At 40.7% G+C, this 144,179-nt stretch overlaps 1 protein-coding gene across 1 annotated transcript; it reads right to left on the bottom strand.

Annotated features, from left to right (window-relative positions):
* Positions 1-1,111: 1,111 nt before the first annotated feature.
* TNFRSF21 (TNF receptor superfamily member 21) lies at positions 1,112-81,674 on the bottom strand. The gene is made up of 6 exons (XM_003833192.5): positions 79,076-81,674; positions 55,633-56,284; positions 53,628-54,122; positions 22,945-23,210; positions 4,579-4,807; positions 1,112-2,558 (listed from the first exon to the last, which is right to left on the bottom strand). Exons 1-6 carry the CDS (start codon positions 79,169-79,171, stop codon positions 2,329-2,331), a joined length of 1,968 nt encoding a protein of 655 aa, XP_003833240.1. The 5' UTR covers positions 79,172-81,674; the 3' UTR covers positions 1,112-2,328.
* Positions 81,675-144,179: the final 62,505 nt, after the last annotated feature.

The following is a 144,179-nucleotide window of genomic DNA, read 5'->3' on the forward strand; positions in this document are numbered from 1 at the left end:
AAAATGGACACAATAATAGTACCTACCTTATAGTTGTGAGGATTCAATAAGGTAATATAAAAATCACTTTGCAAAGTATAAACCTGTGTAAATGTGAGTTATTAATGAAAGCATCCCAAGACACAAGGTACAAATAACCCACAAACTTAATCATAATAACCATTCATTCTTTGTGTTTTCTACCCCCACATGAAATTAGTGGCAGTTCTGAGATCCTCTGAAATGCAAACTCTGTCTCCCCCACTACCATCTGTGACCCATTCTAGTTTGCTTTCCTTCCTGATAGAGTTCCTGTCTTTTATTGACAAAAGGCGGGGAAACCTGGTGTAAGAACCAGTATAATTAAATACCAGGATAGTTCTCTAGAAACCAACCATGTGGAAGTGGATGAAACCAGAAAAACCCTTTAATGTCGCTGACGTGGGTGTCCAAATGTTCAGGCAGGGCATCCACTTCCAGTTTCCCACTGAAAGAGGAACTTAAAATTGCCAAGGTTCTGGTTGTTGGAATTCTGTAGAGCCACGGTTCCCAAGCAAAGGGAAACATGCAATGAATATGATATGATATATGATATGCTACAATATATTCTATCAATCAACATGAGATCTCACCCTGCCTCAAGACCATCAGAGCCCTCTGAACTTATTCAGGAACAATGAGGTATCTACCCATTTCCTATAATAAGGACGATCTCAAAAACTGAATTCTCAGATTTAATCCAAAAGACTAGGAAGTGCTTGGTAGTTTTCACTAAAGTCCTTCCCTATGAACCTCCAGGTACCTTTCCAAACACAAATCTATAGAATTGTAGAATACATTATAGCATATCATATATCATATCATATTCATTGCATGTCTCCCTTTGCTTGGGAACTGTGGCTCTACAGAATTCCAACAACCAGACCTTAGCAATTTTAAGTTCCTCTTTCAGTGAGAAAATGGAAGTGGATGCCCTGCCTGAAATCTTTGCTAATTTCCACGATTTACAGATTAGAATAGCTGAGGTTTTTAGAGCACACATACTTTTGCAAAAGACTAATCAAAGAGTCACAACTAGAGGACATGTACAAAGCAAGAAATTCAACGATTAAATATACTCGGACTACTTAAGTAACAAACACCTAATGTTTATTAATAAATTAGTACACTTGAAGGCATTTTTCTGATATCGGTCCTTCACCACTACCCACAAACCCCACCCACACAAAGGGAGTCCATGCCACCTTTGCATTGGAACCTGGCAACTGAGCATTAGAAGGTACATTTGTAAATGGGAGCATAGTTGCAAATATATCAGACAAGGGTTCTTACAGTTGCAGCCATTTTTAATTAAAGTAATTGGTGAAGGAATCCCACCAGGACCAAGGCCTTGAGAGCAGATTGGACCTATTGATCATGTGTATATAAAAAACAAGACATCTTTTAAAGCAAAGCTGGGCAAATTCTCTATGGAAAGGGCGCCACTGGCACTTGATTTTGACTTTCCAAAGTGCAGCAATGTGTTCCAGAACAGCTCAAATCCTAAAAGGTGAAGTTCAAGTTCTTTGGTGGCCCAGTTGTCAAGCCACTTAAATAGCAAATCCTGATGGCTTGAGGATTTCATTTCTCCAGCCCAGAGCATATTAGCATAAGAAGAGTACAAGTAATCAAGCATTCTACACGGTGTCCAGGTGAAAACCATACAATCAGCAATAGTGTGGTCAAGTTTCAGCCATGAATATGAACTATACAAGACATATTTAAAAGATAACTCAAAGTTGAATTGCATTACAGTAACTCAATGGGGTCTTAAATTTTCTTAATCTTTAAGAAAATTTATAAAGGACAAACAATAATAAAAATAGTAATAATATTTGTTTTTAAAAAGTAGGTGTGAATGTTAAGAGACATAAAGACTGCTTATAGGATTCACAAGATGCCATTATACTTTTAAGAAGTTAAGAGCCTCACAATCCAGTGTGTGGGAAAAGTCACACTGCATTTATGGTAAGTTAAGTAAATTTAAAGTGCACAGAATAATCTTGAAAATACATAAGAAGGCAAAATGGAGAAAATATGGAACTTAAAAAACTTTAGTGGTGGGTATTTCACAACAGTTACACCTTGCAAAGGCTTATAAACCAACTTCCCAGAAGAGTTATTTAAAACAAAAAGAGAGAGAGAGAAAGAACTCAAGCACTGGCCATATACTCTGTTAAACACACACACACACACACACACACACACACACACACACACCCCAAACAACAAAAATCAGAAACAGAAGAAAATTAAAAAACCACCCTGCCACTAAATTGAGTAATTTCCAGAATGCAGTATCCCTATGTTCTACAGCAGGTCAGGAAGATGGCTATAAACAGAGTCCAGGAGGGTCTGGCTGGCTTCCTGGCTCTTGACTCCAATAATTTCGAATAGCCGGTCTAGTTTGTCCTCAGCCTGGGGAATCTCTTCAATCACCCGCAGCTCCTCAGGATTTAGAAAGTGGAGCATGTCATCAAAGATAGGCTGCAAGTCACAGGGGTCCAGGCGTACCTGCCGCAACACTGTGTCCTTCTTTTCTGCAGAGAAGAGAGGGAAGCAAAGAGAGCTGTAAGGTGACTGTACTGGCAAGGCCTGGAGGAAGGAGAGCAGGGTCCTAGAGAGAGAGACATCTATGTCCCCCCCAGCCTATTATTCTCCATCCTCCATTACAGTGAGAGAGTGAGTGATCCTCTGGCACATTCGAAACAACACAAGAGTTTTTACTTGTGTTGCAAGTGTAAGATAGCAAACAAGATTTGCCTGGTAGAGATCAGACAAGGTCTTGCTTGAATGGCTTGCTGAGGTATCATTAATGTGACATTTGCCTAGACTTAAGTAACTTCTAAATTATTTTAGAATTCAGAAGGTGAATGGTGAGATACTTAAAGAAACCAAAGAAACAAAAACAAAAAACTAAAAAACCTTTACTGCTTTCCCTATCTGAAATGTGTTTACTAAACTAAGATATACCTTTATCCTCATGATGCTATCAAATGTGTGTTTCGGGGAAGGCCTGATAAAATGTAGTCTGGCAAGATTTTTGAAAATTATTTACCAAGCTTGCCGTATCCAAAGATTTAAAGTTGAACTTATCTTGAGAGTCAGAAGTACAGGTTTTAGGCCATGCGCAGCAGCTCACGCCTGTAATCCGAGCACTTTGGAAGGCCGAGGTGGGCGGATCACTTGAAGCCAGGAGTTAGAGATGAGCCTGGCCAACATGGTGAAACCCCATCTCTACTAAAAAAAAGAAAAATTAGCCCGCTGTAGTTCCAGCTACTCAGAGGCTGAGGCAAAAGAATCACTTGATCCAAATGATCAAGTGATCCAAATGATCCAAATGATCAAAAATTCCAAGACAATCTAGTCTACTTATGTGACTTTCTGATTACATTGTAATATTTTAGAACTAAACTGCTGAGAGAGTAAAAGCACATAAATAAGAAAATATGATTTCTTCTCAGGTCATACCTTACATTGGGATGAGGAACTATAACTTTTATTACTATTATAAAGCACTTTTTATAAAATATATTATATAACATAAAATATAAACTAAAATATAAATATTTTATGTAAATGTAAAATAGATTAATATAAATATATAAAGTATACAAATTATAAATATGTAAATATAACATTTTATAAATACATAAAATAATCAAATATAACCCTTTCACTAAAATATAACTGGAATTACCCCAAACTAGAAAATTTCTTTAAAAACTGTCATAAATAGTGTATGCTAATTCCCTACCCTGATATTAAAAATTAAAAGTTGCAAATTCTTTGCCAAAACTACCAATCCATAATGTTTAAAATATTGGTATTTGCAATGTAGTTTAACAAAGTGAACTTTAGGGTATTTTTAAGTCACTAAAACCTGTAGTTTTCTTTTTTTTGAGACAAAGTTTTGCTCTTGTCACCCAGTCTGGAGTACAGTGGCACAATCTCAGCTCACTGCAACCTCCGCGTCTCAGGTTCAAGTGATTCTTTTGCCTCAGCCTCTGAGTAGCTGGAACTACAGCGGGCTAATTTTTCTTTTTTTTTAGTAGAGATGGGGTTTCACCATGTTGGCCAGGCTCATCTCTAACTCCTGGCTTCAAGTGATCCGCCCACCTCGGCCTTCCAAAGTGCTCGGATTACAGGCGTGAGCTGCTGCGCACGGCCTAAAACCTGTACTTCTGACTCTCAAGATAAGTTCAACTTTAAATCTTTGGATACGGCAAGCTTGGTAAATAATTTTCAAAAATCTTGCCAGACTACATTTTATCAGGCCTTCCCCGAAACACACATTTGATAGCATCATGAGGATAAAGGGTGGCCGATAGCTCTCCACCGGGCAGTGTGAGCTGCAAAGATTTTGGAGGCGTGTCTTCGCCAGCCAATGGCGAGGTTACTCTCGGGCCAGCGTATCTTGAAGTTTTGGACTGGTCTTCCTGGGCAGGTAATTCAGATGACTCAACTCTCAGCTACGACTGGGACGAATCGTAGGGACGAATCCCAGGGGCTCTTTGGGGGGTTTAAGTGCGTGTGTGAGGTCTGCTGCGATGCCCGTACCTTTGGTAATAAAGGAACCGTTCCTGCTCAGCGCGGAGGAGCCGCTGGATGTAGAGTCACAGCGGAGAAGGGGCTCCGACTCATCCACGAAGAAGCCCTTGTTCTTGTCCTGTGGGGAAGGCTCCACCGTCAGGAGAGCGGAATTCTCAAGTTTCGCGTTGGGGCTGGGGATGGGGCTCGGGCTAAGTGGGCTGGGGCTCATCGGGAGAGCTAGTTTGTCAGTTTCCAGCTGTAGGAGGGAAAATTTTTTTTAATTATATATAGAAAAAAAAAAGTAAAATTAAAATCCCTCCTCAGAGGCTATTTTTTTTGTTCCATTTAATATTTTATATATACATCCTCTCACTTCAGTTGACCTTAACTTATTTATATGATTGCTAGACACATACACAGACTTTTAAACCCTTCAAAAATACAGTGAGGACATGCATGAGTACTAAAAACGGGGAGGCATATGAACCAAGCTATTATCTCAGGGGAGTAGAAGGGAACATGGGTGTAAGGAGAAAGATCCCCGATTTAAAATATAATTTTGTAGAGCTGAAAGGAGTCTTAGATATAATTTAGTATTATGAGCTGAACGAATTATGCCACCTCCGTGTTGAAGCCCTGACCCCCAGTACTTCAGAATGAGACTACTGTGAGAGAGGGCCTTTAAAGAGGTAATTACAGTAACATGAGGTCTTTAGGGTTGGCTACACTCCGATATAACTGGTGTCTTTAATAAAAAGAAGAGATGAGGACACAGACGCACACAGAGGGAAGACACAGTGAAGACATGGTGAGAAGGCAGCCATCTGCAAGCCAAGAGAGAGACCTCAGAAGACACCTTGGTCTTGGCCTTCTGAGGCTCCAGAATTGTGAGAAGACCAATTTCTGTTGTTTAAGCCATGCAGTCTGCGGTCCTTTGTTACTGCAGCGCTTGCTGACTCTTACACTCAGCTTCACAGGGAAGGAAACTGGGGCCTGGAGAAGTGAAGTGACTTTCTTAACTAAGGGCCAACAGGGAAGTCACAGAACTAAAACTAGACCCCAGGTTTTCTGACTCCCATTTCAAACTAGCTCAGGAAAAAAACTGCTAAAATTAAGAATGAGAACAGGAGAAAAGGAGAGGTGTCAGTGGCTGGGAGGAGAGTAATGACCAAAGGATAGAACAGAGACTGTGAAGATTGCATTCTGGAGTGGGGAGGTCAGAGAGACAATAACAAACACACAAGATGGTTTCAGATAAAGATGGTGAGCTTCACCACCACTCTGGCTGGTGGGTGGAGAATGGATTTTAGGGAGGCAAGAATCAAAGCAGGGAGAGCAGTTAGGATGCTCCTACAGTGGCTACATACAGTATGACTGTGGCTTGTACTGGGGGTGTGCAGTGGAGAGAGGGGGAAGTGATAGGTGATGTGACCTCATTTTACCAGTAAAATGACTGCGGCCCAAAGAGGGCACACAGCTACTGGGAGAAAGCCAGTGCTCAACTCAGGCCTGCTTGACATCTCTATTTGGCCCTTTCATTTGAGAAAATACATCAGAACTCTGGCAGGCACTTGTGGCCTCTCCTAGTAATTGACTTTATCTTTTTATTGGCTCTTCCGGCATGGATAAAAAAACCTGGGAGCCAGCTGGCCAGATCACACAGAGCAGGGTTCAGGGAATGATGGGCACTCTCCCCAAGCTGTTAATCACCACTCCTTAGAATCCTCATCCCTTCACTCACACACTTCAAGTAAAATGTTTTCAAGCTTTTCAACGAAGATATTGATATTTCAAAGTATTACATGGGATAGTTATATAAGGCACAAAGCAAACACAACTGCTTCTTTTACAAATTTTAAGGCCTGAGAAATTCTTGCAACTGATTGCAGATTGTGAAGATAACTGATTACTGCACATGTCTAATGTTCCAACAGCGTTTTTCCTCTGAACCACCACCCACACCCTGCTGCTGCTTCCAGGGCAAGTTTCAGACTTGGGAAACATGCATACCTAGCAGTCCCTTTCTGACCTACAGACAAATGTTACGTACATGCTTGTAAAATGTTAATTCCATAGGCCCTGGCGCGTGCCCCTCCTCCTTGAAAATGCACATGGCCATTCACGCCAACACACTTTTTTAATTCACTCAGTTAGACTAAGAACACTTGTCTACATCCTGGTTCTCAGGGACAATACATTGGAAGACATGGTCAGTCAATATAGTACACTGTTCTTGCTTAAAAGGAAATTTCCACCCACAAATCACATGCCAATGAGCAAAAAGTCCACCCACCTGTTTCCTAAATTCATTTGAAAACTTGAAATGTTTAATTTTCCCCCCGATTTCACCAAAAGGTCCTATTAGTAAAACTTAAGCACATGATTTCCAACATAATTGGAAAGACAGAATGCTGAACTGATGCTCTCCTGTAATTAACAATGAGTCAGGTGAATATGAAAATGCCCCTACAAATGGGATTAGCATCACAGCAGAGCTAACAAGCATCACTAAAGCCAGAGACCATTTAAAAATCATCTTTCTGGAAAATCTACTCAGTTACTAACTATAAGTATCTCTTACTTTGTGCAACCGTAGCTGGTTGCATTTTGACTTCACCTAAAGTTGTTTTCACTTTTTCCCAAAAGAAAGTTCATGGTTCAGCATTCTGAGTTTATAGCCAATGAAGAACACCTACAATAAGATTTAGATACTAAAGAGAAAACAAATACTCTAAACAAGAAAGCCATATTTCCAGAGAAGAGGATCCTCTTATTAAAACTTTGAGCATAAACTTACCAAGATACTCATAAAATAAAATAATTTATTTCCTAAGGTTCTTTGAGCTTTCCAAATTCTCTGTAAAGATATATTAGGCTGGGCACGGTGACTCACACCTATTTTTTTTTGTTCCATTTAATATTTTATACATACATCCTCCCATTTCAGTTGACCATAACCAGTTGACCTATAATACTAGCACTTTGGGAGGCCGAGGTGGGTGGGTCACTTGAGGTCAGGAGTTCAAGACAAGCCTGGGCAACATGGTGAAACCCTGTCTCCACTAAAAATACAAAAATGAGCCAGGCGTGGTGGCAGGCGCCTGTAATCCCAACTACTTGGGAGTCTGAGGCAGGAGAATCGCTTGAACCAGGGAGGTGGAGGTTGCAGTGAGCCAAGATCGTGCCACTGCCCTCCAGCCTGGACGACAGAGTGAGACTCTGTCTCAAAAAATAGAAAGAAAAAAAGATATATTAACTTTTACAGCTAGAAAATCAATAAATGTTGTTTTTAAAAGCCGTCACTACCGATAAGTATATTTTCCTTCTGCTACCTTGAAAATGTTGTGGCTGCAGCAGCTCTTATTTATATGGGTAGCCAAGAAACAGGGTAACAGGAAGATTATCAACGTGGCTGAGCTCCTCTCTATACTTTTGTGAAATGTTTGTGGACACGGCATTCATACATGTCCCAACTTATTTCAATAAGGCAGATATTAAGAAAATGCGGCCTGTAAAGGCAATGTATCTGTCACTTATTTGAAGCTCCTTTGGAGAAACTTGAAAACTACAGTTCTTTTTGCCTACTGCCATGACATAATCCTAACTTGGAAGACTCATGTGAGAAATGAGGTGGGGACAGTAAATAGACCAAAATGGTAGGGGGCTCCCAAAGCAGCCCAAAAGAGATCAATTCTATTTTGTGAACTTCAACAGCATGGCATTTCTTTCAGCCAAACAAGTTCCAAATGTCCTTCTGATTAGTTTCCATGCAAACACACTTAGTCCTTCCAGGTACTTATTAGTCCAAACTGATAAGGGAAGAAAGATAAATGGTTCAACTCACTCAAGGCTGAGTCACACCTAAAGCTCTGCTGCTGACCTAACAATTTTCCTTTCCGAGCACCTCTACCACTGAGTACAAGGAACCATCCAAATGGATTAGGTAAACAGACTACTGCTTTGGGAATCTGAACATCTCTGGGCTACTGAGTTTGGTAGCAGTGTTTATGAGAATAATGATTTAACTTGTATCTGGATTGTACCACAATGAACCACGACACGACTGTCATCATTGTCTTTCCCCATTTCCAGCTGTGTCCTTGCCAACCCTACATTCCTGCACCAACCAGACTTCTAAAAAACTGAAGTACCCACTCTGGGTGCTTAACCAAATCAAAATGGGAAACTGAGGCTGGGCACAGTGGCTTACACCTGTAATCCCAACACTTTGGGAGGCCAAATGGGCAGATCACTGTAGGTCAGGAGTTCAAGACCAGCCTGGTCAACATAGCGAAACCCTGTCTCTACTAAAACTACAAAAATTAGCCGGCCATGGTGGCACATGCCTGTAATCCCAGCTGCTCAGGAGGCTGAGGCAGGAGGATCGCTTGAACTGGGGAGGCGGAGGTTGCAGTGAGGCGAGATCACGCCCCTGCACTCCAGCCTGGGCAACAGAGCAAGACTCCATCTCAAAAAAAAAAAAAAAAAAAAAAGGAAACTGAAGCTCAAAAATAATTCTCCACTTCTAATATCAAACTGAAAAATCACTTCCCTGTTGACTGACCTTTCCTGAGATGACACACTGGTGGAGGTTGCAGTATTCCCCTAGCCCCGGGGATGGCAGAGCCATGGATGGTAAAGGAAAATCCTTCCAAGTTTTATTCATGACAAGGGTGGTAGATAAATAAGATTTCGAGGCAGCAAGATCTGGCAGCATTCCTGAGTAGACTCTGAGAGCAGGAATAGGTGAGAACTCCAGCCTCAACTGCCATCTGTGTGGCATGTACTTCATGTTCCCCATAGTCAGCTCCTAAAAATCAAAGTCATGAAAATCCTGGAAAAAGCATTGCAAGAAAAGAGAGAAGACATAACACTGACTAGCTGTGTGGCACTAGGAAAACCACTTCCCTCATCAGACCTGTGGTCTCACTTCTAACCTAAATAGGTTAGACCAGGTCACTTCTGTGTTCCTTTCATTCAAATTATGTCTTATTTATTGCTTGTCTTACTGTTGCTATTTCATTCTCCTCATGCCCTAATCCCCCACTCCAATTCTCTTTCCCCTTCCAAGTTACCCCCAAATGAACTACCTGCTCAACGAAAGTTTACCACAAAGTTATTTTCAATTACTACCCAATTACAATCTCCCTGTGGTTGCACAATCTGTTTTCATAAAACTAATTAATGACTTTGATGCATCAGCGACCCCCTGAAATGAAGCATTAATTGCCCAGCCTGGATGCTCTTTGCCAGCCTGCTAAAATGGTTCCATTTAACCCCTTGGCTCCTGACACTACCCAGTTCAATACCACCAGGCCCCTTTTCCCTAATATAACTAGATATGCCTGATAGTCCCCAGCAGAAAGCTCCTTACAGTAAAGTCGCTGTTTTGATTTAATTTTCCCTCCAGACCTCATTCAACACTTAGAAAGAAGGAAGAGTTCTATGTTACATTTGTGAAAATCTCTCACTTTAATAATGGTTTTTAAAAGCCCATTTGCTAAATCTAACTGAAACTTACTGCTTTTCCATATGAGGTAACAAAAAGAGACCTGAAGAAATAAGCCATTGCCAATACTGTGCTAGGTGATTCAGCAGAAAATATCTGTGATTCGTTTGCTGCTAAGGAAGTTGTATCAGCCCCATTTTACAGATGAGGAAACTGAGGCTCTAAGAGATAATAACTTGCCCCAAGCCATAGAACCAGGATTCAAGACCAGGTCTGTCTAGTTTCAAAGTTACCCTCTTTGCCGCCATGTCACTTCCCTGTCTGGACCCCACAGCATTTAGAGAAAATTGACAAATCCTGTAAACTGATTACAAGTGATCACATGACCACAGGGCATTGCCCAAGCCCCTCCGCTAGAGTGAAGTGGGTAGAGGTTGAGATCTGCAAGTACCTGGGACTCAATGGCAGACTTACACTCCAGCTGGATGACTGCGCTAAGATAAATATGAGAGATTCTGTAAATACCAGATACCTCAACTGTAGCCAATAACTTTGTTTTCTATTGAAAATATTTCAGATCCCAACAGACAAGTGGCTGGTTAAGAAAACAAACAAACAAATTCAATTTCTACTAAAGGTTTATCTCAAAGGAATTCTAGTCGTGAATAAATATAAAATTACAACTATTTAAGAATTATGATATTATCTCAAGCCTGTTTCCCCTGCTCTCCTAGCTGCCCACATAATCAAAATCAAATTAGATTTCAAGACCTTCTATAGGCCTATACAGGCATATAAGATTGGGCTCTGGGAGGAAAAAAAGGCATATTTTCTTTGCCAGAAAAGTATTTCTTGATATCTGAATCTATGTGGTCTTTAGAGAAGAGGAATTCAGATAATAAGAAATGCTTTCTTATTCAAATCTATGTGGTTCCAGGATTTCAGATATAAATGAGGGTTCATATAATGAGGTTACCAGCCTGATCACAAAACAATTTATCTGAATCTATTCAATTCCTAAGTTCGGACACTGTAAAATACTTGTATATAATGATTTCTCCCTTAAAAAATAAAAACAAATACATCACCCTAAAAAAAAGTTTCAGATGATGAGAGACAATGATTTTAAAATTATTCTTCTGAGTGTGAATTCTTGCTCAATTCAATCCAGAGTAAGGGGTCTTGGCAAGTAGAACCCAAATGTACCCAAATTTTTTTTGCAAACAAAAATCTTAAGAGGCAAATGGAAAAATGCTGATTTCTAAATGCTTGAAAGAAGGATTATCAGTTATAAGAAATTTAGAGAAAGTCTTCGAAATGGGAATATGGACTGGAAACGTATACATACCTAGATAAAGCAAATATGCCAAAATCTGAATAACGATTGAATCTAGATGGTAGATTTATTATTTGTTGTAATGTGCTTCCAAATTTTCTTTGCTTCGTAAGTCTTCTCTTAAAACGTTATTTTAAAAAATTAAAGAGAAGGGCCAAGAGTCAAGTAACTTTAAGAGAAAAATTCCCCAAACTTTTCCTGGGCTTCTAATTGTTGAGTTAAAACCTCTTGTTTTCTTTCCTTCTTTCTTCTTCTCCTGCACAGCCCAGACTTTAGTACGTGAAGCAAGGAGGTGCTTCCATTGCATAAGTAGGGAACAGCACCAACCCTTATATCTAAATTGTCAATTGCCAAGTGGACGGCGAGGGCCATCTGCTGTCTAGAGCTCCCTGGGATCACTGGATGTCATGGGATGGAAGAAGGAACAGGAGCACAACACCAAGATGTTCTGCTCAGCTTCCTTGGGAACCCCCAAGCCAGACCACAGAGATGGCATAGGTGAGTGAACCTTAAGCTGGGAGCCAATGCAGAGCCTGCAGAACAAACTCACCCACCATCAGGGGAATCTCAGGATTAACCTGGCCAAAAAAATGCCAAAACCACTGGGGAATTATTTTAAAAAACACTCCCACTCACCCCAGATCTGTTCAAGCACAGAATAATGAAAAGGTTTTGTTTCAACTGCAACCTTACTTAAGGCCTATGAAGTTAGACTAGGTTAGCTGGTCACGGTGGGTTTCTCGCTTAAATACCCCAAACTCAAATCAAGGTAGTTGACTATAATTTTCTGTATATACCTCGTCTTAGAATTCTCATCATTTCTAAGAGTTAATTTCAAAATTGAGCCCCAAAGTCTATAAATCCACCGCCATTTAAGTCAAAGTGTCAATAGCCAATCCTTGCCCTAAGCAAGAGAGCTGTGCCTTTGCTGTATGTACAGGAGAAAAGCCACAACAAATAGTGCTGCACAAAGCTGCCAAAGCTGGTAAGAACCAGCTGGCTCCGGAGGGAGGGAAAAGGGGGGGGCAGCCCCGCCCTGCTGCCGGCACGGGTGTCTGCAGGCTGTCCAGGCTGCTGACATCAACGGTAGTGGTGTTGCAGCCCTGAGCTGACTCACTGATTAGCTTTCTCAAAAAGAGGAAGTGAGGACAGTGAATAAGTGGATTCTCTTGGTTCAGAGCTGGAGCCCACTCACGTTTGAATATATTGCCAAGACTTTTAAGAGCTCAGCACCATCGGGACATGAGGAGATCATGCTCCGTTGGAAATTCCTTAGGTTTCCCTAAACTTCTATTGGAAAATCTTTCCCACAAAAAAGCCTTTCGATAATTCTATCCATGAGAAAAAGTTTCGCAAACCTTTTTAAAGCTTGCCATAAGACACTGTGGAGGATGGAAAGTAATTTCATAGGAAACTCAAGACCTTGAAGAAGGCTTAAGTTCATCTTTATGACTCGGGCTTTTTGAACTCATCAAATCTGATTAAATTAGCATTGCATAATAAGTCCATTAATTAGATTCATGCCATTAGAATTACAATGCATATGGTCTACAAGTCTAAGTTAACCTTTGATTTTAACCTCTGACTTCCAAGTCTCGGCAACTCAGTTTCCCTCCGTGGTGGTAACTACTGTTACCAAGTCACAATATACTCTTCCAGAGATAGAGACAGTCTACACTTATACCAATAAATAAGTATATATGTTCTCCACCCCCCTTATTTTTTAAAACAATTTTTAACATCTATGTATATACTGTGTGTGTGTATATATATATGTATATATATTTGCAATATGGTGGCACAATGTACATACTGTTGTTTTTTTTGTTTTGTTTCTTTCGTGTCTCCCAGGCTGGAGTGCAGTGGTGCAATCTCGGCTCACTGCAGCCTCCATATCCCGTATTCAATTGATTTTCGTGCCTCAGCCTCCTGACTAGCTGGGATTACAGGCATGCACCACCAGGCCCAGATGATTTTTGTATTTTTAGTAGAGATGGGGTTTCACCATGTTGGCCAGGCTGTTCTCAAACTCCTGACTTCAAGTGATCTGCCCACCTTGGCCTCCCAAAGTGCTGGGATTATAGGCGTGAGCCACTGTGCCCCATCCTACGTACTATTCTTCACCTGGCCTTTTTTCGTTTAACCCTTCTTGAGGTTAGCACATGAAGAGCTGACTCACTTCTTCTGACAAGTGCATGCTGTTCCATTGTACGGATGTTCAATAACTTACATAACCAGTCCTCTAGTGAAGGGCATTTGTAGATCTCCTCACTCTTTTGCTATTACACATGACACTACAATGAATATATGTGTACTTGCATCATTCTGAATGCATGTGAACATGTGTAAGATATCTTCCTAGATGTGGAATTATAGGTCTCCATGCCAGCCTGAGAGGTTAAAAATCTGCATATTTAAAAAGTCTTCAGGCTGGGCGCGGTGGCTCACACCTGTAATCCCAGCACTTTGGGAGGCCAAGGCGGGCGGATCACAAGGTCAGGAGATAGAGACCATCCTGGCTAACACGGTGAAACCCCATCTCTACTAAAAAATACAAAAAAAATTAGCCAGGCGTGGTGGCGGGCACCTGTATTCCCAGCTACTCGGGAGGCAGAGGCAGGAGAATGGCGTGAACCCGGGAGGCGGAGCTTGCAGTGACCTGAGATGGCGCCACTGCATGCCAGCCTGGGAGACACAGCAAGACTCCGTCTCAAAAAAAAAAAAAAAAGGCTTCAGTATTTCCTTCTCTGTGAACTGTCTTGTTCACAAGACTGCACATTTTTTTCTTAATTTGTAAAAACTCCTTATTTTTCAAGAAACTGAACCCTATGTTTCAAACAATTTCAACCTGTGATTATTTTGTCTTTTGATTTGTATACGGTGTTTTCTGGCTTGTGTATTTATTGTTAAGTAGTTGCATTGTTCTTGTACGGCTTCTGTGCTTTATGTTATTCTCTACTGTTGTGATTATAAAAACAAAACATTTCCCCCAAGTTTTTTTTCTAGTACTTTTTTGGTGATAAGTCATTTTAGTTGTTGGGCATTTAATTTCAGCCTGTCCTGTGAAAGTCCAACTGTAGATCAATCAAAGTTTCCTCTGTGGCAATTGTTTATTAAAAAACCAGGAATGACATTAGTCTCTCCCAAGGAAATGGCGAAAAATAAGTGATGAAAACCTCGAAATTAACTGATATAAAATAAAACCTACTGCTGACCATGATGCAATTCCTCATCAGCAAGTGTACCTGTTATTGACACTTGGGTTATAACAGAATAAGGGACACTTTCAGAAACACAGAGTGGAGAAGCTAGGCCAAAGCTGGAAGCTATTCAACTTTATCCAAATCGGTGTTTTGGCTTTAAAAAGAAAAACTGAAAATGTGCTCTCCTGCACTGGTAATTGATGGAGAAAATAAGCTTCTTTTCACAGTATTGATTCTGATTTCCTCCCAATGCACTTTTTGAGAAAGCCAGTAAGGGTGTAGATTAAAGGGGTGGGAAATGTCATCCACTAACAGACCCAGCCTTTTCTGAATGGTGAGACACTCTGTCTCAGAAAAAAATTAAAGCCCACTTCCATCCCTCTGTATAGCAGCTTCACAGAATATATTCTCAAGTCTGGCTCACATATCTATCCCTCCTATAAAACTGTCAGCATCCTAAGGGATGATTCTGCTTTGTGTTTTGTTTTGTTTCATTTAGTATCTCAGTGCCTGGTACAGGGCTCAATACATAATGGGTGCTCTGATAATCTATTAAATAAATTGTCTGTGTTGAATTATCTCAACCTTAAAGGCAATACTAAGAAGAAGTGTGTGTGTGTGTGTGTGTGTGTGTGTGTGTTGGGGAGGGAGTGTACATTAATATAAAGACCCCAAGAATCTGTTTCCTAGACTTTTCTCCTTACGATCTGCATACAGCAAGCTCAACTACTATATTTATTAAAATTCTATGATGCATATTTTTTTCACATTTTAACATCTCTGAAATAGGGGTGTCTCTTACAATTATAATTAACAGTATTTTATTTCTTTCTCAGTAATACATAATGACAATGGTATATCTTACAATTGACATGGGATTCAATGAAATATAGTAATATATCTGTATTAGTCAGTTTTCATACTGCTATAAAGAAATACCTGAAGTTGGATAATTTATAAAGAAATGAGGTTTCATATGCTCACGGTTCTGCAAGCTGTATAGGAAGCATGACTGGGGAGGCCTCAGGAAACTTATAATCATGGCAGAAGGCAAAGGGGAAGCAGGCATGTCTTACATGGTCAGAGCAGTGGTGACAGGGGGAGGTGCCACATGCTTTCACACAATCAGATCTCGTGAGAACTCTATTGCAAGAACAGCGCCAAAGCAGGAAATCTGCCCACATGATCTAGTCACCTCCCACCAGGCCCCACCTCCAACATTGGGAATTACAATTCAACATGAGGTTTGGGCAGGGACACAGACCCAAACCATATCACTATCTTAATTAGAATATACCCACCTATACTTCTCAGGACCATGAAGCTTGCTAAATAAACCAGCTATAGAGCACCCAGACAGTGTTTGGGACACAACAGATATTTAGCAAATGCTGATTTCAACTTAATGTGCATTTACTGAAAACATAATGCATTTGCTGTCAAGTCAAAAAAAGGACAATGTAGAATTCAAATTCCAACACAGAAAATAGTTGCTAAGATTTACTGAGCCCCCTGCTCTATGTCAAGTGCAGGACTGGGCATTTACACTCACCTCTATTTCTCAGCAAGATCTTTACAAAGCACTTACAAAGCTTGGAGACTGTACAGGACTTGCCCAAGGTCACATAGTGAGTGGCAAAAGCAAAATTCAAACCCAGTTCAGAGAGACAAAGTCAAATTCTTGAATTTGTCAGTTCCTTCTAGTAGTTCCTGGAGATTCAAAGTTCAATATCTAGCACGTGACATGAAATGGGATATTAAAACCTTATTTCTATACCTTAAATATTACAGAACAGTTAAGGGTTTCTAAAAAGCTTGCTACTGAGCAAAACAAGGATGTAAGTAAAACAGACGTTCTTTGCAGAGTCAAAGATTTGAGAAGCCCTTAATATGAAAAAGCAGGTGGGGCTTCCTAGGCAGAAACCAAATGTGAAAGTTTCAGGAAAGAAGACCAAAACATAGTCTTGAAAAAAAACTAGTCTGATTTTTTTAAGTGACTTTCAAATGGACAAATATATATCTGCTCTAGCTTTCTATGTATTTTTTTGGCAGGTTGAGTACTTCTTCACCCTGATGCTTATAATTCCTCATGCACACTTCTATTATAACATTTGCTTATCCCACTGAATTATAATTATTTGCACATGTGTCTCCATCACCACAAGTGAGTTATTGAAAGGCATTGACCACTTTTCTTCTTTACCCAGTACCAGGCTCACAGCTGGTGTTTGACAAAAGGTTGTCAACTAACTGAATGAAACTTTGGACCATGATAATAAATAGAACAGCCTGAAATGTCATTAAAAATCTAAAGCCTATTTATAAACATTGCTCCTTTGTGCACAATGACAACTTTAAACACAAGCATCACTAAATGTTCCTGGTTCTATGTGTGTCAGCAATCCCTTTATAATGTCTTCTTCTCCTCACCACCCCAGAAGTTCCCCAGAGCCCGCAGTCACACCCCATGAATTAAGTAACTTGACCTTAAATAACCCTCCATGCTGCAGTAACACGGCAGAGGGCAGCTGCTAGATACATGCAAGTTTAGCTGTTACCTTAGGTCCTCAGGTCTTAGGACAAGAATCCCTAATTTCTAAGAGATGACAAATTGGAAAATTAATGACAAAGACTAATTTGAATAGCCAAAAAGCCAACAGTTAATGTACAGCTGGTATTTGCTTCAACTCGTCCTCACTGTATTAAATTTCTGAAAATAGCTGGTCTCAGTCAGACCCGTAGATAAGGACAGCTGCATCCTGCAGCTGGTAAGCAAAAAATCAGTAACTGTAGTTCCCTCTGCAGCAGAGGCAGGAGTGCTGCTCTCACCAAAATAGAAGGCCCAGTACTTCTCTAGCTGTTGGGATTCTCCGAGTTGATTATACAGAGCAAAGCCATCCAGGATCCAACACAGAGTCTACTATAGTAGAGAGAGAGAGAGTGCCTAAGTGCACAAATGCTCTGTTCCTGAGACATAGGTCCCCTATGTGGTTCTGGAAAGGACTAAAATATCCTAACAAAGAATCATTCTATTATATAGAAATCAACAACCACCACCACAAAACATTGGCGGTGGGTCTACTGGTTGTGAAATTATAGTGTAGTTTTAATCTGCTTAATCTTATGGAAGGAGAGATAAGAAGTAGAGCGTTGATTCTCCACTCCGCTTCCTAGTTAACATCAGTCCTTTACATTTGTGAATCTCTGATCAAAGCAGACAGCTAAAGTAACAATTTATATTATTTTAAATTGTTGTGGTTGTTTTTAATACCATCATTTTTTAAGTATCTATAAAATTTCTTTTTCCACCCCTTTCTCTCATGAAGCAATGAAGGGATGCTGAAACTCTAACCACAGATATAATACTTCTGAACCTAGCTGCAAAGCATCACTTTAATATCTCACTCTAGTATGGCCCACAGTAATTTGATTATCAAAATTAATTTTGATAACCACTCACAGTGTGAAGGGCAGGTTCTGTAATTCCCATTTTAAATGGAAAAATCTCAGAGTTAGAGAAATTGTTTGCCCAGGGTTTCCTATGGAGAAGAAACAGACTCCTTTCCTCCCACCCTAGCCAAGGCGCAGGGGAAAAGTGCACTGGTTAAGTCTCTCTGCACATACAAAGGCGCTAAAATAAAAGGGGGGAGCGAAAAAAAAACATGGAAAACAAAATCATAAGGAAAACCAGAAATTCACTTGCTCAATTTTGTTTCTCTGACAGCTATTAAGGAAGCAGACCATTATCTCCCTTGCTAGAGAAAACATTCCAGCCAGCCTAGGAACATGTGCTCAGGCAGTAAGCAACACATAGCTACAGTTAGCTGGGATTTCCAGCTCTGGGGCACTGAACCCAGATAGCACTTCCTGCTCGGCCACCTGCTTTCAGCAGTCCTGGAATTGGGTGGACATCCCCACCCAACACTAAGTGACCCTCAGTATTCAGCATCTAAAAGACCCATTATGTGTATGAGTTTTAGCTAGTTAGGAACATTCTTCCATCTCTCTTGCCTCCAGAGCCTGGAAATAATTGCAACTATTAATAGTCAACATCTGACAAATGCTTACAGTGGGTCACACTCACCTCATTCTCAGAGTAACCCATAGGACAGGCACTCATGTTGTTCCTATTGTCTCATGAAGAAACTGAGGCAGAGAGGCCAAGTAATTTACTCAGGGTCCCTAAAATGACTATGTTGCCAGGACAGGGATTTAACCCGGCACACGTCTCCATACTGATGTTCTAATCGGAGCCTTACTGGCTGGTTAGATGGCGATCCAGCACATTCCTCCTCCCAACCTCTTGGATTTACTCCTTCAGATTATATAAGTATGTGTAAACTTCTTCCTTCCATCCAACTGTAAGCTTCCTTGATGGCATTGACTTTGTCTTACTCATCTTTGCATTGCCCAAAGTGCCTGTTATAATACTGTGCACAAAATGTGTTATGTAATATAGATTTAAAAATAAAATCACATCCTCTCGTTTGCTGGTTAGCAGGGGAAACTTAAACCCAGGCATTAAAGGACTAAAGGAAAATAACTGGCAAGCTAGAATTTTATTTCCAGCTATCCTTCAAAAACTAAGGTGAAATAATGCAATTTATTTATTTATAAATAGGCACTTTTCAGACCAAGAAAAACAGAGTTTACTGCTGGAAACCTACAGAGAGAAGTATTCTTTAGGCAAAAGAAAAATTATCTCAGGTAGAAGTTGAAGCTCCAGGAGGAAGGTATTAAGAATGTTAAGAATGGAAAAGATCAATATGCAGATAAATCTGTGTGACTCCTGACTGTGTAAAACTGTAATAACTCTGCCTTTTAGCAGTATTAAAAGTGTAACATTAAAATTCATGAAAACAAAAGCAAAGTATAAGAGGAGGATAAATAGGATTAAAGTCTTCTAAGGTTGTAGTATCTGTAAAATGGTAAGAAGTACACATTTATTGCTTATATCTCATAATTAAGCATGTGTGTTGTAATCCCTTGGGTATCCCTTAAAAGTGAAGTAAAAAATGTGAAATTAACAAGCTAACAGAGGAAAAATGGAATAAGAAAAAATACTTGATTATTCCAAGAGAAAGCAAGAAAAGATGGAGAGAGAAAAAAATAAAAAAAGAGGACAGGACAAATTGAAAACAAAGATATGGTAGATTTAAACCCAAATCTTTGAGTAATTACATTTTAAAAATTACATTTAAAAAGCAATTATATAATTACATAAAAATGTAAACAAACTGAAATTCTCTAATTATCAAAAGCTATCAGACTAGATTTAAGAAAAAAATCTGAAATATATGCTTCTTATAAGAGACATTCTTTAAATAAAGACAGAGAAAAAAATCAAAGTAAAAGGATGGGAAAAGAGATAACATACAAACTGGAATGCTGTATTAGGGCAGTGTTTTGTTTTTTAATAGCTTTGGCAAAATTGCAATAACTTACAACTATTATCCCACTGTTTTGCTGCTTATTCCAAATGCTCATGTCCCAGAAGGGAAGAATAGCTATGATTCTGGAAGGCTGGGTTCAGTTTAGATATTGAACTTGAAAGAAGAGGGTGCTGAAAAATACAGCTCATACCTCAGATAGAGTCAGACTCTGAATGGGTTTAATTTAAAAATGGCTAATAGGCCACCATGGTTAATAATGAACCGGCTGTTCTTGACAGAGGCAACAAAGAGCCACACCAGGGCTAATCCTTTTAGTGGAACATAACATAGGCACTTTCAGGCTTATGAAGAGAAAAAACATTGACCATTGAAAAAAAATAGTCATTTTTACCCATTAAGAGTCCAATAACTCCTGGGGCAAAGCCCCAAATCCCCAGCAGTACCACCATACACAGGGAGTACAAGCCCATCACAGGATGAGAATAAGGAGTCTCAATTAAGCCCCCTGCCTTCTGATTCACTTGTTAGATGGGACAAATTTCAGAAATAAACTATGGACAGAGAGTAATATACTGTGCAATTACCACTTGAGCATCCCTAATCCAAAAATTCAAAATCCAAAACTTTTTGAGCACCAACATAATGCCACAAGTGGAAAATTCCACACATGAGTACTTAACACAAACTTTGCTTCATGCATACACTTTTTCTAATTTTGTATAAAATTACCTTCAGGCTATGTATATAAGGTATATGTGAAACATAAATGAATTTCATGTTTAGACTTGGGCCCCATCCCCAAACTACCTTATTATGTATATGCAAATATTCCAAAGTCTGAAAAAATCCAAAATCTAAAACACTTCCAGTCCCAAGCATATCAGATAAAGGATACTCAACCTGTAATAAGAACCGGCAGCCAAAAATCCATGTTCATTGGCTATTAAAATTAGAGTTAGAGCTGAATCCAAAACGCTGCTAGACATTGATGTATATTGTTGAAATGTGAAATCAAAAATTTAATATTGCCTTCTCAGCCTCCATCATAACTCAAAGGCTATAGCAGAACCAAAGAGAAAGTTGTAGAGTGCTTTGACATTACTGTTCTCAAAAAATAAACAACAAAAAATAGCTACTATTAGAATCTTTTGGTATTATAGAAGAGATAAGGGGAAGGAAATAATTAAAGTGTACAAGAGTTTGGCACTTAGGAAGAAGGTGCTTTGTTCTCTCATTCGTTGACCTAATGATTTTATTATGAATCACTCTTTTTGACATGCACTCTCACCTTCTTATTTTTCCATGGGCCCACCACAGGTTTGGGTTAACCAAACCCTAACCTTGCATCAGTCATATGTTATCTTTCTTTTAGGCATCATCAAGGACATTAGGCGACTTATTCTCACGTATCTAAATCCTTCTTTGAGCCTTAGGCTTGTCTTCCAGCTCTCTCCTTAAAGCCAGTCTCTAAGAATGCATGGCAATGCTTTGCCTCTAAACTCCCTGTATTCAAACCGCCGCCATTTTACTTAATTGGAGGGTTAACATCTCCCTCGCTTTCCCCCAAATCCAGCTACTTAAAGCCTAGTTTTACTTGTGAATAATATTTCACACCTAAATTATTTCTTAGAAAGTCATAAGACACTGGTGTATGCCTCTGAATGTTTATCACTTGGGTCTATTAATAAGTATTTTTTTCTGAAATTCCACACTTCAAAGAAGTTAAAAATATGCCAGAGCTTTAAAAGACCACCTTCAAAGTCAATTAGCACCTATAAATTGTTATTATCCAGTTACTTGGATAAAAGATTCACCTGATAAATGATTACATCAATTGTCAAGAATTACTGCACTATCAGTATAAAAAGATAAAAGCATTTGGACTTCTTAAGTACATAAAGTATACTTAAACATAAGTATAAAGTATGCAAAATGGAATCCTTTGATACACAAAATGTGATATAGAATGATAGTAAACTGAATTGATGTCATAAAAAATCTCTACCTAGCTCTTTTAGGTAACAAATTTGGACCACTGGAATAATAACACAGACCGGCCCTTTAAATCTTAAGTGGGTTTTATCTAGTCTTAGTGGCAGCATTTTCTTTACTTTGGGAATATGTTCTGAAACCTGAATTGAAGTCTCTGGAAAATATGATTCAATATCCAAATCTGAACTTTATTCATGGCCTTTCAGGGAAGTACATACAATTAAAGAAAGGCTAAGTAAAATGAGTTACATCATGGTCGTAACTACCACTTGTAGAACACTTTCAATGAGTCAGGCATTTTATATGCTTTATTTCTCATCTTAATCTTATATAGCAGGCTTGAAAATGTGAATAACAGAGGCAAGGAAAGTTGAAGTAACTTACCCTTCATCACCTAAACTAATATGTACCAGAGCCAGGATTCAAATCCAGCGCTGTCTGGCTCCAAAGCCAGGGCTTATTAGCTATAAAGAAATCACACTCCTGGGTCCCCTCAGTTCCCATCTGATGTGCTCCACGGAACAACCCAAGGAGGAGAATCAGTTCTGTCATCAACTGCCGCTAGCACCACCTGTATCCTCAGGAGGCAAGAATGCTGCCTTCATAAGCCACATCACAAAAACACCCTCTGGAGGAGAGGCGGTGTAGTAAAAAGTATTTTTTCTTGGTTTTGTTCAAAGTGTGTCATGCAAAATGAGATTGTAAATGGAGTAACAAAGAGAGCTTTTACAAATACTGATTCACGCTCTGCCCCCTGGAGATTCTGATGTGACTGGTCTGCAGGTAGGGTCTGAGCATCAGTATTTTTTTTTTAAAGTTTTCTAGATGATTCTAATGGACGGCCACTGAGAACCCCCATCCTAGAAGGTAGGGTGTGTGTGTGTGTGCAGGCGTATGCGTGTGTGTGTGTGTGCCTATCCACCGAATATGTTATTTTTCTTTGTTCCCATACAACTGATAAAATTTGAAGCATAGGGGCAATAGGTCGGTGGTAACAACACACAACCAGGGCTCCATTACCTGGGTGGTGTCTTCCATCAGCCCACGAATCTTCTCCACAACATCGTTTCTCCGGTGCTGGCGCAGGGCGCTAATTAGCTGGGCGAGGCTGGCCTCGGGGCCCCGGATGGTCCAGTGCTGTAGAGCTGCGTAGGCCCGCTCGTGGTCGGCTGTGTACCCATTGGAGAAAGCAGCAACCTCCCTCTCACTGGCATTGCAAAGAAACTGATAGATATCTTTCCACTGGCTTCCCACTTGGGCTGCTACAAGCTTCAGGATGTCGATACCTACACCAGAGAAAAAATAAAAAACAAATGAGGGCTTGTAAGGGAAGCTTCTTACATAAGGCAGCTCTGCTTTAATGAATGAACTAGAAGAGGCACGCTTTCCTATCGCAGTATGTCAAAGGAATGCATTGCCTCCCTTAAGCACTTGGCACAAGCAGCTCATCTTGTGGACTAGCTGGTACCCTCATACAAATTTCACTTCCTGAGTGTGGAACCAGAAGAAGGAATGATCATGGAATTATAATAAATCAGACCCAAAAAGATGTTTTGAAAGCCAAACCCAAATAAGGTATTCATGGTGATTCCTCTGTTACTATAGTAATACACGCTTGTTGAAGGAGAGGGGTGGATAAGTTCCAAGATCCCCAGTGGATGCCTTGAAGCCATGGATGGTACAGAGCCCTATACATACTACGCATGAATTTCTTTTTCCTTCTTCACAATGTATGGATAGAAGATTCCTTCTTCTTGTAGAGCTTAGCAACCTCAGCATACAATTGACTTTTCTTATTAAGTGGGGAACTTTCATGTTTTCACTAAAAGTAAGCACTTTATGGCCGCTGGCATATCCAAACTATCAGCATCACTCCTCTCAAGCTTTAGGCCAATATTAAGTAAAATAAGGGTGACTTGAACACAGGCACTGTGGTACCAGTACTGAGACAGTCAATCTGATAACCTAGACGGCTACTAAGTGACTCACAGGCAGGTGAGGTCTCCAGCATGGATATGGTGGACAAAGGGATGATTCCCTTCCCCAGCAGGACAGAGCAGCATGGTACGGGAATGTGAGGTTTGATCACATTACTCAGAATAGTGCATAATCTAAAACTTATGAATTGTTTATTTCTGGAATTTCCCATTTAGTATTTTCGGACCACAGTGGACCACAGGCAACTGAAACCTTGGAAAGCTAAACTGTGGATAAGGGAGGACTACTGTACTAAATACAATAGTAACAAAGTAAGTTAGAGGCTCCCATCTAAAAACATGGTGACTTTATGACATTTAGAAAAAGGGAAGCTGCAAATTAAAACTGCAATGGACTTTACCCAGAACTGTCTAGGTAAAATGTTTTCAAATTCTGGGAATGGTGTCCTTTATATCAACTAACAGTGTGCCCAGCTGTTCCAGGCCAATAGAAGCATTCCTGAAGAACACCTAAGTTGTGCTCAAATTCATGTTCAACAAGCAATTTTCTAATTCATTATTCAGTCTTCCAACTTGACTTGCATAGTTATAATGAAGACAGCAGCCAAAATGACTGTATAATAACAATAGCTATTATCTTCCAGGTATTATGTTAAGGCATTAGCTCACTGAACATCTTTATAAGGCATTAATATTCCAATTACACAGGTAAGAAAAAAAATACACTTAGAAAAGTTAGGCTATGGCCCAGTATCACAAAGGTAGGTGAGTTGGTTATTGAACCCAACTCACCAGTTTTGTAATTCAAATCCTGTATGTGTAACCACTATGAAATGTGACAGTATCGATGGTACCTTCCAAGACGAAGGAAATGCCTTGGCTTATAATGACCATGGCTGGTTAGTCTGACAGACAGCTGCCCCAATGATTCAATATATTATCATCCTGGCTCAGCAGTCACTTGAAAACCCAGTGAGTGTGCATCTGTGGTCCCCAGATCTGATGAACAGATGAAATGGTGATGATGAAATTGGTGAAATGCAAAAATCAAATCTCAAGATCCAAAAACTCAGGATAAGCACCTGGCACCAACCGTTCGTGAGGGGAGGCTCTCCCTGAGTAGCTCACTTTGGTGTCTCTCTCTTTATGGCGTCTTCTCTCTGCAATTACACGTTGGCTTTGCCAGGATTTACATGTGGGATGCATATATCACCCTTATAGTAAGGGCCCTGGTATTTTACTACAACGGGTGAGTGAGTCCTCTGAATCAATGTCATGTCTTTGGTTTTTTTTTTTTTTTTTTTTGAGATGAAGTTTTGCTCTTGTCAGCTAGGCTGGAGTGCAATGGTGCCATCTCGGCTCACTGCAACCTTAACCTCCTGAGTTCAAGGGATTCTCCTGCCTCACCCTCCCAAGTAGCTGGGATTACAGACACCCACCACCACACCCACCTAATTTTTGTATTTTTAGTAGAGATGAGGTTTCATCAATGTTGGCCAGGCTGGTCTCAAACTCCTGACCTCAGGTGATCTGCCTGCCTCGGCCTCCCAAAGTGCTGGGATTACAGGCGTGAGCCACCATGCCTGGCCAATATCATGTCTTTGAATGAGGTCACACTCACCTGCCCTGACAACATAGCTGTTATAGTTAACAATATCTTAAAAAATATTTACTACTCAATAAAAAAAATAGGGTCACATTCCCAAGTGAGGCTTAGGAGAGAAAGGAAAAGAGAAGAATAAAGAGGGGTTTACTGTTCTGATTTCTCAATCAAAGGTTTCCTAGAAAAAAAATTAAAATATTTTTTGCACCCATCAGTTGTTCAGGAAAATATTTATAAAATGAGCTATCAATTATTGCTAATAAAAACAATAATAATTATAAAAGTTTCTGTAAAAACGAAGGACGCTGTGGCTCCTCAACACGCATTCTTACTCTGCCAGGCAATCCTATTGAGGCAGATGATGTGGAAGACTGTATACACATTCTGCACCAATCCACTGAAAATGGTTTTCAAAAATCAGTTCCTAGTAGAAGGCTGTTTTCCTGTCAACTATAAAAGTAGAATGGCTGGGCAGGGTGGCTCACACCTGTAATGCAGCACTTTGGGAGGTTGAGGCAGGTGGATCGCTTGAGTCCAGGAGTTTGAGACCAGCCTGGGCAACATGGTGAAAACCCATTTCTACAAAAAATACAAAAATTAGCTGGGTATGGTGGCATAGGCCTATATTCCCAGCTACTTGGGAGACTGAGGTGGGAGGATTGCTTGAGCCCCAGAGGGGAGGTTGCAGTGAGCCAAGATTACACAACTGCACTCCAGCCTGGGTGAGAGAGGGAGACTCTATCTCAAAAAAAGTAGAATGCCACAAAAAATTAAAAAAGGATGCCACAAATTGAGTCATTACTGTACTTCTCACACAGTTTTCCCTGGCAGTGTGAAGTTACTTGAACCAAGTCCTTTTCAGTTTTCCGAGCAATGTTTAGTCAGATACAGAGCTTTTGATTTCAAGCAAATAGACTCCTCAGAAAACCCATAACTGATTTAAAACCCTGCAGGTAACTTTAGGGAATAAGCCAGCTTTTTGTGATCGATGTGGTAGACTCTTCCAAACACCAAAAGTCTTGTTAGTCCCTGAATCTTAATTTAGATCAATTTGACTAAGGTCCACAGTGTCTTACATGAAAACATGACCATGTTTTCTGGTAAGTAGGACCATTGCTTAAATCTTCATAATGCCGATGACAGTGGCTTTGGGCAAACCTCTAACTGTCATGTCCATTTCCTCATGTGTACAATGGAGAAACTCACTAGGGTCACTGCGGATAAGCTGATTAACATTTTCTATAGAGTTACTTTATTTTTGGAAGTGTTCCCATCATTATGAAAGCTCCATACACAGAGCACTAAACTTAAGGCTCAATGCATTTCAGATGCAAATACACGGCCTTTACGAAGTAATTACAGAGTTTAAAAGGTTTAAGTTTAACAACCACTCCTTCTTCCAAAACCCAGTACTGTATTTATCCTTTTTTAAGCCACAAAATAAAGAAAAAAAGAAAAAAAAACCCACAAAGAATAGATACAATGAAATTTCCCATAAACTAAAATGGACTGGAAGCTAAATTTAAGGCCTACAAATCAGGTTTCATCTTGTTCTCTCTCTCAACTAGATTCTCTACTATGAAAACATGGAGTCAACTCCATGAACTGGCTGGGGTCGCCAATGTTCTTCACTGCTGTCCTCTCCCACCGTGGAGTTGATAAATCAAAGATAAATCAATGACTCCCTCAGGGGATACCAACCTTTTAGTCTAGCACATTATCACAAAACCCCAGTGAGGAGACCAGACTGGGGTTTGAATGCCTTCCTTGTGTAGGAAAAAGTGTTAGTCAAAAGAAAACAATCAACTACAGAGAAAAGCAGGAGGATGATTTGCCAAATTGAGATAGTTACCTCTTTGGGGAGGGGGAAGGAGCACAGAAGGGATTTCAAAGGTATTCATAAAGTTCTGTTTCCTAGGCTGGACAGTGGAGAAATGGGTTTTCTTTTCATGTTATTACTTTTATTTGAGATTTATTTTACTATTCCTTTTTAAACTATCTATATAACATACACATATATAAGATGTGTTTATATATACTTCATAAATACACATGGTTAAGTGTTCAATTTTGTTGGCAAGGAAATCGCATGTTGGGGTTGGTGACTAGTGCAAGGTCACCCACCCAGTTAGTGGTGCCTCAATTGTGGTTAATAGGGAATGTGATGCAGTGGAGGAACATTATTATTTGCTGGAATTATTCTCCTCTGGCATGGCCATCCAGCCTAGGATGAACGCACTCAAGGCTGGCCACAGTGTGTGTGCTGCCTCCTGGTCTGTTATTACTGACCAAGCATATGTTGGTGCAAAAGTAATTGTGGGCTGGACGGGTGGCTTATGCCTGTAATTCTTTGGGAGGCTGAGGTGAGTGGATCCCTTGACCCAGGAGTTCATGACCAGCCTGGCCAACATAGCGAAACCCTGTCTCTACTAAAAATACAAAAAATTAGCGAGGCGTGGTGGTGCACACCTGTAATCCCAGCTACTCAGGAGGCTGAGGCAGGAGAATCGCTTGAACCTGAGAGACAGAGGTTGCAGTGAGCCAGGATTGTACCACTGCACCCCAGCCTAAGCAACAGAGTAAAATTGTCTCAAAAAAAAGAAAAAAAAAAAAAGTAATTGTGTTTTTTTTTTGTTTTTTTTTTGGTCACCAAAATGGCAAAGACCACAGTAACTTTTGCACCACCTAATAGACACTGGAACAGTTTCCCCAGGGACTTTATTTCTTTTCTTGTGATCTCAGCTCACTGCAGCCTCTGCCTCCTAGGTTCAAGAGATTCTCCCAACTCAGCCTCCCTAGTACCTGGGACTACAGGTGTTCACCATGCCCGGCTAACTTTTGTATTTTTAGTAGAGACGGGGTTTTGCCATGTTGGCCAGCCTGATCTCAAACTCCTGACCTCAAGTGATCTGCCCACCTCAGCTTCCCAAAGTGCTGGGACTACAGGAGTGAGCCACTGCACCCTTTATTTCCTTTCTTTAAATCTATGATACCCTAAAAGAAAGAGAAAAAGAGAGAGAACGAGAGAAGTCAGCAAACTTTTCCTGTAAGGACAGCAGTAAATATTTGAGGCTTTGAAAACTATACAGTCTCTGTCATGACTCCTCAGCTCTGTTGGAGCATGAAAGCAGCCACCAACACCACAAATGAATGTGGCTGTGTTCTAATAAAACTCGACTTACAAAAAAAGTAGGCTGGATATGGCCTACAGGCTGTAGTTCCCCAGCCCCTGCAATTACAGCAATTTAAAGAGACCTTGGGTAGGACTGTCAAATAGCATAAAGATTTAGAAAAGCATTTCATTAAAAGAAAAGAAAGCACACTCAGACGACAATGAAAGTTCCCACCCCAATTATTAACCTCAATGTGAAATGACAGTAAGTGACATGGAGACCACCTCTCTGCTTGGCAGGATGCCCAGTCATCTGTCCCATCAGAGTTCCCAGGGTTTTTGTCAAGACTGGTGACAGGAGCTATGTGTTGAATTGATCTAAATTGTTTAACTGGATGTGATGCCAAGTGTCTTTTTCCTTACATTGAAAAGTAACACAACCCTCAACCCACTGAAGGGCTGATAGACAGGGGCATAGAATATCACATTGCTTTTTTTTTTGAGACGGAGTCTCACTCAGTCACCCAGGCTGGACTGGAGTGCAGTGGTGCAATCTTGGCTCACTGCAACCTCCACCTCCTGGGTTCAAGAGATTCTCTGGCCTCAGGATCCCGCGTAGCTAGAACTACATGTGTGCACCACCAGGCCCAGCTAATTTTTGTATTTTTAGTAAAGAAGGGGTTTCATCATGTTGGCCAGACTGGTCTTGAACTCCTGGCCTCAAGTGATCCACCTTCCTAGGCTTCCCAAAATGCTGGGATTATGTGTGAGCCACTGTGCCCTGCCAACATTGCCTTTTCCCGTGGTGCCAGATCCTGGAGCTCTGGAGAATGGATGAAGTTTCTGAGGAGGTCATCAAAGGAGTCAAGCCCTATACATCCGAGGCTGTACTAGTTAGGAACTATCTGAGAAGGTGGCCCTGGCCGCTGGAGAAAAGCATGAGGATGGGAAGGATCAGGTAGTGGGAAGATCATTGGTAGTAGTCACAAGATATGGTTTCAAACTCCAGATTTGTGACTTGTTAGTTGCATGACCCTGAGCAAGTGGCAACCTCTCAGATTTCACTTTTCACTTAAGTAAAATAGAAACACCCCCTCTTATCTGGTAGAGTGGTTAAGGAGATTTATGCGATCAAGTATTAAAGACTCCTAGGGTGGCATATCAGTACAATTCGGCTCTGCTTCCCCTGCCCCTCCATTTCTGCCTGGACAAGTGTCATTGGGCCAATGAACCTAAAAGATGGGAAGAGTTCTGTACAAACACAGGTTTTAGCACTGGGATTATTGGTGCTGAACAATGAAGCCAAGCACCAGACTCCCGGCTTCCTGTGTTTCTTGGAACCTCACACGTACATGTTAGGAGATGGCTGAAGTCATCCACAGGAGGGTTTATGTGGAAGGAAAAATGCTGCTGCTACCACCTCTGCCACATGCAGGGCATCACAGCAGTACTCAATGGGTTCTTCCAAGTGAGCTGGTACTGACTTGATCCCCAGCAGGAGAGCTCAAGAACTGAGGTATGAGCTGATAAACTGGGTTATTATGGAAGAAATGGCAATTTCCAGTGCATCATAAAACCTTGAATTACATATTATCTGGGGGACAATCCTAATTTGAAGCTCATTTTTTAAAAGCTGAATATCAGCTTCAGGATGCAAAAATGGGTTCCTTCTCTTTTAATAAAAACCCAAATTGACCTTTATAATTAGAGAAAATGTGAAGGCTGTTTTCCTTTTGGAGATAAATATCTGGAATGAATGTCATCACTGAGAACCCATATCAAAGCCCTCCTTGGATGAGGTATAAAGGACAGTGAAGACAAAGCCGGAGGAAGCAAAGGCTGCCTGGAACTATACAACATAGCACTCAGTTTCATGCTGCACAACCAGGCTTCGTGCAGAATGGGTGCATCTAAGAGACAGGTTTATAAACTTTTTGATGGTATCAAACTCATCATATAAAAAGATTCAATCACCCCCAACACATCTTGTTACATGTAATGTCAGTTCTCATTATTCTTCTAGAAAGAGAGGTGTAAAGGGACAAATAATGAGAAAATTCCCAGGGAGGCAATTAATACACAACCTCCTCCCAGGACAGACAACTCCACAGTTATCCCTGTGCCAGTTTCTCAACACACAGCAGTCTCCTGAGATGTACACATGGAAGACGGGAGACATGAACTCAAGACAGCCTCCCTTCTAACACCCCCCCAAACCTCCCTAAAAGACATGCTCCTAACAGGCACGCACTGTGTCCATAACCTTACAAGCTGCAGATACAGGGACAAAGATGGCCACAGCACATACAGCAACTATACAAAGCAACATATGTCAAAGTCAGAAATTGGAATAAAAGCCTGGCTTTAGCATTACTGGAATTGATGTTCCACATACAATGGTCTTGTCCTCCAAGATGCCTTTGAGGCCAAGCCCAAGACCACACTGCTTTGACTAGCAGCATCCCCAGCACCTGTCAGAGGAATACCACAAATATCTTTGGATGAATGAATGAGAGTCTTTTTTTGTCATCCCTGCCCTCTTGACTGACCCTCCTCACCATTTGTCATCTCATTAGCTTCTGTAACCTAAGCCACTGAGAACCTGAGTGGCCCCAGGCCCACACACACCCTAGCCTTGTGGCCCTGCCAGATCTCTAGCCTCTATAATAATGAGAAGAAAGGACAACAGTTCTATGGTGTCCTATGCTCACCACTGGGTGAAACCTGGGCTCCCAGGGACCCTGTTCTTGTACAACGGCCTCTCCCTCTGCCAGTGCCCTCTTCCCATTGAGAGTGATCCACTACGTCCACTTTAGTGGCCAGAGCTCATAAGCGGGAAAGTTCTCCCAGATTCTCCCGCTGCAGCAAAATCCTTCTGCTAGGATCAGCTGTCCAAGCTGTGGTCTCTCCAGCCTAATAACAGAGTAAGTGCTCCTAAAAGCAACATACCCACATGTACCTGTGTTTCATAGTAACCAGTATACGACAGCATGGTTAAAAATTTGTATACCAACAGCAGTAACTTCCAGTGCATCCACTACACAGGAAACTGCTTTATTAGTGCTAGGAACTTTGTATGCCCCAGGTTAAAAATAGTCCTTCCCTAATTGAGGTGTAAAAGTTAGAAGATCTGTTTAGATTTTACTTTAGCTGCAAAAAATTATTTCTGAAGCAGAATTTATCACTATCTAGTTGAAGGTTTAATAGACAATAACCGTAAGCTCAGATGAACCTTGGGGACTACTAAGAAAGAAAAAGAGAAAAAACAAAAAACACTGTGCAAAGATCTCTTGAAGTAAATGGACAACATGTTTTCCAACGATAAACTATCAAAACAGTAGACAATTTTCCAAATGGAAGAAATATCACTGATACTGTGAGGAAAATGAATAATCTTTTATTTCATTCCACTGGGCAAAAAACAAAACAAAAACATCCCTCCTTCCTGCTTATCTTAGTCTGTTTTTGAAGCTATCCCAAATATCTGAAGCTGTTAACTTATTCATTCAACAAAAATTTATTGAGCGCCTACTTTGTGCCAGACACTTTTCTAGGTACAGGAGATATGGCAGTGAACAAATGCCAAGTGAAACAAAATCCCTTTCTCTGTGAAGGTTACATTCCATTGGGGGGAAGTAATAAAACATAAACTGTGTTAGACAGGAAGGAGAGCTGAGGAGAAAAATAAAGCAGGGAAAGAGGATAGGGTAGGAGGTGATGGGCCTGCCACATCTAAGAGAAGCCTCACAGAGGTAGCATCAAGCCCCTAATGGAGAAAGCTGTGCAGATTATCTGCGGAAAGAGGGTTCTGGGCAAAGGGAGCAGCAGGTGCAATGGCAAGAAGGGTATTGGCATGGACAAGGAGAAGCAGGAAGGCTGGCATGGCTGGAGCAAGTGGGCCAGGGAGAGGGACAAAGCGGAGTCGCAGAGAGAGAAAAAATTGGAGTCAGGAGAGTGCAGATCACATCCAGCCTTTAAGCTGCTACTATGCATTCAATAAAAAGTCACAGGAGACCTTGGGGAGAGAAATGACACAATCTGACTTTACATCTTTTTACAGTATCATTCCAGCTGTTCTGCCAAGAATAAACTGAAGGGAGCACAGATAAAAATGGAGCAACCAGTTAGAGGCCACAGCAGTAATCCAGCAAGGAGGTGATAGGGGTCTGGGCCAAAGTGGTGGCCATGGAGGTGATGGGAGGTGGTGGACTTCTCCATGTATTTTGAAGGTAGAGCTGACAGACAGGATTTACTAATGAGCCAAATATGGGGTGAGAATGTAATAAAGGAATCAAGGATGCTAAGGTTTCATCCTGAGCAAGTGGAAGACAGGGGACCACTTTCTGTGATGGGCAACTGATGTGGAGGTATGGTTTGTAATTTGGTGTTAGACATCTTAAGCATGAGGTGCCTGTTAAACATCTGGGTCTGCCAAGCAGGCAGGAGCATATTTCTATCGTGAGTGCAGGTAAAAGGTCCAGGCTGGAATATGCACTTGGGAATTACCAGCAGATAGACGGTATTTAAAGTCGTGGGTCACCAAGGGAGAGAGAGTGTGTACATTGAAAAGAGGTGCAAGCACTGAATCCTGGAGCTCTCCACTGTTTAGAGGTCAGGAAAATGAGGAGGAACCCGCCATGGAGACAGAGAAGAAACAGCCCAAGATGGAGGAGGAAAACCAGGACAATGTGGTATTTTGGAGGCAAAGGGAAGAAAGTGTTTCAAGGAAAAGGGAGGCAAGAGTGTCGATTGCTGCCAATAGGCCAAGCAGAGGAAAACTGAGAACTGAACAGTGGCATTAGAATCATGTTGTCACACTCTATGGAAAAAAGGTGAGACTGTGGCTGAAAGATCACCATATTTACTAATTCTAAGACACCTGAATGTATATTTTAATCAATGTCTTTTCATAGTTTGGTTGCATTATTTCCTTTTTCTACTTAGTGGTGTATAAAAGAGTGGTATGTCTCACAATTAATTGTGTGTCAGATTTGGTGAAATAGAGTTAAGAGGTTTTTTATACTTATAAATTTGAATTTACCTATTTGTTAAAATTTGACACAACATCAATAAGCCTAATATGTCCAATTCTATACATACATTGCCATGTTAGCCACCAATTACTCATGAAGAACATCAGCAGAATTCCAGAAATTCCTCTTCTTCTGCAAAATCTGCTTACATAATACCTGACCAGGTTGACTCAAGGACATACATTTTTAGATTTTTTTTTCCTACTTGTATTTGAGTCCTATGTGGGAGAAATGCTGATTTGCTTTTCAATATCCCAAACAGCTTAAATTTAAAAGCTGTTAGTTAAAACATGGAGTGAAATATACATTTTAAAAATAAATACCTTAGGCCGGGTGCGGTGGCTCACACCTGTAATCCCAGCACTTTGGGAGGCCAAGGCAGGCGGATCATTTGAGGTCAGGAGTTTGAGATCAGCTTGGCTGACATGGCGAAACCCTGTCTCTACTGAAAATACAAAAATTAGCCGGGCATGGTGGTCCCAGCTACTCAAGAGGCTGAGGCAAGAGAATCGCTTGAACCTGGGAGGCAGAGGTTGCAGTGAGCTGAGATCGCACCACTGCACTCCAGCCTGGCCGACAGAGCAAGACTCCATCTCAAAAAATAATAAATTAATTAATTAATAGCTTCACCCTAAAGGCTAGAGAACAGTCACTAGAGGGTGGGTCTGAGGAGAATCACAGTCTCTGACTCCCAAGGTCGAAGGCCATGCCTCTGGCCACCTTGTGCATGAGATAATGCTTTTTAGGCTACAAGCATAAGAGGCTTTTCTCCTGCCAACAGTTTTGGGTGCTTTATAATCCTCAAACACCCTAAGAGGTTAAAGAGAAAGGTGCTGTCTAGTGGAAATGGTATTCCTGGACTCAGAGGTGGAAAAGGCAGTGGGATGGGGGCAGGGGTGAGAACAGTCCAACCCCACCGCTGGAAAATGACTGCGGCTGTCAGCCCAGAGCTGGAACGCTAGGACACAGCAGCCTCTTAAAGGGAATAACCTGCTCCCTTCAGCCTGGCTTCCTGGTGTTTACACTTCAAGTCTACTTCCCATAGGAAATCTGGGCTGACAGACAGGATGACTGTCTGGAATTTTAAGTCAAAAAGTCTATCTGGCAAAGGAGGGAAAGCTTTGGTTGCAGAAGCTGCTGCTGCTGTTGCCACTGCTGTCTGGTGATGAGAAAAACACCAAGTTAAACAGAAGGGAGTTCAGATTAGAAGGACTCCATCACCTCTGACTTACTTGAAACAGCCTCTATTTCTTAAAACAGCCTTGTAGAGCCTTCAGCCATTGGGTGTCTGGCTTTAGAATTTTTCTATTTCAAGCAATTTATGAACAAGTAGGAAATCTGAGTGATTTCTACAGAGGAAAATTTACTGTTGATGACAATTTTGTAGGCGTTTTATTTCAGAACAAGCTAGGCTTTGCTAAGGTAATAATTTTTTTCTTGACTGAGCACAGTTTTTTGTTTTGTTTTGTTTTTTTAAATCAACCACAAAAGGTTAGACCTTTCTAGCACCGAGTAATTTATAGGAAAATCCAGATTCTGATCATTAAGGGACAGTGTCTAGCATCAGATCAGTGCCTGACTTTAAAACCTGGCACTGCTACTTCCTAGCTATGTGAACTTGGGGAAGTTACTGTTCAAACCTCAGTTTCCTCATCTCTAAAATAGGGATAATAGTGGCCTTCTCTATAGGGTTATGAAAATGAAGTTGATACTTATAAAAACTTAGAACAGGACATGGCACTCAGGAAGCATATCAATCTTTGTTAAAGAAAAGTAGAATGTGAAAACAATGTAGCAGAAGAAGCCTTTCCTATAAAGGTTAAAAATGTATATTGTAGTAATCACATTTTATGTCATCTTTGCATCCCAAATCACCTCCTGATCTTGCCTATGCCGGTAGTAGCAAACACCCCATAAATTCATTTTAAGCAAAACCAAAGTGGCAAAGTGCTAATGTAACATATCATTCCTAACACACTTGATTTGTTCATTTCCAAACACTGCATATGGTGGTTTTAATAATTCAGATGTAAGTTTTCTTAAGGTATTCCTGATACCTGATTGAAGAGTTTATTAATATTGTTCAAATATATCCACAGCATAGCTTCCAGCTGATCAACTTCTGTCACCTGACCACTGAAACCTCTAGGAAATCTTTGTATAAGAAACATGCAATTCCACTCCTACGATTGCACTGCATTGCAAATCTACTCCCACTATTGGACTGGCCCTTACTGTTTACCCTAGAAAGAGGGAGAAGTCTGCAGGGTTGAGAGTCTGGGAGATGGGTTTTGTTCACGACCCCCAATAAAGACAAATTCTCCCACATTTGACCAATCCTAAAAGAGGAATCACACTTGGGGAAGGAAGGAAACATTTTTTTCTAAGCCTGTTGTTGGGATTCATAAGAACTTAGAACTCTGAACTGGGCTGTAATTGAGTAAAATCATTTTTGCTGGCTTGCTAGGGAAAGAAGGATGATGTTATGATTTGCTTTGCTTGAGTAGTACATTGTGGATAAGGGATAGAATGGAAGAAATAAAAAATGTTATCACCAGAAACTCAAGTCCTAAAATATAACTTAGTTCAATATATAAATAAATATGCTAAGCAAATTATGTCTTGTTTGTTAAGCAGCGTTATTTCCCCAAAGAACAGTCTTTACATTCAAACTGGGACATCAAAGTTATGCTAATAAGAGGTTCGACCACCAAGCCAGCTGGTCTGTACTTTAACTTAGTATTTGAATTTCAATCCTAAAATACAGAAGGGGTTGGTTGTAGGTTGTTTTCAACTGCAAGTTTCAGTTTTTGCATCTCCGAAGGAAAAGATTTTAAGATGAAAAGAGACATTATAAATATTTGAATCCAAGACCTTTATCATTAAGGGGAGTAAAATCAGGCCCACAGGGTCCTTCCCTCTGCACAGCTTCCCTCCCGAGCCAAAGTTGCCTCACTCCACACATCTCCCAATAAGCAGGTTTGCTTTTTTACTTATACACAGAATATTCCCTTCTTTCACCTCCCAAGGCTTCACCCTATCAACTTAGCAGGTGCTCCCCACCCTACAAGAGCAGACCTGTGTGAGTAAATTTCCTTCCTTCCAGCCTCTAATATTGTTAGAGTCAGACTACCCATGCCACAGTCTGATTTTCTTTTTTCTTTTTTTTTTGTTTTTGTTTTTGAGACAGAGTCTCACTCTGTCACCCAGGCTGGAGTGCAGTGGTGAGATCTCGGCTCACTGTAACCTCCGCCTCCCAGGTTCCAGTGATTCTCCTGCCTCAGCCTCCTGAGTAGCTGGGACTACAGGCACGCACCACTACGCCCAGCTAATTTTTGTATTTTTTAGTAGAGACGGGGTTTCACCATGTTGGCCAGGCTGGTCTCGAACTCCTGACCTCAAGTGATCAGCCCACCTCAGCCCCCCAAAGTGCTGAGATTATAGGCATGAGTCACCGCACCTGGCCTCACACTCTGATTTTCTTTTCTACTCTTCTTATACTGGTCAATCTTTAAGGTATTTTATAGTCAAAGTTCCTAGTGCAGTTGTTGCCTCTGCAACCACTTCTTCTGGCCTATGTGACTCATACATTTTGACCCTAGACGGATTTCTACTTGAGTTGAAAATCAGATATAATGTCCCTCCGCCTCACTCCAGCTCTCCATGAATGCTTCAGTATGGCTCATCTCCCTGACCTTGTGGGGAAGAAAAAGGGGCAACCAAGCTGGTAATTTTATCAATGTTACATATTATATCATTCAATCTGCATAGACATCCCATGAGATAGGAGTCATATCCACATTACAGGTGAGACACAGGCTTGGCACCATGGCATAGATAGGACTGATATTCAAAACCCAGGTATATCTGACGCATGAGCCCTCACCTTTCACTGCACTATGCTGCCTCCCAGGGTGAAGTAAAAATTATCAACCCCATCTTTCTGAATCTTGATTGCTTCTTTGAATATAAATATCTTGAATATGTCTCTCCATCAACCCCCACTCCTCATCATGGGGTCCTAGAAAGGGAAACAAGTAGAAATTGAGGAGAAATATGTTGCAACAGTATATTTGTGATGGTCTAGGTTTCAAGCATCTGTCCACACCTCCACTCCTCCTTCTGCAAAGGATGGAAGGGTAAGAGTGAGATGCAGTGTATGCACTAGTTCCCAGCTCAGGATCCAAGGCCACATGCCTGAGAGCCAGTCCAGGCTCCCCACTGACTCGTGGTGTGGCCTTAGTCAAATTACTTTATCTTTCTGTGCCACTGCTCCTAATGTGTAAAATTGGCACGATCCTGACATCATAAGGTTATTCTGAGAATTCAACAAGAAAATATACATAAATTCCATAGAACAGTGCCTGGAACATCATAAGCATTCAGTAAACAGGAAGTATTATTTCTCTCCCTTCCCTCACCAATAATAAGGCTCTCCTAGAGGAGCTTTCTTATAGATTTATCCTGGACAAGAACATTTTCAAGTAAAACTGAGTTAAAGTCAGAGAATGTCAAAAGCACCTAGAAAGGTGCTCAAGTCTCTAAGAGGGTTCAAGGAAAGGAGACATAAAGAAGAACACCTTTGTCTCTTCAAGGCAAAGGTGGGAAGGTTTCATTTGTGTTGAAAGAGTTTAAGAATTTCTTTAAGTTGCTTTCACCTGGAGCCAAGATCTAATTTATCTCACAGCCACCAGTTCTTTCACCTCCCCCAGCCTGAAATCATCCAAGTAAAAGATACTCATAAAAAGGTAGACACATACCGCTTCCCCTTCTGTCTTGATTATCATCTAGGAACCATTACCGGTGTCATCCAGGCTATCCAGGGAGAGACAGCAGGTCAGGCTCTGAGACATGCCTTCCATCCCCACCTCGTCATCTACCCTATGCCCCTGATAAGGGCCAAAGGGCTATGTTCCTTCATTCCTTTGCTTCCCCAAACCTCAGTCTCCAATATCCTTATTTATCTTCTAGGTTTTTGCAATCGCCTGTGTGTGTTCTCATTCAAGAAACTTGAGTAATTGTTTACAAACCAGAATGTCCTCTGTACTGAGCAGAAGAACCCTGCAGTCCTTTGACCAGGAAAGCAACATGTCAAATATAAAGAGCACTGTCTCGAGAATTAGAGAGCCAGGCCTTGGCTTCCCTCTAACCCTACTGGCCATGTGACTTCGGGCAAGTCACCCTTCCTTCCTGTGCCTCAGCTTCATCTTCTGTATAATGAGAGGACTGGACTAAGTGAATCTCCTCTAACCGTGACTTACACACAAACACACACACACAGACATGCACAGACACAAACACACTGACACAGACATGCACAGACACAAACACACTGACACAAACACACACACACGCATACACACATTGCCCATGATCTTTATTGCTCTCCAATTTGTAAATTTTCCAAAAAATAAAATGAAAACAAACACTATATTACTAAAGCCTAGTAAGCCTTAGTCCTGGAACAGTGCCTTGAACATGGTGTTCAAATATATATAATTAAATAAAAACATCACAAGTTAAGCAGCTGAATAACAAGTCTTTGTAAAGATTATTTTCTATTTTTTCCTTTGCCTTGAGATTCCTTAAGGGTGAACCTGGTTACAAACTTATCCCAAACTTCCCTCATTTCAGAATAGGATAGCATGTTTACTTCATATAATGTATTTCCCTGCTTTAGCCAAATTCCAACTAATTCAGAATTGGGCAGACTGACCATTTAGCTTCTCTTTAGGCAAATAATGCAACATATGGATAACAATAACTCTCAACCAAGAGATAATGTACCAAACAGCAGAACAAAGAGGGAGAAATATCATCTAAGACAGAGAATAATTCCTCTCTAATTTAATATCTCTCATAAGCATTTTTAAAGGAAGAAATTTGTGGTTGTCATGACTAAAGATATATGCTGTGGACAAGAGCTCTGCCTGGGCCCCTGGAAAGCCACCTTCTTCCCAGCAGAGCACTTAGCCTGTAACCTGCATGTGAAACCAGACTTGGACATTGCCTTTCTAGAAGTGAAATAAATTATTTCTATAACCCCAGCCTCTACCCATATATGAGTGACAGTTTTCTCCATTCTCAAGTATCACTTTTAGATTATCTTGTAAAACTTAAGCACATAGTCCCAACAAATTAAAAGATGCACTGATCTGTGGTAAACACGTAATTTAAGAAAGTTTTTACTGGGGAGAGTTACGTCCCTGTCTGACAGCTCTAAAGAGAGCAGCGGTTCTCCCAGCACGGCGTTTGAGCTCTGAGAAGGGACAGACTGCCTCCTCAAGTGGGTCCCTGACCCCCGTATAGCCTAACTGGGACTCACCTCCCAACAGGGGCCAACAGACACCTCATAAAGGCAGCTGCCCCTCCCGGATGAAGCTTCCAGAGGAAGGATCAAGCAGCAATATTTGCCGTTCTGCAACATCCACTGGTGATACCCAGGCAAACGAGGTCTGGAGTGGACCTCCAGCAAAATCCAACAGACCTGCAGCTGAGGGACCTGACTGTTAGAAGGAAAACTAACAAACAGAAATGAATAGCATGAACATCAACAAAAAGGTCGTCTACACCAAAACCCCATCTGTAGGTCACCAACATCAAAGACCAAAGGTAGATAAAACCACAAAGATGGGGAGAAACCAGAGCAGAAAAGCTGAAAATTCTAAAAATCAGAGTGCATCTTCTCCTTCAAAGGATCACAGCTCTTCGCCAGCAATGGAACAAAGCTGAAAGGAGAATGACTTTGAGGAGTTGACAGAAGTAGGCTTCAGAAAATCAGTAATAACAAACTTCTCCGAGCTAAAGGAGCATGTTTGAACCTATCGCAAGGAAGCTAAAAACCTTGAAAAAAAAGTTAGACTAATGGCTAACTAGAATAAACAGTGTAGAGAAGACCTTAAATGACCTGATGGAGCTGAAAACCATGGCACGAGAACTTCGTGACGCATGCACAAGCTTCAATAGCTGATGTGATCAAGTGGAAAAAAGGGTATCAGTGATTGAAGATCAAATTAATGAAATAAAGCGAGATGACAAGGTTAGAGAAAAAAGAGTAAAAAGAAACAAACAGAGCCTCCAAGAAATATGGGACTATGTGAAAAGACCAAATCTACATTTGATTGGTGTACCTGAAAGTGATGGGGAACCAAGTTGGAAAACACTCTTCAGAATATTATCCAGGAGAACTTCCCCAACCTAGCAAGGCAGGTCAACATTCAAATTCAGGAAATACAGAGACCACAAAGATACTCCTCGAGAAGAGCAACCTCAAGACACATAATTGTCAGATTCACCAAGGTTGAAATAAAGGAAAAAGTGTTAAGGGGAGCCAGAGAGAAAGGTCAGGTTACCCACAAAGGGAAGCCCATCAGACTAACAGCGGATCTTTTGGCAGAAACCCTGTAAGCCAGAAGAGAGTGAGGGACAATATTTAACATTATTAAAGAAAATAATTTTCAATCCAGAATTTCATATCCAGCCAAACTAAGCTTCATAAGTGAAGGAGAAATAAAATCCTTTACAGACAAGCAAATGCTGAGAGATTTTGTCACCACCAGGCCTGCCTTACAAGAGCTCCTGAAGGAAGCACAAAACATGCAGAGAAACAACCAGTATCAGCCACTGCAAAAACATGCCAAATTGTGAAGACTGTCGATGCTATGAAGAAACTGCATCAATTAACGGGCAAAATAACCAGCAAACATCATAATGACAAGATCAAACTCACACATAACAATATTAACCTTAAATGTAATTGGGCTAAATGCCCCAATTAAAAGACACAGACTGGCAAATTGGATAGAGTCAAGACCCATCGTTGTGCTGTATTCAGGAGACCCATCTCACATGCACACACACACATAGTCTCAAAATAAGGGGATGGAGGAAGATCTATCAAGCAAATGGAAAGCAAAAAAAAAGCAGGGGTTGCAATCCTAGTCTCTGATAAAACAGACTTTAAACCAACAAAGATCAAAAGAGACAAAGAAGGCCATTACATAATGGTAAAGGGATCAATTTGACAAGAAAAGCTAACTATCCTTAATATATATGCACCAAATACAGGAGCACCCAGATTCATAAAGCAAGTCCTTAGAGACATACAAAGAGACTTAGATTCCCACACAATAATAATGGGAGACTTTAACATCCCATTGTCAGTATTAGACAGATCAACGAAACAGAAGGGTAACAAGGATATCCAGACTTGAACTCAGCTCTACAACAAGCAGACCTAATAGACATCTACAGAACTCTCCACCCCAAATCAACAGAACATACATTCTTCTCAGCACCACATCACACTTATTCTAAAATTGACCATATAATTGGAAGTAAAGCACTCCTCAGCAAATATAAAAGAACAGAAATCACAACAAACTGTCTCTCAGACCACAGTGCAATTAAATTAGAACTCAGGATTAAGAAACTCACTCAAAACCGCACAACTACATGGAAACTGAATAACCTGCCCCTGAATGACTACTGGGTAAATAACAAAATGAAGGCAGAAATAAAGATGTTCTTTGAAACCAATGAGAACAAAGACACAACGTACCAGAATCTCTGGGACACATTTAAAGCAGTGTGTAGAGGGAAATTTATAGCACTAAACACCCACATGAGAAAGCAGGAAAGATCTAAAATCAACACCCTAACATCACAATTAAAAGAACTAGAGAAGCAAGAGCAAACACATTCAAAAGCTAGCAGAAGGCAAGAAAAAAGCAAAATCAGAGCAGAACTGAAAGAGATAAAGACACAAAGAACCCTTCAAAAAATCAATGAATCCAGGAGCTAGTTTTTTGAAGAGATCAATAAAATTGGTAGACCATTAGCAAGACTAATAAAGAAGAAAAGAGAGAAGAATCAAATTGATGCAATAAAAAATGATAAAAGGGATATCACCACCGATCCCACAGAAATACAAACTACCATCAGAGAATACTATAAACACCTCTATGCAAATAAATTAGAAAATCTAGAAGAAATGGATAAATTCCTGGACACATACACCCTCCTAAGATTAAACGAGGAGGAAGTTGAATCTCTGAATAGACCAATAACAGGCTCTGAAATTGAGGCAATAATTAATAGCCTACCCACCAAAAAATGTCCAGGACCAGATGGATTCACAGCCAAATTCTACCAGAAGTACAAGGAGGAGCTGGTACCATTCCTTCTGAAACTATTCCAATCAACAGAAAAAAAGGGAATCCTCCCTAACTCATTTTATGAGGCCAGCATCATCTTGATACCAAAGCCTGGCAGAGACACAACAAAAAAAGAGAATTTTAGACCAATATCCCTGATGAACATCAATGGGAAAATCCTCAATAAAATACTTGCAAACCAAATCCAGCAGCACATCAAAAAGCTTATTCACCATGATCAAGTCAGCTTCATCCCTGGGATGCAAGGCTGGTTCAACATATGCAAATCAATAAACGGAATCCATCACATAAACAGAACCAACGACAAAAACAACATTATCTCAATAGATGCAGAAAAGACCTTCGACAAAATTCAACAGCGCTTCATGCTAAAAACTCTCAATAAACTAGGTATTGATGGAACGTATCTCAAAATAATAAGTGCTATTGATGACAAACCCACAGCCAAGATCATACTGAATGGGCAAAAACTGGAAACTTTCCCTTTGGAAACTGGCACAAGACAAGGATGCCCTCTCTCACCACTCCTATTCAACATAATGTTGGAAGTTCTGGCCAGGGCAATCAGGCAAGAGAAAGAAATAAAGGGTATTCAATTATGAAATGAGGAAGTCAAATTGTCCCTGTTTGCAGATGACATGACTATATATTTAGAAAATCCCATCATCTCAGCCCCAATTCTCCTTAAGCTGAGGATATAAAATCAATGTGCAAAAATCACAAGCATTCCTATACACCATTAACAGACAAATGAGAGCCAAATCATGAGTGAACTTCCATTCACAATTGCTATAAAGAAAATAAAATACCTAGGAATCCAACTTACAAGAGATGTGAGGGACCTCTTCAAGGAGAACTACAAACACTGCTCAACGAAATAAAAGAGGACACAAATAAATGGAAGAATATTCCATGCTCATGGATAGGAAGAATGAATATTGTGAAAATGGCCATACTGCCCAAAGTAATTTATAGATTCAATGCCATCCCCATCAAGCTACCAATGATTTTCTTCACAGAATTGGAAAAAACTACTTTAAAGTTCATATGGAACCAAAAAAGAGCCTGCATTGCCAAGACAATCCTAAGCAAAAAGAACAAAGCTTGAGGCATCATGCTACCTGACTTCAAACTATACTACAAGGCTATGGTAACCAAAACAGCATGGTACTGGTACCAAAACAGATATATAGACCAATGGAACAGAACACAGGCCTCAGAAATAACACCACACATCTATAAGCACCTGATCTTTGACAAACCTGACAAAAACAAGAAATGGGGAAAGGATTCCCTATTTAATAAATGGTGTTGGGAAAACTGGCTAGCCATACGTAGAAAGCTGAAACTGGATCCCTTCCTTACACCTTATACAAAAATTAATTCAACATGGATTAAAGATTTAATGTTAGACCTAAAACCATAAAAACTCTAGAAGAAAACCTAGGCAATACCATTCAGGACATAGGCATGGGCAAGGACTTCATGACTAAAACACCAAAAGCAATGGCAACAAAAGCCAAAATTGACAAATGGGATCTAATTAAGCTAAAGAGCTTCTGCACAGCAAAAGAAACTATCATCAGAGTGAACAGGCAGCCTACGGAATGGGAGAAAATTTTTGCAGTCTACCCATCAGACAAAGGGCTATAACCAGAATCTACAAAGAACTGAAACAAATTTACAAGAAAAAATCAAACAACCCCATCAAAAAGTGGGCAAAGGATATGAACAGACACTTCTCAAAAGAAGACATCTATGCAGCCAACAGACACATGAAAAAATGCTCATCACCACTGGTCATCAGAGAAATGCAAATCAAAACCACAATGAGATACCATCTTACTCCAGTTAGAATGGCAATCATTAAAAAGTCAGGAAACAACAGGTACTGGAGGAAATGTGGAAAAATAGGAACGCTTTTACGTTTCTATATTCCCACTCCTAACGTGGGAGTGTAAATTAGTTCAACCATTGTGGAAGACAGTGTGGCGATTCCTCAAGGATCTAGAACTAGAATTATCATTTGACCCAGTAATCCCATTACTGGTTATATACCCAAAGGATTATAAATCATGGTACTATAAAGATACATGCACACATATGTTTATTGCAGCACTATTCACAATAGCAAAGACCTGGAACCAACCCAAATGTCCATCAATGATAGACTGGATTTAAAAAATGTGGCACATATACACTTTGGAATACTATGCAGCCATAAAAAAGATGAGTTCATGTCCTTTACAGGGACATGGATGAAGTTGGAAACCATCATTCTCAGCAAACTATCACAAGGACAGAAAACCAAACACCGCATGTTCTCACTCATAGGTGGGAACTGAACAACGAGATTACTTGGACACAGGGCGGGGAACATCACGCACTGGGGCCTGTTGAGGGGTGGGGGGCTCGGGGAAGGATAGCATTAGGAGAAATACCTAATGTAAATGATGAGTTGATAGGTGCAGCAAACCAACATGGCACATGTATACCTATGTATCAAATCTGCACGTTGTGCACATGTACCCTAGTACTTAAAGTGTAATTTTAAAAAAAGAAAAAAAAAGGTCTCACATTCTCCCTAAAAGCACACAGAGTTATTACACATTCTCTTGGTTTTCCCCCAACCCTGTGACCTAATTTAAATAGAAATTTTCACTAACCTGCCCTCACACTTTCAAAAGCCTGGGGGAAAGCTCTTTCATGTTGCAGTGAGCACACAATCCTTCAGTGGCATCAGGTTGGCATTGAGCCTGGCCTCTTCCCTCTGACTGGCAGCGCAGTGTTCTCCACCCTACAGCACATTGCAGGACCCCTCAGGCCAGTGTTTTTCCTGATAGACACCAGGAAGACAGTAGGCACACTCAGGTAAGGCACAGATAAATTGTCACACTGATCAAAATCTGGTGGCCCTTCTGTGATGGGTTCAAGTCTCCTGATTTTACAAAGAAAGACGAGATCCAAAGAGAGAAAGTGCCTTGCCTGAGATCATCCAGCCTTTTAGTAGCCGAATAGATTTGAACCTGAGCTCTCCCAGACCCCCTCCTCTCTTCTCTATGGCTCCAGTTTGGCAAAGAGATGAGTTGTAGCAGGTACATGGCAGGTACACCTGTGAGGTGGACCCATACATAAGATGGAGTCTCCTGGTGAAAGCCGACATCTGTTAGGAGATGGAGGAAGCACAGAACAATTTTTAAGAGAAAATACAAGGACAGCTGCCACCTTTTTTGCTCCCACTCATAGCTGATGGTTCTCCTTTGTTACTTACCCCTTCAGCAGACTTAGAAACAGTTACTGCTAGAGGAAAAACTGAGCTTGAACTGTTGAAATTCGAGAAAGCCTCCAAGAATCAAACTGTTTATCCAAGCTGTGCAAGCCAGCAGAAGGTGAAAGAGAAGAAGCTGCTAAGAGATGACAAGTCTATGGCATAGACCAGATGCTGGTAGGCGACAACCTGCAGGACAAACCACCTGTTCTTGCAAATAAAGCTTTGTTGGAACACAGCCACACCCATAATTTACATGGTGTCTCTGGCCACTTTCACACTACTACACTTTCAAACAGAGTGGAGTAGTTGCAACCTATAATCCTAAAATATCTTCTAGATTCTCTTAAAATATCTCCTAACTTGCTGACCCATGGTATAGATAGCTTAGGGAAAATATTGTTTTGGACAGCATAGATTTATATCCAAGTCTAAAGCCACTGAAGAGTCTTGCTTGATGATCTCAGAGGCTCTGTCCATTTGAGAGAGCACTGCCTACAGGTGTAAATTAATTAAGCTAATAATCATATCTGGTATGGAGGGAAACCCATCTTCCTAATAAGCTCTTTTAAGGTGGCAGTGTTGCTCCTACCTAAGTACAGTTTTTTGGGGGTTTTTTTGTTTTGTTTTGTTTTGTTTTTTTGAGATGGAGTTTTTCTCTTGTTGCCCAGGCTGAAGTACAGTGGCACGATCTTGGCTCACTGCAACCTCTGCCTCCCGAGTTCCAGTGATTCCCCTGCCTCAGCCTCCTGAGTACCTGGGATTACAGGCGCCCGCCACCACGCCTGGCTAATTTTGTATTTTTAGTAGAGACAGACTTTCGCCAAGTTGGCCAGGCTGGTCTTGAACTACTGACCTCAAATGATCGGCCTGCCTCGGCCTCCAAAGTGCTGGGATTACAGGCGTGAGCCACTGCGCCCAACCCCTAAGTATAGTATTTTAAAGGAGAATGTTTCTTTCTTGCTAGTGGTCATTTCTGTGACTTAATCGGGAAACAAACTGAGACTGCCAGAGAGGAAGGAGGTGATGATGTCAGTGGTGAGGATGATGATGATCCATCCTCTGCATCATCTCCAGCATCTGCACCCTCGTCCTCATCACTGCTATCACTTGTGAACTGTGGACCATGTGGCCAGCAATGTCCCAAGCACTGGGCACACACTCATGTATGTAATCCTCACTACAGCCTGTGTACTATTAGTATCCCTGTATTACACATGAAGAAACTAAAGCACAGAGTGGTTAAGTAACTTGCCCTGGCTCACACAGCTGGTAAGCAAAGGGAAACCAGACTCCAGAGTCTTTGTTCCTAACTACATATTCTAATGCATTTTTTAAAATTTTCTAAGATTATAAACAGAGGCCCAGAGAAGTAAAAGGTCTTAACTGAGAGTACATGACTAGGAAATGGCAAATCCAGAATTTTAGAACCCAGGTTTATGGATGGAATTTCTAGTCTATGATGCTTCTTTCTTACCCAAAAGCTTCATCTCCTTTGCCTCCCTCACTCCCACTTCAGCCCAACCATATTACTCCTACAAGCATCTCATGCTTGTCTGCTAACGCCACGCACAAGGTTAATCCATTTCCACACTAGTTAAACACGAGCACCTAAGCATTTACGAAGCTGCCTTGGCCTTTGAATTAGCAGGGTTCCCTCTCTTGGCACCACCCTGCTCTCCAGTGTCCATGGGCTGATGTGTTTCACTTTGAAATAAGCAAATCAGATGAGGGATGTTAGCAATCTTTTCCTAGTCAGTTTTTGCATATTTTAAAGCAGTGCTATTATGGAAGCTTCCTTTAGCTCTGAAAAATAATTCTTACCATCTATGGCAATTTACTATAAAGAACCCACCTGAAGGTCTCTATGTTTAAATCCCTAACACCAACATCAGTATAAGTCAACAAGAAAAAAACCAATCCAATGTCTTTAAAACAATCTGGCCTTAAAAAGCATATGTAGATTACTTAGTTTATGGATGCTTTACACCAGTGCTATCCAAGAGAACTTTGTATGATGATGGCAATGTCCTTTATCTGTCCTATCCAATATGGTAACCACAAGCTATGTGCGGCTACTGAGTACTTAAGATGTGGCTGGTGCAACTGAGGAACTGAATTTTTAACTTCAGTTAATTTTAGTTTTAAATTAAATAGCTCATGAGGCTAGTGGTTACCATATATGCCAGCTCAGCTCTGGACCACCCCTCCTCAAGCCCTATTCCAGGCACAGGGGACATACAGTAAGACCCAATGTCTTCTCTCTAAGAACTTAGAAGCTATGTGGGGAGACAAACCACATAGCCACAAAGAGTTAAACAGTGACAGATGGCGAGAGCTAAAGGAATGAAGAAATTGTATCTTAGAATCCAGTTCTACAGAATAAGACCTTTGCCCTTTTGCTGTAGAGGATACAAAACAATCTGCTTGAGAAATAATGCCTGCCCCAACTGATTTCATAATCCCTGTTGCAGTTGATTTAAAGGAGATGCTGCCTATCTATGGCATGTGCCTCAAGTAACTACGTGAAGTGGGATCACTGTCTCTATCAAGTGCTTACTACAGTGTCTCCTCAAGGCAGAGCACAGAAACTGAGCAGGTTTAAACGAGGTATATCCAATTCCTTCGTCTCTCACCTTTTTTCCCTCACTTTTCTTCACAGTCTGAAGGAAAAAGGAAATATGATCCAAGCCAGAAACTGCCGATGTTTTGTTCCTATTGTCACTTTGCAGAGCTTCTTCATCCATAAGTACTTTCAGGGCAATTCCTACTCCTCACCTGCTTTTCAAACTTCCCCTCTAAATTTCTAGGCCCACTAGTTGCTCAGAACAAGACTTCCTACTTTTTGCAAATAGTTAAAGAGGGAGGAAGAATGGGGGAGAGAAGGATAATAGGAAAGTAGGGAAGGGAGGAAGGAGAGGAAGAAAGAAGGAAAAGGGAAATAGTAACGGCACAAATTAGAAACTGCAATGAGCAAACAGCAATTGGTTTCTGTTCTCAGCTACCCTGTTTTTCAATTGGGACTGGAATACAGTTTTGTAGCCTCCATAGCTATAAGGAAATGAACAAAGTGGCTGTTTGCAGATCATTGGTGACTTTCCTCAGTGCAATGTATGGCCAATTGTATAGGGATTAAATTCTACTATCTTTACTTTTGTTCTTTTGTGACAAAACAGATCAAATAAAAAAATGTTTTCCATGTAACCTCTCAATTAATGTGAATCCACATAAACCCTTAATTTTTAATTAAATTGAAATTTTTGGACCCTCCCCCTCCACTTACCCCATTACATTGAGGTTATACAACAAAAAGAAATACATTTTCAGAAAATGATAAAAGCATGACAAATTGAGTATTAACAATATTCTTATCCGGCTGACACTTCAACCTCTTAACTATATTTTTATATGTAAACATTCTGAAGATACTTCCAATTCCTGTTGCTGAAATAGATACATTACGTGAAATCACAGTCCAGTCCCCAAACATATACCAACATCTACCAAACATAAAACTGCTCTGACTTCAGAAAGGAAGAAAGAGTACAAAATACCACAGCATCTTTATTCTTCCATCTCCTAGCCATGTGAGGCCTCCTCTTATGTTTCCAATACTAGGACTCCATGAAAGTAGGATTGTAGCTTTCTGGAGTTCAGCTTTAAAAACTATAAGTCCATGGTAGACAAAGATGGATGAGTAGAGCTGAATAATAAAAGAGGTTTTTGTTCGCAAGAAAGACAGAAACCAATGGCCTAGCTTCAAAGTTCGGAGGATGTACATGGCATCCAGGAGCATGGCTTGTTCTACTGAGGGTAGGCAGGGATAAGTGAGGTTTTAGAAGACCTCTGATAGAAAACAACCCAAGGCTAAGCCATTTCCTTCCCACCTTATCCTCATGAACAATTCAGTGTGAAATAGACAAGGACCAGGAAAAGATCTTATTATACGGGATTATCTGCTGGCCAGAACTCATTGCAATCAGACTAACAAAGCCCTGTTTCTAGAGGCCTCTCTGAGCACCTGGAATGGCTTTACTAAACAGAACCTCTCTTTGTAATAGGATTTTACCCGGTTGCATGTTTGAGACTAGCAATTTGGAAAGAAAAGACTTTCTTAGAAAAACACCTTAAATATAAATATCCCAATGCAAAAATCTGAGGAACAAGCCTAAACTATTGGAAGAGATAGTTATGCCTCAATGAAACTACTGTAATTTAGTTTGAAAAGCATATTGCTGAGGTACTGCTTTCACAGACGAGTAGGATCAGGCTTTGTTTGATTTGGCACTTCCATTATTTTTACAAAATAGGATATTGTTTTAAGGACACAGGCATATAGTTTATAAGGTTACCATGGTCATAAGAACGTCTAAGGTCATTATATTAAATTGCTTTCTGCTGCTGGACCAGTTTTTACTCTACAACTTGCTGTGTTCTCAAGAATTTTAAAAACCAGACTGCAAAAGAGAGTTTAAAAATGTAGCTGACCATAATCTATAAATGCAACTACTAAAGGAATGGAGTTGCTTTTGTAATAAAGTGAATAATGAGAGGACAGTTCCAGATATTTAATTATCTATCAGGATGTTCACATGGTTTTCTACTAATTGGGTAAATCTGCAACAGAACAAATATCCTGACTAGCCACTTACAGGGCAGTTTAATGCAATTCTGATCCTAGACTGGATCCTACACTAGAGAAAAAAAAGTATATTTTATCTACCAAGGGCCTTATTGGGTCAACATACAATATTGGCAAATGAAAGGCAAAGGATTGTAACCCTGCTAAATTTATTAAGGCTGAAAACTGTAGTATGTTTTCTGAAGAGAACAGTCTTATTGTCAGGAAATACATGCTAAAGTATCAGGGGATAAAAGGCCAGAAAATAATTAAGAAAAATTATTTTTTCCATGTATGTATGTGTATATATGCACATAATTATATATTATATATTACATGTTATATAATATATAATAAGCTATTCTATAATACATATTTTACAATATAAAATCTATGTGTGATTTTTTTTTTTTTTTGGAGATGAAGTCTCACTCTGTGGCCCAGGCCGGAGTGCAGCGGTGCGATCCTGGCTCACTGCAACCTCCGCCTCCCAGGTTCAAGTGATTCTCCTGCCCCAGCCTCCCAAAAAAACTGGGACTATAGGCGTGTGCCACCATACCTGGCTAATTATTGTATTTTTAGTAGATACGAGGTTTCGCCATGTTGGCCAGGCGGGTCTCAAACTCCTGACCTCAGGTGATCTGCATGCCTCGGCCTCCCAAAGTGCTGGGATTACAGGCATGAGCCACCACACCCGGGCCAATAGGTGTATTTTTTACGTAGAGAGAGCAAATGATAAAGCAAAAGAGCAATATGTTAATAATAGATAAACGTGGGCAAAGATATGTAGGTATTCTTTGTACTGTTGCTGCAACTTTTCAAAAGTTTGGAATTATGTACAAATAAAAAGATTTTTTTTTTTTTTAATTAAAAGGGGGAATTGAAGCTTTCCCCAGACAGGCTTCCAGTAAATAGTTGTCTTATTCAAGTTTATGCAGGCTTAGTCTGATAAGACCCAAATAGGATGTTTGCCTCTGCCCGACTTTCACTTGACTTTTGACCATTTACATCATAGGTGTCCAATCTTTTGGCTTCCCTGAGCCACACTGGAAGAAGAATCGTCTTGGGCCACATAAAATACACCAACAATAGCTGATAAGCTAAAAAACAAACAAAAAAAGCTGGGCAAGGTGGCTCACACCTGTAATCCCAGCACTTTGGGAGGCCGAGGCAGGCGGATCACCTGAGGTTGGGAGTTCGAGACCAGCCTGACCAACATGGAGAAACCCCATCTCTAGTAAAAATACAAAATTAGCTGGGCATGGTGGTACATGCCTGTAATCCCAGCTACTCAGGAGGCTGAGGCAGGAGAATCGCTTGAACCTGGGAGGTGGAAGTTGTGGTGAGCTGAGATCACACCATTGCACTGCAGCCTGAGCAACAAGAGCTAAATTCTGTCTCAAAAAAAAAAAAAAAAAAAAACCCTCAGAAAGTTTATGAATTTGTGTCGGGCTGCATTCAAAGCCAAAGCTGTCCTGGGTCATGGGATGGACAAACTTGATTTACACAAATCAATAAGGGGAAGCAAAATGAGTTGCAAGACTTTTTTAACTTTTTCTAAACGTTTCGTTATAGAAGTGGCATGTACTTAGTACAGACAACTTGGGGAAAGTACAGAAAACTAATGAAGAAAAAAGAAACCCACACATAAATCCCACCACACTGGGGAAAAAAAATTGTCACTTTGGCATATTTCCATTCAGTCTTATTCTCAAGTTTAATGAGAGTTGGGATTATATTCTACAAAGTATGTAGTTTGGTGTTTGTTTTTTTCCTTTAACCTAGTATAAACACTTTCCTGGCTAAAATCAAAAACTTCATAAAATCTTGAATGTCAACATAATATTCCATTCTATGAATATACCATAATTTACTTAGTTTTTCCCTAAAACTGTCCTTCTGTTATTTTCAATTTCTATGAGACATGATGTTGGGTTAAAAGTTTAAGATCTTTGTGCTTATATCTTTGTTTCAGTGTTTCTGATTATACCTTTATGATATATTCACAAGAATGGAATTGCCATGACAAATGGTATAAATATTTGTAAGAGCACAAAAAGCCAAACTGCTTTTTAGAAAAATAGATATGCCCCTTTCTCTTTGAGGGGAGAGGACACACCTGAATGGGGTTATCAAAACTGGGCTGAAGTTTCATTTAGGATTTAAAGAAAGAGAAGTTACTGCACAGTCTGAAAACTGCAGTCTTCAGATCAAACTTAGCTCTGGGACAAGTTCTATAAGCTATTTTTTGCCCTCAAAAGAGGAAAGGCCAAAATATTCCAGCCTGTATTCAACACCTGCTGACTACCAGGAAAGAGATGTAATGCTGAGCCTCAGATGATGACCGACATATTATGCTTCTGGGGTCTACAATCCAAAAGACCATCCTATCCTCCTGATAGACATGGGATCCTAAAAATTTAAGTGGGGAAAATATATATGTGACGAAATTGTTAGGAATCTAAAAGCAAGGTTCTGACTGAAAATGGCAAACTTATGACAAGTTGGGTTTTGTCCCCTTCATTTGCTTCACAGCCTAATCGTATAGCAAAAGCAAGTGCTCCAACAGTCAGGAGTCTCGTCCCATCTGTCCTCAAAAACAACTAGCCTCTTGTTTGGATCAATGTTGCCAAACCTCTCTAAACTCAAATTTCTCATTTGTTAAATGACAAGGTCAAACAAAGTCCCTAGGAGTCACTCAGGTCTCTGATTCCACAACATTCTTCTGTTTTAAAGGTACCAGGGGAAAAGGAGGAAGAGAGATTATTCTCTCTGAATGCATTACTTCTAATGAGACGGTCAATCTCTTTTTCTATAACACGACTAGATCAAGTAGTGTTTGGTCTACAAAGGAGATTCCACAAACTACGCATTCCCATTCCTTCAGAAAACAGGGACTAGGGAAAAAGTGGCAGAGAGATCTGTGAGCAAGGAGAAAAGAGAGAAGGCTCACCATGGCCATTGCAGTAGTAGATCCATTTCTCCCGGTTCTGGGTTGGAGTCATGGATTTCTTCAGCCCTGCCTTTTCCACAATGGCACTGGGATCCTGCCGGGGCCCCTTTTTCAGAGTCCTCGAGCTTTTCCGGATACTGCACACCACAATCACCACAAGCACCAGCAGCAGGAAAAGCACAATCATCCAGGGCAAATGCTCATTGATGTCAAAATGCTTGTGTAGGTTCTGTCTAGGATGTCCCCTCTTGGGGCCCTTGATGGGCGTGCTGGACTTCTCGCCCCCAGTGGCCTCCATGGACGGCAGCAGCTTCAGGATGTGTCTGTGGTGGGGGCCTTGCTGGTGGTTGACTACCTGAAGGTTTGGGAGCGTCTTGTTCACGTCTTCCTTCCCCCTTGCTGAGCTTGTGTTGTCAGGGACTGTCCCTTCCTGGATGCTACTCAGTACCTTTGGTCTAACAGAGGCAGAAGAGTTGGATTCTGTTGAGTTCATGCCTAGAAAAAAGAGTAAGGAGGGGGGAAGAGCTTTTCCATATTTGGGGATCTATACATTCCCTCCTTTCCCTGGTCATCTCCAAGCTAGGCCAGATAATCAAAGATGAGATGACCCTTGGGGCTTAAGAATAAATTGTGTTGCACATTTTCATAAAGACCCTAATGGCACCTTCATGTGGAAAGCAAAAATGGAACTGAACCACTAAACTCACATTCTTACACCAAAACCAAGGGCATCCTTAAGGATCCAACAGCTGAGCTTGACAGCAGCTTCTCCTGTACTTCACATATTGAGCAGGCACATATATGTGCAGAGATCTAATCAATTCTTATTTTGAGTTTTCAGAGAACCAGTTCAAATTTAATTCTTTTGTCCATCTTCCTTCTCCCACCTTTTGACTATTTTATGATGCAGTGGTAAAACTGAGAATATGACTAAGATAAAAAAAAGAATTCAAATGCAAATTTGACTAGTGAAAGACTTGGTGGGACAGGTCAGCAAATAAGAGCATCTGTTATCAAAAGATTAAACAAGATTTGGGCTGGCAGCTTAGCAGACTTCTCTCAGAGAAGTCTCCACAAGTAATTTTCATTAAGAAGTATGAGAGATGGGAATTTTGAGTCCCAAGAGACAGGACTTGGCCTAAGCAAAGCTAGAGTGGCCATCTGAGCTCTTGGAGGCTGTTTCTTCATTTCAACTGGCAATTGTAAGATGGCTGTCTTCACAGGCTTATCATGAAGGCTAAATGTAATCATGCATGAGAGGACACTAGGAGGAACAACTCAAGTTGGTCATCATCTCATGAAAATTACATTAAATCAAAAAGGATTTGAAAATAAAGGATAAATTTTATATTCTGCTTGAGGTTCTGATGGAAAACTTGAATAATTGATATAAGGAGTAAAGTTAAAATCATTTGGAAAAAATAGTTATTATTTTCCAGACATGAGTGCTAGTTACCTTCAATCTGATACAAATTTGCTTATTTCCTGAGCTTCTAACTTTCCTACCCATTCTTTGCCCCACCTGGATTCAAAATTCATCTCTCGCTTCCAGATGTAATGGTATTTTCTTCCTTTCTCCCTCTTTCTCTGCTCCTGGCTATGTCTACCTGGGACTGACTCCATGTTGGAAAACTTTTGATCTGGAAGGAACCTTAAACATCTAAATTATTCATTTGTTTGACAAGTTTGAAACTGAGGCCTGAAGAGGTTAAGTAACTTACATAAGGTCACACGCTGTCCTTGTTTCTCTTGGTTCATATTTTATAGCTTGATGTGACCTAGTTTTTAGATATCTGATCTCCCCTAACAGAAAAATTCTGAGTCTACATGTTTCTAGTAAGTCCAAAAAAGCCAGATTTAATTAGCCACCATATGAAGGTCTCTCTCCAAGGGGTGACTTTGGAATACACGAAATGGAGAAAACATCTTTGGTATAAGCCCACTCTTGGTACCTCCACTGGGCTCAAAGCCTTCCTCAAATAAATAATTCATGAGGTTAAGTTACCTTTGGGAACATAAGTGGAGGAAGGGACTTCATGGGTTTCCATGTGCTCAGGGCGTGAAAAGATGGCTGTGCCAGGGGAAGGTGAGGTGGAGCTGGAGAAGGACGGGAGTGTGCCACAGACGTTGTCTGTCTCCTTGGTCCCCGGCTTGATCACCACCAGGTTCTGACTCAGACAGTCTGTGTATGCTTTGCATTTCATCACACTAGAAGGCACATCTGAGAAGGTACCCCGAGCACACTGCTTACACCGCACATCCTCAGTCTCTGTCCCTTTCTTCCGCACACCCCAACCCACAGGACACACCGTATGGGGGGCACAGGTAGCGTTAGACTGGAACATGCCAGGTGGGCAAGTGCATTCTCGGTCAGTCAAGGCAGCACAAGGTAATTTCTCAATCATTGGCCATGGGCATGGCTGACTACAGTCATGGCATTTCTCTATGCCATTCTCATGCCTGGTAAAGGTCCCCACAGGGCAACTGCTGCAGACGCGCAGGCTTGTGTTGGTACAATGCTCAGAGACATAGGTTCCTGCTGGACACTTGTCACAGGTTAGCACCTGGCCGGTGGCACGGTCAACATGGCGGTATGTGCCAATGAGATTCGAGGCCTTTTGTTCTGGCTGAGCTGTGGTGGTGCTAAGGAATCCAAGCTGAAAGAAACAGAAGGGGAGGGAAAGGAACAAAAACCAAGAAGATGTTACATAGGAGCAGAGCAGAAAAGGGCCAACAATTCCAGCACCACCATCATCATTCCTGTTAAAGATCCGACCAGGACTGCATCCTCTTGACAGCATGCTGCAACACAGTAGAACGAGAGAAACTGTGAAGACTTGGATCCCACCCTACAGCTTGGTCTACTGGCTGTGATGCTTTGGTTTCATTGCCTGACCTTTGCCTCAGCTTCCTTTTTTTCCATTTGTAAAATGAAACTGAGAATGCATCTCAAATTGATTATAAAAATCAGTTGAGAATATGTATGTGAAAACACTTTGTAGCTGAGATTTAAAATGTTATATACGGCTGGGCGCACTGGCTCACACCTGTAATTTTTGCATTTGCAAAATTTGCAATTTGCAAAATTTGCCTTACATCACACCTGTAATTTTTGCACACCTGCATTTTTAGAGGCTAAGGCACGCAGATCACCTGAGGTCAGGTGTTCGAGACCAGCCTGGCTGACATGGTGAAACCCCGTCTCTACGAAAAATAAGAAATTAACTAGGCTTGGTGGTGCATGCCTGTAATCCCAGCTACTCAGGAGACTGAGGCATGATAATCGCTTGAACCCAGGAGGTGGAGGTTGCAATGAGCCAAGATCACACCATTGCACTCCAGCCTGGGTGACAAGAGTGAAACTCTGTCTCAAAAAAAAAAAAGAAAAGAAAAGAAAAATTGTATACTAGTCAAAATCCAAATGCAACAAGAAAATAACTTGCTGACTTTTTAACATTGGGTATTTTATTCATTTAAGGATAAGGGAACTAATTTAAAAAAAAACTTGCCCTGTTCTTGTCTTTAGAAGATGTATTTTAATAAAAAATGTACTCTTTCTATTTAAGAATTATTTATCACAGATTTGTAAAATACTTTGTTTAGCTTAGTTCTATATTATAAAACTGAAATGGTAACTAAACCTGTAAGAAATCAGTTGAAATTTACATTTCAAATTTATACACATATTTTGTGGCTCAAGTCATGTATGCTACTCTTATAACTGACAAAGGGGTGGACAGAATATGTAAAGGACTCCTAGAAAATCAACACAAGATAAAAATGGGTGAAAAACTTGAGCAGGCATTTTATAAAAGTGAATATTCAAATAGCCAATAAAGGACAAAAACGTAAAACTTCATTATTAATTAAGGAAATGCATATTAAAACCATATTGAAATAGTACTATATACTCCAGAATGGCTAAAGTTAAAAAGACTATCTGATAAAATTAAGTCTTGGTGAGTATGAGAAGCAACTGGAATTCTCATACATTTCTGATAAAGGCATAAATTGCAACATACACTTTGAAAGCTGGTTGGTACTCTTTACAGAAGTTGAAAATGTATATGCTATGACCCAGAAATCCTACTAGTATATACACACATGCCTAATGGAAATGTGTATATATGTGCACCAGAAGGTATGCAACAATGCTTATAGCAAAACTATTTAAAACATTCCCAAGGTGGAAACAGCACACGTTTGTTGGCAGAAAGGATAAATAATTGTCATTTGGTCATATAATGCATTATACAACAATGAAAATGAACTAATACAGCTCCACATAGTAACATGGATAAATCTTACAAACGTAATGTTGAGTAAAGGAAGTCAGGCACAAAATGTACACATTGTATCATTCCAACTGCTTGTTTGAAAACAGAGCTAATCTCTGTGTTACACTGCTTTGGAGAGTGGAGAGAAGGTACAGTGATTAGAGGAGGGCATGAGGGGTGAGTTCTAGGGTGTTGGCAATGCTCCATAACTTGATCTGGATGCTGGTTACTGGAGTGTGTTTGCTTTGTCACAGATCGTTGAGCTGTACACATAAAATCTGTATACCCTTTTTAGTGTCTCTAAGTAAATAAATAAATAAAAATAAAGTGGTAGAAGCAAACATAAAAAAAAAAGAAAAAGAAAAAGAAAATAACTTGCTGAATAGTTCTCTTCCTTTCCCCAACCCCAATGTTAAGCTGCCATTTCATGATGCTAGGACAAGGCAACTGGGAACCAGGAAGGCATGCATTCAAGCTGCCAGTTCCATGCACCAGATTACCTGCTTGGCATTACCTGATAGTCATGGCATGATTTTTTCAGACGCTTTGCCTACATGAAGCTAAACTTTTATTTATTTGTCAAAACAGAGGCGGGCCCTTGGCATTTTTGTAATGTGCTTTAAACAACAGAGTTGATGCTTTTAGATTCACACCCTGTTTGCTCAGCCTTTGAAGACCATAGCTATGAAAGCATGGGCCTGCAGCCACCCAGGAGAGGAAGCACAAAGCTAGACCCAGCAAGAGGGAGTCAACAGGCACTTAGGGGAAAGGAAATTATATTCATGGGACTAAATCCTGAGGTCCTTCTGAGAAGAGATTGGGGGAGAATAAGAATATTAAGAGAAAGTTTTTCTGCATTAATGAATATTGAGAAGTTCCAACAGTTTTCACTATCCTTTATGAAATGCACAAAGTTTATGTGTCAAGGAAATAATGGCTGCCTCAAACTACCAGCTACTCAGCAGGGCAAATTCCTTCTAAATTGGCTGCTATACCAGTGACTAAGAGAATAAATCAAGAATTTTTTTCATAGTGATCAGAGTTTCTGTCTTTTTAGCACCTTGACACTTAATTCAAGGTTCAGTTCTCTCCCACCCCAAAATTTAACTATTTGAATCAAAAGCATTTCCCTGAAGTCCCTTCCCCTATCCCAGAGCTGCCCATCTAGTTAAATGACAATACAGAAAACAAATTTTCAGCTTATGAGGGTATATTCATTTTTTCTGTCGAGACCCTCCCCCAACAAAAAAAGGACAGTTGTTGATTCTTTTGTTAAGAAACCTAACCTCATCTTAGAACCTGGAAAAAACCTCCTGCTTGATGATAAATTCTGTAATGTCTTCCCTTATCCCTTCTGACTTTACCTTTCATTTTCTTGTTCCTTCTATTTGAAAATAAGCCTCAGACACCTTTTTCTGAGCACAGCAGATGCACTGGATAAAAGGACCCATCCTGTGGAACCCAAGTTACATTTGTCAAGAATACCAGCCGGGCACAATGGCTCATGCCTGTAATCCCAGAACTTTGGAAGGCCAAGGTGGGCAGGTCATTTGAGGTCAGGAGTTCAAGACCAGCTTGGTCAACATGGTGAAATCCCGTCTCTACTAAAAATACAAAAATTAGCCAGATGTGGTGGCACATGCCTGTAATCCCAGCTACTTGGGAGGCAGAGGTGGGAGAATTGCTTGAGCCTGGGAGGCGGAGGTTGCAGTGAGCCGAGACTGCGCCACTTTACTCCACCCTGGGCGACAGAGTGAGACTCCATCTCAAAAAAAAAGAAAAAGAAACAAAAGAATATCAACGACAGGATTAGACCCTATCTCCCTACTAAACACCCAACCCAAGAGATTGCAAAAGTGGCTCTGCTCTGTACTTCCTGGCATGTCTACATACAAAAGCAGTTTTAGACAGCTGCAGTGTTCTGAAAGTTTGAAAGCTGTATTAGTAACCCAAGTGGCAGGGTGTTACACTTCAATTAAGAAAGAAGAGAACTGAACCCAAGATCTGGGCAGGGAGGGGTGGTCGGCGATGAATATCACTCTGATGTGCTGTGTGATCTAAGTCAGCCTCCCTACCTGTGTGGGAGGATGGGCAGTCAGACACACCCACACACACACTCACAAGGGTGGCTCTGCAGAATGAGCACAGGAGGTCATGAATAGCAAGTATGTGTGGATTTGGGTGTGGAGTTGGGGTAGGCTTCCTACAGCTTTCTATACTTCCCCCGAAATATGCACTTCTAAATCTAAAGTAAAACCAAAAAGGTTTTCCTAGCTATACATAAAACCCACCTCCAAACCCCACAGTCCCAACACTCTTTCTCAGACTGTAAGTGGATTTTAGAGCTCTTTGTTCATTTGGAATAACAGATCAAGTTTCTAATTAAAGCAAAACTCGGCCCTGTTTAAACTGTATCATACTGGGTAACCCACTTTAGACAATGTGTCTCTAAAAAAGGACCTTTAAATTACCTCATACAACAAGAGACAATTCCAGCTCCCGCAAGCAGAGCCAACAAACAATGATCCCTCCACAGTCGGGCCCAGGCTGAACACTAGAAATGAGATTTAGCAAAAACTAGACACTACGAATTCATTGGACAAATAATTATTGAAGACCTAATAGGTGTGTGCAAGACAGCATGCCATGGGCTGAGGATAGAACCTTGAGAACTCTATTCCAGCCCTTATGAAGTTTACATTCTAGGCTGGGATGAACAAAAAAAGAATACACCAGTAATTACTCAATTAGAATTGAGATCACTGCTGAGAAAGAGAAATACAGAATCCTATGAGAGGGAATTGAACAGGTGCTTCCTAGCTCAGGGAAGTTAGAGAAACATTTTGTCATCACTCTTAAGGATGGAGAGGCAGAAATTCACTCCAGGCAAGAAGCAGTGAAAGGGGGTTAGGCAGAGGGAACACCAGATCAAAAGTGTAAAGCAGAAGGAAGCTCAGCACAGGAACTAAAAAGCTTGTGGCTCTATCTCAAGATGCAACAGAGTGGCCACAGTTACATCTGAAGAGGCTCCATGTGCTGATCTTAATTCAAAATGCAATGAGAAGTCATTAAATGTTTACATGATAGGTTGGGGGAGAAGGCATATAATTGCACCTGTGAATCAAAAAGCTGTCTGCTTCAGAGCAGAGGGTGAAAAGGGTATGTGGGAGAGTAGACGAGAAAACCCAGTTAGAGGGTGAAAACCAACATGGAAGGTGGTGGTGACTCGGACTAGGGTGGCGGATGCGGAAATGGAGAGAAGGTGACAGATTTGAGGGCTCAGGTCAGCTGAATTTGGTGAATGATTACTTACGGAAGGGGACAGAGGAAGAAATCAGTGGTTTTCAAATAGGACTTAAGAGAGCACTGGACAGAACACAGCTCTCAGGATGCTCCTTGGACCAGGGAGGGATGGGAGGTAGGCTCCAAGCCCCCCATCTCTGCCTAAACCAAGCATCTCCACTTTACCAATTTGCTAATGACTTTCCAAGTAAGAATTCATTTGCAGGAGGGATTTTTGCTAAAACAAGTCTGAAAATCACTGAACTAGAGGGACTTCGAAGGCCTCTTCCAATTCTGAAGTAAACAGTTAACCCAATCTGTGCTACAAAGCTGGAGGGACTGCTCCATGGGCTCTTTCGCCTGAGTGAAACCCTGCTGAGAGGAAGAGTTGGCAACATCCCTTTCTCTTTACAGAGACTCAGATGGCACCTGAGAAAAGCCATTTTCCTAAGGCCTTTTAGTCAACTCATGATCTAAAACTAGGGCTTTTGCCACTCGCCTGGTGGCAGCCCTCTGATTTCTAAGAAAATTAAAACACTGTAGAAATCATTCCCAGTGATGATCTGGGAGTGAAACAATGAGTAATGGGGGTGAGGTGGACCCCATTCAAAAGTGGCATTTAAGAATGGTTTCTGTATAACACAACAACAAGGTGAGATGCCACCCAAAGCTAATGCTAGGAAAACACCTGAATCAGGGGACATAGTCATTGAAAACTGCAAGAGAGTGGGAGCCAGAATATCTGACGCCGAGTCCTACCTGGTCAAGATCCTTAATTCCTTCATTTGTACAGAGTTGGATAAACTAGATCGGAGGCTCACCAAAGCCTCAGGTCTCAAAGGCAGCATCAAAATTACCTGGGGAGCTTTTTAAAAAAAAATCACACCCTGGCCCCATCATCTGGATCACTGTGGGTCTGCAGTGGGGCCAGGAATTTATTTGGTTTTAGCTTTGGTTCATTTTCTTTTTAAGCTTTCCAAGTGATTCTGATGCCCATCCAAGTTTTGGACACCCTGAACTAAGGGCTCTAATCTTCTCTGATTCTGAGACACATTTTGGAGACTGCCCAATCGCACTTCTGCACCACTCTCTCAGCCTCTTAACCAATCTGGCACTTTTAATTGTTTTAATGTTGCCCTGTATTAATTAGTATTTTTTATGATGAAAATAAACATTCATGTAATAATTCTAACAATTAGGAACTATAAAGTAAAACATTTAAGTCTCTGCTCAAATCCACTCATTCCCAGAGAGACTCACTGTGAATTTTGGTGCACATCTTTCCAGACCCTTTTCTGAGCATTCACACATAATACATACATACATGCATGCACACCTTAAATTGGCTGTTCCCATTGATTTTTGTTTTGTTTTGTCTTACATATCCAAAGGGGACTGTCCATACATAGCGTTCTGTGATTTGCTTTTGTTCATCTTCTAACACTGCATCACTAAAATTTGCAAGTTGGACTAGGTTGTGTTCACCTCTAACCCTCTAAGTGTTTACAATTATTTCTGTCAAGCTCCACCTTCCCTGTAAAGCCTTTAAAACTATTCCCAGACACCCAGATTCCAAGTAGATGAGTGAACTCTTCATCATATTTCCTGTTTCTGTTCATCATATTGGTGCCTAATTACATATTGTCTTGTGATGTTTGCTGATGGCCACTTAAGTGTATATACTTATCTTCCCATAATGATTATAAGCAGCTCAAGGCCAGGGACGACCACGTAGATTGCATTTCCTCCCTTGCACAAGTACCTCAATAATGAAGATCGTGGGAATAAGAAGCAAAGCATTCTCCAAACCAGGGGTCAGCAAACTAAATCCCACATTCCAATTGTTTTTATAAACACGTTTATTGGAATTCAGCCCTTCATGTAGGTATTGACTATGGCTGCTTTCATGCTACAGCAGCAGAGTTGGATAGTTCCAAAAGACACCTTATGGCCTGCAAACTTAAAATATTATCCAGCCCTTTACAGAATACACTATATATACTACATGCTGGATAATATACTATCCAGCCTTTTACAGAGAAAGTCTGTCAACACCTGCACAGGGCAGTCAAAAGAAATGTCAAAAAATACAGAGAGCAGAAGCTCACTCACAAGAATCATCAGACCTCTGAAAGTTTAGCAACGAGTACTGAGATATTGGCTTCCTTTCTTGACACCCACTCCAACTCGCACTCCAAATCTCATCCTTTCATCCTCTGCTTAAAACTCTCAATCACTTCCCACATGACTTAGGATGAAAGGCAAAGTCTTTAACAAAGATAGGACTTTCTCTGGAATGCCATCCCTGACCACTTCTCCACTAATAAAAACAGGTTTCACAAGATCCCCTCATTCCCATTTTTTCCCCCAGTATGGCTACCACAATACTGTATTTACCCATTTTTCTGTTTAGCATGTCTTCCCCTGTGAATCACAAGCTCCATGTGGACAAGGATCAGGTCTGTTTCACTTACTGGTGCTATCCATGCCCTCAAGGACCCAACTCATGGTAATGTCTGACAAGTGTTAGTTGAATAAATGAATGAATGGACTTACAGACCATAAATAATTAGAACCAACATATTAGAAGTGGTGGTAGAGGAGGTTGCTAAAGATGAGTGCACAGGTTTTTCGTTTTGTTTTGTTTTGAGATGGAGTCTTGCTCTGTCGCCAGGCTGGGGTGCAGTGGTATGATCTCAGCTCACTGCAACCTCCGCCTCCTGGGTTCAAGCGATTCCCCTGCCTCAGCCTCCTGAGTAGCTGGGACTACAGGGGCGCGCCACCACGCCCGGCTAATTTTTTGTATTTTAGTAGAGACAGGGTTTCACCATGTTGGCAGGGTGGTCTCCATCTCCTGACCTCGTGATCCGCCTGCCTCAGCCTTCCAAAGTGCTGGGATTACAGGCGTGAGCCAACGCGCCCGGCTGCGCACAGGTTTAAAAGCGAGCAGGAGAAAACCCAAAGCCTCCACAATGTAGCCACAATAACTCAAGAGATAAAGCAGTCTGGCCTTATACCCTTCAGTACAAGGGCAGATACTTCATTTCATCTCCAAAGACCCTGAGGACATCACTCTGTTTTAACAGAACTACAAATGGCTTACAAGAATTACACTCTGCAGGGTGCTTAAGGTGACAAGCAAATGTATCAAAGAGTTAAAAAATTCCCTCCTCATTTCTTTCTTTTTTTTTGAGGGGGGCCAGGGGTTCTCACTATGTTGCCCAGGCTGATCTCAAACTCCTGGCCTCAAGCATTCCTGCCACCTCAGCCCCCAAAAGTGCTGGAATTATAGGCATGAGCCACTGTGCCCAGCCTCCCCTCTTATTTCTTTAAAAAAAGATGATACTAACTTGGTGATTAGAATTATAAGCAGCATAATAAGATTATCCTCCAGAACTTATCTATGCACCATCCTAGTTTAAACTTTAGTTATGTGGAAAATTTCATTTATCCAAGACATTTATTTCACCAACAATGGATAAATGTGGCAAATATCCCAAACTGTACAGGATTTATGAGCACTATAAATGCCTACTGAATGATTAAAAGGTAAACCCAGAACAACGCAAATTTCAAAAGAGGGAGGAGGTAGCTCTAAATAATCAACAGTAAAAACTCCCTGGGTCTCAGCATTCACCCTGGTGAGCCACACCACACCTCTCCTGTTGTCACTTCTATTCTAGGACACAGAGATGGGCCTGACTAAGGACAAGAAGCACTCAGATTTGCAAAGACATGTCAGAATGTTGATGCCTATTTATTCCTTAACAATTCTTACTCCATGACCTCATCCTTCAAACAACGTATTTTTGTCATTCTTGTTCCCTATCAAATTCTAATTTTTAGCGGAAAATGAGCAAAGTCAAGGCGGAAATAAACTTTTTTTCTATTCATAAAGGGCAGGCAGAGAGACTGCCTATGAGTTTGTTGTAGAATTTTTCAATGCTGCATAAAACTAATATTTTGAAGAGGAAGCCCGTTACCGTAGAGATGATAATGCAACCAAGTTATTCCTGAGATGGTGAATCTAAAATATGATAACAGATGATCTAAAGGCAAAAGCCAGGCAGAGCTGGACCTTCCAGAATTTCTGATCATTTTATTTTGAGCATCACATTAAATGTGTAATATCAAGACACTGGCTGTTTAGAATTCTGTAGATTTGAAGCGGGGAAAAAGGAATGCACAAAGAGGAAAGCTTCAAGGACAGAGCTTCCACAAATCACAGACAGAACTGTTCCCAGTTATGTTATACAAATTTGGTCAACTCTTGCATTTCCTACTATCCTCTCCGATTAAAAAAAAAAAAAAAAAAAGTCTTCTGTTGCTAAGGCAAAAGCAGGGACCATTTTTAAAGCTGGCGAATATAGAGGATGCCAAGGCTAGAATGTGCTGACTGCAGGACTGGAAGGAGGCAAGCTCAGGGGACACTGGAAAAAGGAAAAGCCATGTGAGACTTAACTCAGGTGCTGTTTTCCCTGGAACCTGCAATGCAGGAGCGTGTACACTCAGCAGCACTCAGTCCTGGGGCCACAGAACCTCATCTCCTTCCGTGTCCTTAGAAATAACTATTTCTAAGACTTCTGCATACATGAAGAAGCCAAGAGTAGGCTACCCATTTATTTAGTCACTAAGCAGTAAATGAATTGGCATTCCATGAAAGACAGGAGGAAAGATGCAGAAGGAATGTTACTCTGTGCTCACTAAGGATTTAAAGAAAAGCATGTGAACCAAGGCAAAACCAATGACTCTGGCCAGTGCAGCAACTCCAGCATAAAAGCACGCATAAACAAAACCTATTAATATTTTAGCCTATAGTGTGCCGAGCAGCCCAGATCTACCAGGTACTAGCTAGGTGTGATACTGTGATATAATAAATATATATATTTGGTCTCTGTCCCTGGTTTCTGGTGCACAATTCCTAAAACCTTAAAATCTCCAGCCATAATAGTGTCTTTTGTATGCTAATGAGATGATTGTCGGCTGGGGGCTGCTAGGTAGCTTCTGGATAGGGGCTGGTCATAAGAACGACCAAGGTATGATGGAAGGGTTGGGACTTTCAACCCCACCTCCAACCTCAGGGAAGGGGAGAAGGGCTGAACGTTGAATCACCAATGGCCAGTGATACAATCAATCATGTCTAAGTAATGAAGTCTCCATAAAAGCCCAAAAGGACTGGGGTTTGGAGAGCTTCTGGACAGCTGAACACCTGGAGATTCCTGGAGGATGGGGATGGGCATGGAAGCTGCATGCCCCTTCCCACACACCTTGCCCTATGCATTTCCTCCATCTGGCTGTTCATTTGTATCCTTTATTATATCTTTTATCAAGAAACTGGAGCTGGGTGTGGTGGTACACGCCTGTAGTCCCAGCTACTCAAGAGGCTGAGTAAGTAAAATGTTTCCCTGAGTTCTGTGAGCCGCTCTTGCAAATTAATCAAACCTGAGGAAGGGGTTGTGGGAACCTTGATTTACAGTGGGTCAGGCCGAAGCACAGGCAAAATAACCTGCGGCTTATGCTTGACATCAGATATTGGGGGCAGTCCCCTGGGACTGAGTCTTTAAACTGTGGTATCCAACACTACTTCCGGGTAGATAGGTCAGAACTGAATTGAACTAGAGGGCACTCAGTTGGTGTCCGCTGGAGAATTTGGTGTCAAAGGTGTTGTGTTGAGCCTTGTGTGCGAGTAGAAAAACACGTTGGTTTTTTTTAATCCTTAATTCTGGGTGGCCTTGGCAAATGGCTCACTTCTGTGTCTCTGCCTCCTCATTAGTATAAAGGAGTTAATTAGCAATACCTACTCTTCAAAGACTGTTTTGAGAATTAATTGTTAATACAGATAAAGCAGGCAAAATGTGTCTGACACATAGTAAGCATTCCATAAATGTTATCTTAATTATCACTCCCACCAACTTAACAATGTACTATATTTTAGCAATCTTTTAGTTTTTTACTTTTATTTTTCAAATTTTCTAATGAGTGATGGAAAATCCTTTCTCTTTTTACTTTTTTTTTTTTTTTTGAGTTTTTTGAGACGAAGTCTCGCTCTGTCACCCAGGCTGGATTGCAGTGGCACGATCCGGGCTCACTGCAACTTCTCCCTCCTGGGTTCATGCAATTCAAGTGCCTCAGCCTCCCCAGTAGCTGGGATTACAGGCGTGTGCCACCATGCCCAGCTAATTTTTATATTTTTAGTAGAGACGGGACTTCACCATATTGACCAGGCTGGTCTTGAACTCCTGGCCTCAAGTGATCCGCCTGCCTTGGCCTCCCAAAATGCTGGCATCACAGATGTAAGCCACCGCACCTGGCCAAGACAATCTTTTAAAACACCCCAATTAAAACGCAAGTATTCAATTCCTGAGAAGTGTATCAAAGACTTCAGATTTTTAAAAGCTATAATCCTGAAACAAACCATCCCGGACTTAGAGCAAACAACGAAACAAAAAATACAGACTGCACAGTAAAGAGTTAAAAGAGAAACATGGGCCCACTAGCATTTTCAAAACATTTAAAATTAAAACTTGGTATATAGCAAATGAGAAAACACAAGAGAGCAGAAGGGATTTACTATTAATAAGTACATTAGATAACTGGGGCAGAATTTAAGTAAGCATTTCCCACAGTGAGTTTCCCTGATCTAGTCTCATGAGATATTAATGATTCTACGGTCTTAAAAGAGTGAGCATGGGAGGGCAAGGGGAGAGGATTGCTTGAGCCCAGGAGCTTGAGACCAGTCTGGCAACATAGGCAGACCCTGTCACTACAAAAAATTTAAAAAAAAAAAAAAAAAAGGAATCAGGTATAGTGGTGTTCCAGCTACTCAGGAGGCTGAGTGAGGTAGGAGGATCACTCGAGCCCAGGAGGTTGAGGCTACAGTGAGCTGCGATCACATGACTGAACTCCAGCCTGGGTGACAGAGCAAGACCCTGTCCCAAATTAAAATAAATAAATAAAAATTTAAAAAGAGTGAGTAAGCTCCAGCACCTGCCTGTTTCTGTATTGCTCACAAGCTAAGAATGGTTTTTACATTTTAAATAGTTTTTTAAAAATCAAACAAATAATCATATTTTGTGACATATAACAATTATATGACAATCAAATTGTAGTGTCCACAAATAAAGCTTTATTGGAACACAGCCACACCCAACCTCTTAGGTATTGCCTAGGGCTGCTCTCACTATTCAAACACAGAATTAAGTAGTTAGAGCAGAAACCACATGACCCATAAAGCTGAAAATATATACTATCTGGCCTTTCACAGACAAAGTTTACCAGCCCCTGGTCTAAAAGTTTAGAAAGTGCTCCTGATTAGAATCTTCTCTCAGAAAGGCACAATTAATATTAACCTATTGAGGGCTCCAGCAGGCCCTGCAGGACAGCTGCCAGAAATGGTGACTTAGTTGAACCTAGCACTCCCCAAACATATTTGACCATAAAACGCTTTCCTCATGCAATGAGTATTGCTATCTTGCAGAACATACTAATGTAGTTCTTACCACAAATATGACACTAAAGTCCGAAAAGTCAACAAACCCAATATTTAAAACATCACATAGAAAATTCAAAGTTATCAGAATAGTTCATTGAAAAGGATCGACTTCTGTTAAAATGAACAGCACCAACAAAATGGAAATATTCTCAGACACAAAATATTCTCAGACACAAACAAAGAAAATGGTTTAAAAATATAAATCTCAGCTGGGTGCAGTGGCTCACACCTGTAATCCCAACACTTTGGGAGGCCGAGGCAGGAGGATCACTTGAGGTCAGGAGTTTGAGACCAGCCAACATGGCCGACATGGTGAAACCCCGCCTCTACTAAAAATACAAAAATTATCCAGGCAGGGTGGTGCACGCTGTAATCCCAGCTACTCAGGAGGCTGAGGGAGGAAAATCGCTTGAACCTGGGAGGAAGAGGTTGCAGTGAGCTGAGATCACGCCACCTGCACACCAGCCTGGGGAACAGAGCGAGACTCTGTCTCAAAAATAAAAACATAAATCTCAACTTTTATGTTATTAAATATAATAATATTACAAGTAGAATGTAAAATAAAACTAAAAATGTATATAAAGAATTCATGCAAATGTGGCTAACGTAACTCCTCAATAGTTATGACAGAGGGCTACATAAGTACATAATTACAAAGGTGATCATCCTATGGATAAATGTTTGATATCCCTAGGAGCTATTGAAATTCAAATTTGCACCCAAGGACCCTGACATATCTATATTAAAGCAGCATAAATAAATTAAAATTATAAACTCCAATATTGGCAGGCTTGTGGGCTAGAAAGCACATTTATAGGTGGCTGGTGGCATTCTAAATTAATTCAGTTCTTCTGGACTACAGTCTGGCAAATTCAGTTCTTCTGGACTACAATCTGGCAATGTGCAGCAAAAGCCATAAAACTGTTCATTTATTTCCTTTGACCCAGCAATTCCACTTTGAGGAACACACCTTGGGGAAACAACCAAAAAGGAAAAAGAGCAACTGGTTTATACAGAGACAACTTCATTAGTGCTGCTTGCAGTGGAAGACCAAAGAGACAGCAAGCCAAGCATCCAACAACAGTAGAATGGCTCAACATAGTGCCAACTGGAGGGGATAGTGCTATTAAAAAGTGGCAGCCATAAAGGCTTGAACTGACGTGAATCACAGGCACCTCAAAATTACTCAATACGCATCCAAACTTAAGGCCTCTCAGTTTCACCCACTGCTCCCCAAGCCTTCCCTTTCAAAGGGAACCTAGGAATCAACCTTGATCACTGCTTTCAATATCACCTGCTCCTTCCTATCTCACCATCAGCAAATCTCTCCAAAATTTCTATCTAGTAATCCCCATCTTCATTGTCACTGCTCTAGCACCATCATCTCTGCCCTGAATTACTGTAAAATGTGCTAACTGGCCTCCAGCTTCTATGCTCCCCTTCTCTAATCCATTCTCCACAGAGCTGCCAGTGAGTTTTTATTTTTTTTAATTGCATTCAAGTCATAGTATTACCCTGCTTCCCACTGCACTCTGAGTGATGTCCTGATCCCTTAAAGGATCCTGTATGATATGGCCCCTGCCTGCCTTTTCAAGCTCGATCCATTGTCCCCATTCACTGAGCAGCAACCACCGTAATCTTTCTATTCTCTGAACATGTAGGCTGTTTCCTCCCTCTGGGCCATCCCACATACTGTTCCTTCCTCCTGGCATACTCTTCCTTCTGTTCTTTAAAAGGCTGGTTCTCATTAAGCATCACCCCTTTTACGACGTCCAAGAAGGAAAGCCCATGAATAGTTTTTCATATCATATACCCAAAGTCTAGCAATGCCTGACATTTAATAGATGCCCCATAAATTTTATTAAACGGATAAAATATAAATATATCTCTGTAAGATAACAGAAAATAGCTGCACTAAGAAAAGCAGAACACAAGCAGGTACATACACATTAGTTTTAACTATACATAAATACTATAAACAAAGGGAATTGAATTGAAATGACACATAAAGAGAATTCTACACCCACTAGGTTCTTCTAGTCTGACAACTTACATAAGTTTAAATTGTTCTTTCTTAATAACTCATCTATCCTTCAGTTGTTGTTCAAAGTACTGAGATGTAATGCTAGCTCCAACTACCCTCTAACTTGACTAGAATGAATGAACAGTTAGTTTAAATCAAGATCCTTCTGAAATTCATTAATCATTTATTGCTTAACTGTTATGTGTCAGGACATTGAGCCAGAAACACAATGATGAAGAGCATATTGTCTTTGAGAAGCTGAAAAACAATATTAGCCCTGAGCTTTTCAAATGAGGAAACACACACAAACCTTGTCTATTTTGTTATTTTTCCTTGACCAGGTCTGCAAGGTTTAAACCCAAGAGGAGAGAGGAGTCATGGACTTCTACACATAAAGGAATAGCAAAGATTGAATCATGATGTAGTTAGGATGTATGTCCTCGCCAAATCTCATGCTGACATGTGATCCACAATGTTGGAGGTGGAGTCTTACGGGAGGTGTTTGGGTCATGAGGTGGATCTGTCATGAACGGCTTGGCCTTGTCCCATTGGTGATAACTGAGTTCTCTGTTAATTCCTACCAGAGCTGGTTGCTTAAAGAGCCTAGCACTTCCTTCCCTCTCTCTTGCTCCCTCTCTCACCATGTGACACACCAGCCGCCCTTCCGTTCTGCCATGACTAAAAGCTTCCTGAGGCCTTACCAGAAAAGCCAAACAGATGCTAAATCCATGCTTCTTGTACAGCCTGCAGAACCATGAGTGAAATAAACCTCTTTTCTTTATAAATGACCCAGTCTTGGGTATTCCTTTATAGCATCGCAAAACGGATTAACAAAAATATCCAGCTAAATTATTCTGGGGACCTGTTACCATTTGCCTTGGAATCTCTTTCTTCCTTCCCAACACCCCCACCGCTCCTAATCCTGGGCAAGCTGACCTGGCCGTATATAGGATGAAATCAAACAATGGTCTTGTCCCAATGGTTATTTGGGAGACCAGAATTCCAACCTGTTTTCCAGGACAAATGATTAAATAATTTCCTCTCACCCTTTGCCTTTTCCTAGTTTACTCAGTCTCTACAACCTACGAAGCGATGTTTAAAAGCTTACTTAAGCGAGTGCTACCAGTCAGTATGATAAACCACACACAAACACATGACCTCTGACACCCCTCAAATCACGGAGTTAAACCGGTTTCTAAGAGACCTGAAATGAAAGGTGAAAAAAGGAAATACTAACAACAGATGGTACAAGCCCGTGCACTTATCCTATACAAATAACTAGGCTGACAGCAAAGAAAACCCTAAAAGGTCCTCAAGTTCTCAGGATAAGTGAGTTGAAACTACATTGCTAAGCAGAACCCATGTCACACCGTTACTCACTAAACAAATATTTTTCAAAATGACCCAAGTAGCAGGAAAGCAAAGGATCCATTCCCTATTTATAACATTTCAATTTGCAGGAGTATCTTTCCATCTTAGCGATGGCACCCTTGCCCGTCAGAGTCACACCATAGGAAAATGCTTACCAATGACTGCACACCCTTCCCTTTCAATCCACACACAGGTCGCTCTCAGTTTATAACCAGCAGTTTTAGCTAAACTTCCAAGAACCATCGTGGAGCAGAACTGCTCATTAAATTTCTGGAAAGAGAATGTTCAACTCTTGGGTAAAGTCATTCTCTTTACAGAAAACAAAATTCTGGTAAATTAAGGTGACCTCTCTCCTACCAACAACTTGCAGAAAAAGCAGTGTGCACAAAGCCACACTGACCTAGATTTAAACCCTCTCTCCAGCAGTTGCCAACTGCATGACCATAAGATTTCTCAAACTCCATTCCCTTATCTGTAAAATGGGGCTAATGCTGCTACCTCATAGACTTGTCAGATGTACTGAGATCATTTGCAGAAGGTATTCAACACAATGTCAAAGATAAGTACTCAATAAATAAGAGGCAGTGATAGCAATATCAGTGATTAATATTAACACCCACTTGCTTATTCCTCCCCTCTGGGCTTTCAGAGCTGAAGCCCTATTGAATCCACAGCTGCTCTCATTTGATTCCAGGACTCATGGACTCACTCCTCTCCACTCTCCTAAATCCATTAAGCTCATGTTCCTTTTCCCAAAACAGACAGATTTGCAAGGGCACCAAGCAACAGAACCACACAGCAGTACTGACAGCAGACGAACAAATAGAAAAGTATATAAAGATTAGATAATGAGCCTTGCTATGACTTAGCTTACTAAGTGCCCCCCTTACTTTTCTTGTTTTTATTTTTGTGTAGCACAAAGTCTTAGGTATAATTTTTAAATATGAAGCCACAGGGCAACGTCCTGATCCCCACCCACACCCTGCTCAGTCCCACACCTGCCTGAGATCTCTTTGAGGGCAACTTTCCCACCACTGCACACATCTGTCATCTCCAAAGCCAGGATACTGACAAGAAAATCTTCTGGTGGCCTTTAGCACCTCTCAAGAACAGTGAGATCACTATTGCTCACTGATCTCACTGAGATCACTATTGCTTACTATTGCTTTGAGTCAACAGCCTAAGTATCAGTGAACCCCACCTCTGTACAGCCCTCAGTCCTGCCTGTACTCACTGATATCTGCCAGGTTCCTCCCAGGTTATAACCTCTACCCAAGCTCCTCTCCTCTTGGATTCAGGCTAGAAATGAAGGTGGTAAGAAAGCTGGGTGGCAGCATGCAAGCCAATTTAGGATTCCCATTTTATTTTTTGGTATTTGACAAACACAAACACTGGGGCAAGGCCAGTATTTATTCATGATCTTGCCCCTATCCTAAATAATCAAAGCTCAGCAGCTGTTGCTGCTACAGCCACAAGGCCCAGCCTTCTGCTAATGCTAAATGAGGATTCAACTTTGGGAACCAAATTGATTCCTATTATGGCTCCCATTGTCATTCTGTCAAACAGACATATCTTTGCCTAATGGTCCACACTGAGTCAGCTCCAAGTGATCACTGGACACATGCCCAAAGCTCTGAGATAACCTGGGCTCTTCTTGTCACAGAAGAGAAGCACCTGAGTTTGCCAAGAAGTTGCTGGTGACCTGGCATCACCGGAATTTGCCAGGCCTGCTTGGGGAAAGAAAGCCAACAGAATATTAGTGCTTTCTGGAAAATAAGCACAAGGAAAAGTCACTCAATTCATACCAGCCCCTGAATAGTAATGATCTGATAATGCACCGGATCATTTCGTGTCACCAAAAAACAAAACAAACAAAAAAAGATGTTTATTTAAGGCAATTAGAGTTTACATGCTTTATGAAGGACCAGCTGAACACAAAATTAATTTGCAAACTGTCTATGCAGCCTCCAAAGAGGCTTCACCTCTCATCTTTGTGGATATAGTTGCCTGCAAAGTTAAAGTGTGATGTCTCCACATTCTGGTCTACAATGCAGAAAGGACAAAGACCACCTGCCAGAGCCAGCCCAGAAGCTCCCACCTATTTGTTCTGACCCAATAATAGCATACCTGGAGAAAAGGACTGTCTTCAAACTGCCCCAGAATATACAGCATTAACTGTGCTTACCATATCCTGCTTGATAGACTTTGTCTACATCTAGCCACACTAAAATATGTCATGCAGGCATTTGGTGGATATATGCCTTTTCAAGCCTCCCTTTTTTCCCCTCCCAACTTAAGGTAGTCCTTAAATCCCACTTACGAGGAATTTTTTTTATTGCTGATTTGATTTACTTGTGTAGTTTATTTACACTAGAGGTGTGTTTGTTTTGTACTGGACTTGGGGAAGATTCAAACATACGCCTTCAGAAACAGTTCAGATGACAGAGCTCAATTCCATGATACACATTTTGACTGTAATAATAACTCATGGGTTCGGTCAGGACTCCTGTATTCCAGCACAGGTTCTGCGCTCCCCATTCCTCTGATTAGAAGTTGCTTTCTCTACTGAGGCTAATGTATGTCATTCTCAGATTTGAAAGTTTTTTTTTTTTTTCTCTTATTCTCAGACTAAGAGCCAAAGTTACTTCAGGTATTTTAAAGATTTTAACACCAATCATATTTTGTGTATTAAGGTAAGTATACTACATTCATCCAGTGATTCCATATGAGCGAGTAAAACCCAACCAGCACTGGTGATGGCCATGCTCATTTTATATACCATACAAATTGTACCTTCATGGCAAGATCCAAATCCCAATTCATCCCTGGGTTCCCACTGCCCAGAATAGTGCCTCACTTAGAAAGGGTGCTCGATGCAGTTTCATTTGTAAACATGAAAAAGCAGTCACTTCCCCAGTAATTTTTTTTTCTCTCAACCAAAAAATACAGGGTGTTAAATCAGTATTTTTTATGCTCCCTTCCAGCTTTCACATTCTAGGATTGCAGAGCTAAGATATATAGGAGGGAGAAAATCTTTTGGATATAATATCAGCTCTAATTTAAAGTTCTGCTTGAATTTGCCACCAAGTCTTGACATGATTCAGAACTTCAGCCCCCACCAGACCACTCCACACCTGCCCAAACAGCCAAAGTGAATTGCCAATGTACGAGGTAATGTACTTTGATAAATGATGGTCAGGAGGTAGCACTAAGCTACATGTCTAGTTTCAGTAACAGAGAAAAACACTATTACTTGGCACTTTCTAGGCAAACACACAGCTGGACAGGCTATAACAGCAAATAGCCCTCTATCTGGAATTCATAATGCTTGCAAAAGAGTTTTCTAAAACTTCAGACCTCATATCCTTACCAATTATGGCTCCCTTCTCTTCTGAGGGCCTCACTGCCAAAATCCTATCTATGCAGTTAAAGCGAGCTCCCCGAGGGCAAGGGGCATCTCTGACTAAGTAGTGTCACTCTGGGCAAGCCATTCTAGAGCATTCCTTATCACTGGCACAAACCTAAAGCTCTCATGGATCTTGTCTCTGCCTTACAGAGATATGATATAGCAAGGGTAAGTGTCTCAGGCAGAATAGTACAATTGGTAAAGTCAAGATGGTGGAAGGTAAGCTTAGATTCTGAAGACAAAGCACAATCATGCACACTAGACTTACTGGGTGTCGAGCAACAAGAATGTTTTGTCCACCTGAGCCCCAGACTTTTGAACCAAGCTCTTGTCTTTCAGTGTATGTTTTACTTTCTATTATCATGCAGACACTCATCAGAAATAGAAGGGCAAGCAGCAAGAATACTTCCTTCCAAAGGCATTCCTGTAATTCTCATTCACGTTCTGTAACAAACCAAACCACCTTCTTAACTTTTCCCCAGTGAGCCTTCTCTGTTGTTACATTTCATTATCAAGCAATTTGGACTTGTGAAACACAGTGTGGCACAGGGCTAAGGGAGGACATGAGCTGAAGAGCCAGGCAGTCCTGGGTTCTGGCCCCAGCAATATCACGTGCAAGCTGTGTGGCCTGGGACAAACCAATGAAGTTCTGGGAGCTTCCATTTTCTCAACTATAAAAAGGAGATAATATCACCTGCTTCACAAAGATGCTATGAATAAATGAGATACTGTATACAAAGCACCTGGCATGTAGCAATTGCTCTCTCTATACATATACAATTGCTATATACGTGTGTATATATTATATCATATTGTGTACCTATATATTTGTATTTTTATAAGCTTATAGTAAGCTATTTTTCATGCAGTTAGCCTGTCATGACAAACAAAAAGTCATAACACAAAAATGATGACAATAAATATTATCACACAAAAAGGGAGATATTTGAAAGAAGAGCATTAAAAGACATAATAAATAGAACACTTTACTGGGATTATTACTTTTTAATCTAACTGTAATACGTGGGCAGGCCACTAACTTGCCCACCTCCCCCAGTAGTGTTCTGAGTACCCTGCCACGTGTACCCAGGCTCCAGTACCTGATGTCCCTTATGTTCACATGGCCAAGGATCCCAATGGGATAAATACTTCTTGGAACAGTATCATGAGATCATCATTTTACACATTAACAAAGCCTGTCCTGTGGACTTGGGCATGCAGAATAAGAATGTGAATGACAAAAGGCATTTCCTCCCCACCCTGGATGGGGATTATAACATAGTCTCTACTGATTCCTGGCACACCCTCCAGTCACCCTTCAGGATTAAGGGCTGAACCTCATGCCATTTCATGAATTTACCTGAAGTCTTTTTAGCATAGCTAGCAGAAGAATAAGGAATCCTGTATTGGTTATCAACTTGAGACTGCTCCTAAGCCTCATTATAAATTTTATTTTTTTCAAAGTAGCCAAACTTAAATTGTCAGGTCTTTAGTTGCAAATCTAGTGCACAATTTTTAAGGTAGGTTGAGTTTGATGACTTATTTTTTATTTTGGTTTTGGAGACAGGGTCTCACTCTGTCACTCAAGCTGGAGTGCCGTGGCATGGTCACAGCTCACTGTGAGCTGTGACCATGTTGAGCCCTCAACATCCTGGGCTCAAGCCATCCTCCCACCTCAGCCTCCTGAGTAGCTGGGCATACAGGAGCACACCACCGCCACACCCACCTAATTTCTTGTAGAGATGGGGTCTCACTATGTTGCCCAGGCAAATCTCGAACTCCTGGACTCAAGCAATCCTCCCACCTTGGCCTCCCAAAACGCTGGGATTACAGGCATAAGCCAGGGTGCCTAGCCTGATGATTCAAGAAAAGGAGCTGGGCCCTTTCTCAGTTAGTTAAGGCAACCTACCCTTTGATTACATCAAGACCTTTGTTTAATTACCTACCTCATGCTAAAAGGTAAAATAAATGGAGTATTGCACAATGACTTAAGATTTAATCTGGGAATGGACTCTGTGAGGCATATAATAATCAGATGTGTTGGAAGCACCTGAAACATAGTAGTGGATAGTAGTGGATCTAAAGCCGTGAAAAAGGAAATGATGATAGTTCTCACTCCACTGAACTAGGATCAGTGTTCCCATGGACCTAGATGTGTTTCTCTCCACACCAAGACTGTCAATCCAGGTTCATTGTCCCAAGAGACTCCCCGATTACTGCTTACCACCCACCACACTTGTTTCACTTGTTTCAAAGATATAAACCTTGGCCATGCCATTAATAAGTGGGCAGAAAAGAGTTTCTGAAGGGAGACTGGGACTTGCCTCATTATAAATGCTAACAGTAACAAACTTTTCTTTAGTCTCTCTCTTCCTCTTAAAACACACACACAAGGAACCAGAGTGTCTGTAGGATGAATTCCCAGGCCATAGCAACTGCAATGTCCTGAGATCTAAGCAGTTCTTGGCTGGCCAGGCGTTAAGTCCTTTTGGGGAAGGAGACAGCAAGCCTGCTTTTCCCTTACACAGCCCTGTCGTGAAAACAAGCTCTTGTTTTTTGGGGGTTTTTTTGTTCGGTTTTTAGCTAAGAATTTCCATCCCTCCTGCAGTGATAAAAGATAGGCAAGGGAAGCTCAAGGGTTTGATCTCAAATTTTCTTCCACCTAACTTGCCCCTTCACCCCAATATTTGGAAATAAAGGGAGGGAATTTGGGGGAAGTTGAGGGTAAGTTTTTGGTCAAGATGATTGACCCGAGATGTGGATGCAGCTTAGGCGATGAGGGAGACTGCACCACCCTGCAGGGTCACCTGCCTAGCCCCAGGTAAACGAGGGATCGGAAAGACTGTAGAAAATTCATCTTCCTTCACACACATCTCCTTCCCCCTCCCCCCATTCCAGTGCCAGCGCGCTGGCTGGCTGGAAGCCGGCGCTTTGGAGGCGCCGGAGAGTAGGTCTAAGGGTGATATTTCGGCATGCAGAACCTGAGACCCCACCCGAGCCAAGAGGGAAGAGAGAGGGTAAAGGGATTGAGGAGGGGGCGGCTTGCGCCCTGCTCGGGAATGCACCGCGCGACAGCACCCGGAGGTCTCCGGTGTCCGGCGCGCACCGGTACCACTCTCTTCCACTGCGGTAGCATCCCGACATGACATTGCAGCTGCAACAAAGCGCCGGCCTCGGCCGGCCCTCGGAGCCCCACACCGCGGCGAGGCCCCACGCCACGCAGAGGGGCAGTGGCCGATGGGTGGGGGGCTGTGGCTGCGGGCGTGGGGAGCGCGAGGTAGGCCGAGCAGGGGGAAAAGCCCTCAAATGCGCAGAAGCCGGGCGGCTACCTCTAGCGTCTCCTCCAGCAAAGCCAGACTGCAAGGAAAACAATTCGTCTTCATTCCCGAGCCCCGGCTGAGCCCTGAGATTACCCCAAATAACCTAGTCGAGGCCCTCTGGTGTGTTGCCTTCCCTTGCAAATCCCTCAGTGCCCGTAACCCAGTCGGCCGGGCCCCGCGCCTCCCTAAGCCCCGGCCCGGAGACCCGCCCGGCTCCCGGAGAGCGGTTCCTTCTGCTCCGGCGCCGCCGCCACCCCCGGTCCACGCAAGCGCTCACCAGGAGAAGGGAGCCCGCGATCATCGTGGCTGTGGCTCGGCGGGCGATGCGGCTGCAGGAGGCGAGGGCGGTGCTGCTGCTCGCAGAGGTCCCCATGGCTGAACCGGGGACTCGCAGGGGCGCCCGGGGCGCGCGGGGCAGCTGGAATCGGCGGCTGCTTCTGCCCAGCGCCGCATCCACCGCCGCCTCCCGGGCCGGGAGCCCATCTACCTCCAACACCCCATGTGCACTGCTGCGGCCGGGCAGAGGAGGGAGGCGGCAAGGGAGGCTCTAGGGGCGCTCAGCACCTGCCCAGCGGCGCGGCCGCCCAGGCGGGGAGAAGCCGCCGCGACTGCAGCCCGCGTCTCCGGGTGCTCTCCTCCGACAGCGGCTGAGGAGAACCAGGGAGGAGGACTGGGCGCGAGAGAGCAAAGGAACAACTTCCCATAGCGAAGCTTCCAGCCACTGCCAACCACCCTCCTCCGCTGCCCAGACTGGCCGGCGAGGGACTGAGTCGGTGGCCACCGGGCGCAGGGACACACGTGGTGGCGCCGAAGGGGCGGGGGACCGGCCCTTTGTGATGTCACCCGGGAGGAGGCCGGGCTCTTTTGTGCGGTTGGAAAGGCGAAGGCGTTCCAGGTAGAGCGGGGAGGGAGAGGGTGCCCCTTGGCGTTCGCTGAGGAAATTGCACGCGCCTGTTGACCCAGGGAAAGCGCTGAGAAAGCATCTCACTCCTGATCTAACTTTACTTATTTTTTCCAAGATAATTCCAACTAAATTATTTCAGCTACATACGCCTTTCCATTGTTTCGGACACGATGATTAAATCAGAGAGCGATGGTGAATAGACCACAGAGCACTTAGATCAACTGCGTGACAAAAAAGGAGACCTGTGTGTTGCTTCTCAAACTTTGCTGCCCTGTGGAATCACCTGGAGAGTTCAAAACATATATATTGATTCTTGGGCCCCACCTCTAGAGACTCTGATTTAATTGGAACAGGACAGGATCTGGTCTGGGCATTGAGGCTTGTTGTTGTTGTTTGTTTGTTTTTTAAGTCTTCAGGGTGATTTTAATATGGGGCAAAGATTTTAATTTTTTATATTTTAATTTTAATATGGGCTTATGAATGCAATTAAGGAAATCCAAACTAAAAGGATTTAAAACCCAGAGTCATTGGTGTTGGGTCCATGGATGGTCTTGGAGGGACTTTTGAACTCCTTGAAATGTATCAAAAGATGCATTTTCCTAATTTAAAAATCAAGAGTTTTGAATCGGATTATCCCTGAGATTTTTTTAATCACCCTTCCCCCAAAAAATAATGCTAAAAATTTTTGAGTTGATTTCCAAAGGCCTTGTCAGGATGTGGGTGGTAGAATAGGTAGTATTCTGCTTCAGAAGGAGAACTGGAATATTCTCGTGGATGTTGGTATCTCACACACTTCTGAATGTAAGAGAGCACCTGTTATCCTTTTCTTTGTTTCACCTGGGGGAAGGCCGAGTCTCCTGACTGTGGCCACCATTTCTGGTATCGTGTAATCCATCATCTAGGTACTGACAGCACATGGCACACTGTATTGATATTACCTCTTCAGCCATCCAGTCCACACCCCTCAATTGGGAGCCCTATGGTGCTGGGCTTATCCTAGGCTTCTTTGGTCCCATTTCAAAAGAATCACACTTTTTAAACTATCAGCTTCAAGATCCAACACCCAGTGCTAATAAAGGTAACTTGCTAAGTCATAGGTACCAATTATTTGCTTTATTAGTTAACATGTCGTCCTTTGATTCTTTGTTCTATGCACACTTTGGTAGAAGCTAAAATTAATATGAGGGTTAATTCCAATCTATTATTTCAAACATTTGTCAGTATTGTCTATAAATGTTAGAGTGGGAAAAAAGCTACAATATATAACCTCTAGTGAAATTCAAAGAAGTTCTAGAAAATATTACCACTAATTATGGAGTTTTGGGGAGAGGATGATGGTTGGACTTGCCACTCTCTAGCTATTTTCAGAAGTTGAAAGAGTGAGGGTTAGATGCTGTGTTTTCATGCATAACTGTATCAATTTTTTCTTCAAAAATTCAAATGACTGGCCAATACTATTATAAGGTTGGGTTTTTTTTTTTAAGAAGTTACATAGGTATTAAAGAGGGAGAGGAGCTTCAAATACGTTTTTATTTAGTCCATTTTACTCCTTGCATCCAAACTCACATTTTTCGTGGTAATATATGATTGATTTGCTCTAAAGAGTTGGGCAACTTTAGAGTTTAGTGTCTGGGTTACTATGCAGGTATAAGAAGTTCTTCTCAACTATTTGTCTTCCTAAAACTAAAAGAAAATTGTTTATTCGTGCTTGGACCACTTTGAAACTTCATGAATTCCTGGTGTTCCATTGATCATATCAAGTTGAAATTTAATATACATTTTGAGAGATGAAAAAATTTACTCAATTCTGTTTACTACTAACATGTAAATACATGTCCCTCTATAGAGTGATAGATTATAGATAATTTGAATCTAGATGCAGTGTGAAATTTTATTACTTTGAATTGAAATGTATACATGCCTTCCATTTTGAAGTAACAATGCTGCAACCATTAAATAATTCATTGCCACATTTTCAATATGGTAGCTTAGACATGTCTGTTTTCTGGGAAAGGATAAAAATTCAATGATACATAAGGAAGTTTCTTCCAAAGTTCCAAGGAAAGAGGAGATATGTGTTGATAAATCATAATTATAGCTAAATTTTAAAGTAAGGCCTAAATGAGTTAATCCAATGTCATCTTTGCCATAAAAATTACTCTGTCTCCACCCTCCATCCTAACTTTGGACTTTCTCTCTTTCTGCCAATGTTGTACAATTTTTCTAGTTTTCCAACCTCAAAAATCATTGCTAATTCTTTCCTCTTCCTTAGTACATTCCAATTAATGCTTTCCTAACCTTTCATTTTTTTCTATTTTATCTTTCTTGTTAAAAATCTGATATATACATCTGGATACTGAAGAAATCACCAGATTTACCATCTTGTCTTAATTTTTTTTTTAACTTATCCTGCATACTTTCAGAAGGTCTAGTAAAATTTCATGTTCTTTATAATGAAAATAACAATTGTTCACATTTTGAGAAGTGACTGCTGCATGACAAACATCCTGAGCTGATCTATGAAGGAATGACAGAAAGTTGACAGGAAAATGCCAGCTCCGTTGGGGAGACCCTAACCCAGTGGCGCTAGAGGAATTAAAGACACACACACAGAAATATAGAGGTGTGAAGTGGGAAATCAGGGGTCTCACAGCTTTCAGAGCTGAGAGCCCCGAACAGGGATTTACCCACGTATTTATTAACAGCAAGCCAGTCATTAGCATTGTTTCTATAGATATTCGATTAACTAAAAGCATCCCTTATGGGAAACGAAGGGTGGGCTGAATTAAAGGAATAGGTTGGGCTAGTTAACTGCAGCAGGAGCATGTCCTTAAGGCACAGACCGATCAAGCTATTGTTCGTGGCTTAAGAATGCCTTTAAGCGGTTTTCCGCCCTGGGTGGGCCAGGTGTTCCTTGCCCTCATTCCTGTAAACCTGCAACCTTCCAGCTTGGGCGTTAGGGCCATTATGAACATGTTACAGTGCAAAAGAGATTTTGTTTATGGCCAGTTCTGAGGCCAGTATATGGCCAGATTTTGGGGGGCCTGCTCCCAACATGTCCCCCTTCTCTGATTTGCAAATCGATAAAAGCAAAGGCAGCTTTGTCATGGTGAGCTACTTCTCGCAGGAGTCAGGATCCACATCTGCAGACTATACAAAGACAAACAACACAGATTAAAAGCACAAACGTCATTGAAATCACAGAGCTTCCAAGTGTTTTTATCCATTGTAATGGGTTACTAGCTGCTAATTTGTCTGTAACTCCTTCAAGCACTCCAGTTCCTGGCATTAAGGTCAGGTGTGCCTGCAATGCTTTAAACATTTGTTCTTTTAATTTTAATTCCTTATGTTAAGCTCCTAGAGCGGGCTATATCATTTGAGGCTGAGGTGCTGCTATACCACCATGGTTCCAGGTAATAGGAACTTTTGCCGTAGTTCTTATCATTTCTACCATCTGACCGTTTTGTTCAGATCATCTGAACATAGTGTGGCCGTGGCATGCAGACTGAGAGGTGCAATTCAAGATAAACGTCCCGTTAGGGGACGAATTAATAATGATTCCATAGGAATCGTTGTGCAGCACCTCTGCCTGTTCTGCAATGCAATCTTCCTAAACAAGTACGTTCATTTTTTCTAACTGGGTCCAATCCTGTTTACATATAGGTTTTTGTAAGCCTATTCTGCCCCAATTTTTTTTGTAAACCTGATTCTGCCCCAATTTTTTTGTAAACCTGATTGTGCCCCAATTATAGGAACAGAATCAGAAATCACATTAATAGGCATATCAAAAGCAGTCAATACCTCAATTATAGCTACAAGCTCTGCTTTTTGAACTGAAGTATAGGGCATCTGAAAAACTTTACCTTTTGATCCAGAATAAGAAGCTTTACCATTCCTAGACCCATCTGTAAAACAATGAAAACAGGCTGCATGTTGTTTACTGCAGGAATTGTAAATGCAAACCATTCACAGTCTTGCTCAGCTAAAGGGATAGTAAAGAAACAATCTTTTAAATCTATGACTATTAAAGCCCAATTTTTTGGAATTATAGCAGGAGAAGGCAATCCTGGCTGTAATGCTCCCATAGGTTATATAACTGAATTGATAGCTCTGAAGGCAGTTAACATTCTCCATTTACCTGATATTTTCTTAATTACGAAAACTGGAGAATTCCAAGGAGAAAATGCTGGAGCTATGTGCCCATTTTCTAATTGTTCAGTAACTAATTTCTCCAAAGCCTCCAGTTTCTCTTTACTTAGCGGCCATTGTTCTATCCAAATTGGCTTATCTGTTAACCATTCTAAAGGTATAGGTTCTGAAGGCTTAACAATGGCTGCCATCAAAAATGATATCCTAATCTTTGGCGGGAACTTTTTAAACCTTGCAAATTTTTTTTTCTAGTCCTGTTCCGGGTACATACCCCATTTCATGAATCATATGTTGACTTTGAGGGCTATATAATTGTTCTGAATTAGAATTTGTGCTCCCCATTGTTGTAATAAATCTCTTCCCCATAAATTTATAGGTACAGCGAGTTATAATTGGTTGAATAGTCCCAGGTTGTCCATCGGGCCCTTCACAATGCAAAATATAACTACTTTGATATACTTCAGGGGCTTTACCAACTCCAACCATGTTAAATTGAGTGGGTTGAATTGGCCACGTGGACGGACGGCCAGTGCTGTAGAGAAATGATTGACATGTCTGCTCCTGTATCTACCAAGCCTTTACATTTCTTTCCCTGAATAGTTATTTCACAGGTAGGACGTCTATCAGTAATTTGATTTACCCAATAAGCTGCTTTGCCTTGTTTATTTGTGCTTCCAAATCCTCCTGTTCATTTAATTTCACTTTTTCCCATTCCCACATATGGCACAATCAGGGGCTGCACTATGCGCTCTCCTGGCTCTGCTTTCCAGGAAACAGAAGTAGATATAACAATTTGAATTTCCCCATTGCAATCTGAATCAATGACTCCTGTATGTATTTGTACCCCTTTTAAACCTACACTAGACCTTCCTAAAAGTAATCCTATCATCCCTGCTGGCAAGGGTCCACAGACTCCTGTTGGGACCTTTTGCGGGGGTTCCCCAGGCAGAAGGCTCACAGCTTTTGTGCAGCATAAATCTACCATGGCACTACCGGCTGTGGCAGGCGACAGACATTGTACGGGGGTGAAGGAATGGCCTGAGCTGGAAATGCCCCACTTTAGACCTGGGCCCGGGATGGGCCCCTCATGGTGTTTCCCGAAATCGCGTTCCCAGCTTTATCAAACTTAGAGTGACAATGATTAACCCAATGTTTTCCTTTTTTACAATTTGGACATATTTCAGGATCAGCAGTTTTCTTTTTTCCCATATCTGGCAGCCTGACTCACTGATTTTTTCTACATTCTTTTTTAGTATGACCATGCTTCCCATAGTTAAAACAAGGTCCAGGAAATGGAGTATTTCCTTTATCCACTCTCAGTCCTGCCATTGCCTGTGCTAGCAGAGTAGCTTTATGCAGATTACCTCCGATACCATCACAGGCCTTGATATAATCAACTAAATGTGCTTTCCCGAATTTAAAAGGAAAAGGCTCAAATGTAGCTATAATATTTCCCTGTTGATCTGGGGGGTGTATTCTAACAGGGAACTGCCAAGCCTCTAAATCACCCTCTCGTCAGGCTGAATTCCTGCCTGAATAGAACTAAGAGTGGTGGCTCAAGGCGCTGCTCAAACAGTCACTGGGGCAACTACTTTTTGCCCAGTGTCCTCTGGAAAAGAAAGATCTGGAGGGTCTTTTCTTCAAAATAATAAGGAGGGGGTGCAGAAAGGTAGGGATGAACCTCTCCCTCCTTTGCCGCTTTAGCTTTAGCTGGCACATAAACCTGGTCTGTAACCTCTTCTGTTACTTCATTATACTCTCGTTCCTCATTATCAGTGTGAAAAAGTTCCAAGGTGAAACGAACCAGACCCCACACCTGTCCCATTGTTACCCTGATGCTTCTGAGCTCCCCTTCTTACTCACCATGGGGATTGCTTTAAGAGTACTCAGGTATCCTCCAGCTAGTTTTCCATTCCAACCGTCATTCCAGCGACCCTTCGACCTGGATTCAAGCCCCCACAATGGATGCCACTTGCCAAGACCAGCTCCGTCAGGGAGACCCTAACCCAGTGGCACTAGAGGAATTAAAGACACACACACAGAAATATAGAGGTGTGAAGTGGGAAATCAGGGGTCTCACAGCCTTCAGAGCTGAGAGCCCCGAACAGAGATTTACCCACATATTTATTAACAGCAAGCCAGTCATTAGCATTGTTTCTATAGATATTCGATTAACTAAAAGCATCCCTTATGGGAAATGAAGGGATGGGCCGAATTAAAGGAATAGGCTGGGCTAGTTAACTGCAGCAGGAGCATGTCCTTAAGGCACAGATCGCTCATGCTATTGTTTGTGGCTTAAGAATGCCTTTAAGCGGTTTTCCGCCCTGGGCGGGCCAGGTGTTCCTTGCCCTTATTCCTGTAAACCCACAACCTTCCAGCTTGGGCGTTAGGGCCATTATGAACATGTTACAGTGCTGCAGAGATTTTGTTTATGGCCAGTTTTGGGGCCAGTTTATGACCAGATTTTGGGGGCCTGGTCCCAACAGGAAAAGGTGTGAGCATAGAAAAGGTGCATGAATTAGCTGAAGCTAAACTCAAACGGAAGAACTTGAAATATGTCTAAGCAAGGCTGGGCATGGTGGCTCACTTCTATAATCCCAGCACTTTGGAAGGTCAGGAGTTCGAGAGCAGCCTGGCCAACATGGTGAAACCCCGTCTCTACTAAAAATACAAAAATTATCCAGGTATCCTGGCAAGCAGCTGTAACCCCAGCTGCTCAGGAGGCTGAGGCAGGAGAATCGCTTGAACCTGGGAAGCAGAGGTTGCAGTGAGCCAAGATTGCGCCACTGCACTCTGGCCTGGTGACAAGAGTGAAACTCTGTCAAAAAAAAAGGAAAGAAGGAAAGAAAGAAAGAGAGAGAGGGAGGGAGGGAGGAGAAAAGGAAAAGGAAAGAAAAGAAAAAAGAAAAGAAAAGAAAAGAAAAAAAGAAATATATCAAACCAATGGCAAGATTGTTTCATTGCAATGCATACTAAGTATCTATGTATCTACTGTGTGCCCGGCACTATTGGCTACTGTAGATAACAATATCTCCCCTTGAAGAGTCTCATCTTCAAAGTCTCCAGAGGAGAGAAAGTAAAAAGATGATTAAAATACTGCAGCTATAATATAGATATGGGTGGTAGAGATTGCCCTTATCCCGCTTGATAAGTGTATACCTATTTTCAACTGATCACATGGCTCCCCAGAAAAAAAAACTACATTTCCCAGCTTCCAATTGTGCTATGCATGGCCATGTGACTGAAGTTCTGGTCAAGCTGAATTGTCATATGTGCCTTCTGGGAAGCCTTCTCATTGGCTAAGACTTAATTATCCATCATCCCTCTCATTCCATGTGTCACCAAGACCTGATAATTTTATCTCAATCGATTCTAATTTAATTTTATCTCTACCAGTTTTGTCCCCTGCCCCTTCACAATATCCCTTCTGCTCTAGGTCTTTTTTCTAGATGAGTACACAAACGTCATGATTGTTCTTCCTGCCTCTAGTGTTGTCTGGACCTCTTAGTCCTGCAAAAATCTCTTCTTCATATGCTAAGGAAAATGAGCTTTTCAGAATACAAAACTGATCATGTTCATCCCCCACCAAAAATCCAGCAGAATCGTCATTATTCTTAATTTGAAGCTCAAAGTCCTAATAAAACTACCCATATTCTGATCACTGCTTATGATTCAACCCTCCGCATTGCTACAATATGGCACATAGAGCCTTTACTTCCTATATCCAGTTTAGTTTTCCATCCCCACTGCCTGCCAATCCCCAGGGATCCCTACCCCAAATTCTACACACTAATCCCATTTGATTATTCTGTTCCTTAACTACTTTTTTCCTGTTGTGCTTCCAAGCCTTTGTTGGGAGTTGTTTTCATTTCCCTTCCCATGAATCAACCCTTAGATCAAACTCAAATGGCACCGCATCTGAGAAGCCATTCCTAATGATCTCTCTTCACCTACTCTACCTCCATTTGGAACTGGTTGTTCCTCTTGTGTGTTCCATGTGTCTCTGTTATAGCATACATGATATTATACTATAGTTACTTTATTTCTGTGTGTCCCCAGCCAGACTTTGAGCTCTTTGAGGTCAAAGTCCATGTCTTAGTTATCTTCATATCTCCATAGTTGAGATTTGAGATAGTTACCTAGCTCAGTAAATATTTGTTGAATGAAATAAACTTGGAAAATCTGACAAGCAGCATAAGAGTTAACACACACGATGTGCCCTTTCTTTTTCCAGGTCTTAATTCAAGCATCCTGAGTTGTGCTATCCAAACAATAACAGATTTAATATTGTGTATTACTAAAGTGCTATGTACCAGACTTGGGTTAAACATTTGTCAGCAGTTCTGGTTCTTTAAAAGAATTCATTTAACAACCTGCTGTTCTTTGGCCTAACAAGGAACATCAGCCAGTCAGCAACAGATTGCAAGATTAAGTGCATGAGCATGAGTTTGATCAAGTCTCCATGGTGACATGCTACAAAGATGGCACTCTTGGATAAGATAAAATGGGGATAGAATTGCAAAGCAGGCACAGTTCCAGAAGCTTTCTTCTTTCTTAGATGATAAGAAAGGAATAATTTGAAAACTAAGATGGCCAATCCCTTGAGGATAAGATACCTCTGTCCCACTCCCAAGAACAGTGGGGCAATTTATTTCCCTTCTCTTAGGAAAGAAGCTGCAAAAGGTAAAGCACTGTGGAAAAGAGAGCTCATCTGGAATTGCCCATTCCGTATCTGCTTTGGAGCCCACATGTGTAATGTTTTCATTTTGCCATAAGCTTTTCTCACAACCTTAAATCATTTGTCCCTCATTGCAAGAGTTGGTGTGAAAATAGATCTTGTTCTACACTATTCCCTGCTCTTGCTAAAAGAAATTTTAACAGTTTTCTCAAAAGGCAGTGGGCTTGGGGAGCCACCAGGTATTGGATCAAATCTCCATTATACTACTTATTAACTGTGTAAATTTAAGCAAGTATCTTAATCTTTTTGCATTTCTTCACTCGTAATGCAGTTAAAAACTATCTCAGTGGAGATATGAGGAATAAATGAGACAAAATCTATAAAATTTCTAGCACAGGGCTTGTCCCTTAGTATTTACTTGATAAATTAACTTCCTTTCTGGAATCCCTTTTTGAAAGGACAGTCTTTTATAAACTACTCTGATTAGAGAAGAAACATTGGGTTGGAAAGTTTGAAATTTCTTCAGACACGTTAGAATTTAGGGTAAAGATGAATAGAAAAATTGCTTACTCAGATATTGATGCAATGTGATGTCATAAAAGGTATAATAGCCAGGAGATCTGACTTCTGGTCTTGGCTCTGGCATTAACCAGCGGTGTGATTTTGGACAAGTCGCTGCACTTGACTGTATCTGCTTGGATTTTTAAGCTTCCTCGTGTGAAAAATGGTAAATGTGGACTAAATGATCTTTTTTTTTTTTTTTTTTTTTTTTTTTGAGACGGAGTCTCGCTCTGTCGCCCAGGCTGGAGTGCAGTGGTGCGATCTCGGCTCACCGCAAGCTCCGCCTCCCGGGTTCACGCCATTCTCCTGCCTCAGCCTCCCGAGTAGCTGGGACTACAGGCGCCCGCCACCACGCCCGGCTAATTTTTTGTATTTTTAGTAGAGACGGGGTTTCACCGTGTTAGCCAGGATGGTCTCGATCTCCTGACCTCGTGATCCACCCGCCTCGGCCTCCCAAAGTGCTGGGATTACAGGCGTGAGCCACCGCGCCCGGCCTAAATGATCTTTTATGATCCTTTTCTGTCACTGAAGTGCTAGGATACTAATTGGATCATGTGGTATATTTCTCTTGGTTATGAGAATTGTGGGCTGTTTGAAGTAGGAAAAGAGTAGATTGAAGAACAAATTATTTGGTGAGTGTGAGGTCCAAGCAGATGCTTTGAAGTGTAAAAGGATCATGGAATTTAATTAGCTTCTGTTCAGGAGTTGTCTGTCCACTTCAGGAGTTATCAAGTCATTGGCATCTCCAACCTTTTTACTTGTTATCTCTCTCTGATCTCCTTTCATCTGCTCAATCACCAAGTAGTTACCGAGGACTTGCTTTGGCCCAGTGCTGTGCTAAGAGGCAGAGTTGCAAGCAGAATATCAGGCAAGGTCTCTGCCTTCCAGAAGCTTTCAACAAAACCAGATTGATGAGATTAACATACATGAAAGCATACAGTACAGACACATAATTTAGTACCGAGATATGTGACCCAAGTTTTACATGTATAGAAGGATTTTTAAAAAAGATTATTGAGGGTTGGTGTACTTAGGAAACGCAGAATAGTTATTCTTGAATATGGGGAAATTTTGTATTGGAAGAAGTCAGCTGGGTTTCTGAGCCAATGAAGCAAAATAAGTGAAGGTGCAGAAACAAGGAAGACATGACTTTGCCATTTGACACTCTAAGATGTTTCCTATCTAACCAAACACTGTACCCTTTTCTCTGTCCTTCAGCCCTGCTGAGCCTGACATGTATTCTCATCATGGTTTCTGATCTATCTACCTCTCTGCTTTCCCTGTTAGTTATCCCTTCTATTATCAAGTCACTTGCCCCAGAGCCATGCTACAAGTCCTCTCCCTGTGGCCTACCATTCCTATCTTAAAAGGTTCATCCAGTTTGGCATAGCCCTGCCTTTATTTTCTCAGATCTTACTCTGTGAACCATCAGGCTTGTTAAAGAAGTCTTGTCTACACTAACAGAACTCCATGCTGTTTAACTGAACTTGATCCTCACTGCTTGGTGAAAATCAAGTTTTTTTTTTTTTGGGACGGAATCTCGCTCTGTCACCCAGGCTGGAGTGCAATGGCACAATCTCGGCTCACTGCAACCTCTGCCTCCTGGGTTCAAGCAATTCTCCTGCCTCAGCCTCCAGAGTAGCTGGGATTACAGGCACACGCCACCACACCTGGCTAATTTTTGTATTTTTAGTAGAGACGGGGTTTCACCATATTGGCCAGGCCAATCCCCAACTCCTGACCTCAAGTGATCCACCCACCTCGGCCTCCCAAAGTGCTGGGATTACAGGCATGAACCACTGCACCCAGCCACAATCAAGCTTTTGTCTTTGACTTCTCATGGCATTGTGCATGTTGATTGCCCCAACTTCTTTCTGTTTTTCTCAATTCCTCTGCCTGCCCTCCTTTGCCCTTTCACTCTCATCAGATAATCTTGATGATCATGATTCTGTAATGTAAGCTCCCCTCCACTTCCTTCTTTACAAGTCTAAGTAGGCCTGGAATGGTGGCTCATGCCTGTAATCCCAGCACTTTGGGAGGCCGAGGCAGGTGGATCACAAGACCAGGAAATGGAGACCAGACCATCCTGGCTAACACGGTGAAATCCCATCTCTGCTAAAAATACAAAAAAGTTAGCTGGGCATGGTGGCACATGCCTTGTATCCAAGATACTCAGGAGGCTGAGGCAGGAGAATCACCTGAACCCGGGCGGCGGAGGTTGCAGTAAGCCAAGATTGCGCCACTGCACTCCAGCCTGGATGACAGAGGGAGACTCCATCTCAAATAAATAAATAAATAAACAAACATGTAAACAAATATAAGATCCCTTACACTTTACCCTGCAACCTCTTCAAGTTACTCCTTGGTCTTTCCTCTTCTTTTTAGCAACCAACTTTTTGAAAAAGTAACTGTTTTCTTCCAAGTCGGTTTTCTTATCTCTTGAGTTTGATTTTCCTTTCATCAAACCACAGTCTCCACCCCCGACACCCCGTCATGTCCCCGGTGCTCCTGCTGCACAGATCCTTCAGCATTTGTGCTGCTGAATCCATCTTCCCTCTTGAGTATGCATGGCCATCTATTGGCTTTCGCTGCTGTAGCATTACCTTAAGATGTCTAATTTTCTCTTTTTGTTTCTGCCTTATTCTTTGTTTCAGTTTTCTTTCTCCCTAAAAATATAGACATCCCCTGATGTTCTTTTTTCAGCCCTTTCTTTTCTCTCCATGCCTTCTCTCCATGGTTATGCATTTATTATCACAGTTTCAGCAATGTTTCTATTCCTTTAACTCTCAACTCTTCACCTCTGGCTCTTTCAGTCAAGACCCATTTTCATTTCTAGCGGTTTGCTCAGTGCCACTTCTGCAATATGGAAATGGCCCTCAAACTCAACATCTCAGCCGGGAACAGTGGCTCACGCCTGTAATCCCAGCACTTTGGGAGGCCGAGGCGGGTGGATCACCTGAAGTCGGGAGTTCGAGACCAGCCTGACCAACATGGAGAAACCCCATCTCTACTAAAAAATACAAAATTAGCCAGGCGTGGTGGCACATGCCTGTAGTCTCAGCTACTCATGAGGCTGAGGCAGGAGAATCGCTTGAACCCAGGAGACGGAGGTTGCGGTGGGCTGAGATTGCACCATTGCACTCCAGCCTGGGCAACAAGAGCGAAACTCCATCAAAAAAAAAAAACTCAACATCTCTGAAGCCCTTCTCCTGTTAACAAGGCCACAGCTCTAAATAAGCCAACAGCTCTTTTTGTAGTCACTATTTCTCTTTTGTTTTTTTTTTCATTTGTTTGTTTGTTTTTAGTGACAACACATTTCTTCCCCACTCATAGGCCTGGTTCCCAGAATTGTGTCTGACTCCTCCTTTTCTTTGCTTTCTCGTACCTCCTACCTCTACTCTGCTGCTAAGACCCGTATTTTAACAAAGACTCTTATATCTTTATATGCCTTTCCATTTCTTTCTAGCAACAAACTCATTGAAATTTTTAACAACGTTGCTTAGCTAAATTCGTTAGCTTTATACCTGGGCTACTTCTCACTAGTCCCTCTCCTCTAAGATACTTAAACACCATGGCTAAATTAATCTTCCTAAGTAATGGACTTGATTATTTCTCACAGTGCTCAAGAACCCTCAATAGCTCCCCATTGATTGAAAAACTATGTATGAAATTATCAGTGTAGCATTCAAGGCTCTTCACAATATAGTTTCAAACTCATCATCCACCACTCTCAGCTACAGAAAACATGAATATCTCATTGTCCCCAGAGAATACCTTGCATTTTTCTACTAAACGATTTTGTTTATTCCATTTTCTCTGTGTGGAATCTCTATCAGTTGAAATTATCAAGCAAAACTCATTTTAATATTTCTCTCTTTAATATTTCTCTATTATTGATTCCATTCAATTCAGTAAACATTTATTGAGGACTTGCTATGCAATGTGTGCCATACAAAGGTGTATAAAGGTAAATTCTACCTTTGGGTACTGGCAAAAATATTGGGAAGACAGCCATATATATAAATATGTTTATATTTTCATGTTCTGTAATGAATGTCTAGCATAGAGCCTGGTACAGAGATTATGCAATACAGATTTGTAGAATGATTGAATAATTAAGTATTTTATGAGATGCAAATAGTGCAATACCAGTGTACATGAAGTAAGGATTCATTTCAACTGAGAGACCACCTGGGAAAGCCTAAAAAAGAAGTTGGATTTCCAGCAGAGGGAGGCTCTGCAGTCTAGTGGTTAAGACCACAGGCTCGACAGAAAGTTAGATTAGATGCCGTTATTCTGAGAACCATCTGCCTGATAAAGAGAGTCTGGAAGAAACAACCTTCTCTCTCCTGAAGATTCTCACAGTTTTTCTCCAGCCTGCCCTCTCTATAGAATTCTTCCTTACATCTTTCTTCTTCTCAGCATCCAGGACTTCCCCAAACCTTTCTGGGATCTGTCCCAAGAAAATTCCAAATTACTTTGCATAGAAAAACCTTCATATGCTAGAGAAGAAAGTTTTACTTTGTTATACAGAGTTCCTTGGCTTCCTTTGTCTTGATATCATGGACGTTGCCTTTCAATTAGACATTTTGCAAAACAAAGGAGTAGTTTTTCCCTTTTGCTAACTCCAAATGAAGAAATCTGACTCCATTTATGATGAGAGCTAGGAAAAGCTTTAGGATGCTATAGTTTGAAGTACTACTAATCACAGCATGTATGAAACATTTACTATGTACCAGGCACCATATAAGTCCTTTACGTACATTATCTCATTTGATCCACACAGCACACTTTTGCAATATGTGTTATTAGTATTATCATTCCCATTTTGTAGATGGGCAAATTGAGGCCTAAAGAGATTTTGTGACAAACGTAAGGCACTGATGTGGACAAAATTTGAACCTAAGTCTTGTGGCTTTGTATAGCTCATCTCTTTAGCTAACATGCAGAGAACTGCCTCACAGTAATAGATTGTTGGTTGTTGGTTATTGTAGAAGATCCTGTGGGTAAACAGGTACTATACCTACTCTCTTGAGCAATATTGTCAGCTTTTGTAATTGGTAAGGGAGCAGTTAAAGCCTCTGACAAATGAACAGAGAAACAGCTTTATTAGCAATAAAAAAAAAAAACCGGATCCAGAGTCATTTAAGTAATAAAAATGTAATGAACAAGTGGGATTCATCCCAGGGATTCAAGAAGGGTTCAACATATGTAAGTCAACAAATGTGATACATCACATTAACAGGATGAAGGACTAAAACCGTATGATCATTTCAATAGATGCAGGAAAGGCATTTGATAAAATTCAGCACCCTTTTATGATAAAAACTCTCAACAAATTAGGTATAGGTGAAATGTACCTCAAAAAAACAAAGGCCATTTATGACAAATCCATAGCTAATACTATACTCAGTTAGGAAAAGTTGAAAGCATTTCCTCTAAGATCCAGTATAAGACAAAGATACCCACTCTTGCCAGTTTTTTTGTTTGTTTGTTTGTTTGTTTGTTTGTTTGAGACAGGGTCTCACTCTGTCGCCCAGGCTGGAGTGCAGTGGCGCGATCTCGGCTTCCTGCAAGCTCTGCCTCCTGGGTTCATGCCATTCTCCTGCCTCAGCCTCCCGAGTAGCTGGGACTACAGGCGTCCACCACCACATCTGGCTAATTTTTTGTATTTTTAGTAGAGACGGGGTTTCACTGTGTTAACCAGGATGGTCTCGATCTCCTGACCTCGTGATCCATCCGCCTTGGCCTCCCAAAGTGCTGGGATGACAGGTGTGAGCCACCATGCCCGGCCCACTCTTGCCAGTTCTATTCAACTTAGTACTGGAGGTCCTGGCCAGAGCAATTAAGTAAAACAAAGAAATAAAAGGCATCCAAATTAGAAAGGAAGAACTTAAATTGCCCCACTTGCAGATGACATGATCTTATATATAGAAAATTTTAAGGACACCATTAAAAGTTAAAACCAATAAATGAATTCAGTAAAGTTGCAGTATATGAAATCAACATACAACATTTCTACACACCAACAGCAAACTGCCTGAAAAAAAAAACAAGAAAACAATCCCATTTATGATAGCTACAAGAAAAGTTATGAATAGTTGAACAAAAGAGGTTGAAGATCTCTACACTGAAAACTATAAAACCTTGATAAAAGAAATTGAAGAAGATATAAATAAATGAAAATATATTCTATGGACTGGAAGAATTAATATTGTTAAAATGTCTGCACTACCCAAAGCATTCTACAGATTCTGTGCAATCCCTCTCAAAATACCAAAGACTTTCTTCACTAAAAGAGCAAAAAAAAGTCCTAAAATTCATACAGAACCATGAAAGATCCCAAATAGCCAAAGCAATCTTGAACAGAAAGAACTAAGCTGGAAACATCACACTACCTGACTTCAAAATTACACTACAAAGAGATAGTAATGAAAAGAGCAGGGTATTGGCACAAGAACAGGCACAGAGACCAATGAAACAGGATAGAGAGCCCAAAAATAAATCCATGTATTTACAGGCAACTGATTTTTGACAAAGGCACCAAGAACACACAAGGGGGAAAGAACACTCTTTTCAATAAATGGGGTTGGGAAAATTGAATATCCACATGCAGAAGAATAAAATTAGATTATTATCTCATATCATATGGAAAAATAGACTCAAATGGATGAAACATTTAAATGTAAGACCTGAAATTATGTAACTATTAGAAGAAAACATAGGGGGAAACTTTCATGACATTGGTCTGAGTGACAGCTTTTTGGATGTGACCTCAAAAGTAAAGGCAACAAAAGCAAAAATAGGCAATTGGGATATATCAAGCTAAAAAGCTTCTGCACAGCCAAGGAAACAATCAACAGAGTGAAGAAACAACCTACAGAAAAGGAGAAAATATTTGTAAACTATGCATCTGATAAGGGTTTATATCCAAAATATCTAAGAAAATCAAACAATTCAATAGCAAGAAAACAAACAACTGATTTAAAAATGGTCAAATAGATCTTAACAGACATTTCTTAAAACATACAAATGACCAGCAGCTATATGAAAAAAATACTCAACATCACATATCATCAGAAAAATGCAAATTAAAACTGCAGTGAGACATCAGTTTACACCTGTTAGAAGGGCTAGCATAAAAAAGACAAAAGATTACAAATGTTGTCCAGGCTGTGGGGGAAGGAAACCCTTGCACACTGCTGGTGGGAATGTAAATTAGCACAGTCATTATGGAAAACAGCATGGAGGTTTCCTAAAAAGTGAAAAATAGAATGACTATATGAGCCAGCAATGCCACTACTGGGTATATATCCAAAGGAAATGAAATTAGTGTGTTGAAGATATGTCTGCCCTCCCATGTTTACTGCAGCATTATTCACAGTAGCCAAGATATGGAATCAACCTAAGTGTCCATCAGTGGATGAATGCATAAAGAAAATGTGGTAAATACATATAATGGAAAACTATTCAGCCATAAAAAAGAAGAAAATCTTATCATTTGCAGCAACATAAATGAAGCTGGAGGACATTATGGTAAATAAATCAGGCCCAGAAAGACAAATACGGCATGATCTCACCCATATGTGGAACCTAAAACAGTTGATCTCATATGAGTGGAAAGTTATAGAAGTTACCAGGGCCTTGGGTTGTGGGGGAGGGTGGGTTGGAGAATGTTGGTAAAAGAATACAAAATTTCATTTAGATAGAAGGAACAAGTTCAAGGGATCAATTGTACAACGCAGTGACTACAGTTATTAATATATGGTACTCCTGAAAAATGCTGAGTGTGAATGTATTCTCTTCACAAAAATACAGCTTTGTGAGGTCATGCATGTTCATTAGCTGGATTTAGTCATTCCAATGTGTATATATATGTGTGTGTGTGTGTATAAATATATATATATATACACATACATATACACACATATATATACATATATATACATACATACTTCAAAATATGTTGTAAATACAAATACATACAATTTTATCTGTCATTTAATAATAAATATATTTAAGCCTCAGTGCAGTGACTCAAATCTCTAATCCTAGCACTTTGGGAGGCCAAGGTGTGGGGATCACTTGAGGCCAGGAGTGGAAAACCAGTCTGGTCAACATATTGAGACCCTGCCTCTACAAATAAATAAATAAATTTTTAAAAGGAGAAAAACTTGAACTCAGGTCTGCCTAGCTGGCAAATTTGTACCCTTCATTTCTTTGTTTGTTTTTGTTTTTGTTTTGAGTCAGGGTCTTGCTCTGCTGCCCAGGCTGGAGTGCAGTGGCTCAATCACAGCTCATTTCAGCCTCAAACTCCTGGGCCCAAGCAATCCTCCCACTTCAGCCTCCACAGTAGGTGAGACCACAGGAGTGAGCCAGCACGCTCAGCTAATTTTTAAAATTTTTTGCAGAGATGCAGACTCCCTATGTTGCCCAGGCTGGTCTTGAACTCCTGGCCTCAAGTGATCCTTCTGCCTCGATCTCCCAAAGTACTGGGATTACAAGTGTGAGCCACTGTGCCTGGCCTTATACTGTTTTTTAAAAATACACCAGAGCGGGTCAATTGGTCCCAAGATGGCCGAATAGGAACAGCTCTTGTCTGCAGCTCCCAGCATGATCGACACAGAAGATGGGTGATTTCTGCATTTCCAACTGAGGTAACTGGTTCATCTCATTGGGACTGATTGGACAGTGGGTGCAGCCCACTGAGGGCAAGCTGAATCAGGGCAGGGTATCGCCTCACCCGGGAAGCACAAGGGGTCAGGTGATTTCCCTTTCCTAGCCAAGGAAAGCTGTGACAGACTGTACCTGGAAAAATGGGACAATTCTGCCCAAACATTGCACTTTTCCCAAGGTCTTAGCAACCGGCAGAAAAGGAGATTCTCCCCCATGCCTGACTCGGTGGGTCCCATGCCCACGGAGCCTTGCTCACTGCTAGCGCAGCAGTCTGAGATCAAACTGTAAGGCAGCAGCCTGGCTTGGGGAGAGGTGTCTGTCATTGCTGAAGCTTGAGTAGGTAAACAAAGTGGCTGGGAAGCTTGAACTGGGTGGAGGCACTGTGGCTAAGCAAGGCCTACTGCCTCTATAGACTCCACCTCAATGGGCAGGGCATAGCTGAACAAAAGGCAGCAGACAACTTCTGCAAACTTAAACGTCCTTGTCTGACAGCTCTGAAGAGAGCAGTGGTTCTCCCAGCATGCTGTTTGAGCTCTGAGAAAGGACAGACTGCCTACTCAAGTGGGTCCCTGAACCCCGTGTAGCCTAACTGGGAGACAACTCCCAGTAGGGGCCAACAGACACCTCATATAGGCAGGTGCCCCTCTGGGCTGAAGCTTCCAGCAGAAGGATCAGGCAGCAGTATTTGCTGTTCTGCAATATTTGCTGTTCTGCAACCTCCACTGCTGATACCAAGGCAAATAGGGTCTGGAGTGGACCTCCAGCAAACTCCAACAGACCTGAAGCTGAGGGACATGACTGTTAGAAGGAAAACTAAAAAACAAAATGGAATAGCATCAACATCAACAAAAAGGACATCTACACCAAAACCACATCGGTAGGTCACCAACATGAAAGACCAAAGGTAGGTAAAACCACAAAGATGGGGAGAAACCAGAGCAGAAAAGTGGAAAATTCTAAAAACCAGAGTGCCTCTTCTCCTCCAAAGGATCACAGCTCCTCGCCAGCAATGGAACAAAGCAGGACAGAGAATGACTTTGACGAGTTGACAGAAGTAGGCTTCAGAAGGTAGGTAATAACAAACTTCTCCAAGCTAAAGGAGCATGTTTGAACCCATCACAAGGAAGCTAAAAACCTTGAAAAAAGGTTAGACGAATGGCTAACTAGAATAAACAGTGTAGAGAAGACCTTAAATGACCTGATGGAGCTGAAAACCATGGCATGAGAACTTCGTGATGCATGCACAAGCTTCAATAGCCGATTCGATCAAGTGGAAGAAAGGCCATCGGTGATTGAAGATCAAATTAATGAAATAAAGTGAGATGACAAGGTTAGAGAAAAAAGAGTAAAAAGAAAGGAGCAAAGTCTCCAAGAAATATGGGACTATGTGAAAAGACCAAATCTACGTTTGATTGGTGTACCTGAAAGTGATGGGGAGAATGGAAACAAGTTGGAAAATACTCTTCAGGATATTATCCAGGAGAACTTCTTCAACCTAGCAAGGCAGGCCAACACTCAAATTCAGGAAATACAGAGACCAGAAAGATACTCCTCAAGAAGCGCAACCCCAAGGCACATAATTGTCAGATTCATCAAGGTTGAAATGAAGGAAAACTGTTAAGCACAGCCAGAGAGAAAGGTCAGGTTACCAACAAAGGGAAGCCCATCAGACTAACAGCGGATCTCTTGGTAGAAACCCTACAAGCCAGAAGAGAGTGGGGGCCAATATTCAACATTCTTATTCAACATTATTAAAGAAAAGAATTTTCAACCCAGAATTTCATATCCAGCCAAATTAAGCTTCATAAGTGAAGGAGAAATAAAATCCTTTACAGACAAGCAAATGCTGAGAGATTTTGTCACCACCAGGCCTGCCTAACAAGAGCTCCTGAAGGAAGCACTAAACATGAAAAGAAACAACCAGCCACTGCAAAAAAGTGCCAAATTGTGAAGACCATTGATCCTATGAAGAAACTTCATCAATTAACGGGCAAAATAACCAGCTAACATCATAATGATGGATCAAATTGGCAATAACAATATTAACCTTAAATGGAAATGGGCTAAATGCCCCAATTAAAAGACACAGACTGGCAAATTGGATAAAGAGTCAAGACCCATTGTTGTGCTGTATTCAGGAGACCCATCTCACGTGCAGACACACACATAGGCTCAAAATAAGGGGATGGAAGAAGATCTACCAAGCAAATGGAAAGCAAAAAGAAAAACAGGGGTTGCTATCCTAGTGTCTGATAAAACAGACTTTAAACCAACAAAGATCAAAAGAGACAAAGAAGGCCATTACATAATGGTAAAGGGATCAATTCAACAAGAAGAGCCAAATATCCTAAATATACATACACCCAATGAAGGACCACCCAGATTCATAAAGCAAGTCCTTACAGACCTACAAAGAGACTTGGACTCCCACACAATAATAATGGGAGACTATAACATCCCACTGTCAATATTAGACAGATCAATAAGACAGAAGGTTAACAAGGATATCCAGGGCTTGAACTCAGTTCTGCAACAAGCAGACCTAATAGACATCTACAGAACTCTCCACCCCAAATCAACAGAATATACATTCTTCTCAGCACCACGTTGCACTTATTCTAAAATTGACCACATAATTGGAAGTAAAGCACTCCTCAGCAAATATAAAAGAACAGAAATCACAACAAACTGTCTCTCAGACCACAGTGCAATCAAATTAGAACTCAGGATTAAGAAACTCACTCAAAACCACACAACTACATGGAAACTGAACAACCTGCTCCTGAATGACTACTAAGTAAATAACAAAATGAAGGCAGAAATAAAGATGTTCTTTGAAACCAATGAGAACAAAGACACAACGTACAAAAATCTCTGGGACACATTTAAAGCAGTGTGTAGAGGGAAATTTATAGCACTAAATGACCACATGAGAAAGCAGGAAAGATCTAAAATCAACACCCTAACATCACAATTAAAAGAACTAGAGAAGCAAGAGCAAACGAATTCAAAAACTAGCAGAAGGCAAGGAATAACTAAGATCAGAGCAGAACTGAAAGAGATAGAGACACAAAAAAATCCGTCAAAAATCCATGAATCCAGGAGCTGGTTTTTTGAAAAGATCAATAAAATTGATAGACTGCTAGCAAGACTAATAAAGAAGAAAAGAGAGAAGAATCAAATAGATGCAATAAAAAATGATAAAGGGGATATTGCCACCGATCCCACAGAAATACAAACTACCATCAGAGAATACTATAAACACCTCTACACAAATAAATTAGAAAATCTAGAAGAAATGGATAAATTCCTGGACATGTACACCCTTGCAAGACTAAACCAGGGAGAAATTGAATCTCTGAATAGACCAATAACAGGCTCTGAAATTGAGGCAGTAATTAATAGCCTACCAACCAAAAAAAGTCCAGGACAAGACAGATTCACAGCCGAATTCTACCAGAGGTACAAAGAGGAGCTGGTAACATTCCTTCTGAAACTATTCCAATCAATAGAAAAAGAGGGAATCCTCCCTAACTCATTTTATGAGGCCGGCATCATCCTGATACCAAAGCCTGGCAGAGACACAAGAAAAAAAGAGAATTTTAGACCAATATCCCTGATGGACATTGATATGAAAATCCTCAATAAAATACTGGCAAACCAAATCCAGCAGCACATCAAAAAGCTTATCCATCACAATCAAGTCAGCTTTATTCCTGGGATGCAAGCCTGGTTCAACATAGGCAAATCAATAAACGTAATCCATCACATAAACAGAACCAACAACAATAACCACATGATTATCTCAATAGATGCAGAAAAGGCCTTCAACAAATTCCAACAATTTTTCATGCTAAAAACTCTCAATAAACTAGGTATTGATGGAATGTATCTCAAAATAGTAAGAGCTATTTATCACAAACCCACAGCCAATATCATACTGAATGGGCAAAAACTGGAAGCATTCCCTTTGAAAACTGGCACAAGACAAGGATGCTCTCTTTCACCACTACTATTCAACATAGTGTTGGAAGTTCTGGCCAGGGCAGTCAGGCAAGAGAAAGAAATAAAGGGTATTCAATTAGGAAAAGAGGAAGTCAAATTGTCCCTGTTTGCAGATGACATGATTGTATATTTAGAAAACCCTATCATCTCAGCCCCAAATCTCCTTAAGCTGATAAGCAACTTCAGCAAAGTCTCATGAAACAAAATCAATGTACAAAAATCACAAGCATTCCTGTACACCAATAACAGACAAACAGAGAGCCAAATCATGAGTGAACTCCCATTCACAATTGCTACAAAGAAAATAAAATACCTAGGAATCCAACTTACAAGGGATGTGAAGGACCTCTTCAAGGAGAACTACAAACACTGCTCAACGAAATAAAAGAGGACACAAATAAATGGAAGAACATTCCATGTTCATGGATAGGAAGAATTAATATCATGAAAATGGCCCTACTGCCCAAGGTAATTTATCGATTCAATGCCATCCCCATCAAGCTACCAATGACTTTCTTCACAGAACTGGAAAAAACTACTTTAAAGTTCATATGGAACCAAAAAAGAGCCCACATTGCCAAGACAATCCTAAGTCAAAAGAACAAAGCTGGAGAAATCACGCTACCTGACTTCAAACTATACTACAAGGCTATAGTAACCAAAACAGCATGGTACTGGTACCAAAACAGATATATAGACCGATGGAACAGAACAGAGGCCTCAGAAATAACACTACACATCTACAACCATCTGATCTTTGACAAACCTGACAAAAATAAGCAATGGGGAAAGGATTCCCTATTTAATAAATGGTGCTGGGAAAACTGGCTAGCCATATGTGGAAAGCTGAAACTGGATCCCTTCCTTACACCTTATATAAATATTAATTCAACATGAATTAAAGACTTAAATGTTAGACCTAAAACCATAAGAACCCTAGAAGAAAACCTAGGCAATACCATTCAGGACATAGGCACAGGCAAGGACTTCATGACTAAAACACCAAAAACAATGCAACAAAAGCCAAAATTGGCAAATGGGATCTAATTAAACTAAAGAGCTTCTGCACGGCAAAAGAAACTACCATCACAGTGAACAGGCAACCTACAGAATGGGAGAAAGTTTTTGCAATCTACCCATCTGACAAAGGGCTAATATCCAGAATCTACAAAGAATTCAAACAAATGTACAAGAAAAAAATAACCCCATCAAAAAGTGGGCAAAGGATATGAACAGACACTTCTCAAAAGAACACATTTATGCAGCCAACAGACACATGACAAAATGCTCATTATCACTGGTCATCAGAGAAATGCAAATCAAAACCAAAATGAGATACCATCTCATGCCAGTTAGAAGGGCAATCATTAAAAAGTCAGGAAACAACAGATGCTGAAGAGGATGTGGAAAAATAGGAATGCTTTTACACTGTTGGTGGGAGTGTAAATTAGTTCAACCATTGTGGAAGACGGTGTGGTGATTCCTCAAGGATCTAGAGCTAGAAATACCATTTGACCCAGCAATCCCATTACTGGGTATATACCCAAAGGATTATAAGTCATGCTACATACATGTTTATTGCAGCACTATTCACAAGAGCAAAGACTTGGAACCAACCCAAATGCCCATCAATGATAGACTGGACTAAGAAAATGTGGCACATATACACCATGGAATACTATGCAGGCATAAAAAAGGATGAGTTCACGCCCTTTGCAGGGACATGGATGAAGCTGGAAACCATCATTCTCAGCAAACTAACACAGGAACAGAAAACCAAACACTGCGTGTTCTCGCTCATAGGTGGGAATTGACCAATGAGAACGCTTGGACACAGGGTGGGGAACATCACACACCGGGGCCTGTCAGGGGTTGGGGGCCTCGGGAGGGATAGCGTTAGGAGAAATACCTAATGTAAATGACGAGTTTATGGGTGCAGCAAACCAACATGGCACATGTATACCTATGTATCAAACCTGCACGTTGTGCACATGTACCCTAGAACTTAAAGTATAATAATAAAAAAAAACACCAGAGTGATGAGATCCATCAAAAAAAAGTTATATATTATCTTTATTATTGTTATTGTTAACATTGGGCTTTGCCTTTTTAGTCCTTAATGTTAACCAGTTTAATGACTGCATTTAAAACATGAGGCTCATTTTTACCCTTCGTATCCTCAAATATGAGCCCCCCAGCCCTCTGTCATTTTAGCTACAGCAGGCAGGAGTCAAGGAGTCCCACTCCCATGGACAGCAATGGTGTGAGAGCTGATTTCCCAGGGATCAGACTGCCCCTTCTTTTTTCTATTTTATTTCTTTACTCTTCTTTTGATCTTATGCTCTCAGCTTCTTTGTCCAAGCTCCTCCCTCTTCTCTTACCCCTCCTCCTCCCTGACCCCTCCTATACTTGTGAACTCCTTACCACCCCAAATGCCAAGAATGTGAATTATATAAAAAGGCAAAAATATAAGATGTAAACAGAACCAGACAATGGAGAAGGAAGCAAAATTGTTTTTCAAATATAAGAGGAAAAAGCAAATCCTCTAAAAGATCCTATTACATGGTGGTGACTCAGATACTGGGGCTTGGGAAGGGATGGATCATTTCAACTCTCATGGGAAGGTAACTTTGTCCTATACAAAGACTGTGATCTTGAGAAGTGATAGCTTCCCCCAAGGTAAGGTGCTTGCAATACCGCAATCTAGTTAGAAACATGTATTTGGTCTCTGTTCCTGCTTTGATAGAAGTGCTCTAGCTTGTGGATAGAGATGCTAGGAGAATCTTTTCTTCTAATATTTGGTCTTTGACCCTAGTTCCTGACACAGAGCTTCTAAAACCTTTGTAATTTCCTGAGTGATAGGAGTGTCTGACACAGAGCTCCTAAATCCTTTAGAACTTCCTGTGTAATAAGAGCATCTTTTGTTCTAGTGAGGCAACTTTCGGTGGGCTTCTGGATAGCCTCAGGATGGAGGCTGTTTGCCAGGGGAACCAACCATATGACTAAAGGCTGAAACTTTAAGCCCCATCCCCTGATCTCAGAGAAGGCAAGAGGGGCTGAAGGTTAAATGCATCCTCGATGACCAGAAGTGTAATCAATTATACCTATCTAATGAAGCTTCAATATAAATCCAAAGGGACCATGGTATAGAGAGCTTCCAGGTGGCTGAATAGGTAGAGACTCCTGCCCAGAAAGGGCCTGGAAGCTCTGTGTCCCTTCCCACACGCCTTGCCCTATGTATGCATCTCTTCCATCTGGCTCTTCATCTGTATCTTTTGTAATATCATTTATAATAAATGCGTAGATTAAGTAGGGTGTTTCCCTGAGTTCTGTAAGCCTCTCTAGCAAATTAATCAAACTCAAGGAGGAGGAATTCTGATTTACAGCTGTTTGGTCACAAGTATAGGTGACCTACTACTTGTGATGGGCATCTGAAGTTGGAGGGCAGTTTTGTGGGACTGCGCTCTTAACCTGTGGAATCTGACTCTAATTCCAGGTAGATAGTGTCATTATTGAATTAAATTATAGGACACCCAGTTGCTGGTGTTAAAAGAAAAACTTCAGCTGAATTAAATTTAAAGGAGTTTAATTGAGCAATGAATGATTCACGAATAGGGCAGCCCTCAGACTCAGCAGATTCAGAGAGACTCCAAGCATGCCTCGTGGTCAGAACAAATTTACAAACAAAAAAGGGAAGTGACGTACAGAAATCAGAAGTGAGGTACGGAAACAGCTGGATTGGTTACAGGTTGGTGTTTGCCTTATTTGAACACAGTTTGAACACTTAGCAGTCTAAGTGTTCAACGAGTGGTTGAAGTATGGCCTCTGGGATTGGCCAAGACTCAGCTATTGTTACAGGCACATAGTCCTAAGTTAGGTTTTCAACTTGTCTGCTTATCTTAATAAGGTTACAGTTCATCCACCAGGTCTCAAATATAAAATTACGGAGTCCTTCTAGCCCATATTTAGTTTGCTTTAACAGTGTTCACTGGAAAATTGCTTTTGGTGTGTGAGAAAAAAAATCCCCATACACATTTTGGTGACCAGAGGTGACGTATTCTATATTGGGTGTGTAAGAAAAACACTTGGTTTTCCATCACATACTCCCAGAGCCAGGGGAGAATGCAGGAGGCCTGTCAGTAATGCCTCTAGGAGATACCAGTGGGCTTCTTGGCAGAGGTAACACATGAGCAGGCTATTGCTGAATGCAGTATGACTCTCCGGTGGATACAGGGAGAAGGGCATCTGTCTCCCCCATCAAAGGAGCAGCCAAACAATGACGAGAAGTCCTCAAAGCCCCTCCATGGTGTGACCTCTGGAATCCCCTCCAACTTCACGTATCACTCCCTTCCATGCTCCCTCTGCTCCAGCTACACTGACTTCCATGCTGTTCCTTAAACTTGCCAAGCAAACCCTGCCTTGAGGGTTTTTGCACTTGCTGTTCTCTCTGCCTGCCAATCTCCTTTCTCACTCCTTCATTGTATCCTCCACTCACAGCCATCACTTCAGAGAAGCCCTCTCTGGCCCCCCTTCTAAAATAGCAATCCCTGTCATTCTCCATCCACTTTCCTATTTTGCCTTTATCAGCATTTTTCTCTACCTGGCATTACATTTTTTCCTTCTGTGTTTATCTTACCATTTTCTGTCTTCCCCCATAAGAAGTTAAGCCCTGTACTTACAAGACCTTTTCCCACAAGCTTCTTAGCAGACTTAGAATTGATTCCTTTGTTTTGGGCTGGCTGCACAATTTTTTCACTTTGCCTTAGAATTTCATCACCAAGAAGTCTTCACACACAAAGTCTTCACAATCAGGGCAAATGTTCCTCAAAATTCATTTTTTAAATCCAGGTAGGATTTTCCTACTCCTGTTTAACCCTTCCTATCTGTCATTCATTGGCTTTGTGAATTATCTCAAGCCTGAATTATTCTACCTCACCCCAGCCTGTCTGTGCCCTGACTATGTCAAGAATTCTGCCTTAGCACTGAGAGCCTGCCTGAGAGCTGGGGTTTAAAATGTCAGGTGGGACCCACTAGCACAATTGTGTTTCAGTCCAGACTTGTTGAGCTGCCTGGGTGCAGACATGTAGGAGGTGGAGGGCTAGGTTACACAGGGGTGAAGCTTATAACAGAAAGGGGGCAGGGCAAGGGTGTTAAGGGTGTATGCAGTGGAAGATTCACAAAGACAGATTTTGAAGTCTACCTGAGGAAGTGTGGAAGTGGGAACAGATCATGGATGGTTATGGTAAACTGAATAACCTCCCCCTAAAATATTCACATCTTAAATGGCCAGATCCTGTGAATGTTACTTTATATAGCCAAGGAGACTTTGCAGGTGTAACTGAGTTGAGGAGACTTTGCAGGTGTAACTGAGCTTAGGATCTTGAGATGAGATTATCCTGGGTTATCTAGTGAGCTATAAATGTAATCACAAGGGTCCTTATAAGACAGGGGACAGAAGGTCAAAGGAAGAAGAAGATATGTTGATGGAAGCAGCAACAAGAGTGATGCCCTTTGAAGACAGAGGAGGAAAGCTATGAATCCAGGAATGTAGGTGGCTTCTGGAAGCTGAAAAAAGCAAGGAAATGGATTCTCCACTAGAGCCTCCAGCAGGATGCAGCCCAGCCTATGTCTTGACTGTAGCCCAATAAGACTGATTTCAAATTTCTGACCCCTAAAACGGTAAGAGAATAAATTTGTGTTGTTTTAAGGGGAGAGAGAGAGAGAGAGAGAAAGAGAGAGAATTTTCTGCCTTAAGGCCGTGTGAGAGCTGTCAATTGCCAAGGTGTCTGCTGAATTTAACCAGGAAGCCACTCTCATTGAATCATCATCATCACCATCCTCTTCCTCATTTTTAGCACCTCTGGGATTCCATTGCCACTACCACCACAGCAACAGCTGACATTTATCAAGCACTTACCTTACACCAGGTTCCTTGGTATGTGTTTTACACGCATTATCTAATTTCTGTATTTACAATAACCTTGTATGGGAGGTACCATTATTAACCTTATTTTAGAGGTGAAGAAAATGGGACTGAAAGGTAACTTTTTGCACAGAAGTTTCATAGGCTTTCTACCAGGTGGGGAAATACACACATTTCCTATTTTATGGTTTGCCTGATGGTAATGAACAGGGTTTGAGACCAGGAGTAGGGGAGGTGGCAGAGTAATGGACATAATCCCTTAGTACCTCCCTTTCTGATATCTGCTTCTTTCTTTGGTATTTGGGGTTGGGGAGCAGGCACACCAACCTAAAACAAATCTTAGTCCCTGATCCATGACTCTGGCAATGGTTTTCTGGAAGAGACCCCAGTAATAATAATAATCACCACTTTACAAAGCTACTATGTACTCAGCACATTATTAATAGACTTTCTAATCTCCACAACTATCTTGCATGGTAGATATTACTGACATTTGTCAGATAAGAAAACTACACCTCAGCTAGGTTAGATGACTGGTCCAAGGCTACCCAGCTAGTTAGTAAATGCCTAATCTCAGATTCAAACCAAAGGCTGATGCCATCATCTATATTGTTTCAATTACTCTAGGCCACTGTCTAACAACCAGCTCACAGAGAGCACATGTTGAGGTCCATTTCAGATTTATACCCAGATTTGAGTTGAGCATCTGATCTTATATGGCCAAAGAGACTTTGCAGGTATAACTGAGTAAAGAGCCTTGAGATGGGGGGACTATCCTGGATTATCCAGTGGGCCGTAACTGTAATCACAAAGGTTCTTCTGCTGGCTTTATTTGGGCTTCAGTGGATGCTGTGCCTTCTGCAGTTCAGACTTCTTCTGAGACAAGCACTTAAAAATTGGAGTTCAGGCCTTTACACCTAGGTCACAGCTACCCCAACCCTGGGGTGGGTTGTTGACTGGCTGTTTGGCCAAGCAAACCTCAGTGTTTCATTCTGAGATATTCAAAGGTTCTGGGAATTGGGACATGGATGTCTTTTGGGGAACATTGTTTAGCTACTACATCAGGTAATGCAGATCAACTTCAACCTTGGGCCTGAAGGCCAAGTTTCTCCCTTAAAATCTGGCTTTAGATTGAATATCTCATCTTATAGGACACTTTGTTCCAGTGCCACAACTGGTAAAATTCACTAGAAATGTAATGACAAATAGTTATCAAGTGCCTACTACTACATGCTAGTCACTGTGTTGGTCTCCAGGGATTTCAGAGTTTATGGTGCTGGGATAATTGGCAATCCACAAGTAGAAGAATGAAACTGGATTCTCCTCTCTCATCTTATACAAAAATCAATTCAAGATGGATCTTGAATTCAATTCAAGACTTAAATCTAAGACCCAAAACCATAAAAATTCTAGAAGATAACATGGGGGAAACCCTTCTAGACACTGGCTTAGTCAAAGACTTCATGACCTAGAATCCAAAAGCAAATGCAACAAAAACAAAGATAGATAGATGGGGCTTAATCAAACTAAAAAGCTTCTGCACAACAAAAGAAGCAATCAGCAGAGTAAACAGACATGTTTACTCTAGGAGAAATCTTCACAATCCATACATCTGACAAAGGACTAATATCCAGAATCTACAAGGAAGTCAAATAAATCGGCAAGATAAAACCAAACAATCCCATCAAAAAGTGAGCTAAGGACATGAATAGATAATTTGCAAAAAACAAACATATACAAACATGAAAAATGCTCAACATCACTAATGATCAGGGAAATGCAAATCAAAACCACAATGTGATACCACCTTACTCCTGCAAGGATGACCATAATCCAAAAATCAAATAATAATAGAGGTTGGCATGGATGCAGTGAAAAGGGAACACTTTTACACTGCTGGTGGGAATGTAAACTAGTACAGCCACTGTGGAAAACTCTGGAGATTCCTTAAAGAACTAAAAGTAGAAGTTCCATTTGATCCAGCAATCCTACTCCTGGGTATCTACCCAGAGGAAAAGAAGTCATTATACTAAAAGGATACTTGCACATGCATGTTTATAGCAGCACAATTTGCAATTGCAAAAATATGGAACCAGCTCACATGCCCATCAATCAAGTGGGTAAAGAAATTGTGGCATATACATCTACCATAAAATACTACTCAGCCTTAAAAACAAGCAAAATAATGGCATTGGCAGCAACCTGGATGGAATTGGAGACCATTATTCTAAGTGAAGTAACTCAGGAATGGAAAACTAAACATAGTATGTTCTCACTCATAAGTGGGAGCTAAGCTATGAGGATGCAAAGGCATAAGAATGATACAATGGACTTTGTGGACTCAGGGGGAAGCATAGGAGTGGTGAGGGATAAAAGACTACACACTGGGTACAGTGACACTGCTCGGGTCCTGGGTGCACCAAAATCTCAGGAATCACCACTAAAAAGCTTATTCATGTAACCAACCACCACCTGTTCCCCAAAAGCTACTGAAATGTAAAAAAAAAAGAAAAAAGAAAAGAGAAAAAATACTTGAGTTCTGTAGGAAAAGAAAGAGCTAGACCATTTAAAGAGCATGAGGGGAAAACATTCCAGACAGAGAGAAATGACTAGACTAAGGCCTTTGAGAGAGGTTGGCACACTCGGGAACTGAAGGAGGAGTGTGTGATTGCAGAGTAAGGAAGGAGAGAATGTCACAACATGGCTGGAAACGCAGGCAGGGGCCAGATTATGTGGATGTTTCAAGTCAGGAAAGGCCTTGGAATTTTATTCTAAGAGTAGATAGAGTCCACTGACGGGAGAATACTGTTAATGTGACAATGAAATGTGGTCAATGATATTAAAGGATTCCAAACCCCAGTTACATGTTTCTTGAACAAAAATGTGTAGGCTAAAGCGAAAATCACTTCTTTTTTTTTTTTTTTTTTTTTTGAAATGGAGTCTCACTCTGTCTCCCAGGCTGGAATGCAATGGCACAATCTCGGCTCACTGCAACCTCTGCCTCCTGGGTTCAAGCCATTCTCATTCCTCGGCCTCCTAAGTAGCTGGGATTACCACCAGGCCCGGCTAATTTTTGTATTTTTAGCAGAGATGGGGTTTCACCATGTTGCCCAGGCTGGTCTTGAACTCCTGACCTCAGGTGATCCACCCTCCTCAGACTCCCAAAGTGCTGGGATTACAGGATTATAGGCGTGAGCTGGAAGTCACTTCTTAAAAGTAGGTTTCCTTCCCATGATGGAGAAAACTCAATACTACTAATGCATTTTTCTCCAGACTTGAGAAGAGGGTTCTGGCATTGCTTCTATGTCTGCCATTGCAGCTTCTTTACAACTAACATCAAAGATAACTTTCTTACTTTAAAAACCTTCATGCTTTTTGGCCCAGTACTTCCAGATCTGGGAATATATTCTAAGGAATAATAATCAATGTAAATAATGATTTATGTAGAAGGATAATTGTAGCATCATTGCAATAGTGAAAATATTAAAACAACCCTGATATTAACGGGGGGAATGATCATGTCTATTGAAATGATAGAATATTATATAGTCATTAGAATACTATCTTTTGAGAATGACATCTTTTTACATGTTTAGTTATATAAAAATCTTGCTAATATAACTTGAAGTTAAGATATAGACTATTAATAAATATATACCCACATATGTACATAAACATATTCTCTATTTCATTTAAGACAAATGCAAATGAATGTAAAAATAAAAATATTTACAATGGGTGTCTCCATGGCTGCTCCTTACTCAGCATAAGATACTAATTGACGTTTCTTGAATATCACCCAGTCTATAGTAGACACTAGGGTAATAATTATCGACTAAAGAATAACTCCCTGAGAATACAGAACTAATTCCAGATATGTGAATGACAACTTAGCTTTGCTTTAGTGCAATGGGTGATGGCAAGTTTAAGAATCCTTAAATTAGAAACATTTCCCCCTTATAAAAAGATTTTCTTGTCCTTTATTTTGTATCTTCTGAGCCTCTTTCAGAGCATAAAATGTGATTATTTCTGCCAGTCCCAATATCCCTATTCTGTGTGGCTCATGAAAAAAAAAAAAAACTCATTAATTTATCAATCATCATCAAGAAATAGAGGTGGTAGTGAGATATTTAATAGAAGTTTGGAACTGCATTGATTGACACAGAGAATAAATGACTGTTTGTTTATATGATAATTGGAGTAGTCCGGGGAAATGTGCTCCCTCCCAAATCTTTCTTTCCTTCTAGCAGTCTGAAATATCACATTAGAGGAGAATTTGTTCAGCTTAAGGTATCATTAAAAATATAAATACCCAAAGAAATAGAGTGAGCCATTCTCAGTTATAATTAATTAAGTAGATCCTGTTCAATAATACCAAGGTCTGGGAGAGGGGGCCTTGCTCTGCAGTAGAGGGGAAACAACAGGATGCCCCAGGGGAATGAGGAGCTAAGAGGCAGGACACTGGTGAGGAAGAGATATGAAGAACTAGGGAGCGGGCGGGACGGGCCTCATGAGAACACTGAATGAGGTATGTGAATGCCTGAATTTAGGCTCCACCTTAGTCACTAATAGTCACTAACAGAGTCTGCTTGGAGAGGAGGTTCAACACGTGTTAGGGCCTGCCATCTCCATAGTCCCTTCTGAAGAAGGCAGACCATGGCCATCCTGGTCATGGCAGATGGGCCCCAGGACAACTGATCCACAGGCCCAGTGGCAGCCTTCATGAGTGGCTGACACAAGAACTTTGTCCATAAGAAATAACTATGAAACTAAATGAACCAACCAGTCCCTCTGTCTCAGGGGTGTGAAGGATAGATAGAAGGAAAGAGAGCTAGCAATGGGCACAAGCCAAAGGAACCCCGGAGAGAACCAGAAGTCAGGAACCTTAACCATGAAAGACTGAGAGTCAGCAGAAGCTGTAAACACTGATGAGTTGGTTTCTTTCAAGTTATTAACCTTCTGCGTCCGTAGAAGTAGCAGAAGCAGTAAAAGCCAAGACTGAAAGGAGCAGGAATATGGCAAAGCTTAACCCTCGAGCAGACGGGAAGGGATCCCTGCTGCTGGGTTTGTGGCCAGATGGCCTGGATTCTCTGCTGTCTCAACTCCTGCAGGAGTGCTCCAGCAGCCACAAAACCCAGGTACGTGGGATTGCTTCTGACCTTCTTCACTTCCCTGTCTAGACCAGGACCTGCCACCACACATCCCCTCTAATGCCCATACATGTGCACACAGCCACATGCACACACACACACACACACACACACCCCTACATACCCACCCTTGAGTAAGGGAACTGGGATGTGCCTCTGTTGCTTCCAACTCCAGAGCTTGTTAATTTTAGATAAGTTTCTCTGAGACTAAAAGACGTTTCTAAAATAAAGCATTTGGACAAGACAGTCTCTAAATTCGTGTTCAAATCTTGCCTTTGGAATTCCATGAATCTAAGATGTGAGGAGATTAGGATTGGATCATGTTTCATATTACAGTAACTTCCCCCACATAAAGGGAGAGAGATTCTAAAAAAAATTTATCCCTTCTTCATTATAGAAATCCAGTGAATGTTATAATTTGCCATAACAAATAACAAGAACAGGAGAGTTATAAATCTATAAGATGGGCAAAGTATGTATGTGTAGTTGGCAAAAGGGGCTGAGGAGTGGAGAGTTAAGGAAGTAAGAATTTGCTAAGAAGACAAGCTGAGAAACGGAGTGGGCTGGAGCAGGCAGGACTGATTAGGAGGGGCTGAGGTTTGCTGCTTTCAGACTAGCCCTAATCACATTATTTGAGAGTACACAGTGGGTCTGGTGCCTTTTCTCCAAATGATGTAGACATATGTCTGCTCAAATAAATTAATACTCTCATCTCATCTGACTCATTTGGTGGGGATGACAAGCACACATCTGACTGAAATAGAAGAAGGAGAGGGCACAGTGGCAGGAAGAAGGAAGGCAGAGATATTGCACAAATTATCAGACTTTCCCTCACCATGGGATAATACCCAAACTCCCAGCTGCAGGCATGACTGGCCCTACCTCATCTCCCTCATCCTTGCCTTCCTACTGCACATGGCATGAGCCAACTATACTAAATTTTTTGGCAGTTTAGTTATATTCTTGCTATCTTTTGCCTCTGTGCTTCTATGTATTCTCTTCTCTCTGTTAGGAGAATCCTGATTCTCTTACCTACACAGAGAACTTCTATCCTTCCTTCAAGTCATGAAACAAGCTTTATATCCCCCCAACTAGAATATAATCTCTGATAGGGCAGGACCTTTGTGTTTTGTTCATGATGATATACCCAATAGCTAGAGCAGTGTCTGGCACTTAGCCAGCTCTCAGTCAGTGTTTGTTAGTTGGATGGATGGCTGGTGTTAAAGAAAAAAATGTATTCATTCTGACACGTGTTAAGAACAATAAGGTGAACTTTAGCCAAGTGGGACAATTACAATAAGTATACAGGAGAGCTACTACAAGAGGGTCTTGCAGAAGGACAGAGAAATTGGGCATGACTCCAAATACAACAAGGAAAAGTGGGAATTTATAGCTAAGAAGCAGAGAGGTCAGTGGAGGGAAATCAACTAAGAGGAAACATTGGGGTAAGGAAGGATTCTGGCTAAACTGACCTAAAAGGATTCCTGCTAAAGGCAGGCCGGGATATCAGACATCACCTGGGGGATATTGAGGGTAATCATATATTGAGGGTAGGTAGTTATGGTTAAAACAACTTGGCAGAATTCTTACTGAAATTGGAAAATGAGAGATGAACACAGAAGCCCAAAAGTTGACCTAGTTGAGAAAAGAGTTCAAGAGAGCCTGAGTAGAGTTTAGCCAAGGAGATAATCTTTTGTCAATGTATAGGTGGATGAATGGATGGATGGATGGATGGATGGATCGATGGACAAAAGAACTTCCTCTTAACCCCCACAAGTCCCTTTGGGTACAAACTGTTTCTTTCCTGTTGTCTATTTACCACATTTTACAAATCTTTATTAGGCCCTATACCCAAGAGACAGAATCTCCTAAAGAGAAGATATCATGTAATAATAAAAGCAGAGAATGATGGGTAGACAGGGGAGAAGAAGGAGACCAGCTATTTATAACCATCAATTCCCATCTAAGAAGCTAGATTCTATTAAATAAAGAGCCCCTGCTGTTCTGTTGGACTCTTGGGTCATTTTAATATCCAATGGATCTGAGAGTATAGGCTGCTGGGAACTGGATACCTTCCCATAAAACAAACAGGGGAATTTAAGGGAGGAGAAAAGATACTAGGAGGAGGAGAAGAAGGTGGTATGACTGGCAGTCTGTTCTGGGTGAGAGAATATTACTAAAAAGTTGCTGTTAATGGTAAGGCTGGATAACTTTTTAGATTTGAAGATATTTGTCTTCCTGCAATATAAACCCTTTTCTGTGTCCCTCAGTCTTCAATGAGCCCTATGCCACATGCTTGAAGTGAAAGGGACTGAACTCCCTATTAAGCAGGAAGAAGAGAGCTTTGCCAGATGATGAATCAACCTAGAAACTGAGGAAAAGCAGGAGTTTGAACCAGAACACACTGTAAGCCTCCTGGGAATGCAGTCATCTTAGGGTGGGTTTTGGACTCCCACAGGGCTGGGAACAGGGGTTCAAGACAATCATGTCTACAATTTGGGACCAGGAATGACCTAGCTCATGTTTAACTCATAGAAGACTCTGAACAACTTTGTTGGGGGGAAAAAAACAGAGAAGGGGAAAAATGAGGAAGGGGAAAGATGTAAATACTTGTACTTGTTTTCAGAACTGAGCCTTGATTGCTTAATGCAAACATGGAAATAAAAATAGTATACTTATAATAAAAGCGCTACTCAAAGAATTTTCGTTCATAAGCTGTCAGAGGCTTTAGCAAAACTAAAAATTTGGGAAAATTTGTCTTGACCTCTCATTCATTACCTCCCAGACATCAGTCACTCTCCCCAAAGCATTTGCTTGCCAAGGGGGAAACTTTGAACCCTAAAAGACCTTTAAATAAAGTAGTTAAGATAGCCTGGGTGGGGTAGTTTTATGCACAAGAGGTCAACCCGCTGGATCAGGGAGTAAATTACAAGGATTCAAATTTGCACCCTCACACCCTTTTCCTCTATAAATCCTCCAGTCCAGGAGAGAACACATAGAAGGACCTGATAACTGCGTGTTCACCGTGCACAATATTCACCACTCTCTCTCTCCCCCTTCTCTTCTTTAGTCTCACAGCATTAATTTAAGATCTCGCTGTCTCCCTCATCTCATTCCTGAACTAGCAGAATAGCTTCCTGACTGCTGACTGGACTAATAGTTTACCTCCTCTCAATCAACTTCAACTTTCCATCCTACCATTAATTTTTTTTTTTTTTTTTGAAACAGAGTCTTGCTCTGTCGCCAGGCTGGAGTGCAGTGGCACAATCTCGGCTCACTGCAACCTCTGCCTCCTGAGTTCAACTGATTCTCCTGCCTCAGCCTCCTGAGTAGCTGGGATAACAGGCACGCATGACCACACCCAGCTAATTTTTTGAATTTTTAGTAGAGATGGGGTTTCACCATGTTGATCAGGCTGGTCTCAAACTCCTGACCTCGTGATCTGCCCACCTCAGCCTCCCAAAGTGCTGGGATTATAGGTGTCAGCCACCGCACCTGGCCCCATTAATCTTAAAATACTGGTTTGACTTTGCACTCACCTGTGCCTCATTGCCTGAAGAATAAAAAAGAGGCTCTGTCCCCAACATGTCTCTTGTGCTTATTCTTTAAGTCTATGCTCAGACACCATCTCTAATTCTGTGCTCCCTCGGGGAAAATTTAGTTCTCCCTGTTCTCTAGATAGAGTGCTTTTTACACTCTCCTATTATTAGAATTAATTGTTTATGTGTCTGTCTCCACACAAGCCTCTGACCCCCACCAGGACATGACCACACCTTTGTTTTCTGTAGTTCTGTATCTTTAGCCCAATGCGTGGACTACATGACTATTCATTCAATGAATGATGGTGTGGAGGCTGAAGTGACTCCATCTTGGATGCTAATCCACATGTTGACTTCTGATTAACCTCAGTTCTGGGAATGCCTCTAAGGTTTCTATTTTATCTACTGCTCCTTGGGTAAGAGCATGTACTTGCCAAAAATCCTGCCCATAGGTCAAAATGACCTTGACTATAAATCCTGCACCTAGTCAAATTCTATGCCAAGACATAGTATTCTTGCCCTTTCCTAGTAGGTCAACTTCAGTTGCCCTACATAGTCTTTCCCTGTGGTATATAAGCCCTGGGTCTGGAGGGGGTGATGGTGCTGGGATCCACCATCTTGCCTTGCCCTCAGACATGGCTTCTGTTTGTAAGTCCCTGTTAAATGTTTCTTTCTAAGAAACAAGACTTCTCAGCCTCTTTCTTCAACCTCTCAGCTTCCTCAGGCTTTGGGGGTAGATTTATATAGATCTGCCCACTATGGAACAGATGAGCATGAAATAAATTATCTTTAAAGTAATTATGAAGCTACAGTATTTAAGTTCCTCACAATTTGAAGACAATTGTGAAATAATAGAAAAATAAGGATTTGAACAGTAAAGACAGACTAAGGTTTCAATCTAATCCTTGTGACAGAGTAGCTATGTTGGCCAAGTTCCATACACCCCCTGAGCTTCAGTACTTTAATTTGGTTGTTATGATGGTGGGATGCAATCCACACAGAGAAGCTGGCCCATAGAAAGTGCTCTAACAGAGCAGACAGCTAATATTAGAAGCTTGGTCCAAGTTTTCCTTTCCAGAATTTCCTCCCAGAATTTCTATGTGGCATGTGGGTTAGGAGGGGCAGGCTCTGGCATCGGGTTGTCTAGTTTCAAATCCTGGCCTGACCTCTTGCTAGCTGTGTGCTCTTATACAACTTGCTTTCCCTTTTTGCCCTTCAGTTTCTGCATCTGTAAATGAGAAAATAACAGTACCAATTCACAAAATTTTATGTGAAGATTAAGTAAGATAATATAGGTAACATACTTAGGATAGTACCTGGTCCCAAGAAGTGCAAAGTAAATGTGAACTCTTGTTACTGAAACTCCTAAGCACATCCCACACATTAAGCCTCTTACCTTTGTACATGTTATTCCTCCCTTTGGCAGCCTTGTCTTTCTCATTTCTGTCAAGACCTACACATTTCCCTAATCCTCCAAACCAAAATTTTTAGTTAGCTTATTTTTTATTTAATATTTATTCAATATTGATGAGAAGCATCATAGCAACCATCTCTAAACTTGGCTAATCATAGGAATCATCTATGGTGTTTGTAGAAAACACAGATTTGTGATCTTATCCCAGAATTTCTGAATCCTGAGATGTGCACTGTTAACAATATACCAGGTGGTCATTATGATGAGCAAGTTTAAAAAGCATTACCATATAGCAAATTTCTTGAATCTCTTTACCAAGCTCCATGACCTGGGTAAGTTTATTTAACTTCTCTAAGTCTCAGTTTCCTCATCTGTAAAATGAATATAATAATTGTATCTATTTAACCGGATTGTTATGAGGAGGAAATGAGATATTGTGTAATGCATTTACCACAATACCCTGGCACAGAGTAAACGCCCAGTGTCCGCCTGTATACACAGTATATTATACTGTGTGCTAATATTTAACACACATTATCTATTCCCCCTGCCAAAGGTACAAGCTAAATATCATTATCTTCATTTTAGAGATAACACTAAATTAACATGTGTTGAATAATTACTATGAGAAAACAGGCTCATAAAATTTGACTGCCTTGGCTGAGTGTGGTGACTCACATCTAATCCCAGCACTTTGGGAGAGGCCAAGGAGGGAGGATCATTTGAGATCAGGAGTTTGAGATCAGCCTGGGCAACACAGTGAGGCCCCATCTCCAAAAAAAAAAAACATTTTAATTAGCTGGGTGTGGTGGTGCACACCTGTAGTCCCAGCTACGTGAGAGGCTGAGGTGGGAGGATCACTTGAGCCCAGGATATCAAGGCAGCAGTGAGCCGTGACTATACCATTGCACTCCAGCCTGTGCAACAAAGCAAGACCTTGTCTCAAAAAGCCAACACGGTGAAACCCTGTTTCTACTAAAAATACAAAAATTAGCTGGGCATGGTGACGTGCGCCTGTAATCCCAGCTACTTGGGAGGCTAAAGCAGGAGAATTGCTTGAACCCAGGAGGCAGAGGTTGCAGTGAGCCGAGATGGCACCACTACACTCCAGCCTGAATAACACAGTGAGACTCTATCTAAAAAAAAAAAAAAAAAAAAAAGGCTACATTGTCCAAGATCGTAAAACCAGCCAATGGCGGAACTGGATATCAGTAAAAACCTTTATTGCTTCAAAGACCACCATCTTGCCACTATACCACACTGGGTCACACACAAGATTTCTTTCTCCTTCTCCTCCTCCTCTTCCTCCTCTCCATCCTCCCTCTTGTTACAGTTTAGGGCAGTGGGGGAGGTGTTACTGGCATTCAGTGGCTAGAGGCTAAGGATGCTTCTAAACATTCCACAATGCACAGGACAGCCCTTCACAAGAATTGTCCAGTTCCAAATGTGAATAGTGCCGAGGTTGAGAAACCATGCCCATAAATGACAGATTTCCTAAGGGCAGGAACTAGGTACCACTCGTGTTTGTATCCTCTACAGCAGTCCTTCTCAATATGTGCTGCATTCTGTAACCACTTGGAAAGCTCCCTGAATCACCCTCAAAATGTTTGACTTAATTGTTCTGAGGTGAGGCCTGGGCATTAGCATTTTTTAAAGCTCCTGGGATGATGGAGATGTTCGAAAATTGAATTGTGACAAGGCATAATTCTGTAAACTTACTAAAAAGTGGGCAAATTTATGATATGTGAATTAACCTTCAACAAAGCTGTTAAAAATAAGAAGAAAAAAGCTCCCCAGGTCTCTTATGTTCCTCCCTCTGTGAGAACAGCTTTCCTTAAGGGTTTGCCATAGTGTTTTATTCATAGCTGCTGCTTGGCAGATATTAACTGTACAAACTGAAATGTAACTAGATTGATTTAAATGTGCAGAACAATGACCTCTACATAATAGCCAGAATATAACTGCTTTAAAGCTCTTCATAGAAATTTGTATTACGTTGAAAATGGCAAAGTCCTTTGGCCCAAGAGCCTCAGCAGTTTGGACATCTGAAGCTGGCTGAGTGGTTGGCTTCCTAGGGATCATTACAACACGGAAGCTGAAAGGGCACTCAATGTACATTTCTACCAAGCAGGACACTCAGCTTCCTGCACCCAGAAAAATTGGAAGCATCTCTTTTCCCAGTGAATTGTGGGGAAACAAACTGGTTATATATCCCTGAAATCATCCACTGTGACTTAAAGTTTTCATATTAGATTTCACAATCAATACCCCCTTGCCAGTTAAGCCATATTTCTTTCTGATTGGTAGTAGTAAGATAAAAGTGACCTATTTTTTGTGGTGTGACATATCATTACAGGCCTATGTGAAATTATGAGTTTAAATGAACTAGAAAAGGAGAATCCTTTCCAAAAGTGAGTGCTGCCTTGCTATTTGGAGAAGATAAAACTTACCAACTTTAGACTTATCATGAGGAAAACTAAACTGTCCACCTCCCTTTTTGGCATCAGAATAAGGGGAGGGTAGATCACTACTATACTTGTGGAGGGCAAAACAAAGATCTGAGTCCCCCTTTCTGGGGTCCATTTTAAAAGACATACAGACAAATGAGTGTAGCTTCTCTGGGGATAAAAAAATTCATTTGATTTTGTTTTACCTAAAGCACCTTTTTCTGAAGATGGTTTTCAGACTTTTTATTAATTTTGCTCCCAGTAATAGCCAGTGGAGTATTTTAAGTGGAATGCAAGACTCCCCCACTCCTTATCTATTTACAGCACTGTGGTAATATACATCAGGCTACTGTTCTAATGAGTATTCCTTTAGGTTTGCGTGTACACAGGTTGGAGTCGTAGTATGTCTGTATTAGGCTGTTCTCGCATTGCCATAAAGAAATACCTAAGGCTGGGTAATTTCTGAAGAAAAGAGGTTTAACTGACTCATGGTTCTGCAGACTTTACAGGAAGCATGATATTGGCATCTGCTCAGCTTCTAGGGAGGCCTTAGGAAACTTACAATCATGGCAGAAGGCAAAGGGGGAGCAATCTCGTCACATGGCGAAAGCAGAAGCAAGCAAGGGGGGCGGATGCCACACACTTTTAAACAACTAGATCTGGCAAGATCTCACTCACTATCTCAAGGACAGCACCAAGAGGATGGTGCTAAACCATTCATGAATAATCCAACCTCATGATCCAGTCACCTCCCACCAGGCCCCACCTCCAATAATGGGGATTACAGGTCAACATGAGATTTGGGTAGGGACAGATATACAAACTATATTAATGTCCTCTTCTGTTCTTCTTTCTGATGAGGTGGGCTTTTCTTAATACCATTTATTGTTATGTGACCCTTCCTTCTCAGCTTGGTATAACCAGATCACCTGACTATGAAGTTTTCTGAGAAGTACCCTAAGGGAATGCTCATCTCCCCACCAAGTCCTGGGTTCCCCACTGACCACATAAAGCCAAGGGTGGCCTGGGAAAGTGTACTTGCTGGCTAAGCCTTGACCCCACCAAATCCTTTTCAGGGAATTGAGTGGAGAACAAGACACCTATGTCACCCACTTACTCACTGGGAAATCTGTAGGACAGGCATTTCCATACACTAAGACTTTTGTGGCAGGGTAGGATTTTCTTTTCCCCATGCCTTATTTAACTACAGGACAGTAGCAGTTCCATTTTCCATTAGGCAATAGATACAGACCTTATGCATGTTATTCAAACTCTATGCCTGTTTCCTCGTTTGTAAAATATGAATAATGATAGCACATACTTCATAGTCATAACTACAAGTGCTCAATAAATGGGAGGTAATTTTTTATAAGGCAATATGGAAACAGAAACTTTGTCAGAAGAGTGAGGCATTGAAGTTATTCTCTGAGCAGGATTGTCTATTGACCAAAGAAATGTTGCTTGCTTATTAACCTGAAGTGCTCCCCACAGAAGAATGTGAAGGACTTAAAACCTTTTTCACTTACACCCAGGGAAGAACTGAAGTCACTTCAGGATGGAGCCATTAGTGACTCCTCCAGGTGCCCTAAAAAGAGCACAGAGGGAGGAAGAAAAAAAAAATTGTGAGGGTTCCTCTGAGAAGGAGAAAAGACGCCATACTGGAAAAGGCTTCCAGTTGCCTGAGGTAGGCACTCTGTGAGGACTAAGAGGTGACTCTGTAGGAACACAGAAATGCTTGGCACCATCCTCTGCAGTCAGATTGTCTGTCCAACAGTAACATTTTGCTTCATTTTCTGGTAATAAATTTTCCTGCACACTTGTCCAGACATTTTGTACTCAGCTGACATGTTTTCCTAGAGGCTTCTAGGAAGGGTGGGCGCCCTCTAGTCAGGATGTCTGGAAGCACTTGTTAAGCACCAGTTTTTCTAGGCACCGGAAGGAAGAAACGGGAGAAAAGGCAGAGAGTAAGGACAGAAGGAAGAAAAGAAAGTTCCTGTCAAGCTGTTTCTGGAGAGATAAGACTTACATCATGAAATGAAACTACAGTTAAGACAATAAGTTATTAAGTTGCACCTACATGTGTTTTGAGAAAGGAGAAATCTGTGGGGACATAGGAAGTCAAGGAACCTGAAGGGGGAATAATGTGTAAATACTGATTTGAGTGCCTACTCTAGTATTTTAGCCCTCACAATAACTCAAAAGTTAGATATCATTTCCCTCATTTAACTTAGGAAATTGCAGCACAGTGACATTTAAAACCATGCCCAACGTCACGTGGCTAATAATAAGAAGCTGAGTCTAAGCTGGTACACAGGTTTGTCTGTATCCAATGCCCTTGCTCATTCCACTCTCTCTTGGCCTTGAAATGAGATCTGAAAGATGGTTATGAATTGGTTAGTGGTGATAATAAAGTGGGTGGATTCCAGGTTTTAGTTCAGGAGAAGGAAGTATAGATTGAAGAGGTGGTTTATGAGGGTAAACCTTCATTTCCTTTACTTTGGAGATTACTGTGCAAAAAAATACATAAGGCAAAGAGAGTTAAACCATACAGTGGGCTTCTTCCCTTGGAAATTCTCCTGATGATCTGGTGCTACAGGATTTTACCTCGGCAGCTTTGTGGAGACAATCCAACCCAGTGCTGGAAAGTTCCAACAGCCTCTCTGTGATTTTATGAGCAGATGGCACCATTTGGACCATATTTCAGAACTTACAGATTTTGCCCAGAATTTTTTATTTTTCATTTTCTATGTGTAATTCATACGAGCCTTGACAGCTTGCCTTGCTGAAATACTTTCCTTTTACACTCTTGTGCTCTCAGTTGGTCTCTACCTGGCTGAGCCACTGGCCAGTTTAAGCAAATAAATAGTAATTTTTATAATAGTAATTCATGCCTAGTTTTTACGAAAGTAATTCAAACTATAATTTTTGTAGGAATTTTCAAAGTCTATCTTGAATATTTATCTGTCTTGTTCAGATGCTACCTCAATATGATAGTCAGAAAGGAAAGGAGACCTAGCAATGCCTGGTTTCCCTGCTGGGCACTTATACACACATTATCTCATTTTATTGCCATCACTAATATTTGTGAGGCTCTCACATCCAGAATCTGAATGATAGAATGAATCATACTCTAGAGTTTGTAGCACATGATTGAGAGCACAACCTGCATAGGCCCTTTTAAATTTAATTGTATGCATTTTTTGTCATCTTCACCTCCCATACTCAATGCCACTTGCCATCTCTTCTGTCATCATACACCTTCAAGCTCATATATTTAACGCATGTCATTCCATCATCCATACCTTTATTCACAAGTTTGTGTAACAATGAACAACATAAAGTATTATTTTGTGTTTTATATAAACTGCATTGTGCTAAGCCTTTTATTTTGCTTTTTACTTTTTATACTCTATATTACGTTTGTGAACTACCCTCATTGATACATGTTGATCTAGTTCCTTCTTTTTTATTGAAACACTGTATTTCATAATGTACATATACCACATTATGTTCATCTGTTCCCTGTTGATGAACATTTGGGTTGGTTCCAAATCTCTGCTCTGACAGATATTAGTAACAATGTTTCTTTGTGAAATATTTTCCAAGATAATTGCCCAAGCATGGGATTTCCTGAGTTATAAGAGAAATGCATATTTCATTTCACTAAAAACCACCAGACTGTTCTCCAAAAGCTTATACTCTCAGCAGTGCATGAAGCTTTCTGCTTCCCCATCTATTATCAACATTTGATAGCATATTACTTACTTATTGCCTATTGTTGAGAGAAAAATGAAATCTCATTTTAATTGCATTTTAAATGACTGCTAATGAAGCTAAGCCTCTTTTCATGAATTTATTAGCTATAAGGATTTCCACTTTCTGTGAATTGCCTACTCACATCTACTGTTCCTTTTTCTGTTAGGCTGCTGATCTTTTGTTGTAGATTAGCAGGGATTTCTATGCATTCTAGATGTATATCCATTAACAGTATGTAATATTTTATTATCAATATACCGTGTAGATATTTTATTTCAATCAGCCCCGTTGTATTCACTAGATAACTTCTTATATGCCAACTGTTGTTGAACAAATGTTTTTCATTTAAATACAATAAAAAGCCAATAAAATTTCCCCTTTATGGTTTTTAGACTTTTGTCTAAAATAATACTACTCCTTCCACTTCCAGAAAGCCCGCATGAAATGCTCTAAGGACCCCGCTCTCCAGGAAACAGCTATGATTAATGAAAATTGTATTAAAACAACGATTTCACATCTCTGAAAATTGATCTAAGGGCATATGCAAATAAAGAAAGATTTATTCAAGAAAATTTACCAAATCTTGGTAAGAACACCAAGAGTCTGGCACTTGAGCAACCACCACTCCTGTCCTCATTCATCCATATTTCAGTGCAATGCCTGAAGCTCCAATCTGGGTGGATGGCCAAGAAAACAAGGTCCCTCAACTCTCAGCCTCCAGTTAAGTAATACGTTATCTTACCAAGAAGGGCAGACCAACAGCATTTCTCATCCCCTCCAGCTCCAAGTTGCTGAGGCTAAATTCTAGATAAGTGTGGCCAAAATACAGTGGCTCCTTTCCTCCACTCATCTCATACTTTTAGAGGCGCAGGCTTGGCCCCAGATGTGGCAGGCTGAAAATAATGAGATCGTGACTACTCTTGCCTCAGCTTATTCATGGAACAGAGATTCCATGCTGGAAGGGGCAAACCAGAAGAGCAGAGGCTATCACCCCCATCCAGTGCCCTGCTTGTTAGCAGGAATGTCACTCCAAGAGAAGTTTGACACTGTTTTCTTCTCCTGCTCCAGAACAGGGGCTCCAAGATTTTGTTCAGGGGCAGAGGTGCTCTCTTTCTATTTTTTCAGAAGAATAGAAAGTTCCAAACTTCTTCCTAAAGAAATGGGCTTTATTTGAAACACAGTATGGGGAAGTTCAAGCCTAAGGTCACTCTCAAAAACAATGAAGATTTTGGTAGTAAGGAATTGAGAGGAGGCTGGTAGCTCATTTGAGTAATGAGGTAAACTGTAGTTTGGCTAGCGACTGCTAAGGAGAGCCCTCCAGGGGTCAGAACAAATCTCAAAGACTTGCCTCAAAAACTCTCTCTGCAAAGGGCCCAAATTCAATTGTATCAGACTATGAAGTAAGTTAACATCCTGTGCATTATCCAAAACAACAGAGCAATCAGCCAGTAATTAATGGAGCATAAAAGCTGAGTGTGATACTAACAGAAGCAGATAGCTGAACAGAGAAATTGGGGAAATATACAGTCAAAGCAAGCCCTAATAAAGTCACTATAATTCCACTATGACAATTTGTAATAGCATATAAAATAAAATAATTAGGCAAAGATTTAACCAAGTTTCATGTACACTGAAAACTACAAAACATTGCAGAAAGAAATTAAAGAACACCTAAATAAATGTTCATGGGTTGGAAGATTTAATATTATTATGATGTTAATATTCGCCACATTGAACTACAGATTCAATGCAATGTCTATCAAAATTCCAGCTACCTTCTTTGAAGAAAAGGATGAGTTAATTCTAAAATTAATACAGAAACAAAAGAGATCTGGAATAGGCAAAACAATCTCAAAAAAGATACTATTAAGAAAGTGAAAAGACAACCCACCGATCGGGGGGAAATTTTTTCAAATTATTTATCTGATAAGGGTCTAGTATTTAGAATAATAAAGAACACTTACAACTTAACAACAGAAAGACAAACAACTCAATTTTAAAACAGGCAAAGGATTTCAATAGACATTTCTCCAAATAAGCTGTACAAATGGCCAATGGAAATAAAATGCAAGAAACATATGTAATTTTTTATTTTTATTTTTATTTTTTTGACATGGAGTCTCGTTTGGAGTGCAGTGGCATGACCTCTGCTTACTACAACCTCCACCTCCGGGGTTCAAGCAATTCCCCTGCCTCAGCCTCCGAGTAGCTGAGATTACAGGCACCTGCCACCATGCCTGGCTAATTTTTGTATTTTTAGTAGAGACAAGGTTTCACCATGTTGGCCAGGCTGCCCTCAAGCTCCTGACCTCAAGTGATCTGCCCACCTCAGCCTCCCAAATTACTGGGACTACAGGCGAAAAATATGTAATTTAAAATTTTCTGGTAGCTGTATTTAAAAAGTAAAAAAGAAACCAATGAAATTGATTTTGATAATGTTTTATTTAACCCAACACATTCAAAATGTTAATATTTCAACAAATAACATAATACAATTATTGATGAGATAGTCTACTTTTTTTAATGGTAAGTCTTCAAAATCTGGTGTGTTTTACATTTACAGCACATGTCAATCTGGTCTACCCACATTTCATACTTGAAATGTAGCTATATGTGGCTAGTGGTTACTGCATTAGATAGCATAGTTCTAGAGCAACCTATGCTTACCTCTGTCATTACACTTATCTCTCAAGATGGTTACCCTTGTTTGCTAGCCTGTCTTCCCTTATACTAAGCCCTCGAAAGGCAGAGAGTCTATCTTCACCACTGTTATAGCTTTGGCATCAGCATAGGACCTAGCACATATATACTTGAGTGTATTTGGTTAGAAGGTAAGTATGCCAACCTTATTCTACTTGAGATGTTCACCTATGATCTTCTTCCTTCCCAGAATATTCAGAAAAACTGGGACTTGTTATTTTCAGGAAGAAATATATCAGCACCTTCTCTAGCTAACAATATTAATCATCACTACTCTCAAGTCATTTTCCATTTTTTATTATGTTGACAGAAAATTCTTGTGAGGTTGAGAGAATTATATTCTCCCTCATTGAAAGATGAGGAGACTGAGGGTCAAAGATGTTAAATTACCTGCTCAATACCTAGTGGTATGCTGATTAAGGTTTTAAAATGAGCTTTTTCTTGGTGGAAGGTATTGAGGACGCCCTGACTTACAGCAATTTGCCAATATCCATGGTGTAAATACTCCCACCACAGCAAATTTCAAGCAATCCACATGATATCCCTGAACACGAAATGGGGAAGAGATGAACACAATTGCACATAGCTCCAGTGTGAGCCAGCTCCAACACATTGCTATATGAGAAAGAGGATTTGTGGAAAGGAGGTAGCAACTGACATTTTGAGTACTTGTTAAGTATTGAGTAATCTGTAAGGTGCTTCGCCAATGTTATCATATTTGATCATGGTAATAAACCTTTGAGGTAGGTATTCATTATCCCTATTTTACAGCAATGGAAAATAAGACTTGGGTTAGGTAACATGCCCAAGGTTACCTGCTAATACATAGGATGATCTTTGGCTAAATTAATGGCTAACCCTACTGCCTTCTCCTTTACTTCAACTCTCGTTTATGTATTTGGGTTCTCCATTCTTGGCCTTGGTAAAAGTCTTATTTATATCTGGACTGTGATTCTATGCTAGCTCCCTCAAGGCTCTGCCCCAAGGGAAGGGTCATACCAGCTTGACACACCAAAGATTCTTATAGCTTCACTTCCTACTCTAGAGAACTTTATGTGATCTTGTGGTTTCCACAGAACAGAAACCTAGTGGAGGCTGAAGTGAGAAGTTTCAAGTGGGCAAAAAATGTTTGTGTGGTGGCTCTGGCTCCAGGGCATCCCTCTGCAAGCTGGTTCCATAGTCAGTGTCGATGTGAGCATGAGAGGTGAAATAAGACATCATCATATGCCCTCTTTCTCCCTAGAATATCAGAAACAATAACCCCTACCAGTTATTGAGTAGTACAATGCAGCACATGGTTTACATACCTGTCACTCATTAATTTAAAAAAAAAAACCTGGAAGGTTTGTATTGTTATTCCTGTTTTAATCTTGGAAATAAGGCTCAGACATTTAAATAACTTGCAAAAAGACTCTCGGCTGATAGTGGCAAAGCTAGGATACGAATCTGGGTCCGCCTAACTTCTAGGTACATCGTGTCTCTATCATACTTTCATGAAGCACAACAGTGAAATCTGCTCTCCCAGCAGCCTCTCTTGGGTTCCTTTTATGCCTTTTGTTCCTGTTGTTCCATGTTCTCTTGCTTGGCTTGGTCTATTTGATGTCTGAATGTTGGGCAAGTGACACCTGGCGTGTGGGCAGACAGATAATTAAAAGACAGATTCCACCTTTCCCGTGTTCTCTTTGGTTAGACAAACAGCAACTAATGAAGCTTGCTGACGTCAAAGTTGCAGTCCTGTGGGAGGGTGTGGTGCTCACACACCCATTTCAAAGATCAGCTGGCCAAACAGAAGACTAACGAAAGAACCAGACTTAGTCAAAACAAATAGGTGAGAAGAAAAGCCTAACACTTCATCCCATTGCCTCATCATTAGTATCTGTTCATATACATTACCTTTGAGAAAATGGTAATATTCTGTAACTTTATATCTAAAGGTACATTTCAGGGGTTGGTTTTTGTTTTTGTTTAATCCCTGCACTTTGGGAGGTCAAGATGAGAGGATCACTAGAGCCTGGCTAGGGCCTTGTAAATTAGATTGACAAAAGACAGATTAACAAGAGAAAAACAATTTATTAGCATGTGCATGGTGCTTACATACAGGAGTACCCATAGATGACTAATTTAAAGGATTGGTTCTAATTTGAGATTATCTAGCATCTTAGCTGAGGAACAATACATTTTTAGATAACTGACAAGACAAAGGAAAAGGACTTTGCATTTCTAGGGGCAACAGATTGTGGAAAGGCAAATACATGAGGAAAAAGTGGAAGGTTAAGGGCTAATTAGTAAAGTTTGTTATGTAGGTTCCTCTGGTGCCATCTCTAGGCTCATAAAGATCTAAAGTTGTCTACATTGATTAACTTTTGTTCTTCATAGTAGAGAGAGAAGGGGGGACATCTACGCAAATTTATGCACTGTTTTTAGGGAAATAAAGGATAGAGAGGTTTTCTTGTATCCACATCTTCTCAATTGCCTTCAGCTCAAAATAATCCTGACGCCAAAATGGCATATTTTGAAGTGGTATATTCTGCTACCCTCCTACAATGGTAACCAGTAACTTCTGTTTTTCCCAATCAACATAAATAGTAAATAATTCAAGGAATCTATTTTTCCAGAATCTGCCTTAAGTCTCCTTGCACTGTTCCATTAATCTTTCCGGTGTTCAGTGATTTGTGGTTGCAAAGTTTGCATAATGAATTAACTGAACCATGTTTGGAGGCCTTTAAAACCTGCCATACCTTTTGTAGCCAAACTTCTAACTAGTCCTTTAAGTCCTGAGTAACAAATAGTTTGGATGGAAAAAAATAATGGTTGATTAGGCAAAGATACTTATTAATTATTAAAAGGAAATTCAGAAAGTAAAACAAAAATGGAAGGTGAGACTCTTGCCCCAGGAAAAGCACATCAGTTAAATCACAAAGAAACATGTAGGAGAAACACATGAATAAGCATCAATCTGGAACTTTGGGCCTGGTGGAAAATATACAATTAAGAAAGAGAGAAATTCATTCAGGGCACAAATATTTACCAGGAGATGATTTTATGCCAGTTCCTGCTCTAGACACTGAGGATAAAACAATGCATTAGATAATGTCCCTGCACTCACTGGTCTTATGTTCTAGTGGGAGACAAAGGCAATACACAAATTATCAAATAACTATGTAATGTAATGTCAGGTACTGTACACAAAATGAAGTAGGGTAAGGAAATACAATTGGTTGTGGCAAAATAGCATCTATTTTATATAAGGAAATCAAGAAAAGAGGGGACATTTTGATCAGAGACCTGAATGAAGTACAAAGTATGGGGGAAGAAAGTTCTAAGGAGAGTCAAGGCAATACAACATGATTGGCCTTTCAAGGACCAGACGAAGACAATGAGGACAGAAGGGAATGAGTGGGAGGATCTTGGTAGGAGCCCAGATTCTGTAGTCTTTTAGGGTGTGGTAGGAATTCTATCTGAAGGCCATCACACACCAGGAGCCACATATTTCAGAGCTCCCTAAAATATGGCTCCTTTGTATTCCCCTTCCAATTCCTTCAAAAGACATTGCTTTGACACACTCAATCTGAGAGCAGAACAGATGTTTAAAACATGGGTCACAGCCTACCATTAATGGAGTTAATTATAGGAGCACCACCAGAACATTTGGTTTTGAAGTGTGAATTATTATCCTCCCCCACTTTCATATCTCTAAATGCCATATGGGGAGGAAGTGGAACAGAGGAAGAAACCAACCTTGGTGAGCTTTATTTCTGCTCAGAGGGTTTTTACTTCTGAGTATCCAATTTGTATTTAGATATACCCTCATAGTTTATTTATTAGGGAATTTTTAGATTTAGCTTTTAGCAACAATCACTTGATGGCCAATGGAAATAAAATGCAAGAAACATATGTAATTTTATATTTTTATTTTTAGTTTTTTGACATGGAGTCTCATTTGGAGTACAGTGGTGCGACCTCCACTCACTACAACCTCCACCTCCTGGGTTCAGGCAATTCCCCTGCCTCAGCCTCTGAGTAGCTGAGACTACAGGCACCTGCCACCATGCCTGGCTAATTTTGTATTTTTAGTAGAGACAGGGTTTCACCATGTTGGCTAGGCTGCTCTCAAACTCCTGACCTCAGGTGATCTGCCCACCTGCCTCGAGTGATTTGCCTTTGAGAAATAGGAAAATCAAGTTTCAGAAATACTAGTTACAATGTTCAGTGCCACCCAACAGGACTGGGTAAGGAGATTTCACTACATAGGATCCTGGTTTCCATCTCAGGAGCTCTAGACAACTCTCCAAGACACTGTCACAAGCCATGAGGATCTAAATATGCATCACTGAGGGAGATGCTGACAATGGGGTTACTTTAGGAAATGCTGATAAACTACTATCTCCCAGAAAATTCACATTAAAAGAGTTGATAAAAACACATTAGGGGGATATTTTTCTCTTTGAGTATCCACTCTCTCAGACCCAACTTCCCCTTTTATAATAGATATTTTATAATATCCCTTTCACTACCCTGAAATGAAATTCACAGATAATATAACTTCCTGTTTGTTTGTAAAATGCAGATATGCTGTAGACCCAGATCATTATAAACAGGTTTTTCACCTACGTGAATGTCCTCAGGAACATATGACAAGTTGGGGACAACTTGGGAAAGTTGCAGAGGACATGGGACAATTCTTCAAGCTGGAGTGTCTCACATATCCCAAGGCAAGGAACAACCCAGATCCTTGCCCACTCTGCCGGTAGTGCTCCCCTTCACTGTAACCCCGCAAAGTCCCAAAACTCTCCCCAGGTGGCATTACATTTCACATCAAAGTTCTTTCCTTTTGAACATTAGCATATCTAATCTATAGCAGAAAGTTGGGCCACTTGCCTTTAACCATGTGTTGTGGGTGGAATGGCTGTCCTCAAAAGGCTGTCTACATCTCAACTCCTAGAACTTGTGTATGTGAGCTTATTTGAAAATGTCTTTGCAGGAACACAGCATGCCACATAGTGTGTGATGAGCCAAATAAAAACTTGAATACACTGTGACCCCTTTACAAAATCACCCAGACAGTGTAAGACAGCTTCCCCCTCTTTGATTCAGCTTTCAAAGTCTGAGTGTCTCCTTTACTGAAGCCAGAACCATGCAGGAGGCTGGAAAAGTAATGATGATGATGATGATGACAATGATGATAATGACCATGATTATACCAATAATGTTAAGAATCTCATTTGAAAAAACCTTTCACAGTTAGTTGGTACACAAGTCTCTGGCATTTGGAATTGGCAGCTGCAAAATTAAGTTACAAGAAATTAATCCAGAATTAGTCCCACTGAATGTATTCATCAATTTGACCACCAAAAGGTACTTGTCTAAATTAAAAAAAGAATTATTAAAAAAAAAATTCACAATGTGAGAGGTAATTTTTTGTCTATATTTTTAAAAATATGATGAAACATATTAAGAACAATGCTATGTTTTAAATCATCTCTATAAAAATGAAAATTCCTGTGTTTCTACTTTAAAAATTGATATTATGAAGAATTAAAAAGCATAATTTAGTTTGTATTGTCTGTCTTTCTGAGAAAAATCTATTTGTAAGTCTGTGTGCTACTTGCTGAACAACTAACTGGAACATTTCACTTTTTTCACATTGGGGAAAAAAAGCTGGCTTTTATATTTTTAATATTTAATCTATGTTTTGATGCAGTTCACTTTGCTTTTATATACTATACTGCTAGGCACATTATTACTATTTTGTTCTCCTATTATATATTAGAAATCCTGCCTTCTTGAAACTCTTAGGAAATGTTGATGGCTAAAATAATGCAAATTTTTTTGTTAAACATTTTAGCAGAGGTCTTTAAAAATGCATCATATATTTCCTGCTCTCTTATACAAATATTCTGTATCTGTTTAATCCACTCTTATGAATGACTGTAATACAATGATACTCTCAAGGGTTGGTGGAGGAGGTATTGAAGTTTATTGATCACGAAGAGGATAAATATGATGACATTAATTTGTTCTCCAACATACTAGGCATAGTTCTATATCGCGACCTTTACACTGGCTCTCCTCTCTATTTGCGAACCTCTATTTGCGAGGCTCTTACATCAGCTGTCCACGTGACTCACTCCCTGATGTCCTTCAAACCTTTGCAGCCTGCCTCCTCCCCACTACCACACACACACACACACACAAACACACGTGTGCACATAGACACGCACGTCCACTCCCTAACACTCCAACTCCTCTTATTCTGCTCTACTCGACATTTTATTTTTGTATCATTTATTTTTATATCATATATCAAGTAAATTAGCATACTAATTTACTTACGCATTATTGTTTATTGTGTGTTTACCTTACTTTCTGCCATAAGCTTCATGAGGGGAGGACATCTAGGTTGGCTGTGCTCACCAATGTATTCCCAGCACTTAGATCAGAGCCTGAAAAATAGGAAGAGCTTAAAAACTACTTGTTGGATTGAATGAATGAATGACAGCTTCCCTACAACATACAAGAGTAAGCTTTTCTGGTTAAATAGCAGGTATAAACTTTTACTTTAGGATCATAGAATTGGGTCTATATCATGTAAGTAATGAAGAACTAAAGAAGGTCATTAAACTTGATGAGGGCTATGAATTGTAAGGATTAATCTATAATCTATGGGCAGTTTAGGGAATAAATTTGAAGCGGTCACAGAGGGGCCATTAGCTTTGATATTACCTGCAAATACCCCCAGATTAATCTTCCTTAAGCACAGATATAAGAAAGTGGTATTGATTTAAAATGTGAAGGAAAAGATGAGAGTAGAGAGTAGGCGAGATAAGAACCTTGGAAAATGCCTGCCTTTAAGGGGCTGGAGGACTAGGAGTTAGCAAAACAGTATTGAGAAAGAACTAAAATGTGGGATAAAAAACAAGTTCATGGATTCTAAGGGTGGAAAGTGTGTTCAAGAAAGAAGGGGTGGCCAACACATGGAATTCAAACTCTTCAGGAATGTGGAGGAGTGTTATTTACAGGTTGGTAGGAGACAGTGACAAAGCTGGAAAGAAGGTGATCTAACATCCTGGACTTTAAGGAAAGAATGATGATAGAATAACAAGATAGATGTCAGTGCAGCAATAATCTGGAAATAGCACTGAAGAATAACAAAAATAAGAACTTATTTTCTAGATTCAGAGGTTTAGGGAAAAAGAATAAAGAAGCAATCACTACTTGAGAGCATCGTAAGATAGAAGAAATAAGGTTTTAAATGATACAAAGAAATAGAAGGAAGAGGAGCAATAGAGACAGATCGGGTCAAAGTGTAAAGAAATTTCTTGACAATAGTATGACAGTGGCAGAGGTTACAGTGCAAATGGGTGGTATTCCCTCAGTAAATTATCTTTTAGTCACATCAACCTAACTTAAACTTACTGTATGACATTAGTTAATATATGCCAGCAGAGAACATTTAGTACACAAATTAATAGCATCTGTTTATCTTTCTATTATCAGGTTAACTAAATGTTACAAATCAACTTTGACCATTGCATTGTTTCCCAAATTTGAGTCATCTGCATACCACCATCACAATTTTTATTGTAGTTAATGTTTTTGAATGGTTTCCCCAATAAGCGGACCCTGGAAAAGGATTTAGGTGCAAGTAGTTTATTTGGGAAGTGATCCAAGGAAAGTCCAGAGAAAAGTGAGGCAATAAGATAGGGAAAAGAAGGAAGCAAACTCAGGACAGTTCAATGAACAAGTTATTGATGTGGGCAACTGGAGTTCATTCCTACTAGAAACTTTTGGGAAATAGAGTAGGCCACGCCTCAGGATCGTCCCACCTGAGGAGAAAAAGAGTTGAGATATTTATCTGCCAACTTGATCTGTTATTAGTTATGGGCTTTACCAACTACCTCCAGTCAAAAAGGCCTGCCACTCATGGCACTGATGAAAAACAATCTTTAAAGTACGCCAAGAAAAAAAGACCCCGTGAGTCCAGAATTCTATACTCAACCAAAAAGATCTTCTAAAAATTAAGAAGAAATAAAGACTTCCCCACATACAAAAGCTGAAAAAACTTATCACTAAAAAGAAAATACAAAAAATATTAATAGAATTGCTTCACACAAAAGAAAAATGACTCCAGATGAAAATCTGCATTGAAACAATGAAATGAGGAGCATCAGAAATGGTAAATATGTGAATAAATATACATTTTTTTCTCATTCTTAATCTCTTATAGACTACTTAAAACAAAGTAATAATAATACACAGCTTATACTACATGTAGAAGTAAATTGTATATAACAATTATAAATAACAATTATCTTATAAATGTATAATAATAATGCATAGTCTATAACCTATGTAGATAATATTTACTGTATATATTACAAATTATATAATAAGAATGTATATTATAAACTTTATAATCAAAATGTGTAGCTTAAAATATATGTAGAGGTAAGTTATATGACAAAAATAACACCAAATCATGACAGGGAAATGGAAGTATACTCTTACAAGATTCTTATGCTACACTTGAATAGTGTAATATTGTTTGAAGGTATACTGCCATTATCTAAAAATGTTTATTGTCAATCTTAAACCATTAAGTAAAACAAGTAGGCTTAATAAGCCAAAAGTGGAAATAAAATGGAATACTTAAAAAAGGATATTAAATTAATCCAACATAAAGTTAAAAAAAAGAGATAACTAAATGGAACAAAAAACAGATAGGACAAATAAAAAAATTAATAGCCCTCTGATGAATATAAACCCCTTGGTATCAATAATCATATTAAATAAAATGGTCCAACTCCAAATAAGAAACAGAGAAAATCAAGTTTAATTTTTAAAATCAAGATATAACTACATGCTGTCTACAAGGAGCATTAAGTATAAAGACACAGGTGCCCAGCATGGTGGCTCATGCCTGTAATCTCAGCACTTTGGGAGGCTGAGGTGGGCAGATCACTTGAGTTCAGAGTTTGAGCCCAGCCTGGACAACATGGCGAAACCCCATCTCTACAAAAAATACAAAAATTAGCCAGGCACGGTGGCAGGTGCCTGTAGTCCCAGCTATGGAGGAGGCTAAGGCAGGAGAATCACTTGAGCCTGGGAGGCAGAAGTTACGGTGAGCTGAGATCCCTCCATTGCACTCCAGCCTAGGCGACAGGAGTGAAACCCTGTCTCAAAAAAATAGAAATAAAAATAAAGACACAGGTTACAAGAAAATGGAAAAAGATATTTCATGTACACATTAATCAAAAGAAATCTAAATAAAGAAACTATATTAATATCGAAAAAAGGTTTCAGTGCAAAAAATATCACTAAGTATAAAGTTCATTTCATAAAAATGAAGTCTTCAGTTTATTGAGAAGACATAGCAATCTTAAATATGTATGCACCTAGTAACATATAAAACAATAGAAGAAACAGTAAGGAGAAATAAATAAATTGATGATTATTGTTGGAGATTTCAGGATAGAAAGGATACCAGTAAAGATATGAAGACTTAAATAACACTATCAGCAAGATTGACCAACTGACTTTACATCCAAGAATGCAGAATACATATTCTTTCCACAAACACATGGAATGTTTACCAAGAGAGACTATATATGAGTCATAAAATAAATCTCCACAAATTTAAAAGGATCGAAATTATACAAAGTATGTTTGTATTCATCCATTCCTGCATTGCTATGAAGAAATGCCTGAGACTGGGTAATTTATAAAGAAAAGAGGTTTAATTGGCTCGCTGTCCCGCAGGCTGTACAGGAAGTATGGCAGCATCTGCTCAGCTTCAGTCAGTCATGGTGGAAGGCAAAGGGGAAGCCAGCACTTCACACAGCTGGAGCAGAAGAAAGGGTCACAGGGAGGAGATGCTACACACTTTTAAACAACCGGATCTCATGATAACTAACTCTTGCCAACACCAAAGAGGATGGTGTGAAACCATGAGAAACTGCCCCCATGATTCAGTCACCTCCCACCAGGCCCCACCTCCAACACTGGGGATTACAATTCAACATGAAATTTGGGTGGGGACACAGATCCAAACCACATAATTGTTCTTTAACCATTATAAAATTAAATTAGAAATTAACGACAGAATAATACCTTCAAATTTCTCAAATATTTCAAAATTAAGCAACACACTTCTAAATAATCAAATAATGGACCAAAGAGTAAGTCACAGTGGATATTAGCATACATTTTTAAATGAATCTAAAAGAAAACACAACATATCAACAATTGTGAGATATACCTAAACTAATATCTAGAGAAAAAAATTTAGCATTAAAGGCCTATATTAGAAAAAAAGATCTTGAATTAATTATCCAAGCTTCCACTTAAGAGACAAGACAAAAAACAGCAAATAACCTCCCCTCAAAAAAGCAAAAAAAAAGAAAATTATGAAGATAAGACTAAAATCAATTAAATAACAAACAGAACAGTACAGAAAATTAATGAGACAAAAAGATAGCTCTTTGGGAACTTTAATAAAATTGATAAATTTTAAGTTTGAGTGATCAGGAATAAAACAGAAGACATAAATTATCAATATTAAGAAAGTGAGAGGGGGCCACGCACAGTGGCTCACGCCTGTAATCCCAGCACTTTGGGAGGCCGAGACGGGCAGATTGCTTGAGCTCAGGACTTTGGGACAAGCCTGGGCAACATGGTGAAACCTCATCTCTAAAAAAAAGGAAAACAACAACAACAACAACATCAAAAATTAGCCAGGGCATGGTGGCATGTGTCAGTAGTTCCAGCTCTTAAGGAGGCTAAGGTGGGAAGATCATTTGAGCCAGGGAGGCAAAGATGGCAGTGAGCACTCTAGCCTGGGCAACTGAGTGAGACCCTATCTCAAAAAAAGAGAAAGTGAGAGGGAACACAACTATAGATCCTATAGACTTTAAAAGGGAATCTTACATGCAACTTTTATGGCAATGAATTTCACAGCTTTGATTAAATGGGCAGATTCCTTGGAAGATACAAACTACCAAACCTCGCTCAAGAGGAAATAGATAACCTAAATAGCTCTTTATTAAAGAAACTATAAATGTTTTCACCACAACGATGATGAGTATTTGAGGTAATGAATATGTTAATAGCTTGATTTAATTATTTCACATTATATTATTAAACCATAACATCACTTTGTACATCATAAATACATACAACTATGATTTGTCAATTTACAGAAAAAGAAATTGTATTTGCACTTAAAAACTTTTCTAAAAGAAATCTTCAGGTCTAAATGGCTTTATTTGTGAACTCTACCAAGTATTTAAGGAAGAAATTATACTAATTCTACACAAACTCTTTCAATAAATAAAAGGCAGGAAATGGCTGGGCACGGTGGCTCACGCCTGTAATCCCAGCACTTCGGGAGGTCAAGGTGGGCGGATCACAGGGTCAGGAGTTCAAGACCATCCTGGCTAACACGATGAAACCCCGTCTCTACTAAAAATACAAAAAATTAGCTGGGCGTGGTGGTGGGCGCCTGTAGTCCCAGCTACTCGGGAGGCTGAGGCAAGAGAACGGTGTGAACCCGGGAGGCAGAGCTTGCAGTGAGCCAAGATGGCGCCACTGCACTCCAGCCTGGGTGAGAGTGTGAGACTCCATCTCAAACAAACAAACAAAAAAAGGCAGGAAACACTTCTGAACTTATTCTATGTGGCCAGCAATTTTCTGATAACAAAACAAGGTATAGATATTTTATATATACATACTGATATAAAATACAGATATGTTTTTTATTTATATATATATATATATAAACTATGGACCAACATTTCTCATAAACAAGATGCAAAAATCCTTAACAAGTTTTACCATAGCAAATCCAACAATACAAAAAAAGAATAATAATATCACCAAATGGAATTTATTCCAAGAATGTAAGGTTAGCTTAATATTGAAAAGCAATGAACGTGATTTATCACATTAACAGACTAATAAAGAAAAACTAGGTGGGGTGGCCAGAGGCCATGGGCATGTAGGCCATGCCCAGACCACAGTTCCACATGTATAATATTCTTCCAGTCCACAATGCTGAACCATGATTGGATGAGTGTTTGAGGTCTGTTTTTCAACAGGACTTTGAAGGCACTATGGAGCTCTCTATTTTTGATGATGCCAGTAAGAACAAGTCTGGGACAACCACTGAAAAATGGAGAGTCAAGTTAGGTTCCAATATCCTTGTGATCACTGGAAGGTATGATTCTCCTTCTCCCTGAGGAATTCAGTATTCTAAAAAGGAAGCAATTGCACAGAGCTTGGGGTCTTAACTTGGCTTTTTGGATCTGGTCCTTTAAGTTACTGCAAAATTTTATTTTATTTTTTCCTTTTATTTATTTATCTTTATTTTATTTATTTAAGATAGAGTCTGGCTCTGTTGCCCAGGCTAGAGTGCAGTGGCATGATCTCAGCTCATTGCAACCTCCACTTCCCAGGATCAAGCCATCCTTCCACCTCAGCCTCTTAGGTAGCTGGAACTACAGGTGCACACCACTGTCCCTGGCTATTTTTTTTTTTAAGTTTTTGTAGAGACGAGCTTATGCCATGTTGCCCAGACTGGTCTCGAGCTCCTAAGTGCAAGCAATCCACCCATCTTGGCCTCCCAAGGTGTTGGGATTACAGGCGTGAGCCACTGCCTGTCCATTGGCAAAATTTTAGAATCAACTTATCAAGCCTGCTTGGATTTTTATTGGGACTGCATTGAATCTATAAATCCATTTGAGAATCTTAATATTTAAACTTCTAAACAATAAACATGGTATATCTCTCTGTGTATTTAGATCTTAAATTCCTCCCTGGAATGGTCTGCAGTTTTTAGGGAATAGGTCTTCAACATAAATTTAAACAAAATTCATTCATAAGTATTTCATAGATTTTGGTGTTATTGAAAAGTGGTATTAAAAATTAACTTCCCAATTTTAGTGTTACTTAAAAAAAGAAAAACTGCATAATCATGCCAAGAGATGCAGAAAAACATTTAATAAATTCAACACCATGACAAAAACTGTTGGCAAACTAGAAATAGAGCCTACCGCCAATATTTTACATAATGGTGAAAGTTTGAATGCTTCCCACCAAAGATCAAGAATAAGATAAGGATGTCCACTCTCACCACCTTTACTCAACATTATACTGAAGGTTCTAGACAGTGCTATCGAGCTAGAAAAGGCAATAAAAGTTATGAGGTGAATCATAATGGAAAAGTTACTAATCTTTCTGAGCCTTAGTTTCCTCAGTATAAAATAGGATAACAACAGTACCTACCTCATAAAATTGTTGTGAGGATTAAGAGATGATAGTTGTGACAACAAGCCCATATTAACAGCTGATAAATGTTACCTATTAGTGTTATTAATAACTCATGCTGATATATGCTACTTTGTATTAATTATTTCCAATTGTTTCCAAGAAACATTAACTGAATTCTTACTACATTCCAGGCCTTGAACTAGATGCTGAAGGTGCAGGCATGAGCAAAATAGATGTGGTTACAGCATTTATTAAGATTGTAAGCTATCAAGCAAAAAGTACACAATTCAAAAATTAATTGCAAGGCAAAAATAGACACATGAGATTACATCTAACTAAAAACAAGAATTGTTTTCTTGCACAGCCAATGAAATATTCAACAGAGTGAAGAGACAATCTGCAGATTAAGAGGAAATATTTGCAACCCTAAATCTGATAAAGGGTTACTATCCAAAATATATAATGACTCAAACAAATCAATAATAAGAAAAGAATAACCTGACTAAAAGAAGATATACAAATGGATCTTGGTCCCACTCTTGCCATGTGACACATCTGCTCCCCCTTTACATGACCTTCTGCTCCCCCTTTACATGACTTTCTCCCCCCTTTACATGGCGCCTTCTCCCCATTTACATGGCCTTCTCCCCCTTTAATGGGGCCTACTCCCCCTTTACATGGCCTTCTGCCATGAGTAAAAGCTGCATGGGTCTCACCAAAAGTTGAGCAGATGCTGGTCCCATGCTTGTACAGCCTGTGGAACCATAAGCCAAATAAATCTCTTTTCTTTATAAATTACCCAGCCTCAGGTATTTTCTTTATAGCAACACATAAAATTGGTACTAAGCAGTAGAGTATTGCTATAAGGATATCTGAAAATGTGGGAGTAGCTTTGGAACTGGGTAATGGGCATAGGTTGAAAGAGTTTGGAGGGTTCAGAAGAAAACGGGAAAGTTTGGAACTTCTCAGAGACTTGTTAAATAGTTGTGACCAAAATGCTGATAGAAATATGGACAGTGAAGCCCAGGCTGAGGACATCTCAGATGGAAATTAGGAACTTATTGGAGACTAAAGCGAAAGTCACCCTTGTTACGCCTTAGCGAAGAATTTGGCTGCATTGTAAATCCCTAGGGGTCTGTGGAAGGCTGAGCTTAAGAGTGATGACCTAAAGTATCTGGTGAAAGAAATTTCTAAACAGCAAAGTGTTCAAGAGTTGGCATGGCTGCATCTATGAGCAGATGTGGGAGTAAAAGAATGACTTAAAGTTGGAACTTATTATTAAAAAGGAAGCTTAGTGTAGAAGTTTGGAAAAATTGCAACCTGGCCATGTGGTAGAAAAGGAAAGATTTTCAGGAGAGGAATTCAAGAGCACTGTACGGCAACCACTCACTAGAGAGATTTGCATGACTAAACAGAAGCCAAATGCTAATAGTCAAGACAATGGGAAAAAAGACATTTTAGAAATCTTCAAGGTAGCCCTTCCCAACACAGGCCCAGAGGCCTGAGGAAAGAATGGTTACAGAGTCCAGGCCTCAGGCTTGCTGCCCTGCTCAGCCTCAGAACATTGCTCCCTATATTCCAGCTGTTCCAGCTACAACAGTTCAAAGAGCCCAAGGTAAATCACGGGCTGCTGCTTAGGATCCTAAGGGCACAAGCTCTTAGTCTTGGCAGTCCATGTGGTATTAATCCTGCAGGTACACAGAATAAAACAGTGAAGGAGGCATGACAGCTTCTATCTAGATTTCAGATGATGTATGGGAAAGTCTGGGTGCTCTCTGTGGTGGGCAGAGAATCCTACCACAGGGAAGAATCCCCACAGAGAGACTGTACTAGGACAGTACTGGGGGAAACTGTAGAGTTGGAGCCCACACACAGAGTGCTCACTGGGGTGCTGCTTAGTGGAGTTGAGGGAATAGGGCCACAACCCCCTAGACCCCAGAATGGTAGAGCCACTGGCAGCATTCACCCTGAGGCTGGAAAAGTTGAAGGCATTGAACTTCAACAGTGAGAGCAGTCATGAGGGCTGCATCCTGCAAAGCCACAAGGCCTTGAGAGCCCCCTGCTTGCACCAGTGTGCCCAGGATATGGGATATGGAGTCAAAGATTATTCTAGAGCTTGAAGATTTAATGTCTGCTCTGCTGGGTTTCAGACTTGTGTGGGATCTGTTGCCCCTTTCTTTTGGCCAATTTCTTCCTTTTGGAATGGGAATATTTACTCATTGCCTGTGCCACCATTGTATCTTGAATGTAAATAACTTATATTGATTTTACAGGCTCATAGGTCAAAGAAACTTGCCTTGAGTCTCAGATGAAACTTTAGAATTTGGACTTTGGACTTTGGATGCTGGAATGAGTTAAGAATTTTGGAGACTATTGGGAAGGGAGAACTGTGTTTTGCAATGTGAAAAGGACATACGATTTTGGGGGGGCAGGGGCAAATGGTATAGTCTGGATGTTTGTTCCCTCCAAGTTTCATGTGAAATGTGATTTCCAGTGTTGGATGTGGGGCCTAGTGGGAGGTGTTTAGGTCATGGAAGCAGATCCCACTTGAATGCCTTGGTGCTGTGAGTGCAGTAATGAGTTCACACAAGATCTGGTTATTTAAAGGAGCCTGGCACCTCCTCTTCTCTGTCTTGCTCTTGCTCTCGCCATGTGACACGCCTGCTCCCTCTTCATCTCCTGCCATGAGTAAAATCTTCCTGGGCCTCACCAGAAGCCAAGTAGTTGCTGGTGCCATGAACCAACAGCCTGTAGAACCACAAACCAAATACACCCCTTTTCTTTATAAATTAAATAAAAAATAAGACATACTGTTGGCCAACAGGTATATGGAAAACATGCTCAAAATTACTAATCATTAGGGAAATGAACATTAAAACCACAATGAGATATCACTTCATACCTGTTAGAATGACTATTATCAAAAAGGCAAAAGAAGCTGGGCATGGTGGCTCAGGCCTGTAATCATAGCACTTTGGGAGGCAGAGGTGGACAGATTACTTCAGCCCAGGAGTTCAAGACCAGCCTAGGTAATATGGTGAAACCCCATCTGTATAAAAAATAAAAAAATTATCCAAGCATGGTGGTGCACATCTGCAGTTCCAGCTACTCAGAAGGCTGATGTGGGAGGATTGATTGAGCTAGGGAGGTCAAGGCTGAAGCGAGCCATGATCATGCCACTACACTTCAGCCTGGGCAACAGAGGAAGACACTGTCTTTAAAAAAGAGACAGAAGATAATAAATGTTGTCAAGGATATGGAGAAAAGAGAATCCTTGCACACAGTTGGTGGGAATGAAAATTGGTATAGGCATTATGGAAAACAGTATAGAGGTTCATCAAAAAATTAAAAATAGAACTACCATGTGATCCAGCAATCCCACTACTGGGTATATATAACAGGAAATGAAATCAGTATATCTTGGAGATATCTGCATTTCCAAGTTCATTGCAGCAGTATTTTCAATAGCCAAGACAAGATATGGGATAAATTTAAATGCCATCAACGAATGAATGAAGAAAATGTGGTATACATATATATTAATACACACACACACACACACACACACACAGAGGAATGCTGGAGGACATTATGCTAAGTGAAATAAGCCAGCATAGAAACATAAATACTATACAATCTCACTTATAAGCGGAATCTAAAAAAGTTGAACTCATAAAAATAGGGAGTAGAATAGAGGTTAAAAGGGATTGGGGCAGGGGATGGTGAAGGCTGGGGAGATGTTGGTCAGAGGGTACAAAATTTCAGTTACACAAGAGGAGTAAGTTCAAGAGATCTATTGTACAATGTGGTGACTATAGTTACTAACAATTTGTTGTATTCTCAACTGTTGCCAAGAGAGTACATTTTAAGTGTTCTCACCACAAAGACAAGATATGTGAGGTAATGTGTATGTAAATTAGCTTGAGTTTGCCATTCCATAATGTACACATATATTTTCAAAAGTATACAACTAATACATATGATTTTAATTTGTCAATTTAAATAAAGTTTTTTAAGGAATTGATTACAACCAACTTTTATACAAATAATAAAATGGGAAATAAAAATAAGCAGAGATGGAAAAACCAGCAGTTTTTTAAGTCTGTTCCTGTACTGCTGAGATTTTCTGCATGTGTGAGAAATTCTGAGAGAGGGCCTTAAAGCTAACATTCCATGAACATTATGTGTATATACACAAAGAGTTGATATGTTA

This window comes from Pan paniscus, chromosome 5 (assembly GCF_029289425.2).
Source record: "Pan paniscus chromosome 5, NHGRI_mPanPan1-v2.0_pri, whole genome shotgun sequence".
NCBI classification, from domain to species: Eukaryota; Metazoa; Chordata; class Mammalia; order Primates; family Hominidae; genus Pan; species Pan paniscus.

Coding starts and splice junctions, on each gene's coding strand:
- TNFRSF21 (XM_003833192.5), bottom strand. CDS start 79,171: ATGGGGACCTCTGCGAGCAGCAGCACCGCCCTCGCCTCCTGCAGCCGC. Junction 4,808..22,944: donor TGATGGAAGACACCACCCAG/GTAATGGAGCCC, acceptor TCCCTCCTACAG/CTGGAAACTGACAAACTAGC. Junction 2,559..4,578: donor CGGTTCCTTTATTACCAAAG/GTACGGGCATCG, acceptor TCTTCTCTGCAG/AAAAGAAGGACACAGTGTTG.